This window comes from Oreochromis aureus, linkage group 3 (genome assembly GCF_013358895.1).
Source record: "Oreochromis aureus strain Israel breed Guangdong linkage group 3, ZZ_aureus, whole genome shotgun sequence".
Taxonomy (NCBI): Eukaryota; Metazoa; Chordata; class Actinopteri; order Cichliformes; family Cichlidae; genus Oreochromis; species Oreochromis aureus.
The window spans coordinates 13,357,782-13,501,960 of NC_052944.1; the positions used below are offsets into that span (position 1 = coordinate 13,357,782).

The following is a 144,179-nucleotide window of genomic DNA, read 5'->3' on the forward strand; positions in this document are numbered from 1 at the left end:
TTAAAATTTAACTGATCAGATTTTATTGATCTGGGATCCAATTGTCACCTTATACTTAATTTGAAAATAAATACATATTTTATATTTTAACAGCATGAAAATCAGGTCAGTTCTTCAAGTGCTTGCACTGTCACACACTGCCATAAGCTCCAGGCCTATAATCCTGACTTTACAGTAAAAATAAGCAGACCTGAGAATGTACTAATGTTTTTTTTTCTTTGCTTATCACCCTAAAGTAGCGAGCTAATCGATCAGGTGAAGATTGTACACATGCACATCAGCATTTTAATTACAGTGACTTCTTTGGCTTGAGTATCATTGCAATAGACTTGTCTTCCTTGCATTCTATTAAGAAAAGCACTGAAGAGTAAAACATTAGAGAAGGTTGGTGAATGAATGATGGACCGATCCAGTGGAGAGCCCTCTGGATGATGAGTGGAGCTCCTTTTTCCTTTCCCTTTTCTTTCTAAATGGATCTTAATATTACTTGTGATGAAGCTGATTGGCTAAAGCGTATGCTCTCCACTATGTTCTCATATTTTAATCTTGGTGCTGAGGAGCTGCGGCATAGTTGGATTCAGAGATTGGATTCACAGAATAATTATCTGTAATGTCATAACTCTGATGCCTTTTTTGTTACTTGTATTTTTATCATAGCTGGTTTAACAGAAGTTATTTGTGCAATGTCTGTGAACAAAATGTGCTGCCTTTTGGAAAGAAGAAATCATTTGCAGCCTGTTTGGACAAATATAATAACATTAGGAAAATGTTCATATCTAACACCTAAAAGCTGGAAGCCAGTAAACTAAGACCTGTGGTTACTGTCTTTGTTTATATACTTAAAATGCACATACATTTCATCCTCAAAATAAATGCTTTGTTACTGATTGTCAGTAGTTTCTGCAAACACGGGCAGGGTGCAGTTGATGTGTGTAAGCCCAGAAACAGGCTGGTAAATGGTCACTGATTGTGCAGCTGCTCTAAATATACTCCAGTTTGGAAGCTATGAGTAGGATTTTAAATATAGCCTTCTCTTTGTGTTGCTATCGTCATGCCTGCTACTTTGCTCGGCTCCCACAGGAATGAGGACAGCTAAAATAAATCCAATCAAATAAATACACAACTAAAAGAGATCATGCAGGCGAAGAGTGACTGCTGAGTTTTTCTGACTCACTGCCTTAAAGCTATGAGCTCCTCAGCAGAATGAAGTACACCAGCTGTGTGTTGTCCAAATGACTGCATGGACTGGCTGGGCGATTTATGTCCACATGAACATTTTTTTTTTTTTTATTTCTCCTTTCCAGTAGTTTTAGCAAGTAGAATCATGATGTGACTGCCCTGTGGTGCCAAAACGTTTTCTTTCAAGGTTCTTCTTGCTAGTCAATTACTTTTATTTATTTTCTTTTATTTTTCACATTAATATGTATATTGTGTAACAATGCCAGAGGTAAATGGACTGTTTCTTTTGTAGTGCTTTTCTATTCTACCAGGGCACCCAAAGCACTTTATACAACATGTCTCATTCGCCTATTTACACTTTTTCTATGCTTAGGTGGTTGCTATCTAACATTCACATACATTCATGCTTGGCAATTTGGGGTTGCTAAGTATTAATGTTTGATTAATAAATAACTTGCTCTACCTCCTGAGCTATGGGAGAATGACAAAAAACCAAATGAACTAGGCAGAAAACGCTCCAAGAGACTTAAGCTATCCTCCAAGAGCCCCTCAAGAGTACTGAAGACCCAAATGTTCCAATGACAATCCCACTCCAACAGAAGAAAGAAAAGAGCCCCAGACAGAGCATCCACAGCCAAAGGGCAAGAGCTCAAGAGGCCTGCCTTCCCAGCATGAGCCACCAGTGGCCCAGGTCTGTAGGCGTCCGGAGAACTGCCCAACATCCAGCAAAAAGGTTAACCCAGCGACTTCATGGATGATGGAATTAAATCACATGTTTAGGATTTGTCATTTATGTAGTGATTTCACAGAAAATAAATAAACAACATTAGAAGACAATGTAAAACACAAATCTTTAATTTACAGCTTGGAGGGTAGTTAGATTAGATGAGTAGTTAGATAAGCAGCCCAGATGAGGGGCAGATGAAGGCCAAATTCCAGGGAACTTTCCAGAGGGTCATACAACATAAAACTAGACTAGAAACAGAAAAAGATTAACAAAACAGATGATGAAAACTAGAAAGAAAGAACAGAAAAAAGCAGGTTTGTACAGGTAATGTTGTGGAAATTTTAACAATAACTTGCAACAAACCCAGTGAGTTTGATTTGAAGTGGGTTTAATAAACAAATTGCAATGTGGAGAGAAACATCCCAGCCAAACACTAGGATGATATCTGAAATTTGAGTGGGGTTGCTCATCTTTATACACACACAGACACTCTCAAACAAAGAACATTCCACAGCACATCAGTGATCTTGCTATACTAAAGTGAGAAACTGATATTACTATTACTAATGTGATTTGATTAAAATATGTGATTAAGACATCAGAAAAGAAATGTGCCACCACAGTAAACATGAAATACAAGCCAACAGCGATAAGGCCTGAAATTGGAGTCTTTATTGAACCTTCTGATGAAAAAAATATGTTTTGTGCAATATATTTTGGTTTTTCACACTGATAATGCAAAAGTCTCAAAAACTCCCCAAACTATATGCATCAAATGTGATACACTTGATGTTTACAAGGTTAACCCTGCAAGGTTTAAGTGCTTTAGTTTCATTAGAGAATTGTGCCAAACAAAAATACTGTTGTCCTTAAAAGAAATCGAACCTTTTGGGGTTTTACCCAGCAGTAAAATTCAGCGTATACAGAAAAATTATGATCCAGTACACATCATAAGATTAAAATAAAGCAACTAAAATAAACCAGACTCGCCTCAAAAGCTTCAACAATAATTTCAATGAGATAGCCTGAAGTTTGCACTCCAAACTGGCTAACAGTGACATATTGGCATTTAAAGGACAGTAAGTAACATTTCCTGGTGGTTCTTACTGTGGTCTTTTATTTTGGAATCCCAATGGTGGATTCAGTTTCCATCTCACATAACATGCCCTTGAACACAAAACCAATGAAAGGAACTCTGACCTCCCCTTTGAAAGTCATGAATGTTCAATGCTCTGTAGAACTGACTAGATCATTTAATTTGTTGGTGCAGCACTAAGAGACCTCAGCTTTTAAAACCTCTGTCTTAGATTACTTATTCAATTCTGCTTCTGCAGGCAGGTCAACTTGGGGATAATTCGATAGTCATACTGATATTTTGACTGGTGGTAATGCAGATATTTTCTTTCACTTTTACGTCTCATAAAAGTACTAGTTTATGAGATGAATGCAACTTTAATGTAAGTGTTTATTTAAAATGTGTTCTCTGAGCTGTTAGATTTTTGCTCAGTGTAAACTGGTCATGCTCTGTTAAAATATTAAGCAATTTTAGTTACCCTATTAAAACTCAGCCTTCATATAAAGTCCTTGATCTTAAAATAGTTTGTATTGAGTTTATGTCAGCTGTTTGATCTCTGGCTGTGAAAACAGCAGCTTTGAGCTAAAGCTTGACAGGGGCTTTTGGGATGCCTTTTCCCAAAGGCCACATGTTAGATCAGCATTTTATCTTCTTTTCTCAGAGCTACTGCTGCAAATAAAGATGAATGGAAATACATAAATATTTTGAAGCCTGGATGGAGAGTAAACTATCAAGTCTAATTCTGATTTTGACTTCACATATTCCCTGTTTTAAACCTCTTTGTTCATCTTGCAAGTATATCAAATCCTGAGAGGTGAACTGAGTTGAATGCTCCTGACTTGAAAACAGCTTCTTTTATTTCTTGCAAAATCTCTCTGGGAAATAAACAAAAGCTGGAGATATTTTCATGACTGAAATGTTCTGCCAGTGGAAGAAGGGATGTCAGACCACAATCACTTTTCAACCCAGAGCCAAAGCGATGCTGAAAGGCACAAAAACTCTTGCAGCATTAAGATCCAACCCACACCAACATGTTTCACACAAAACCAAAGTCTGTTCTATGGCGAAACTATGAAATATCGTCTGAAAACACTACTGAATAGCTCCAATCTCACTATTTGTGTTGCATCTACAAATATGTTTGCCTCATTGTGTTGCACAGACTCAAACTGAGTTCATTATAGCTCCCTGATGTTAAAGAGCAGGAAAAACCCAACTGGTGCTTGATGATTGGTGAAAGCCACAACTCTACCAGGTTGTGATCCCATTTAGCACTTCTCTGAGCATTTAATTGACACATTGGGTTGTTTAATAAGTTGCATTATACAAAAATAGCCATGTCTGTTTCTTAATCTTAAAGGCTAGGCACAATTTAGTCAAAATATTTAATTCATGAGCATCAATAGAATACGCAGAATGGGGGATTTAAATCGGAGATTTCATCATTAATATTAAGAATAATATAACTGAGTCATACAATAATTAGAAACTGTTTCTCTGCTGGATCAGCTTGCCCCAAATATTAAACCTATTTTCTGTCTATTTGCAAGGGATTTGGTTGATGGCACACATTCTGAAATATTTCATATTCTTTTAGCCGGCTAAAGAAAAATATTTCTGATCTCACCCCACTCTGTCTATTCAAGTCTTTAATGTCAAACAGAAATTTTAAAAAAAGTTATTGTTATATCTATCAACCCATATTTATTTAACCAGTTGTTATTGTAGGGTCTTTACCCTACAATATAAAGTGGCAACTATTGTTGTGATTTGGTGCTACATAAGTAAAATTATATAAATACATTTGAATTTGAATTTAAAAACAGGAAAATTGCAGCCTGTAGCTGCTGAAATTGGGGAAGAGGTGTGTTTCACCTGGACAAGTCACCAGTTCATCACAAGACCAACACAGGGAGAGGGACGTTCATGCTTGCATCCATACTTATGGTCAATTTAAAAATCACCAGTTAGATGTATGGATGTATGGACTGTGGGTGGGAACCAGAGCACCCAAAGGAAACCCATGTAGACATAGAGAGAACTTCAAACTATGCACAGAAGTCTTTTTTTCTGTAAGGCAACATCAGCAAAAAATATTTCTTTTGAGGCAAAGGTGATAAAATGAATATTACATTAAAAAACTAACCAAAAATCAATTTGTGCAAACTTGGATTTTGCAAATATGATCATGTCAAAATTAACTTGATATCTGATTTCATAGGAATAGATCTTAGCAGATGTGTAAATACATGAACACGTGTACAAAAAAGGGTTACTGTAGACATGATCATTTCTTCAGGAGGCCTTGACGAGATGTTTTAATCTCAATGTTTCCACCTTTTGTTTCCTTATATATTTGTAAGACTGAGATGAGTTCCACTATTGTGTCGAACGGGTCGATAGCCTCCGTGCTCTCCAGGGGAGAGCAATTAAGAAGCAGCTGTAGGTGAAGAAACTAGATCATTAGAGCACATTACAGCTCTTCTCTGTGTGTGTATGCATGCATGGGTGTGTGCATGTGTGTGTGTCTGAGTCAATAAACACAGATACAGGAAAACAAAACACAAAATCTTTAGACTTGGCCATTCCTTGGGTCTAATACTTTTCATTCTGCACTCTACAGATACAATAAATCTGATCCGAAGTTCATCCAAAAATGAAATTAAACTTTAGCATTTAAAGTGTTTAACTTTAAATTTCCATACTAGATGGCTGAATGTGCCTTGTAGTAAAAAGCACTGAGTTCCCAGTTAGAGGTGAACCTGCTACATAGGTACCAGTCAATATACAGGTTATACAGTGTCCTTTATAGAGGTCTTTTTAGGTTGAGACTAGCCCACTAAACATTGGATGTCGGATAGATGTGCTGATCGTGTCTATATCTGGTCCATCAGTCCTTGACCAATTCTGGACATCTATATGACGTCCAAACCAGGTCCACAATTTGGACGTCCAACATGACCAAACCTGGACGTCAACATGACGTTCAACATTTGAACTTTGGACTGGATTTTTTTTGGTTATGTGGTTACCTATTGATTTATTCAGTACAAGTGGAGTTTTTTTGTTTTTGTTTTGATTGTTATTTTTAATTTTCCATTTTTTCTTTAACTGGTTTATTTATTTAAATTAATCAACTTATTTGTTTGTAACCAGGTTAAAACTTTCATTTATTCAAATTTTTGGAACTTTTAAAAACACTGAAATCCTGCTACTTTACATGTTACAATGTAAAATAATAATGGTTAAAGTATTTAGAAAAATTTTGGAATTAATTTTTAAAGGAGTACAATGTTTTTAACAAGTTTAAAAGAGGATTTGCATTATATATGATTCCTTTTTATTTTAGTGAAGTTGGTATCCTGTCTTATTGTGAAGAGCTTTGTAAGAGGAAGTGAGTGTGTTTGTGATTGGCAGCAAGACTAAGATAAGTTGTGATGGAAAATACGAGAAGTTTGTGTAAGTGTGTATGTAGGAACTGGACTATCTGCTCATCAGTTCTTGTCTTTGCCTGTAAGAAGCTGGGGACATTTCTGCTCAAAATCCACCAGCTGCTTGCTTTTGTTTTAGTTCAAGACCCCAGCGCCATTTTGGAGATGTCCGCTGATCACTATGCATTCCTTCACAATGTTTCTGTACAGAAAACATTCCCTCCATTCTCCGGAAACATGTGACTACAGAGCCTATACATGTAGAAGCATTATAAAAACAACATCTAAAATGAGCCTAAGTTTGACATTGAAAAGACGTCCGCAACAACCACTAAATAGCCCGTACACGGAGGTCAAAAAAGTACAAAAAAGTAACCTGATGTTACAAAACAACCCCTTCAGTGGGCCAAAATTGTATGTTTAAAAATGATTTATGAAATACGTCAGTCTGACATCACTTTGCACAGTCCTACACTTCCAATGGTGTAGAGTTCAACACATTTGCATGGCAAGTGAAAGGTTGTTTGTTCAATCCCAGATGGAGACACAAGTCCCCTTTGGCATTGCAGAAAAACTCAGCTGCTCCCTTACCATGAGAGGTGGCAAGGGAGCAGCTGAATGTAGCTAGGCAACAACAGGACTTTCTTAGGACTATGAAAATATGGTTTGGGTCAAAAACAAAGTTAGCCTTTTGCATATTTCTTCACACATCTGCTAGATGACCACTAAATCTGTGTTGTGTTCTATTACTGATTACAATGGATGATGACAGCATCAGTCCTCTGCCTTCTAGCATTCTGCCTTCTGAGAATGCTAAAAGGCAGAGGGGGATATGAAGGGGCTAATAACTCAGTTCTCTATCAGGCCCTTCAAAATAGACGATAGTGCTTTATCATTTCTGATGCAGCATCAGCACATTCACACATCCTCAGCCTGCTGAACTGTCAGTGTTTTTGCATGACCAGCCGGTCACACTGTCTTTCCTGTCAATGTCATCTGTGTTTCAGACAAACCAGCACTGACTCTCTGCTATGCCCACAGCAGCTGCCTGTCTGCTGTCGCTGCAGTTCTTAGCCCACACTTACCCCCTCAAATCCAGGTCGACACTTCTAAATAGAGAGAACAAGAAGCAGAGGAGGACGGATTAGTAGTGTCAGAGTGAGAGTTAATAGAATCTCAAATGAAGTAAATTGGCTTCAGTTTGCAGGCTTGACGTCTACCCATAGAGGATTTTGTTTTGGAGTAATAGCTAACTGTAAATAGGCTGAACCATCCAGCCACACAAACAATTTGTTAGAAGTGTAATATTTGTCTTACTCTGGCCTCAGCTGTTAGAGATAAAAGTCTGAAAGTGAACAGTTGTGTTCACTTTGAACCTTTGATATGCAAATAAAGCTGTGACACAAGCAGCTATGTGCATGCAAACAGCCTCTTCAGTACCAACTGCAATGACTGCATGCTTCAGCTGCTAATACACTGAGCCTGGCAGCCGAGAACTCCAAAGAGCCTTTCATCTCAACACAGGAAGGAAAACTCAACTCTATGACACTGAGGAAAATAATCTCATTAAGTTAAGTTATCGTAATGTGTAAAAATTGAACTTTTAAATCAAGGTAAATTGTATTTAGCAGCTAATACTGTGGAGCTATAGAGCTGCTAAATATGATTTTTCTGTATTCCGAGTTGAAAGGCAGTTCATTTTTTTATGGAGCGTCCCCTTAATTCAGATTTACCACTTGGAATATTGTAGCAGACCAACATACCCTGAGTTAGCTGTCCAAGATGGTGGAACTGAGCTCTATCCATGAAAGTGTTTTTCTGTTTGATTGCTAGTGATAACTGAATGGACTCTACCTGAGAACAAAATAAATCCAGTTTTTCCTGGATTTTTCTGGAACATGCTAACATGTGAGCTCCAACATATCTAGCACAAGTGAGGTTCAAAGACCATCTAAAAAGATATTACACCTATTATCAGTGGTGGAGCACACTGATATAATACTTTCTCAATTTCGTCAAATTAATATCATTGCATTTAATAATATGTATATATCTTCAGATGTATTTTATGGATATGGATGCTAAAAACCCTGATCAAATTGTAATTTAACAATAGGGTTTATTATGGTGTGGGTTTTTGTCAAGGACTTACTGCATCATTGACTTTTGTATTCTGTTTTATTTTTAAAACAAAAGCGTTCCTCATATCTGTTGTTTACATCCACTGATGCAGATGCAGTTAATCTGAACAGCGTGACATACGTAAATACGTGGTTTAAAAGGTTTTGTGATTAACTCTCTGATGTAAGAGGGCAGAAGCTTACATCTATTTGATTTGATTAAAAAAAGGAACACCAAAACATGCAGCCAAGAAATAATGTGGTTGAATCGTTTGCATAGTATGTCTTTGTAGTTTCTCAGGCAGCCAAGTCACGATCCTTTCTCCTTTAAATGCAGTGATACAGGCTAAACAACACAGTGTGTGTGGCACAGTAGAGTACAGTGAGGGATGCCCTGAGCTCTATATAGGATGAACCAAGCAGCAGCTCTACAAATGCATAGCACAACATTAGAGGAGAGGAGAAACTTCAAAAATCTAAAAAAGCCCAGTTGCCTTCTTTTCAAGCTCTCAAGACCATTTATATGGTGAAACCTTTATTCTGATTGGCTTATGAAATGTTTCATACTACCCCTCTGAAACCCTACATTTTTATCCTCTGTGTTCTCACTGAGGTGTTTTTGTTGACTATTTTTATTCTACTTGGTGTTCCAAAACCAAATAGATTGTGAATATTAGGATTCATGTAAATATCTCCAGTGTTTGCTTCACTCCTAATCCATTTTTTTTTTTTGTTTTTTCCGGGGGGGGTTGCATTTGTGTTTGTCTCATCTCAGCTTTAATTCCTTTCACCTGCATGTTCTTATCCAATGAGCCCCATGTTCTATTTCAGTGCCTGTTTTCTTTGTCTTGCTTTCTCCAGCTCGTTTCTTTATATATGTGCATGAATGTGGTGTACAGTCTAATCTCCTTTCCTTTTCATTTTTGTTTGTGTCTTGTTTAGTTTTTTATATCTTCCTGCTGTGCTTTGTGTCTGTTCCCTCTGCAGTTCTTCCCCTGCTGTGTGATTTGTATCGGTTATTAAAGCTAGTTTTCTGCCCTTGAAACAAATCCTTTATGTAATGCACTTGGGTTCTCTTTTGAACTCTAAGTATCATAGGGCTCACATTTAGGCAAAGCAATAAAACATCCAAACGTCTAACTTCTACCCAAAATGTCTGTATGATCAACAAAACACTAACACTTGCTGAACTAGAAAGAATATTTAATCGTTTCATCCAGTCAGTTTAATTTGTTCTCTAAAGGCAGTTCATTATAGACAATGTGAAAATCACATGAAAATACGCTTCATCTAGTTAACTGAAAGAAGGCAGATTATCCATCTTCTTCGGGGAGCACAGCTCTTTAAGCACTTTAATTGTAAAGTCAGTGAGAAGTTGAAGGTTATTATGCTTTTCATCATTTTCTGTGGTGACTACTCAAATTAAACACGGCAAAAGTTTTAATCTATGAGGTCAATGCATGTGCAAGTAATCCAAGCTCAGATTACTCTCTTTGTTTCAAACAGGGTTTTTGTCTAATCTTGAAACTGTTTGATGTCAGTGAGGGTGGATGTCCCGAATATGATCATCATAACTCCGGCTGTGCTCTTATAAAGCTCCCCTGGCTGTTTGGATCGGAGCATCCCATCTGAAGAACGCTGGCTCATGAAAAAGGGGCAAGGGAGGTCAAATATACATAAATTCCCCTTTATGCATTCATGTTGTGGCATCTAACGGTGTAATCGGTTATGGCATATTAAAAGTCCTCATTATTAATTTAGAAAAAATATATATGTTGTACTTTTTTCTTCATCTATATTGAGATGATGTGTGCAGATGTGAGTGTGTGGATCAGACCAAGTCAGATGGAAAAATATGATGAAAAAAAGGGTGGAAGTGGGAGTGAGTGAGGATATTTGAGCTCTGCAGTTTAACAACATGTTCATGAGAAACAGGGATCAGGGATCAAGGGTGTGTGTGTGTGTCTGAGTGAGTGATAACTCTTCATGGCAAGCCACTGCTGGCCACAGGGAATGTACAAAAAGAGAGTAACAAGAGCAGCATCTGAAAGAAAAAGCAACGAGCAAGTGGAGAGTTTTTATCTGTTTTTAAAAAAGAATTTCACAGAAAGTGGCTGAATGAGAGAGATACAAGAAGAGGAAGGAGATGTAGGAAGTGGGATGGGGAACTCAAAAGGATGTTTTCCTCTGGGTTCAATTAGGTTCTTACAAAAACTGAGTACCAAAGAAACACATTTTCTTTCTCCACAAACACGATTCCACACAATTAAAAAGACATTTAGATTAATGGAGGCCAGCTGTCACTAGACTTTCACTCAGCAGGCTTCTGTTTGAGTCAGTGGATTTGTATTTTATTTTTTGTATTGTTTGACTTTTTTTTTGCTAGATTTAGGCATCAAATCTACTTGGTTTGATTTAGCAAATGATCATTTTACAACGTTTGAAAATTCTCCTCCGCATCCTGGCTTATGAACATGCTTCTTCAAATACATGAGTCACTGTCTCAAAGTAAATGATAGTAAGAACACCAGAAAATAGATTCCACAAATGCCGTTCGCAATTTACATATATTTGCGATATGACACATACATAATGCATCTGCATCAATATGTATCTGAGAATACGGTTTACCTGTTGATCTCTGTTAGGAGACGTATTGGTGAAGTCCAGGTTAGCACCACATGAAATTCCCATCACTCCAGCACTCTCACTGTCTGGTTGCTCTTGTAATCTTCCTCTGCCCGCTTCTCTGCAGACCATTAGCCGCACCTTTCCTCTGTCTCTGTCAGCGACAGTGGAAATACAAGGTGATAAAAATGATGGAGTGGCAGACTGGAGATTTAATCCACAAAACAAATTTGGCTTTTCATTTTTGCTCAGAGATGAATGTCTACAGTAGCTTATTCTGAATAATTCAACAGCTACTACTGAGTGCATTCACACATTTCTTCACACATCATCAGCCATTGTATGGATTTTCTACAATCCATTCTAACTGAGCAGTGCTATGATCCTACATAGCAGGATTTACTGTTATAATGTTGAATGTATCATATGCAGTAGGTTAGAGTAGACAAATGATTAGCCAAATTATATTTCATCTTTATTACTTGTCTCAAACTCCTTGATAGTACAATAAAATCAGACCAGACTCGAGGAGTGCTGTGTGAGATCTAAGCATGAAGATAACTTTCCTAACTCCCAAAATGAAACAAGAATGTAGCCTGAGGCAAGAGGTCTAGAATAAAACATCAGCTGTGCAGTGCAGTGTAGAAAGTACAGTATTTGTTTTAAAGAAGCATTCATACTTAATGCACAGACTTGATCATTATTTCTGAAACAAATTTAGAGTTTGCTCATGCACAAGCTAAAATTCTGTGTTTTGCACCTTTTTAGACTACTTGTAGAATACTGTGGAGCTGCATAACTATATAAACTCATACATGTTAAACTGCCATGTGTTGCAACTATTGCATCTTGTACTTTTAGCATTCAGTCCATCAGAATTCCCTCGCCATAAAGACCTTCTTGCTACCCGAGCTTTTGTTTTGTGAACAGTAGAAGACGCGGTTGTGACTACTCACCTTCTCTTGCTTTCTCTCTAACTCTGTCTCCGTCTCTTGGGTCTCTGCAGTCATAGATCAGCAGGGGCATAAATTGAACCCAGGGGAATGCTGGAATGTTGTTGTTTAATCCTTTCATTTGTATTTCTCATTATATTTTCCTTCAATAAACCTCCCACATACTCTGCCTGCAGTTCCATTGTATATACATATTTGACTTTCTTTCCCACCTCAACATATATTCTCTGTTCCTCTGTGAAAACAAGGGATAGACTTTATGAACTGTGAACCGTCACTGAAAGCAAAAGCTTATCAGTGCAGTCATGCCAGCCTTTTCTTTTCATGCCCATTATCTCACTCTGGCTCCTTTCCATTCCCTCTCCTTTCTCACCAGGATGACTGAGCAAAGCTGTAATGTCTCAACCTTTCCTTCCCACCTCTGTTAACCCTTAGTAATGTTCATATATCACACCTTCACAGTGTAAGCTGCATCAATTTTGGCCGATACTTCCGTCTTAGGTATCTGTTCCTTATTTTGAACTATTTAGAAGCTATTTAGGTGCCTAAATAGGTTCTCTGGCATTAACAAACAGACGATTAATACTTGATAAATGTTTCTGAGAGCAGGGACAGTGTTTTATTTTGTAGGTTTTACAGTCATTTTCAGAGAAAAATGTCTACTATCATACAATATCATGTCCTGTTTTACCTAAGACATAAAAACATAACAGTCATAATGATTTTAATTGCATTTTATTGAAACTTAAAATGGAAAGAACATTTTAGGATTTGGGACTTTATATATCCATGTATAACCACTACAACCATCAAACATTATCTTTTATATCTTAAAAAGTCATCATAGCAAAGAAATTATCACAATAATTTTATTGCACATTTACTAATTATATAACACCTGAAACATAAACATGAAAATTCAAATGAAACTTTTACTAATTCAATGACCAGCTGGTGCCTGTCTTTGCATGAATACAGGAAAAGGTGGTCATGACACTGTCAATCTCCCTCTCGAACTCTATCACCACTGTCCTACAAAAATAAACACATGACATATGCAGTTTCAAGGTTTCAAGATTATTTAAATCCCCCATTTTCCTTGATGTGGCCCACACTAATTGATTTAAAATCAGTATTAAGAGATAAGGCTTAAAAATGATCAGGAACAGTCTCACTGTACAAAAATCCATTGCACCTCAACAACAATTATTTATAATATTTTAATAGTTGTGTATTTTGGGTTATTTGAAAAGAAAGTCTTCCAACTTTAGCAAAAAGGATGACATTTAGGATTTTTTTTGTTTGTTTGTCTTTTCCACTGTTGCCAAATGTCAAAATGGGTCAAATTTGAACTGCAAGTAACCGTTAACAGTTTCACTAATCTCCTGCCTCCTGCTAAAAATTCCTCCTCCTTCCCTTCCAACATATCATCCCCCATTTGTTATCCTCTCCATGGTTTCCGCCTTGGAAGCACTACAGCGCTCTGTTGCCATGACGGCAAAGGTAATGTCAAGGCAAGAGATCAGCGAACCTGTTTTTAACCTCTTGTTTGTGTTTGTGAATCATACAGAGACACAGTGACACATTCTCCAGCCCCCAGGTGGTCTTAGCTTTACAGGCTGGGTCTCTCAGACCTAACAGGAGCTGGTTGTTTTTCTCAAAGACAGAACCTGTGGCCTTCATTCTGTTGCCATGGTAACCCGCATGGATCCTTTATTTGATAATTCTTTGGTTGTAATGCCCCTGGCGTAGTTTTGATTGGTTTGAATGGTGAAGGCTACAGTTAATAAACTCTAACCTTCACCACTCTGTGTTTTGTCTGGATTTTTTTTTTTTATTGAGGGAGAGCTATAGGTCAAGCACATTACTGCAGTATATTCCCTGCCAGTTCTGTTTAAAAATAAAGCTATAAAAACACACAACACTTTGGTAAAGCTTAAGTTTGGCCTTTTGGTCTTTTGAAAATACACGTGGTCATTATTGGGAGAAAGGACAGACATGATGAGCTAATGCTAACCTGAATTTATCATATACTGAGACACTAACTAAATGTTGATTCAGGGAACTTTAAGACATTAAAACATAAAGATCGTTCCTTCTCCCTTAAATGATGACTTTCCCTATAGTGACCTATGATACTTAAAAAATTAATTTTTTAAGTATTTGGAGAAGTTTTACACAGTGCTACAAATGTATGTGAATTGAGGCTGTTGACTATTTTGTATTGAAATTTATTTTAGGCCCCCTCAGATTGTTCAACATTTTGTATTGATTTACATGGACTTACATAATTAGTGCATGCTAACAAATAAATGTCTAAAAGACTCACAGCAGCCATATGTTTGATCCATTGATCACAGTAGTTATGGCTCAGGTGGCGCTTGTCAACTGGGTTGTCAGTTTGTTCCCCAGCACCTTCTTATGTAAAAATGTCCTTGGGTAAGACGATGGTCCTGAAGTTACCAGCATGCATTCTAACCAAACACAAAATCAGCTGATTAATTCCTCCTTCCATAGTTGTTAATCAGTGAGACTGCCTGCTGCTTGAAATTAAAGCCCGCAGCCTTTCAGCCTTCCAAAGAATAGTGCTGCCCATCACAAATTAATTGGTATATTCAAATGAAGCACTTTCATTCATGGGTCATCAAACTAACTAATTAAATGTTACTAGCAACAACAAAAATGTCTAAAGAGTCTAAAACTGACCTTTAATTAGGAAGGCGCTGAGTTTGCCACATGTTCTACTCCCAGAAAGTTATTGTTTATTCCCATTAACCAATGTCAAGCCTTTTCTCTCTAATGGCATCAACGCCTATCTTATCTAATCTTTTTTTCCTTTTAGCTCTCACAGCCTGACTTATGGCCAATCTCTATTCCCCATTTAAATGAGGTAATTAGTATCTGTTTGTTTATATGTGTTGTGACACAAATATCAGGACTGATGTGGATGATCAACTTTCTTTTTTATCAGTCTATAGTTGATGATTCGGTTGTCTGGAATATGCACTAAAATTGTCTGGAATAAATTCTGGTATGCAAGCAGCACCTGCAGGACAAACCTAAGAGTCTCAGTGAAACATGTTTAATTGTCGATGTCTGCATGACTGAAAGTCGTTTGCACAATGACTCATCCCCTCCATCCCACAGTGCACCAGGGACAGATTTCTCCACACAGACAGGTAATTTGAAAGAGGAACATGCTGAAAGATTAGAAAGGCTCTGGAGTATAGTATAAACACGGTCATGACTCAGACTGCATGAACCTTAACACAAGCTGAGCACAGAGATAAACAGTAAAAGTTAATCCTTATTACTAAAGTAAACACAGCTGAACTTTTATCCTATAGTACCACAACTAAATAGTATGTAGTTTATATAGACTGGGATCAATCAGAAGCTAATAGGATTAACATAGAATAAAGCTATGCCTAAGCCCAAACCAAACCACGCATTAAGCAAAGGCCCATAAGGAGAAAGACCTAATGTAAACTCTCACATAAATCTGTAGGTAACTGTGGTGAAGGGGATGTGGTGCACCTGACCTTTGTTAGCCTTTATGCTACAGTCACACTAGAAAACAGTCTTTGGAGAAGGCAACCAAAACTCATGCAATGGTGGGAAGTGAGCTTGTGTTTGCTTTGCTATCAGTTGCTATCTTTGAAGTACTTTGGTGTAACAAGATTGTAATAGAAATAAGATGTAGTCTGTTTGCTTTCAGACTGACACCATTTTGCAGTTGAAATACAATTGACAATTAGATGCAATCTATTTGTAAAAATACAGCAACTAACTATGATAAATCAGTGAAAGCTGTGAATCTGCTGCCTTGGATATAAACAAAAATTCACATTCACTATGATATTGAGTTGCTGCAAGATGGCGATTCAACTGCAAAATGACATAGGCACTTGGCAACCTTGCTTTTGTATAGGAATGTAACCAGAACACAAACACCTGGTAATCATTTGACTCCAGTCTACAACTGCAAAGAGGCACATCACAGGCAAGTTGTGTTCAGGCTCCGATTAAATGGAACTGCCTGCATTTGAATTAGATCACAGTTATTTGCAGATATTTACCAATCTGTCTTAAAGGGTTGCAGTCGGTCTGATTTGGACCGTGACTGCTTGGAGACAGGATTTCCTCCCCCAGGAGTAACTGGGGAAGGATGTCTGGAATATCCTATTTAGCCTACTGCCACCAAGAACCTGGCTTTGGATGAACAGAAGATCATGGATGAGTGGATGGAGACTGCCTCTCTCCAGGCAACCTGTCCAGTCACCTTTTGAAAAGGTCATTGATCAGACACAATGATATCACAATTAGGAACACAACAACATGTGTGATATTTGGAAATGTGAAGTTATAAACATACTCCTTCTAATATATCTAATAATGAATATCATTACCACTGCCTAGTCTAGCATCAATGTTAGCATCACAAAAGATAATGTGCTATTATTAAACATGTGAAAAGATGACAACAAAGTTAGTTTTGCGCTGAACTGTTCCTGTACAGAATCCCTGCTCTTAATCTAATGGATGGGTTTCATCTCAGCTCTGCGGGGAACACATGAAGCAATGCATTTTGAGGATTAGACAGGTTATTGACTGTAGTTAGGTCAATCTTAATGCACCTTTGAAACTTTTCTACATCAATTTATGCTGAAAATCTCAAACATCAGTTGATATCACAATATGTAATACAGTACACATTGCGCTTATGCTGACTCCCTACGCATTAAGACGTGATTTATTATTCTGTCCTCTTTTATAAATCCCTGGCTGTAAGCTTGAGACAGAGTGTAGGGAGATGATAACTCATCCATCTTTTGGATATCATCTACATCTTAACTACATTACGTAGTAGTGACTGATGAAATGGAAGGATGAACAAAGTTTCCTTTTGATCACTTAACAAAAAAGCAACAAACTTTCTGAAGCTGAAAAACAAATGACTCAGGATGAAATAATAATTCATAATCATATTTTTCAGGGAAAAAGCCGTGGCTGATGAAAAAAGATTCACCTCTGTCAGAGGTACCTGAGTGTTGGGTTTTTGTTCCTCTACTTGTTTTTATTGGCGGGTGGTACAGATGACACAGTGGCTCCGGGGTTATTTATTTCTGCCACACAGAAATATTGTATCTCATAACAGAATGATGGATAGAGACCAATAAAAACAATGAGGTGTAAACCACAGTGGTCTCTACAGCAACCTAGCTGGAATATTTAAAAAGTATCAAGTCATACCTTTTTTCTCTGTTCTTTGAGTTTTGGAGTCCTGCAGGAGTGATAATTCTGCTAGCTTGTATCTACATTTTTTCTCTTGCAGTTTATCTTTGATAACAGCTCCTTCCTCTCTGTGTGTGAGAATGAATGTCTCAACAGCGATTATACATTAGTTCAAGAAATACTTTGACTAGGATGTTATGTAAGACTGTAGTCTCTGCTTTGAAGTTTCACCATCATATACTTTGTACTCCACTCTCTCCCTACCTGTCTACCTCTCTCTCGTCTCTCTCTCTACCTCAGGTAAAGCTACCTCACTGATAACAGGTTATATAAATAAGCCCCCTCTCTACAGTGTCAGCCGCGTCTGCCATCTCTCCTCTGCTGTCATCACAATAGAGCAACCTTGAAGTGAAATGTTGCATGAGATTAAATGTCTGATCTGATGCAGACTATCTGGATAGTTTGGGACATAAACAAACAAATCATAACAGTTAAAATGTCTTATATGAGCTGCTTTGTTGACATAATGAAAGAGTATTTTGAAGATGGCACTTTTTTATTGGAGGAGCAAAACAAGGGTGGGAAAGGTATATTTGTTAAAATGCTTAATATGGATTACTGCATATAGAATAATAAATTGTTGGTAATGGTTTTACAAATTATAAACTAATTGCTTGTCTGTAATTATGATAAAAGAAAAAAGAAAGATTGACTTCTGAAATACAATGGAAATGAAACAAAAATGAAGAACATGAAATGAGATGTGTTATTGGTGTTTTTGTTTAAGCTGAAAATTCAGTTATTTACAAGAATAATTTTTTCTTGTAGGTTAGTTTTTTATTTATCACTTCACAGTATTTTATAAAAATGCTACAATTTAAACTTTATAATTAATAGTCGACTAATCTGGTTGGAATTTCTTCCTTTCTTCAGTGGATCATAAAAAGCCTTTTTTCTCTGAGAAACGCTCTGTCCTTCACAAGTTCAAGTCATTGTTCAAGTTCTCTTGTCTATTCTCCTGCAGCCATCACGTCTTTCAATGTTTCCGCCTCTTCACTGCACTACTTTCCCTTCTTGACACTGAAATATATACACCCAGGCAGCTGTCTGCAAACCCACACACGTCAGCTATTCATAAACTCATCTCACACACTCCTAAACTAACTTTAGTCGTATACTCATCTCTTTCCCTGATCACTTCTTTCAGTCATATGTCAGAATGGCCTTATGTGATCACTTTCCACACCTCACTCTGCAGCAGTCAGGTGGCCTGACTCCTGTCTCAACCTCCTGTGGCCATCTATCTGCTTCTTCCTTCACTTCTGCGGTCCCACTTTGAAAACTTTCCTCACCTAACTCAAATCATTTCCCTCTGCAGATTAACCTTTTCCCTGAGTGCTTCAGAGAAAATGTGTCATACATACACACTCAAACTGCTGTGATTGAAGTTAAACTAAGATATGATTACTGATCTGTCCTAATTTGAATATTGAGTGGAAAGAATTTAAGGTACATGCAACAAACACATTTTATACATCAAATACAAAATAACATGAACTGTTAGTATATGTGTATATGTCCTACTTGGTCCAAAATGCAGGAACTCTACAAAGGTACTAGCAAAGATTTGGCAGTTAACTTTTATATATGCATTGCTGGAGCCTTGTTATGTTTGACAGATATGCAACAATTCAGACACCAAAAGACTCTGTAGACCAAGGAACAGAGATTTAATCTGACTACCAGTGACTAAGAAGTGTTACAAATATTTCCTTGGAGCATATAGGGTCATTAGTCTTTAGTATAGAAAATATTTGTACAATCTTTCCCCTGGGGTCTTTCTGTAAGGCATTTATACATTTCTCCCTGCGCTTCTGCAGAGTTCCTCTGGGTATTCGGGCATCCACCCACAGGCCACAGTCATGTTAAGTGCATTATCTGGTGTTAATGTGTGAAAGAAGCTCATCTGTTTCTGTGTCAACCCTGTGATGGACAGCTAACCTGTGAATTCTCCCTATACTACACGTCTAGCAGGGTAATATTATTTTAGATGCTTTTTATTTGGCAATCTAATACAGAAAATAAATCTTTTTAAGTTAACTTCATGTCAAGAAAGAATGTTGGAAGGACTCAGTGCAGCTGTAAATATTCCCTCTCTGTTTTTTTTCTCTTTAAATTTCCCTAAACAGAACTTGTATTGCTTCTAGGACAGCTTTTCTTGTATAACTTCTGTTATATATATATATTTGTCTCTAAATCACGAGAATGTGCAGGAATTAAGAAAAGGAGGTTTATTCGTAAGTTATAAGGAATAAGCTGCTTTAATAAGAACAAACATTATTTTTCCAGAATTTCCCTAATTAGGACAAATTTCTATCTACTCTCTAATATTTACAATGATGCAGTATTCTGATCAGATTACACACCTTGTAGCTATCTCTCTGAGCCAGACTGACCTGACTTACCAGTTCTGATGACAAGATCCTACATACTGATGACAGTCATGAAGGTGTAATTGTCAGAGCTTGTCTGCATGTGTAGCTAAAGTATTACTGGAAACTTTATTGAGAAGAGCCAGGGTCTGGTTCTGCATAACAGAAGGTTGCTACTAACTGCTCTGCTGAGGGATATGAAAAGATGTCCTTGAAGCAGCTGAGAGATTCAGAGATGCTAAAGCAATTTCCCTTCAACTGTCTGCCTGGCTCTTAAAACAATGAGAAAACAAAAACTTAAAATCCTGGAGTTCTTTGCTGGATTTTATTCATTTTTCTACAGTTCTATTTTATTGTCTTCATGAAGCTTTTATCATGTCATGTTGCTTATTTTTCTCAGGACTAGAAGAAAATTACACAGCTGTTTGGACAAATGGATTGGAGAAATTGTTTTCAAGGCAGTCTATCAAACTGATTCAGCTCTTAGATTTGCACAACTGATAAAAGCCTGGCTGTCTAAGAAAAAGTAAACACAAACATTTAAAAACTGCAGTAAACAGTACTCATTTTTAAAATGTGCCAATAGACAACATAAATCATTTATAAACGAATAAACAGTTCCGTTTTACCTGCTGCATGTCCTTTTTGTTTTCGAGTTTGTTTGTTATAATTCTTTTTCTTTTCTTTTTTAAAACGTACATTTCTTCTTTTTTTTGTTTGTTTATGGTGTCGTTGTCCTCTCAGAGCAGTCTTGTCACGGCTGCTGAGGCGAGCCGTGTGGTGTTGGAGGAAGGAGGACCCAAGATGCAAGCAGTGGATGAAAATGCTGGTGAAGTTTATTTACAGGGTGGAGTAGTGGCCAACAAGCAGTGGAGTATGACAAATAACTGATGACACCTAAACTGGGAGAACTAACATAACAGACCTGGGAACATACAAAAAAGGGATGAGAGGCAGAGAGACGACGACGACGACGACGACAGAACAGGACCATGGACCATGGAGCAACGGAGCACTGACGCAGAGTAACACAGACGAACCGGCAACAGGCAGGAGAACACACAGGGCTTAAATACACACACCAGTAATCAGGGAATGGGCAACAGGAGGGAGACACAGCTGGGAGAAATGAGGCTAACGAGACAGGGGAGAGGTAAAACTGAACACACTGACATGAGACATGAACTTTCAGAATAAAACAGGAAACACAGACACAGAACCAGACAGGACACTGAACTAGACAGGCAGACTCACGAGCGGACACAGTGACACCATAGACAGACGGAGGGAACACAGAAGTGGGAGCAGACAGGCACAGAACAAAACCTTAACAAATGGCAAACCTCAACCAAAGATAACAGGATAAACAAGCACAGGAAATAATATAAAGAAACACAAAACACTGAGTAGACAGACTCAGGACCATGACAAGTCTTTCATTTAGTTTTTACCAAGAAAACAAAACTGACAATACAAAGCAAAATTTAAAATCTAAAATTTGAGAATTCAAAGTGATCGCCATAGTGATTTTGCAGGTAGAAATAAGGTACTGCAAGCCCTTCTGCTCATCAATGCTTTTGTTACCTGTTGAAATTCAAGCTCTGGCTGCTGAATTGATGCCAGTACGCACTCAATCTGGGTTCTTGGCTAGCTTTGTGTTAGCATGCTCTCTGTGCAGATGCTTGCAAAGAGCCAAAGTTGTGTTAACAGTATAATGCGGTTATAATAACTAACTTTTATAGGATTACTAAATTTTGTACAGTAACATATTACTGTACATTATTCTGTTACAGAAAAATGTGATGTGCACTTCAGATTTATAAGAAAACATGTATGTGGCGTGTAAAGTCATTGCAGAGATCAGCTGTGAATGAAGCCCATGGTTTCTCATTATTATCCCTGTGATGAAAGTTCATTACATAACAAGGCTGTGTGTATTTATATCATTGTTATGTATTTATTTGCCATATTAGAAAAAAGGATTAACAGAACTTTCAATGTGTTGTATATTTGTGGGCGGGGCAGTTTCAAATAACATGATGAATTACGAAAGAATTCAATGATGATTCAATCAATCAGTCAACTGAAATCTTAATGATGATTGATTACAATAATGTAATTAATAATTGGTTGAAGTCATAGTTATGAAGCCACAGTTGCTACTGGATTATGCATTTTGAATCTTTAGTGCCCATGTGTTGGCTACCACCATGTTTGTTTGTTTTTGGACCAAAAAGTTACCTTATTTATATGAAGTTACTGAAGTTAGCAACTAATGTGGGTAATCTTGGCTAACTACCTGCATTGACAAACTATACAATATATAGATAAACATACTAGCTGAGATACTAAAATACTAGATAATAGCTGATTAGTCCTAAGTAAAACTAAAAAACTGAAAAGTGAGGCAAGACTTCTTGGATGAGTTGTACCATGTAGCAAGTTATAATATTAATCAGATTATTAATACACACACACACACACACAAACACACACACACACACACATATCATCAGCCAATCACCTTCTTAATTGTAACTGTATAGCTAGAAAAGCTGAGAATAGGAGGATAACATGGATTCGGTATCGTGCACAAAATAACCTTGAGTTCTTAAATAATGAGAGAGAGGTATTTACAATAGAAACCAGCTACAGTGTTAGAAGCACTGAAGAAAAAGTGCAAGGGGACAGCCCAACAGACACTGATGTAACTCAGTGCAAGGCTACAGACTAGAGGGTGGGAGGAGAAATGGAGGAATAGTAGTTTTAAAGACTTAGATTTGTAGTTGAAGTTATAATTTTATGAAAGGAAGGAAAAAAAGAGGGGGCTAGCATGCTGAGGCAGCTGTCCTCTTGTTGAACCACTTAGCTGATATTAAATTCAGACATGATGACTTCATCCCCAAGCACTTAGCCACTCAGCAGTTATTACATCATCAGATTTGGAATTGAGCCGAATGATGTCATCCCTAGAGGTGGGGCAGGTGATGCGCATATCTGTGCACAGACTGTGTAATGTGGTAGTGTAATTTTAAAGATGCTTTTAGCTTAGATAGATTTTCTGTGGAGATGGTGGCTGTTGCCATAGGAAAATAATAATAATATTTAACCTTAGTTACCTTAGTTTCTTGCATCAGACTACACCCTTGAAATCCTTTATAGAAGTAGTGTTAATGTATTTTTAATAACACACTGACAGTGAAATAAAAAAGAAAAAAATCAAACTCATTTTCTTTCTCAGAACTTGCCATATTTTATAAGTACATACATTTACATTTCAGCCGTCTTTGTGCTCACAGTAAAGGGGACAAAACACAACGTAAATATTATGCGGCTTCCATCTCTTTAGCGCTAACACACAAACACACACACACACAAACTCACACAGTGGTGTCGGGACACTTTATTCGAAAGACGCGCACCCTCTCACACATGTAAATGCATCCACAATTACTGTCCCCGATGCAGTCAGTCAGTTCCAATCTTTTCTCCAGCCACCTAATTTAGGCTTTCTTGCACTTAAGAAAATGATATATGAAATACCACTTATACTTACAAAACATGTTCAACAAACCAAGAGTACAAATAAAAAAAAGATAAATAAAAACAGTCTACATCTTTATGATGAAAACATTGTCATTATAAAATAAACTTTAATAATAATCCACTTTTTTACAGCTGTGTCAGATGTGGTTCATTCTGGTTTTCATATGATGGAATATAGGTTACTATTTATAGGAGGAAGAGCTGAAGAAAGAGAAGAAGAAGAAGAAGAAGAGGAAAAGAAGAAGAGTAATAGCAACATTAAAGACATTCTGCACTGCACACGGCTACAGTGACAATTGGTTGCTGCCATGTAGATGATGCTGCATGTTTCCAGGTGATTTTCAGTGACAGTCTTTGGAATCGTTTAAAGCTTTGGGGTTCCTGTTGTCATGCCCCTGCCCTCCCACTGAACCCCAAATACTTCAAAGATAGGTGATTGAATGAATGAACGATTGAATGATGACATCACTTGAAATGAACCCCTCCCACACACATCAAAGTCCACTCCCCCCTTATTCAACCCGCCCTCATTTTAAGTCCATTGGTTACTGGCAAGCAGGATGTTGGATCCCGCCCATCCTCATTCCATCCCTCTCGTGGTTGAACCAGATCAGATAAGGATGACAGGAGCCACCAACACCCCAACTTTCTAATCCTCTGACATGACATGCCACTTGGCGATCTGGCGACGCGGGTGGTCGCAGATCTCCCTCCAGTGCTCCCCAGGAGTACCTGCCGCCGATGTGCCCAGCACAAGGCGCCCAATGACGGTGTTGGGGCAGCGTGAGTTGCCCATGTCTGAGTCCATCAGCAGTAGCTCCACGCTGGTGTCCCTCAGGCCCTCTTCGGAGGGTAGATCGAAGACAAAGAGCTCATTAAACACCGGGTTAGGTGAGCTTTTCTTCACATGGGTTTTCTTCTTGCACACGCGCTTCTTTCCATGATACATGTTCACCTTGACATATGGATCTGGAGGAGAAGAACGACAAGAGTTGAGCAAGAAAAGCCACAGTGACTATCCATGCCTGCGGCAGCTGCAGAGTGGCACATTATTTCTAAACCAGATCAATACAGCAATCAATAGAGCGGAAATGATGGATGTTAGTGATGAGGACAAAAGAGGCTGGCTGTGTAAACACTGTGTGTGTACGTGTGTGTGTGCTTGTCACTGAAGTGCTCTCTATCACATCCTGATCAGATTACTTTGGTGCGGTGGCGGTGCCATTAGCGCAACTATCACAGCATCTAAAGCTGTCTGGGATGCACAGCAGGAAGAGCAAAATGATTTTGGTTTCATCCCTTTACCGTTATGAAGAAGAAATACATTCAAGCCTACAGTTATACTGAGATGGACATGGATTGCATATTAAAATGGTTCAGTTAAAAGCCTGTGTACCTGTAGGTCCATTGTTTTCAGTCTTGGGGAGGTGGCGAGCTTTGAGAACAACTACAGTCAGAGTGTTGGTGGTGGACTGGTAACACAGGGACAGCAATAACTCACCACGACCTGAAGATTTCTGTGGAGAGGAGAAGAATGGATAAAGGTTAAAAAAAAAGAAGCAAAAATCGGCAGAGCAAACAAAGCAAACATTTGTAAGTGAGACTTACACTGAAGAAACCCTAAATCCAGTGTGTCCTCTCATGTTTTTCAATTCTACTTAACAAGCAGTCATTTGTAAAGTTGTTATTCTGTTGTCAAGTTAATACATTTCAGTAGGTTAAATTAATCAGAAGAATGCATCCACTTAGTATATATTAAATGAATTAGCACAATAGGGCGTGGTAGTTATGAAATCTATCCAATAATGAATAACCTACAAAATAACGAGCTACAAAACTGTTTGTGGTGGTGGTGGTGTTGCTGCTGCCCGTGCAGCAAATGGTGTCAGTCCTGACAGCTTGAGACACTGCCGGCTAAATAATCATCACCTGCTTATGTGGTACATATTCATATTTAACACACACAAAATGTGTCACTGAGAAGCTCCCAATCTTCTCTACACTTTGTTGCTGCTGCCACAGTTTGCTCATGCACATACACATCCATGCCCGCACCCCGTGAGAGTCGGCACCTCAGATGGTTGCGATCGCACCTCAGAGGCTAGCAGGCTCATGGTTGCTACGGCAACGAGAAGTAGCACACAGACAACTTCTAGCAATGACCTGATGTTCAGGTCTAAATACAAAAGGACTGCCTGTTATTTTTAGTCTTATTTGTTTGTTTATTTGTATATTTATTTATTCACTGTTTCTGTACTTCAAGAGCGAAAGCATGGTTGTGATGGCTGTGTCTCTTATTTTCTGGTGTATTGATTCTTTAAACTACTGGGTGGTCACACATACACAAAACTACACAAAGCAATGAGACAAAATGTATGCCACACAGACAAAGAGAGCCACCACCCTGTAAGGCAAGGGCTGCAACTTTTAAGACACAACTGCATGCGCCTCTCACGCTGATGTGGAGAAAATGGTTCTGTTTAATCATTGTCCCTTTGTACACTGTAAATCCATGTTACAAGGCCAACAAGCTGCGTTCTCCGCCCTTTTATTTGCATATGAAATGTTTCTCATTCTGACAAGTTCAGCTGCGGCATAGCAAATAAAAGAAAGAAATTAAGGATTTTCTTCAGCAAAAGAATCCAGAAATAACCCGCTGCAAAGCAATTTCATGAATTCTAAAACTAATTTTTAGCTGATTTCACAGGTTCTTATTCATCCTTACTATAAAGCTTTGCGAGATTTCTCTCCTCTGGGACCCAGATGAGAAATGGAATTGATGAAATAGTTTGTCTCAGCATGGGGTGAAGAGAAGAGAGATAAGAAATCTTATCCTCTTGAAGAGAGACGAGTGGAGATGGGATAAACCCTTTATACTTCACAGACTTCCATTTCCTAGCACTTCCCTAGAGTACGATATGGTACCAGAGACCATTAAAGACGTTACATGTAGCTCATATTCCTTCTGAGAAACTACAAATATGCATGAACATATCCACATCTACCACACAGGCAAAGAGCTTCCAATATCACCTCACACGTCTATAATTACACAATGAGAGATGCTCATGCATGGCCATACCATTTAATACCAGTCTATAGAGTGGTGCTCTATACTATACCACAGACCAATGATAAGCACAAGGATATCCTTTTACTTTTATTTAATTTAGCCAAACCAGGAGTCATTTAGGCTAATGCATTTAGAGGAAATGAAGACATATTATACTCATGGGTGTCAAAGTACTCAATACATTAAATGACACTGCTGCATGTTTGTGGTCCTCACAGATGCCAGGAACAGCAAGCCTGGAGTGGAAACCTACTGATCACTTGCCCACAGATCTATAATGATGTAGTGTTGTTATCATCTGACCTTCTGAGAATGTCGCCATGATAGCCTGGTTCACAGGGTGGCATTATCGTTTTAACTGTGTGATGCACTAAAGGAAAGGTATGTAGGGAGGATGTCATGCAATGAGCAGATGAAATGACTTTTTCATTTTTGGTTAATGCAGTGAAAGAAAATAACGGACCCTAAAAAAGCTGATGAAAAACGTAAAAAATAAATACCAAAAGCATCCATGTATCCAAAGCAGTTAATTTAGGCCGAAGCCAGGAGCTCAGTGTCAACGTGCAAATCCATATTCCTGTAACAGATCTCATTTCTCTCTCCACAGAGTGATATATAACCTCTCTGCTTTCTCCTCTGGTTTCATATAATACTAAAATCCTTTCTAAACCAACTAGAGGCTGTTATGATAGTTATTCCACTGGTATATACCAATTAAATTTTAATTTAAAACTTCCATCTAAGATAGAGATCACACAATTAGAATGAGATTAATCATTTTTATTAAGAGGCTTTGGAATTGATAAAATGGTGGGCTTGCATTTGGATGATTTACATATTATTATATTTTAGAATTTAAATGACTTTTAAGATTATTTATTGATTATGATGGTAACAGTGGAAGTAATTAGTTTACTCTGCTGAATTTGACTAAGCTGTTGTGCTGTAATGCTTTTAGGGAGTGGTGGTGTAGACAGAGATAGTGTGATGAAAAAAAGCTGAGTCACTATCAGAGCAGTTGTAGAATTAAAATTGATTTCACTGAATGACTTTATATATGAAATACAACACTAAGGGTTCAAACATTTGTTCCAAATCTTACCTTGACATTTCTCTTGATTATCTCTCGGCTCATGAGGACACGCCCCTCAGACAAGTCGATCCCAGACAGGGGAACAAGGGTCTCGCCAATGACTTCATCACGAGAGAACCGGTCAAAGCTCAGCACCATGAAGTGAAGGGCCAACTCTGACACACGAGCAAGTGAGATGCCGTAGAAGCTGAAGGTCTCATCAAAAGTGGGGTCTAGAGTTTTTCGCAAGACTCTGGTCTTCACCCTGTGCTTTTTCTCCGGCAGTAGGGTCAGCTTGATGTAAGGGTCAGAGGTCAGCGACTGCTCGTCAGTTGGAGTCAGACCATGGGCTTCCTAGAAAAGTGAAAACAATCAAGTATTTATGACTGTATGTATTAAAAAGAAGTATTATACTGATTTTAAACAACCATCTTAAACATATACAGTACCTTGATATGAACAATGAACGCCTTCCTCTCTGGCTGGTATTCAAGGGAAAAGTGGAGGGTCCCTAGTCCAGCCTCCTTGTCTTCCCCCTGGGGCCTGTCCACAGCTGGGGTGGGTGCTTGGCTGGAGAGAGTACTGGATGGTGAAGGCAGGTCACGGCGGTCCATCACACCAGGCTGGGTGAACCCTGCATGGGGAGAAGGCAGCTCCAGATCTGGGGAGCTCCGCAGCTTCTGGTGGTGATGAAATGGTTTGGTGGTAAAGTTGCCATTCAGATCCCGTTTCTCCAGGTCCAGATGGAGATTTGGCCTTGAGCCATTTGGGCTTGATGCCAGTTTGTCTGTGCCAGCTGCATTCACTGGTGGGGCGGTGTGGCAGTTTCCATTGACATCTGTTTTACTGGTGTCGTTAGCTGATGTGGTGGGAGGCGCAGCAAACTTTTTCTTGCCACTGAGGCTCTCTGGGTAAATGTCGACTCCTTTGAGCATGTGCACAAACTTGTACGGAGGTGTCTTCTGGGACTTGGTGTTTTTACGCTGGCAACAGATCCACGCAAAGGCTGACACAGTGAATACGAGGCCGAAGACACTCACCACAGCAACACCTACTGGCACTGCCACTGTGGAGGAGGAGAGAATGAAGGGAAGGACAGCGGGGGTGTGGGTGGAAAGATGGGGAAAAATAATTCAGCTAAGTAAAAATAAATAATAACTTAACAAAATAAGCAGCAACTGTAAAACAATTTCCATCTCCCAGATTTTATTGTTACACCGAGGCAAGTGAGTCCATTTTGTGATTCTGACTAATGCAGCTGCAGCCTTGACTCAGAGGGAGAACAACGCAATCTGTTCAACTCTGATCAAATCTCGGCATCACTGTTTTCAGATTCCAAACATGGTTACTCTTTATGAACAGGAAACAGGTGGAAAAATAATGAACTTATGGGAAAACTACTCAACGTCTTTTGTGACAAGGTGATCTCTTCATAGCAGCTTTATAAAAACGGCTAAACTCAGATCCAATCATTGTCATGAAAGCATTATAAAGATCAGTGTACATTATTACAAGGAAACAGGCAGAAATATTGAAAATTTAAATATTTCCAGCGAAAATTTAATACATGTGGTTTGGGCAAATCATTATTTCAACCGTGGTTGTTTCGGCTGGGTGGTCCTGATCTTAGAAACAGTACTTAATAACGCAGATATCTTTAGTCATACTCATCAAGGATGATGGTCACTACTATTGGGATGACTAAGGCATATTTAGGGACCTATTTCCTGTCAGTATTCCTTTTATGGTATTGCTGGAGACACAGATATTTACAAGTGAATGCTTCAGTTCTTTGTTTTGCAGTGCTGAGCTGTGACTCACCATCAATCAAGCTGCCTTGTCATGCTACCAGATTTAATAGGGTTGCCTCGCAGAGGAAAATGCATACCATTTCCTGCAATTAAGCAGGCGACATAGTGGAAAAGCACTCAGATCAGCCCATATAAAGAAGGAAGAGGTGGAAGTGGCAAGGTGGTGGTTGTGGTAATCAATCACTCTGATACCTATCTTTAAAATCTGCCTTTTTCATATTGTCAACACAATCTCGGCTCTGCTTTTGATAATTTGAGAATTAGTACAGTATCACTTATTCACACTTTCCTAAGACAGCCTTTGTGCTGGGGTTATTGTATAGCAAATGTGTTCTGTTAACACACAGCAAGCAATAAGAATATATAGTTCCCTTCTCATTTAAACCTAAATAATTATTCTGTGATCTTCAGAGTTTCTATGGGATTGGGGTGATCTAATAATATTGTAGAGATCTCCGTTCATATAGTTTTTTTAATATTGTAGGCTGATTTTGGCTGTGTAATAATCTGAAAATACAACGAAATTCACTTTATCCATGAGTAAGCAGCATGTTCATTTCACTTTTAGATCACAGCACTTACACATATTGTATACTCTGCTTTTTTCATGAATATTTCAGCCCAGTAGCTGTCCTGGGTGGGATGGCTTTCAAGGCAGCAACAACAGACAGATGGATGAGGCAACGGGAGGGCGGTGAGGTAGCAGCTGAACCGAGAGGAAAATAAAGAAAACAAACAGGTGCTTTCCTGGCTTTACCTGCGCTGTAGTAACACCTAGAATACAAAAATAGTGACTTCATTGTTGCACCCATTAATATCGCACTGAATAATGAGCTCCACCCTTTCCTGATAATTAGCTGTCGCCCTTTGGCCAGCTGCAAAATGGAGGAATGAAGTCCACCCAAACACGTTGTTTTTACGACACACTGCGCGAGCCATTCGCGGAATACTAGTTACACGCCCTACAAAACTAGGAAACAACGAAGAAGAAAAAGAAAAGAAGAAGAAGAAGCCAACATTTAGAAAGTCAGCTAAATTCGAAATCCATAAATTAGCTTCTGGCCACTTCCAGCCAGTGCTAGCTAACACTTTTAGGATGAGTCACGCGGCACCTTTAGAAGAAACCAGCAGCCAGCTCAGACATTCACGCCTGGGCTTTTCTCGATGAAAACGATATCCGTGAAGTTTTGAGCAAGATTTGGACTCACCGAGCTGAGCTCCATCGTCCACCATTGGAGCCATGGTCGCTATCCAAGGTGCTGAACAAGGTCCGTCTGCTTCAACGCTTCAGCTTCGGCGCTGCTGTCTGTAGCGGAGCCGCTCCTCTGATGCTAAGCTCGTGCGGTTTTTCTCAGATTTTATTAATAATACAAAAGTCTCTGTAATGCTTCAATAATTAAAAACCAAACAGGATTTCCCAGAGAGAAGTATGGGCTGATGCTCTGTTCTCAGCCTGCTGCTGTTACTCCGTGATGCGTGAGTGTGTCTCTGAGGCGGCAACACCCCGTTTCTTCTCTCTCTCTCTCTCACTCACTCTCTCTCACTCTCTGTTCCCCAGCCCCCCGCCTCCTCCCCCACGGTAAGGCTGAGCTCACCAGTGCTGACGCAGTAGTGACGGAGGCTGGCTGTGAAATCAGGACCCCCGGTGAAGCAGCACAACAGGGTTGCCAATTTTCTTGATTGATTGCTAGGAATTGAACACTCTCCTTATGCATCTTCTTCATCCGTGTGTATGTGATGTGTGTGTGTGTGTGTGTGTGTGTGTGTGTGTGTGTGTGTGTGTGTGTGTGTGTGTGTGTGTGTACATCCTCAGTCCATAAGACTGCTGTATTGTTATTGTGGTCATATCATTCATTAACATAACTGAGATGTATTTATGCAGTTATGCTTTACTCTGATGAAATCATAATTTTTAAGTAAAAGGTGATTATATTACAGTCCTGTAGGGGCTATAGCAACCGCTATAGGAAACAACAGGAAACACAATAATACAGACTACGAAAAACAATTGTAATGTTAAATGGCTTTTTAATAACAACATAAAAATACTTTTATGAAGTCTTGACCACAACAAAACTTATCCACTACTTGGATAACCTAAGTGAAAGATACCAGACAGGTTATAGGAGCATGATGTACACTGTAAAAAAAAAATCCTAATATAAAAGTATTTTTACTCTGTATTTTACAGTTTTGTTCTGTTCTTCTAGAATATCATTAAATTTACATAAATAGACTGTGATTTCACATTTCAAATGTAAATTAACGTAAAATCACTGTAATGTAATAAAACATAATTTTCTTGTGTTTTAAATGTATCTGTCAGTACATATGCATATTTAGATTGCTAAAATACATTCACAAATGTATCATGATTTCACAAATATGTGTCCGTTATTTGAAAGATTGAACTGTTAAATTCAAATGTAATGCTATGGAAAAATATATAAAATGATTCGCATAAACTTTTTTTACATCAAATAATAATTATTATTATTGCTGTTTAGGGCGATCGTGGCTCAAGAGTTGGCAGTTTGCCTTGTAATCAGAAGGTTGCTGGTTCGAGCCCTGGCTCGGACACTCTCGGTCGTTGTGTCCTTGGTCAAGACACTTCACCTACTGGTGATGACCGGAGGGGCCGATGGTGCGATATGGCAACCTTGCCTCTGTCAGAATGTCCCAGGGCATGCAATCCATTATTATTTAAACCAACTGTTAACTGTATATTTCTGTACATTTAAGTATTATTATTCATATTGCCACATTCATTGACCATGTTTATAGGTAATTTCATTGTTTAATCACATTAACATGTTCCTAATTTAATGTTTAAAAGCACTTTAAAAAGGCAAAATCCCATGTAAAATTAGGGCAACAAACTGTATTGTCATTACTGAAAATAACCGTATTTTTATGAGAAAGTTATTTTCTGTTATTTTCTGGTATTATTTTGGCGCCCCAGCTGCCGGAATATTACTGTTTTTCTAGGATTTTTTTTTTAACAGTGTAGGCCCTACACTGATGGTCACCTATGGTTTCTGAACCAATTCAGTTGCATGAGAGAAGACAGCTGACAGGAGATGACTTCTTACAGATACAAGCAATTACTGAGCAATGAAAGAAACACTTTCAGAACATCTTAAGCCAAGAAGAACAAAAGTACACAACTGCAGTACATGCACTCAGCAAGTCTGCAAACTAGATGTGGTGCTTGAGCAAGCAGGCATATTTAGTAGAGAGGCCTATATCACAGCAGTTCATCTCAGGTGGGCTGGAATATAATTGCAGAAGAGAGGCTGCCTATAGCCATATATTATGGAGAATTGTCTTATGTTAAAGGACCAAAGGGAAGACCAAAAGATAGGATAAGATAGATAGAAAGATATTTTAACATTCTGAAACACACAGGGACCCTGAAACCTGGGAGGCACAAGAAATACAGAGATCAAATTGGTGCAATAGTTGATTGTCAAATCAACTATTAATGCTGTTGAGGACAGATGTCAACAATGTTATGTTGCTGCAAACATCAGTTGGAACATATCTTCCAACTACATGGCCAAACAATACAACAGATGTGAAAAACTTGACTGAGTACAAGTGAGCATGCTCCAGTCACTGTCTACATAAAAAAAATGATGGGCTGTCACTGATGATAATGATGATGACGATGATGATGCTGAATAGTGTTACCTTTACTATTTGCCATCTTCCAAACTATCCACATCACAGTAATACTCAATAAAGGGTATATAGAAATTGTAACATATATCCACATATATATGTTAAAGTAGGCTTACTGGCATAATGTGTATCCCTGTATCCACAAACAGGACTTGATGTGCATACACAAGATCATTTCTTTGGAAAAAGAAATATATATAAACACATTTAACATTTTATATAGTCAAATTCTGACCTCTGGTGTCGATTGTAAAGAATGCATTTCTCCTAAAAATGAAAGAAAAATCAATGGCAGTGTGACTTCAACTAACAGATGTGCACTTAAAAGGAACGCGTGCTTAGAAAAACGAGATCAATCAACCTTCTGAAAAACTACAAAAATATTTTAAAGCAATAAAAATATTATTTTGCATATATGCATTTTAAATTGTATTATATTAATTTATTGCATAAAAATGTATGCAAATTTTGCCATTGCCATTAAATTGTTATGTTATGCCATGGAGGTGGGCTTCCCTGCTGTCCCCGCAACCTGACCTCAGATAATCAGAAGAAACTGCTTTGATGATTTATTGTTTGCCTTTATTTTAGATTTCAACTTTTATTGAAATGGTTGTCATACATTTTCAAACAATGTGCATCATTCATAATGCACGGCACAATGTGCCACACCGTTCTGTTGCATTGTATTAGGCTTTTTTTTTTTATTAGGTTATCATATTATATTTAACATTGAATTTTCCTTCTTCACTGTCTGTTTGGAGTATAACCTGCATAGTTCATAATGCATGATGTGAGGTGCCACACAGTTAAGTGGAATAATTTATTATTGAAGAATGTGATTCCTTTTGTCAGAGTTTTTGACATTGTCCATTAAATCTCCAATTTAACTTGATACCTGAGTGGGTTTTTTTTTTTTTTCACTTTTAGACTAGTTGATTGGCTAGTCAGTGCTTCTTCAGGTCAGAGAGTGAGGGCGTTTTCGCCTTTGTTCACAGAGATTTCTATGCAATCTATCTCTCTGAAAGCACACAACCGCCCCCTGCTGGCCATTACAAGAATCCTGGTTCAAGGATCTTTAACTTGGTAAAACATTATTAGTGTTAAATGGCTGCCAAGTAAAGTCTAAAAAGAAGTTTGCAGATTAATACTGACCCTTTCCCTGTTTTAAAACTTTTTTCATTTTTTACACCCTCAAAAGGATTAGTCAACACTAATACACCTATTTCCTAATAAAATGAAGTCAAATGATTAGCGTGAAACTTCAATAAAGCTTTTGTGGTGGGGCGTGGTCTGTGGTGCCGTGCAGACGCACTTGCACGGCATCTGCAGGTCACGCCCGCGGTGTTAAATCACGGGGAAGCAGGGTTGAGAGTGTTTTTGTGGTGGTGTGACAAATGTAAAAATAAAGATGGCTCAAAACACGGATCTGTGGTCCCGCCGTGCCTTATTCACACCACAGCTTTATTTTCCAATTAATCTTGAACTGGTTCCTGTTATCAAACTCAACCCTGTCGACTGATCATACCGGAGTCATGTGAAATAAAAATCAGTTTAAGTTATTGAGCTTTTCTTAATTACTGCTAGATGGTCATTTCCAGCAGTGATGTTTTAAAACAATACATCTGTTGGTGTATTGTCTCCTGCTGTTGTTTCTCTTTCAAATTTGTTTCTTTAGAGCACCTTATCTAACATTGTGTGCAAGCCTTTCCTCTCCATGTCTTGGAGCTAGCACTGCATCAGATGGTGTGTTGCCTCTTGCTGTTCCTTCTCTTTAAGTACTTCTGCATTGCTTCATCCAACATGACTCGTATGCCTTCACTATTTTTCTCTGTGACTTTGCCCTGCATTGTATTTCTTGGCGCATAACTTCCATTTTATAAAGTTTGCACTGCAGCAGTTGGTGAGTTGCCTCCTGCTGTTCTTTTTCTTTTAAGCATTTGTGTATTTCTTTGTATTTCTTTATTGAACATTGTGTGCAAGCCTTGATTTTTCCTCTCCATATCTTGGATCTTGAACTGCATTTCTTGGTGTACAGCTTCCAGCTGAGCTTCCATATATTGAAGTTTGTACTGCATATGTTACTGTATTACCTCCTGCTCCTTTTTCTCTTTTAGCTTCTCTGTATTCATTCCCAGTGCTTTATCAGACATTATTTTCCTTTGTATTTAATTTTGTTCTCCATGTCGTGGAACTTGCAGTGTACTTCTCCTCTGCATGAGTTTTCTCCAGGTGTAGTTTTCCTCACTACATTAATCAAACTCCCTTCTGAGGATTATAAAATCACTCCTCTGAGGAGCAATGGGGTGAGCATTTTTTTCTTGGCTGTTTTTTTTTTTCAGAGACATTTTAGTAGCTCAATAAAATTTTTCAAATTTTTCTTACTTGATTGATAGCTGTGAGCATGAAAGCTTAAAATGGTTAACCTTAAAGTTTCTCTTGCCTACTTATGAGTTATAACAAAAGGGATGTTTGATGTAAGATTCTAATGATGTCACTAAGCTGCTGGTAAGGTCAACAATTCACATGCAAATTAGGTAGTCACAGGCAATGTTCCCTCTAATTTTTCATGTGTCTGAGCGAACACACAAACTCCCTGAGCGATCCCTTGGACCACTGTGAGCGACATCAGACGTGTGCACTGTGGTCACGCCAGCATCTAATCCATCCAAGTTACATGGTTTATTACAATAATCAAATTACAACATTTACATTTATGTTAGACTACTTTTAATTAACTTCTTTAGCCCACTTACAATGAAAATTTAAAAAATCTTGTTCATGACCTGTGTAGTATGTTAACACTATTGGAAGTAAAAATAACTTTAACTCCAATTTTGAAAACACAACTTTTTCTTTTTTTTTCTTCATAAAGCTCTGACTTGTATTATGGGTCTGAGTCTGTGGTCTGGGAGAGTCCTGTAACTCTCTGTCTGCAAAATACAGTATATAATGACCAATGCTGGGCAATTAATTATATAGTTACTACTTCAAAAAAGTAACTCAGTTTGGCAAACAACAAAGTTTTTGCAGCTATTTATTTTTTTTTAATGCAGCCAAGGCGTTTTTAAATAAACATTTCAAACTATTTACAGAACAATCAGCTGTTCTGCATCAAATCTGATGCCACACAAATTATTTGTGCCACTCCAAAAAATAATTTCTGTCTGTAGTGAAGTAGATTTTGGGTTAGGATGTTACATGATGTCCCTAAACGCACCACTGACATCCACACCTTTCAGCCGACAATTACCTGGCTATAAGAAACAGCTGCGCTTCACTACTGAGAGAAGGCATTTGGCAGTCTTGGCAATCTAAGGTGGCTGCAGCACTAGGCAGTTGAGCTCCACATATCTCTTAAGGAAAGCTACTCAGTTGCCCTTAGAGAGTGGTAAGTGCGACTTTTGTTTATCATACTGTGGCATAGTAGGGTGGACTCTGACTACTGTTTCCCTCTCTTGTTGCAGGTGTGCATTAGACTGCTGCTGTCTTGTCAGATGCCGTTTTGTTTGTTATGCACTACTTTTATAACGTATAGTGATTTGGGATGTGTTGGTTTTATGTAGATCTTTTATTGATTGTTTAACATTTTATCTTTTCTTTTATTGCTTTAGTGGAGGTGCGGCCGCTTGTTCAGAGGCTAGGCACATGAGGTGGAATCCCCTCCCCGATGCATGCGAGTGTACACACCGGGCATAGGCAGATTGCACCCTTTAGAGTTTAGTGTGAGTGAGGTTTGCTGTGAAATCACACGGGTGAGTAATTGGTGGCACCCTTGGGCACTCCTCCCTGTAGGTTGCCTCCTCAAGTGGCTGGTCTCCACCATTTTGTTTAGTTGCTTCTTTTTAATATATTGTGCTTGTTTTAGGGTAGCATTGTGGCAGGGAGTATGTTGTTTTAATCATTGTTTGGTAATAAAGTGTTTTAATTTATTATTTACTCTCTCACCCCTGCTACCCTAGGTGCCTTTTAATCTTATAGTTATGTTTTAGTAGTTTCTCTTAATAAACTTTGGAATTATAAACTTCCTTTGTCTCACCTCTGCCTTTAAATAACGAGTCTGTGGGCTTTGATAGCCAATGCAATCCTCTCATTGGCTAGAGAAATCTTTCCTGGGGTTGTAGCGCCCTCCCCCAGGTGGCGTTGTCACTACTTTAGTAACCGTCTCCGGTTATCTCTCATTCGCGACACCACATGTCCACTATGAGATAAAGGAGAAAAACAGCCTGATCATTCATCCCAACAGCAGTTAGACTCTATAACTCCTCAATCACAATGTCATAAGTCACTGGACACTGTGAACATCCACGGTCACCACTTCATGCATAATGGACCTTCCATGTGTATGGACATGTGCAGGTATATATGTATGTATATGTATACATATGTATATTTAGTGTGTACGTGTGTGTGTGTGTACATGTCTATAAATAGGAATAGTAGTAGTGGTACAATAGCTATATCAAGTGAAATAGTTTGTCTTCCATATTTCCAACCATATCCATAATCACATACTGTGTATGCTACCATTGTATATAGTGTATTATCTTACTTTTTTCATTGATTGTACTTATTTGTATTTTTTTTGTATTTCCTTCTGATATCTGTACCTGAGCTGAGGTGACGCAAAAATTTCCCCGTCGTGGGATCAAAGTCTTATCTTATCTCTCTCTGATACCTGCAGGCCTGACAACAGGAGATGTATCACTCCTGTAACACCTGTAACATTCAGCAGCCGCCTCAATGTTCTGACACACCAACAAAACTATTGACTACACTACACACTAACTACACAAGATTTGTGCTAAACGTCTCAAATCTCTCACATCTCAGAACACCGCCGTCACTCCTAAAACTTCCCCCCGTTTCTTAACAACTAGATGCCACGTTGCCATATCATTTTTTGATTGGTCGACACGGGTTTTTTTTTCCACCAATAGGAAAGGGTGGGGGTTTTTTGGTGTTGTCTTTGCTCACAGGCAGAGAGTACTTTCGAGCGGTTTCCTTATAACACGCCGTTTTTACCGTTTCTTCCCGCAGTAAATATAAACAACGATAGTATTCAGGAAGAAAACCAAACATTGCAAATATTTTTTATCATAACTCTGATTTTACGTGGCCTCTCAACACAATTTAAAAACTGGTATAAAGTCCACACTTTTTCCGTCAATTGTTCCGTCTGTCCTGCTCACATCTCCAATGGTTGTACACGTTGTCATTAATGTGGCTTCACTGCACATCAGCCACGCCGCTTTGCTAGCTAAAACACCGGTGTCGGCACATAGGACGCTGTCATAGCCTGTCAACGACGTTGATTGGCTGCGTGTATACGAACGTGAATCGCATTATTTGCTGGACTATAGGATAAGGTGGAATCGTTCTAATCCCATACAGGAGCAGCCAGTCACTTACTGACTAACACTGCAAAACAGAATTCTTAAAGTTTTAATTTTAATTTCAATTCAGGTTAGATTTTCTGTGCGCAGAGACCGTGCCAGCAGTGCGCAATTGCGCACGTGCGCAGCTTAGAGGGAACATTGATGAAGACTCTTAAAGCACGGACAAGGGTTAAAACCTTTTGTTTTACCATTTGTGAGGTAAAACTGTGGAACAGTTTTCCTGTGGACCTACAGCAATGTTCAAGCATTAGTCAGTTCACAACGATGTTTCAAAAACTGCTTTTGGAAGAAAATGAAAGTAATAAAGTTGTAGACTTTTAGTCAAGACCGCCTAAACCAAGACCAAGACAATACCAAGATTAGAGGGTATCAAGACCAAGACAAGACAAGACCAAGACAGAGACAAAAAGGTCTTTAAACTGCAGCCAGATGCTGCTTTGTTTATAGGTGTCAGGCATATTTGTGTTTTTGCGATGCACTCGCACAGCCCTCCTCACCGCTGTCTACTGTCTCACTCACTTACTGAGAGGACAGACGCACGCTCCACTTGACTGCAAAGCAGATAATGCTATTAGAAATTGAAATAAAGTAGACAAACTTATTTTTTGGCATACAAATTACTTTTTTTCGTGTTATATTGTCTCTGTTTGACAAAATGTGCTGATTTTTCACATGTGATAGCAGAACTGAATTGGGCATGCACAGGATGAGTCACATCATTTGAAACTTAGTCCTGATTGGAGAAATTGGAAGTGTTACAACTGACCCACGTTACAACTATCCCCGGTCTCCCCTATTATGTCTGTGTTAAATATACAAGTTGTGGCCATTTTCACAAGATTTGATTGTTTAAAATTCACATGGACAAAGTAAGGATTCTGGGGGGCATGAGGTGTGCTCCAGCAAATATTTCCTCTGTGGTCCCATTAAAGATGGATTTAAACATGAAGAGTGTGAGATGGCAAAAGCAAAGACATTCTGTACTTAATCAGAAGTACAGATATTAGTGGCAAAACCACTCCAGTAAAAGTAGCTCTTTGGAGGATTTTTCTACCAGCTATTTTTGTGCAAAGCTAATTGAACCTTGTGCTATATTAATGTATCATTAAAGTAACATTAATACATAAGAAAATGACCTTTACTTCTTTAAATTTTAATTTTCATAAATATACTCAGCTTGAATCAGTTTGGTAGAACATGAGCAGAGAAAAAGACGAAAAGATTTTAAAATATCTCTACATTGTAGAGAGCGACTCTAAACAGAAAATGAGTAAGGAACGGGTTAAAGTGGGATTCAGCAGGTGGGGAACTCTAAAATTGGTTGTAGTGGCTCAACAAGAGGTTAAGAATCGCAATTTCTATTCAAAGCTTCAGTAAATTTTCTTTGTGTACAGGCTGTGATCAGCTGATCTGGGCTGCTGGTGCTTTGAGGTCCTGATCTGAATTAGACAGGTTTCAAGGATTTTGAGTGCTCAGGCAAAATAGAAAAGTGCTGTACAAGAACCAGTCCATTTACCATTTGGTTTACTAGCTGGCAAAATGTTGAAATTGATCAAAAAATATACTTTTCTTTTTCTTCTTGTTGATCCACAGATTCATTGAGAGTAACAAACTAGAGACTACATCCAAATATGCCTTCAGAGGACTGAGGGACCTGACTCACTTGTATGTTCCAGTGACTGAAAATACAACTGTTATCTGTTATACATGATTTAATGATGTCTCTTTTTCATAATCAACTGCATTTGTTTCCAGGTCTTTGGCAAAGAATAACATTAAAGCCTTGCCCAGGGACCTCGCCATTGACCTTGACTCCCTTAAAGAGCTGTGAGTTTGTACATAGTAATAGGAAAATAGTGTGCTGTGTAATTCTTGCAGTCTGTCTTTCTCCCAGTTTAGCCGTGAAATACAATATGTTTTCTACAGTCATTGGTGCCAACAGAAAGCAGAAGTTTAAATTTGGGTGTTACTTTGCCCAGGCTGCTACCATAGAAGAAGAATGTAGACCAATAGTACCTTAACGATTTCCACTGATCGCTTCCGTAAATCTCAGCTGAGATCAGGATGAGAGAACTCAGCACAGTCTTTCTAAGTTGTGTAGAGGTTATTCATTTAACGTGGCTTTGTTGGTTTGTGAAAATACATTTCCGATGTTCCTTTCCACAGATTTCATCCTTCATCAGTCTGTTGCCTCAGAATCGTTGTCTGTTGACACATTCAGCTATAAGAATGATGTCTACGTGGCCATTTCTGCTCCCAGCACAGAGAGCTGTATGATTTTCCAGTGGGACCACATAGAAATGAACTTCAGGACTTATGATAACATCACAGGTAAAGTTTGATTTCGACTTCTGCAGGAAATGTGTCCTAACTTACTACATAACTGGAAACCCCTCTTGATCCTGCAGCGCAACCTTCTAACCATTTAAGTCCTCACAGGCTGTGTCGACCCAACGTGTAGTTACATCTCTCAGGAGGTGCATGTCAGGTTACGTGGAAGGTTGGGTGAAGGGTTAAAGGGAGTTTCCAGTGACACTGTAAGTTAGGAAGTCTAAATCACACATTAGGCTAACAAACACTCCCAGAATGCTTGAGCTGAGTTTTATTCTCAAGCGATTCATGTGTTTCTCTGCCCTTTAGGTCAGTCTATTGTGGGGTGCAAATCTGTCATCATCGAAAATGAGGTGTTTGTCATTGTGGCTCAGCTGTTTGGTGGTTCCCACATTTACAAGTTTGATGACGAGCAAAGCAGGTTCAAAGAGAAAGGACCTTATAAACTGTTAAATATCCACACCTTCATAGTTTTCACTCACAAATTAGAGCTGGGTCAAGATGTATCGTGACTATTTCTGAATGGCCTTGCACTCATGGATCCTCAGACTTTCTGAAGTACTACCCTTTCATAACTACTTCTATTCTCTTAAAAATACCACTGAAGTTCATGACGGGTTAAAAAAGAGACATTTAATTGAATCTATCTGGATTTATCTTTTATTGTTTAATATCTTTCTCTCAGTAGTTTTATGCAGCTATAAAAATACATCAGGACCTGAATGAACGTAACAAATTTATTCTGATTTGCGGTGACTGATGATGGATTGAATGATTTTGCCACCTACCTGTATCCTCATACCCTGTGGTAACGTACAGTACCTTGCCTTATCAACACTGGGGTCTTTTGTTTGATGGTTACACAGTGCCTCCTTCTGGCCGTGATGAAGTACCACACCCCTCTTCTCTTTCCATTACAGGGAATGTCTAGAAAGCACAAACCTTTAATTATCATAGCTGAGATCATAGAGTGTAGCCGTTTGTTGGAAGGTGTCTTTGTAGATGCTGTAGATTATAATGCATACAGTAGGAAGCAGTGGTTTGTTGTTACAGTTAGTAAAATATCCAGGACTTGACCTTATACAAATTCATTAATGGAGAATCGCCATTTAGATACAACTTTTAGATCTGCTGTAATATAATGTGGCAAAGTACAGAGAAACTTTATCAGTATTGCAACGCAGCTGTGTTTAGATGATGTCAGGGAAAATAAACCTCCTGATATGTTCAAAAGAAAAACAGTTTTGCCCAAATAACAATATTTTTTTTTCTAACATCTGAAGTCAGAAGCATCAGAGGCAGAATTTGTATGACCAAAAGGAAGGAAAATAAATGTACATGTAAATATATCTTCAAGCTTTCAAATTTTTATTCTGCTTTTGGAAATGCTGAATGTTGACAAGCTCCAAAATGTACATAAACCAAGGATTGTAATGTCACCACCTGTTTGAATGGACCTTTGCACTTACAAAACTGAAATGTTACTGCAGCCTGCAAGAGCATGACATTCAAAAAAGGGTGTTTGCCATATTCTTTTTCGATAAACCTAACAAAGACTAAAAGTGCTTCTAGGTTAACAATATGCAAGCGTTACAATTCTTTTGTATGATTTTGTTTAAGCCTAATGAATGTTCCTCTTACAAATATGATGTAATGTCAAAATAAATCTGTGAAAACATGACAAATTTATTTATCCCACTGTAGTGATTAATCACTGATACTGATCATTAAAAATAAAACTTCTCTTCTTTCCCTAAAAAATCCAAAAACCCCAAAATGGACATTATGATTGTAAAAAAAAAAAAGTTGCACAAAGAAAGAAGAAACATTCAGTACTGTCTGGTGTTTGAATGGTCACAGATGCAAAATTGTAAAACCTTATAATGTGCAGTGTGTATGCAATCTAACCAGCACTAAAATCTCACCATTATATTCTGGCGTTCACATGTCAGTATTTCAGACACTCAAACACTTAAACACCTCAAACCCACTGTCAAATATGCTGGTTCAAGTGTGGTGATTTGAGCTTCTTCTGCAGACACAAGCAATAAAGCACCTTGCAGTCAACGAACTCCTCTGTATGCCAAAGTGTTTTAGAGTCAAATGTGAGGCTGTCTGTCCGACAGATAAAGCTTCTTCTAAATTAGGCCATGCAACAGGATAATGACCCCAAGCACAGCAGCAAATCTACATCATGGAAGTCCAGACCTCAACCTGACTGAAATGCTGTGTATAAAGGAATGCTTGCAAATGTCATTGATTTGAAGTTATTGCTGCTAACTGCTGGTTCTGTTAACGACTCAATCATAGAATGATTACGATATCAAACTAAAACAAATGCCTGAATCCTAACTTGTGGATATCCTATTGTGGTGATCTAAAATGTAACACTAAATGTGATTAAAACACTAATAATCTGACTCCAGGGCTGAACGACCGCAAGGATCACCAGCCCGAGGAAAAGACAAAATACACATGACTCTGTGACAAAGACAATTCATTCTTGAATGAAGACACTGATCAGACACATTTAAAATGCAGTCAATTGTGTTTATTATGAAATTATTGGGGAGAGAGGGAGGGAGAGGAGAAGGGAAAATTAAGCTGGAACAGAGGTGGAGGAAGATGAGGCAGGAGTGGCCCTCATGGAGGAAGAAGCGGAAGCACTTTTTCTTCTTCTTGAGTTGCTTTTCCACAAGCACTTTCTTCTCTAGTATGAGGGATCTCAACTCGTCCACTGTTTCTGTATTTTGCTTCTTAAGTTTGTTGCATATTTTTTCCACTTCTTCTGACTTTGGCTTGTTCTTCTTGAGCCTTTCTTTGAGTTCTTTAGCTGTTGCCTCCTGTTTTTGCACTTTCTCCTTTTCTCCTTCCAGTTCAGCTGTTGTGTGCTTAATTTTGTTGCCAAGTTCTTGCAGCTTTTGCTTTGTCTTCTCAAAGTCTTGGACAAGAAGAAGTTTTTCTTTGTTCTGCTTTATGTCCTGTTGTTCTTTTTCTTGACACAGCTCTTCATATTTGTTCCGTGTTTCATGATGTATTGCCTGCAGTGCTCTGTATTTTCCTTCCATGCCTTGGAGCTGGCATTGCATTTCTCCCTGGTTTATGACCAGTTCTTCTTTCACTTCAAGGATTTCTGTATTTTTTGGAAAGCTTCATCGAGCTTTACTTGCAAGCATTCATTGTTTTTCTCCATGTTCTGAATCTTGCAATCTAGTTCTTTTGTTTCATCTCCTGTTGCTTTTTCTCTTGCAGCAACTCGTCATATTTGTGCATTGTTTCTTTAAGCCTTGCCTGCAGCATCCTGTCTTTTCCCTCCATGTGTTGGAGTTGCCTCTCCATGTCTCGCTTCTTTATGTCCTCTTGGTTCTTCTCTTCGAGGATCGCTTCATTTATTTGCAGAGCTTCATCAAGCTTTATTTGCAGCTCGTCATTTTCTTTCTTGATGTCTTTAAGCTCATGCCCATTCGCCTTTGTTTGATCTGCTGCTGCCTTTTCTCTTGAAGAACCTCTTTATTTGTTTCCTGATTTTTATCATCCCTTGCTTTTACCACTCTGTATTTCATCTCCATCTTTTCAAGTTCATCATGCATCTGTCTTTCTCTCATGTCCTGTTGTTTCTTCTCCTGGAGGATTTCTTTAATTTTTCTAGAGCTTCATCCAGCTTTCCTTGGAGCTCTTGGTTCCTTTCCTCCATGTCTTTGATATCCCACTGTTTTTCATCAATAATACTCTCCTTTTCCTGGAGCAGGTAGGACATTTTTTTTTAATTGAGCGCTCTGTCTCTCATTTTCCTCCATCAATAAGGCAATCTTCTCTCTGTTAAGAAGATTTTCATTCTCCATTTCTGCCAAGTGCTTCTCCTCTAATTCAACTTGCTCAGCCCAGGGAAGAGAGGAGAGGTAAGGGTCTTCTGGTTCATCCCAGTGAAGAGCGCCGGGGTCAACTTCTTGACTTTTGGTTCTTCTCCTTGAGACATGTTGGAGTCTGGAGTCAGGATCCAAATGTGTCCAAATGCTTCTCTGGCGAACAGTTGAGGGCTGCAAACAGAAATGCTGCCAGTAATGGACTAAATGTCGTTGTTTTTCACCGTTATTTGTCGGTTTTAGGATCAAACGATCACGTTGGTGGTAAGACTCTAAATCTGTGTCACGAACAGTCGAAGGCTGCGAACATAGATGCTGCAAATAACAGACTAAAAGTTGTTGCTTCTCACCCCTATTTATGGGTTTAAGGATCAAAGGCTCAAAGTGGTGGTAAGATTCTAAATGGGTGCGATGTCACGATTCTGGACAACATGGTTACCATAGTTAGAATAATAAACTTTATGATGTGTTGCTAACATTTTGGTTGTTGTGATGATTCAAATTTGTTCAGTAAACTTCATCAAAATGAACATGTGTTGACATAAGCATATATTTGGATCTCATATCTTCTTATTAAATGTAGCTAATGTCCAATAAGATAAGATAAGATAACCTTTATTAGTCCCACACGTGGGAAATTTGTTTTGTCACAGCAGGAAGTGGACAGTGCAAAAGTTATGAAGCAAAAATTAGAATGAAATAACATAAGAATAAGAATAAATACAGTACACTGTATTTATAAAAACTGAACTCTGGGACTTACTTAACACTAATATTTCATATATTACTTCAACTCACTAATTTAATTAAAGGGTTTTGTATTAAATTATAACGTAATAAAAACCACAATGCACATGTGCAAGTAACAGTAGCCAGCTGCTGCCACAAGAGGTGACAATTAAAGGTTCACAGAGAGATCTCTTTACTTTGGGACATTTAAACAATGTGTATTATTACATTTGATTAAACAAGCACTGCTTTTCCTCCAGGCTTCTAAAACTCTTTCAAAGTTTCTCTTTTCAGTCTTTTTCAGTCCAGTCCTTGTACCAAAACTTTATCTCATGAAACTGGATGAATGGAGGACAAAGACAATGTTTTAGACCTAAACCCCACTATCTACACCAGCTGAATAGCATCTGAAAATCACATCTTTAACAGACAGACAAAGTCCAGCAAAGTCTCCACACAGGACCTGAGAGATGCATCTGAACCTTCAGTTCACTCCAAGATCACACATGTGCAGGAGAACTGAGTGCTGCTGTCAGATTGAAAAGTGCTTTAAACATGATGATACTGTCTTTGTTAAACAGCAGAATAGGTTTATAAAGTATCATTAACTAAAAGTGGTGAAATAAATATCTCTAAATCTTCTAAATGTAGACTTTTAAATTTTGGACAGTTTAGTATTACAGCTGCTGATTAAACAATAGAGACAGATGTGTAGTAAAACTTTTATTTAGTGTTTCAAGTCAAAACAAACAGAGCAGAGATACAGAGAAAGTCTTTTGATGAAAAATGAAGATACTGAACGCTGAGTTTCCCCTAATCATGTGTGTGCAGTTGGGTGAATGAGGCTGTGTCGAGTGTTCAGACTGAGTAGAAATGCACTGTGCTTGTCCATTTACATCCTTTAGATCCAATCTTGACTCTTTTGCCCACTAAAATAATAAACCAGTACTTCTTTCTGTATGTAATATAATCTAAAGCATCCACAGTAACATTTTCCACCATACAACTGCACTCTAAGGTCAGCACGGTGGTGCAGTGGTTGGTACTGTTGCCTCACAGCAAGAAGGTCCTGCATGTGAATCTGCTGGCTGCTGTTTGCATGTTGTGTTGTCTGAGGGTGCTCCGGCTCCCTCTCACACTCCAACAACTCGCTCTTTAGGTTAAGGCGATCGTGGCTCAAGACTTGGGAGTTCGCCTTGTAATGGGAAGGTTGCCGGTTCGAGCCGCGGCTCGGACAGTTGTTGTGTCCTTGGGCAAGACACTTCACCCGTTGCCTACTGGTGGTGGCCAGTGTCCGGCAGCCTCGCGTCTTTCAGTGCGCCCCAGGGTGGCTGTGGCTACAATGTAGCTTGCTATCATCAGTGTGTCAGTGGGTTGATGACTGGGTGTGTAAAGCACTTTGGGGTCCTTAGGGACTAGTAAAGCGCTATACAAATACAGGCCATTTAATTGGTAAGTCTTTTGGCAATTACAATCATCTATTGTCAATGTGATCATGAGTGGTGAACTGTCAAGTGTGTACCCTGAGTTTTACCTTGTGAAAGCTGGGATAGTCTTCAAGCCATCTCCTTCAACCCTTAAGTGCTTAAGAGGAAGGAAGAAGGAAAGGAAGGAAGGATAACTACAGTTTATGATCTCAGCTGTGATTATTAAAGGTTTGTGCTTTCTAGACATTCCCTGTAATAGAAAGAGCAGAGGGGTGTAGTACTTCATCACGGCCAGAGGGAGGCACTGTGGAACCATCAAACAAAAGACCCCAGTACTGATAAGACAACATGCTGTCCATTACCACCAGGTATGAGGACACAAGGTAGGTGGCAAACTCATCTGATCCATCCTCAGTCGCCCCAAATGAGAATAAATGTGTTACTTTCCTTCAACTCCTGTCGTATTATTTTGTATCCACAAAACTATTAGAACAGAAATATTTAACTTAAAAAGATAAATCCAAATAGATGAATGGATCTTTTTTTTACCTTCATGAATGTCATGAATATTTTCTGGAGAATAGAAGTGGTACTTATATAATGGTAGTGCCCATTGCCTGAGATCCCATGATTGTAAGGTGACTGAGAAATATTTTTAATTACACGGTTGTTGATGCGATTCAGTCTTCAGCACTGCGGTCACCCCGGTGTGTCGGCCACAACACCAATTAAAGCCAAACTGTCTCAGAGTGTAGAAGAAGAAGCTTGAGGTTTGTTCTGAAACTTATAAACACCTGTATAAGAACAGAATAGACTTGTCCTATAAACTTTGGGGCCTTTCTACACTCATTATCCTTTCTATCTCTGCTCCTGGTCACGTTGCTGTCAACTCCTCGTGTGTGCGCCTGTTTAATTTAGCCATTTGTGTTCAGGTCTCTTAGCCCCTAATATAAAACTGTTCATATTCCAAGCCAGCCTGCGAGTCCTCGCATTTGGTCAGTCCCAGCACCCATACCTGCTGCGAGGGAGAGAATGGCCAGCCGTCAACATGAGCGCCAGTACCAGCATCCAGAGCAGACTGCTAGTCCTGCTCCACCTGAGCCAGAAGTCTGCGCTAAGCAGGCACCTGCCAAGCCGCCCAAGGTGTCCCATCACCTCCGTCGTTCCCCAGTGGAGCATTGCTGGCCATGCGGTCGGCCTCCTGAACTGCTGGATATTATTTTTTTTTAAATAAAAGGGCCAGGTTATTTTTTCTGGTTTTACCTCAATGCCAGGTGATGAGGATAATGAGCTATCTAGTTAAGTTCCTTCAGTGCTGCTGGACTAAAAGCAGAGGGTTATTCTTGTCTGAATCTGTGATTTTTATGTAAACTTAAAGCACATGTCTGTGTTGTTTGTTAAGTAGCATTAGCAAAAGACATTCAAATTATTATAATTGCCCAGTTTTACAAATTGTGAAACTCACAAAGAAAGAGGACAGCTGTGGCTCATTACTGAATTGGCTATGTGCAAACATGAATGATGATAAGTATTAATAAACAAATGAGACACTGTTGGAACACAATGTTCTACATTTTGTACTAATAGCAAAGTAAATTGTAAACTATTACAAACAGTTAGGTTCTCGAAACTATAGAGTTACAGTATATACATTAAATTAAAAAAACTTTGCATTTTAAGGATTGTAGAGTACGTCACAAACATACAATCATTATTTAATGATCACATGTTTAAGAAACAGAAAAAAAAATTGATGCAAAAAAAAAAGACTGTAAATTAAGGTCTCAGAGGGTCTGACCAGGGCCTCTTATACTTTTAGTTTTCAGTGTTTGCATCAAATTATAAACACTTGTATCTCCATAGTTAGCTACCATTAGTACATTAGTTATATGCGTATATTGCTCAGTCCTCTGTAATGTCCATTTTATGTTAAGATATGCTACTGATTATCTGAGAAAGATGAATTGATTATTAAATGAAAAATCTAAAATTTGAATTATTACAAAACTGCACTATGGACTGGTGTCATGTTTAACAAACTTGCTGCTGGCTCTAACATTGGATTGGCTTCTGCTTCATTTCTATATTCTATTCCAGTGTCCTAAAAAAAGAGTTCTTTGTCTTTAAACGTCGTTAATGTTGCAGTCCTTAAAGGCATTCACCTGCTTTTTCTGCCACCTGCTGCGATGGCTCTTGATAAAACTTAAATATGTGGGATGATCTTGGACAGTTTAAAGTGGGCCTCTGTTCCTGTAAAGTAGATTGTGGTAAGGACCCGACACGCACACTGGATTTCATTCACTATAGGTTAGTTTTATTTTCGTTCTGATGTTCCAGCATCAGTCACACAGGAACAGCTGCTTCTTCCTCCCAGTCTCCGTCCCCGTCATCACTATTTAAAAATAGAGAGAAGAAGATGATCACCTTGAGCAGTCACACCGCCCTCTCAGCCACACCTCGGCACCGCCCTGAGAGCTCACTGTAACACCCCTCTGCTGCAGCAGGCCGGAGACCACACCCCCGCCACATAGATCATATCACTACTGTGAGATAAAAGTGAAAGAGCAGCTCACAGATCAGTGGGAAGTCACATCAGGAGAACATTAAGTATTTGTAGCATGTGATTCCCTTGTGTTTTCAGTCTGTGAAACAGCTGTTTGTCCCTTCACCAGGCAGGTAAGATCAGCAAAACTGCACCATAGGATGGTTTATACCTAAGATGTTTTTAAAAATATATTATTAACATAACAAGAGGAAACATAGATTTGATTCTTTGTTTATTCATTTCTTTTATTTTCTTTCATTTTCTCTTAAGCTCAAAGGCTGTTTTTATTTCCACAGTGATGGCAGCAGCAGCGTTCAGGAGCAGAGGACTGGCTGGTGTCAGAAACACCAACGTTTTAATCCTCATCTTTCTGCTGTCCCTGGTTTATGTCACAAATTCACTGATGAAAGTAAGAACAAAGTCACTGCTGAATTAACTGTTGCTGAAGGTACTTCTATGAAACATTTATTTGCAAATGTAAAACTACAGTCACTATGTAACTCATTATAAGCATATCAGAGTTTAAATGGACGCATCCTGTTTTTGTAAATTTAAAAAATTCTGACAAGTTTCTTAGAACAACTTAGGAAATCAGAAAAGCAAAAGCAGCCAGAAGGAAGGCGGGTCAGTCAGTTTCATCTCTATTGCATGTTATCAGTCAAATTTGGTCATGTAGGAAACAACAAATGCGTATGAGTCATATCAGTGCACACTAAGAGAACTGCAACTCAGTCTGACTGTAGAAGTAAGTTTGACTTATATCCCCATTAAGTTATTCATATGTAACTTTATTAAATTAATTTGGTACATGTTGTGGTAAACAGAGAATGTCTTTTGCTTTTCTGATATTGCCCAATAATTCATTAATGTTTGATTATATTTTTAAACATTATACATGTGTATGTAATTTGTATGTAACTGTATCATGTGAAGATTTTCTCTTGCGCTTCTTCGTCAAGCCCTAAAGTTAAAATAAATCAGAGCTGATGCTTCTTGTACAAACTGTAGCATCCTCCCCCGCCCACTTACAATGGAGACGATGACTGTCTTTCTTTGCTTCCTAACTTTTCTTGAATTGTTCTTGAAATTAACAATTCTGAAGTTTATGGATTTTATAAAATATAAAACTGCAAAAAATTATGTACAAAGCCAGACACAGTACCAGGAAATGTACAGAGGATGAATTGAGGGAAAATTAAATATGAAGACCAATGTTCCCTCTAATTTTTCATGTGTCTGAGCGAGCACACAAACTCCCTGAGCGATCCCTTGGACCACTGTGAGCGACATCAGACGTGTGCACTGTGGTCACGCCAGCATCTAATCCATCCAAGTTACATGGTTTATTACAATAATCAAATTACAACATTTACATTTATGTTAGACTACTTTTAATTAACTGCTTTAGCCCACTTACAATGAAAATTTAAAAAATCTTGTTCATGACCTGTGTAGTATGTTAACACTATTGGAAGTAAAAATAACTTGAACTCCAATTTTGAAAACACAACTTTTTCTTTTTTTTTCTTCATAAAGCTCTGACTTGTATTATGAGTCTGAGTCTGTGGTCTGGGAGAGTCCTATAACTCTCTGTCTGCAAAATACAGTATATAATGACCAATGCTGGGCAATTAATTATATAGTTACTACTTCAAAGAAGTAACTCAGTTTGGCAAACAACAAAGTTTTTTGCAGCTATTTATTTTTTTTATGCAGCCAAAGCGTTTTTAAATAAACATTTCAAACTATTTACAGAACAATCAGCTGTTCTGCATCAAATCTGATGCCACACAAATTATTTGTGCCACTCCAAAAAATAATTTCTGTCCACTATGAGATAAAGGAGAACAACAGCCTGATACCTGCAGGCCTGACAACAGGAGATGTATCACTCCTGTAACACCTGTAACATTCAGCAGCCGCCTCATTGTTCTGACACACACAACAAAACTATTGACTACACTACACACTAACTACACAAGATTTGCGCTAAACGTCTCAAATCTCTCACATCTCAGAACACCGCCGTCACTCCTAAAACTTCCCCCCGTTTCTTAACAACTAGATGCCACGTTGCCATATCATTTTTTGATTGGTCGACACGGTAATTTTTTCGACCAATAGGAAAGGGTGGGGGGTTTTTGGTGTTGTGTTTGCTCACAGGCAGAGAGTGCTTTCGAGCGGTTTCCTTATAAAACGCCGTTTTTACCGTTTCTTCCTGCAGTAAATATAAACAACGATAGTATTCAGGAAGAAAACCAAACATTGCAAATATTTTTATCATAACTCTGGTTTTACGTGGCCTCTCAACACAATTTAAAAACTGGTATAAAGTCCACACTTTTTCCGTCAATTGTTCCGTCTGTCCTGCTCACATCTCCAATGTACACGTTGTCATTAATGTGGCTTCACTGCACGTCAGCCACGCCGCTTTGCTAGCTAAAACACCGGTGTCGGCACATAGGACGCTGTCATAGCCTGTCAACGACGTTGATTGGCTGCGTGTATACGAATGTGAATCGCATTATTGGCTGGACTATAGGATAAGGTGGCATCGTTCTAATCCCATACAGGAGCAGCCAGTCACTTACTGACTAACACTGCAAAACAGAATTCTTAAAGTTTTAATTTTAATTTCAATTCAGGTTAGATTTTTTTTGTGCGCAACGCAGATTTTCTGTGTGCAGAGACCGTGCCAGCAGTGCGCAATTGCGCACGTGCGCAGCTTAGAGGGAACACTGATGAAGACTCTTAAAGCACGGACAAGGGTTAAAACCTTTTGTTTTACCATTTGTGAGGTAAAACTGTGGAACAGTTTTCCTGTGGACCTACAGCAATGTTCAAGCATTAGTCAGTTCACAAAGATGTTTCAAAAACTGCTTTTGGAAGAAAATGAAAGTAATAAAGTTGTAGACTTTTAGTCAAGACTGCCTAAACCAAGACCAAGACAATACCAAGATTAGAGGGTATCGAGACCAAGACAAGACAAGACCAAGACCAAGACAGAGACAAAAAGGTCTTTAAACTGCAGCCAGATGCTGCTTTGTTTATAGGTGTCAGGCATATTTATGTGTTTTTGCGATGCACTCGCACAGCCCTCCTCACCGCTGTCTACTGTCTCACTCACTTACTGAGAGGACAGACGCACGCTCCACTTGACTGCAAAGCAGATAATGCTATTAGAAATTGAAATAAAGTAGAAAAACTTACTTTTTGGCATACAAATTACTTTTTTTCGTGTTATATTGTCTGTGTTTGACAAAATGTGCTGATTTTTCACATGTGATAGCAGAACTGAATTGGGCATGCACAGGATGAGTCGCATCATTTGAAACTTAGCCCTGATCCGAGAAATTGGAAGTGTTACAACTGACCCACGTTACAACTATCCCCGGTCTCCCCTATTATGTCTGTGTTAAATATACAAGTTGTGGCCATTTTCACAAGATTTGATTGTTTAAAATTCACATGGACAAAGTAAGGATTCTGGGGGACATGAGGTGTGCTCCAGCAAATATTTCCTCTGTGGTCCCATTAAAGATGGATTTAAACATGAAAGAGTGTGAGATGACAAAAGCAAAGACATTCTGTACTTAATCAGAAGTACAGATATTAGTGGCAAAACCACTCCAGTAAAAGTAGCTCATTGGAGGATTTTTCTACCAGCTATTTTTGTGCAAAGCTAATTGAACCTTGTGCTATATTAATGTATCATTAAAGTAACATTAATACAGGGAGTGCAGAATTATTAGGCAAGTTGTATTTTTGAGCAATAATTTTATTATTGAACAACAACCATGTTCTCAATGAACCCAAAAAACTCATTAATATCAAAGCTGAATGTTTTTGGAAGTAGTTTTAGTTTGTTTTTAGTTTGAGCTATTTTAGGGGGATATCTGTGTGTGCAGGTGACTATTACTGTGCATAATTATTAGGCAACTTAACAAAAACAAATATATACCCATTTCAATTATTTATTTTTACCAGTGAAACCAATATAACATCTCCACATTCACAAATATACATTTCTGACATTCAAAACAAAACAAAAACAAATCAGCGACCAATATAGCCACCTTTCTTTGCAAGGACACTCAAAAGCCTGCCATCCATGGATTCTGTCAGTGTTTTGATCTGTTCACCATCAACATTGCGTGCAGCAGCAACCACAGCCTCCCAGACACTGTTCAGAGAGGTGTACTGTTTTCCCTCCTTGTAAATCTCACATTTGATGATGGACCACAGGTTCTCAATGTGGTTCAGATCAGGTGAACAAGGAGGCCATGTCATTAGTTTTTCTTCTTTTATACCCTTTCTTGCCAGCCACGCTGTGGAGTACTTGGACGCGTGTGATGGAGCATTGTCCTGCATGAAAATCATGTTTTTCTTGAAGGATGCAGACTTCTTCCTGTACCACTGCTTGAAGAAGGTGTCTTCCAGAAACTGGCAGTAGGACTGGGAGTTGAGCTTGACTCCATCCTCAACCCGAAAAGGCCCCACAAGCTCATCTTTGACGATACCAGCCCAAACCAGTACTCCACCTCCACCTTGCTGGCGTCTGAGTCGGACTGGAGCTCTCTGCCCTTTACCAATCCAGCCACGGGCCCATCCATCTGGCCCATCAAGACTCACTCTCATTTCATCAGTCCATAAAACCTTAGAAAAATCAGTCTTGAGATATTTCTTGGCCCAGTCTTGACGTTTCAGCTTGTGTGTTTTCTTGGCCCAGTCTTGACGTTTCAGTTTGTGTGTCTTGTTCAGTGGTGGTCGTCTTTCAGCCTTTCTTACCTTGGCCATGTCTCTGAGTATCGCACACCTTGTGCTTTTGGGCACTCAGTGATGTTGCAGCTCTGAAATATGGCCAAACTGGTGGCAAGTGGCATCTTGGCAGCTGCACGCTTGACTTTTCTCAGTTCATGGGCAGTTATTTTGCGCCTTGGTTTTTCCACACGCTTCTTGCGACCCTGTTGACTATTTTGAATGAAACGCTTGATTGTTCGATGATCACGCTTCAGAAGCTTTGCAATTTTAAGACTGCTGCATCCCTCTGCAAGATATCTCACTATTTTGACTTTTCTGAGCCTGTCAAGTCCTTCTTTTGACCCATTTTGCCAAAGGAAAGGAAGTTGCCTAATAATTATGCACACCTGATATAGGGTGTTGATGTCATTAGACCACACCCTTCTCATTACAGAGATGCACATCACCTAATATGCTTAATTGGTAGTAGGCTTTCAAGCCTATACAGCTTGGAGTAAGACAACATGCATGAAGAGGATGATGTGGACAAAATACTCATTTGCCTAATAATTCTGCACTCCCTGTACATAAGAAAATGACCTTTACTTCTTTAAATTTTAATTTTCATAAATATACTCAGCTTGAATCAGTTTGGTAGAACATGAGCAGAGAAAAAGACGAAAGATTTTAAAATATCTCTACATTGTAGAGAGCAGAGGTGTGGACTCGAGTCACATGACTTGGACTCGAGTCAGACTCGAGTCATTAATTTTATGACTTTAGACTTGACTTGAAAAAAGGTTGTAAGACTTGTGACTTGAGTTGGACTTTTACACCAGTGACTTGGGACTTGAATTGGACTTGAACCTGTTTACTTGAAAAGACTTGATATTTTACCCAAATCTAAAATTTAACATACATATTATATAAAAGTGCGGACCATTAATTCACTTTATTCATTCATTCATTCTTACCACACACCGTATGTATGTGAGCGTGGGCTGTAGCACAGCCAATCAAATTAACCAGATTTGAAAAAACAAGAACAAAAACGCTCGAGCCAAAAATGCTTCCAAGAGTAATTTCTTTCGGTACATAAACTACAAGTAGTCAACAAAAACGAAATGCAATATGCAAAACATGCAAGAAGAGAATCACAGACGGAGATGGAACAACTTCCAACTTTATCCGACATTTGAAGTTGCATTAAGAACGGTAGGTGGTGCTTTTTTTTTTTTTTTTTTTTTTTGCTACGATGAGACAGCTGACTTAGCTAACTTCATCTTATTAGCAAATGTTCTTCGAACTACGTTGATGATACTGTTTGGCTTTAACAGGTATGATATGTTTGTCATGCTATTTTAAATCCCGTCCTGCAAGCGCATCCAAGAATAACATGCAACTTGTTAGCTCAGAATTGTCGGTGAATGGTGAGCAGGGTCCGTTTCAGAAAGTGGGTTCTGTAGCTGTACTCAGTCTCTCTCCGTCTCCTCCCCATCATTCACCCCGTAGATTTAACCCAGTTTAGACTGACATATTTATTTTACCATCACATCACAATTCAAAATCACTGTGTTTAATTTGCAATTAGTGTATGGTCGTGTTTAACTTTTGCATGTCTGAGCCAGGGAAATTTTTTTTTTTGGTTAGAAAATCTGGCCCACCTTAGTGTGTAATTGAGTAGTCCTGCAATACATGGCCTTTTTCTTCTGTCATTTATGTCAATACATCAAATAAAATACTTTGATCTTATATTATTAGCTGTTGTTTATTTGCAAAGGTTATTCTCAACAGGGATGCTAGACAAAAAAGCGGCGTTTTCTACAGACAGCCTAGCATACGCTCTCCACTTGCCAGTGAAAAGAAAAAGAAAAACACCCCTTCCCTATTGGTGTTAGAGTTTACCATGTCAGCCAATCAAAAAAATGATAAGGCAACATGTGACATTTGGTTGTTTAGGGAGAAGGGGAAGTTTTTAGGAGTGACACCCGCAACGGAAAAGTCAAAGTCAAAGTCAACTTTATTTGTCAATTCTACCACATGTACAGGACATACGGAGAATAGAAATTTCGTTACTCTCAAACCCTCAATGAATAGCAAATGAACACTTAGATATAAGAGAGTGGTTAAAAAGAATGCAAGTAAAATAATTAAAAAAAAGTTAAAATTTAAATAGATACAATACTACGGTGGCCCTGAAGTGCAAACCTCAAAAACAAATCACAAAACGCACAACAAATTGAAAAGCGCAAAAACAAATTGAAAAGCGCAAAAACAAATTCACTTAACGCAAAACAAATTGAAAAGCGCAAAAACAAATTGAAAAGCGCAAAAACAAATTCACTTAACGCAAAACAAATTGAAAAGCGCAAAAACAAATCACAAAACGCACAACAAATTGAAAAGCGCAAAACAAATCACTTAACGCAAAAACAAATTGAAAAGCGCAAAACAAATTCATTAACGCAAAAAACAAATTGAAAAGCGCAAAAACAAATCACAAAACGCACAACAAATTGAAAAGCACAAAAACAAATTGAAAAGCGCAAAAAACAAATTGAAAAGCGCAAAAACAAATTCATTAACGCAAAAACAAATTCACTTAACGCAAAAACAAATTGAAAAGCGCAAAAACAAATCACTTAACGCAAAAACAAATTGAAAAGCGCAACAACAAATCACTTAACGCAAAAACAAATTGAAAAGCGCAACAACAAATCACTTAACGCAAAAAACAAATTGAAAAGCGCAAAAAACAAATTGAAAAGCGCAACAACAAAAACCAAACCGGAAGAGGTAGGTACCAATGCTGCAACAACAGGCATCACTGATTGGATGATGGATCCGGTAGCCTTTTGAACCGGAAGTTGTTCTGCCGAACGTGGTTATGAGAAAGAGCAGTCAACGGCTGTATCCCAATTCAGGGTCTGCAGCCTTTAAGTACGCAGCCTCAACGATCCTCAAGGGCAGCGTACTCAAAGACCGCTAAGGCCGGAAGTGCGAGGCTTGTGAAATGGGACGGTCTAGCCTCCGTCGCGCTGCCCAGGTTGCCTAGCAACCATAACACCAACCGCTGGAAACGTTTCATACAGCTTTGACGGAAATGAAGGAGAACATATTTTGTTCGTGTGTTTGTTTCTACGAGCTTTGTGTGATTTAATACGTATCTGAGGCTGAGACCACAGGACTGTAAAATATGATTGCTGGCCTTCATATCTGTACTGAACAGTCATTTAAGATTAGCTAGTAAATAACAATTAGCTAATGTTGTTCATGAGACTAAAGTCAGTGTAAATATGATATGGCCAATATTATAGTTATTATATTAATCATAAGTTATTACAGCAGTGAGTTTGAACTCTCAAATCAAATCACTTCTATTGTCACATCACATGTGCAGGTACACTGGTACAGCACATGTGAGTGAAATTCATGTGAGTGAACTCTGTGTCTAATACTGAGCTTCAGTAAAGATTCAAGTTGCAGTTATTTATATGTCCTATCACCTTAAATCTTCACTCAAAGACACTCAAGTATCTTTGACAGTGTATATGTAGATGTATTATATATAAGAGACAAATATTGTCCGTGTAATATGTTGGCATTACTAAATTTGGCTCAATGCTTACATATATGTGTAAATAGAAAATGTACGAGCTGTGATAACTGTGTCTGATAGAATGAAGAGTAGACTGATACATTAAATATCCCTTTATTGGGTGAGAAAATCAGACCATGTCATAACTGCTTTAAGTCATACAGAATAGATATCAGAGCCTTAAACAGGCTGACTTCTGCTAAATGGGTCAAACTGGGCAGAAAGTATACAAACACATAACATCCTTATAGAATATGATGTAACACTATAGATCAACTTACCTCAGAATATATAAAGCATATAAACAATTACAGCAATATGATGCAACAAACACAGCAGTACTACTAATCCAAAATACTCAAAGCTTCATAGAACTGAAACAAACATTTATTTTTAGCTCCATTCTGCTGCTGATACATACTTTAGGTTTCTGAATATTAAACTTGGTGCTGCCTTTCATAGTGTGTAACTTGAAGGCCCTGAGTACTTTCTCCCACACTGAAAACACTGGAATGATCAAATTATCTGAACATTACCTAATAATGATTCAGGACAGATAATTAGTTATTTTAAATGTTTCTAGCAGTCCTTCACAAACAGGAACAGTATGTCTATTCTCCACATCTGTCAGCTGCTGCTGGCTCTTCCTCCTCCTCTCTTCCTCACACACTGCTGAGTTTGTCCTGGTGGATCATCAGGGGTGCAAAGCCTCACAGATGATGTGCAGCAGTGGGTCCCTCAGTCTGTCCTCACTCTGGACACTTGCAGTTGTCACACATGGAAATCAAATGTGTGATAAGCTGCAGGATTCAAACACAAGTGTAACTTATAAATACATGTTCATACTTTTATTCCACAATCAGAGAGAAAGAAACAGAGAGTGCAGGACAGACAGACAGGTGACAGTCTCAGGTGTATACACTGCTACAAAACAGCACAAGAGAAGGAGGATTTAGTGTTTGTGTTATTACAAGTGCTAAACAAGAAGAGTTCCCAGATGGTGCAGTGGACACATGTGTGACTCCTGTGATTAAAGCATCTTTCTTTCAGCTTAACGAGTGAACCGTCAGCTCGTTCAAACACACGTTAAAGTCCGTTTGGCTCGACACCACCGAACAGAGGCAGCAATATAACATAGCTAGCAATATAACATAGCTAACATTAACAGTGCAGTGAATCCTGCTTGTGCCGTGATATTCAGGACTGCAAACCGAGCAGCATCACTGACTTTCAGCTTGTTGTGTTTGTAGATATATGACTGACTTTAATTATCCATAAAATCATCACATTCTCTGTAAGATTAAGGTCAACTATTGTATTATTATATTTTAAATGCTTTAAAACAAAGTAAACGCTGAAAGTACAAACATCGCTAATGGCAAATAACTTTGCCGACATGTATTAACAGTAATGTTTTAATGTTGCTCATTATTAAACATTTGCACATAAAAAGTGACATCATATTCAGTACTTACGTTTAACAGTTTACTCTTGGCGCTACGCTTCTGCCGTCTGCAGCAAAATTATCCACAGTGACTGCCGCGCTATAAATTGTGGGATATGTTGGGCCACGAAGTCTACATCGCCACAGCCTTAAAATTCAGGAAATGAAGGCGAATTTGAGGGCCGCATTTCGAGCAGCCTTTGAATTGGGACAGCCTTCGTAGCGCGCCGCTGTGACGTAATCGTTTTAAAATGCAGCCTTTAAGGCTGCAGACCCTGAATTGGGATAGAGCCAACATGTTTTGTCCAAGTTGTGGAAAAAGTTGGTAGAGCAGTCACCAAACTTCCGAACAGAACAACTTCCGGTTCAAAAGGCTACCGGATCCATCATCCAATCAGTGATGCCTGTTGTTGCAGCATTGGTACCTACCTCTTCCGGTTTGGTTTTGTTTTTACGCTTTTCAATTTGTTTTTGCGCTTTTCAATTTGTTTTTGCGTTAAGTGAATTTGTTTTGCGCTTTTCAATTTGTTTTTTTGCGTTAAGTGAATTTGTTTTTTAAGCGCTTTTCAATTTGTTTTTGCGTTAAGTGAATTTGTTTTTGCGCTTTTCAATTTGTTTTGCGCTTTTCAATTTGTTTTTTGCGCTTTTCAATTTGTTGTGCGTTTTGTGATTTGTTTTGTGGTTTGCACTTCAGGGCCACCGTACAATACAGTTTTCCGTATAACAAGAAAGCTATACAATATACAATATTCAAGTAAGGGTAAATGACATTAAGTGTAAACCAGGCAGAGTAGTGCAAATAGGCAACTAGTGCAAATTTTTAGTAATGTACGGTAAGAGATAATGTAACAACAAAGACTTATGAGATAATGGCAGTCCAATGCTCCACAAGGTGACTGGTAACTAGTGCAGGCCAGTGAGTGAGTCAGAGAGTGTGTGTGTGTGTGTGTGTGTGTGTGTGTGTGTACAGAATTCAGTGAAACCGTGGAGGAGAAGAGGGAGAGGGGCAGAGTCGGGAGGAGTTAAGCTTCCTGACAGCCTGATGGATGAAGCTGTCCTTCAGTCTGCTGGTCCTGGCCTGGAGACTCCGCAGTCTCCTCCCTGACGGCAGCAGCTTGAAGAAGCTTTGCATTGGATGCGTGGGATCAGCCGCTATGCAAAGGGCTTTTTAGTAAGACGGGTGCTGTAAATGTCCTGGAGGAAGGGAGAGAGACCAATGATCCTCTCTGCAGCTCTCACTATGCGTTGGAGGGTTCTATGACAGGACGCATTGCAGGCTCCGAACCACACAGTGATGCAGCTCGACAGGATGCTCTCGATGGTGCCTCTGTAAAAAGTGTACATGATGGGGCTGGTGCTCCTGCTCTTCTTAGTTTGCGGAGAAAGAAGAGACGCTGCTGTGATTTCTTGGCCAGTGCTGTGGTGTTGTACGTCCAGGAGAGATCCTCTGTAATGTGCACACCCAAGAACTTAGTGCTGCTCACTCTCTCCACAGACACTCCGTCAATGGTCAGAGGAGCATGTTTGGTGTGCATTCTCCTGAAGTCCACAACAATCTCCTTCGTCTTCTCCACATTCAAAGAGAGATTGTTGTCAACACACCACGTGGCCAGGCGTCTCACCTCCCTTCTGTAGTCGGTCTCATCCCTGTTGCTAATGAGACCCACCACCGTTGTGTCATCCGTAAACTTGATGAAGAGGTTGGAGCTGTATAATGGAGTGCAGTCATGGGTCAGCAGAGTGAAGAGGAGGGGGCTCAACACACATCCCTGCGGGGCCCCCATGTTTAAAATGATGGTACTGGATGTATTACTGCCGACCCGTACTGCCTGAGGTCTTCCGGTGAGGAAATCTAACAGCCAGTTGCACAGTGAGGTGTTGAACCCCAACTGGACCAGCTTTTGAGTGAGCTGTTGGGGGATTATAGTGTTGAATGCTGAACTAAAATCTAAGAACAGCATTCGAACATATGAATCTTTTTTGTCCAGGTGTGTGAGTGCTGAGTGGAGTGCAGTGGAAATGGCATCATCGGTTGAGCGGTTGGGCCGATACGCAAACTGGAAGGGATCCAGGGAGGGGGGCAGGACAGTCTTGATATGTTGCATGACTAGTCGTTCGAAGCACTTCATCAGGATGGGAGTGAGTGCAACAGGACGATAGTCATTAAAGCCGGAGGGAGATGACTTTTTTAGAACCGGAATGATTATGGTAGCTTTAAAACATGTGGGGACGACAGCCTGGATGAGTGATATGTTGAAGATGTCTGTGAAGACATCAGTGAGTTCCACTGCACAGTCTCTCAGTACACGACCAGGAATGTTGTCAGGACCCGGGGCTTTACGTGCATTGATCCTGCTGAGGGATCTCCTCACGCTGTCCGGGGACAGAGTCATCACCTGGTCACCAGGAGGGGGTGGAATCTTCTGTGCGGTGGTACTGTTTTGGACTTCAAAGCGAGCAAAGAAAGTGTTCAGCTCGTTCAGCATAGGGATAGTGCTATCACAGGTCCGTGGTGGGGGCTTATAATCTGTGATGGTCTGAATGCCCCGCCATAGGCTCCGTGAGTCTCTGCTGTCTTTGAAGTGATGAGATATTTTCCTGGAGTACTGTCTCTTAGCTTCTCTGATGCCACGGGAAAGGCTGGCCCTAGCTGTCCTCAGGCTCGCCTCGTCTCCATCTCTGAAGGCAGCATTCCGAGCTTTCAGCAGCCTGTAGACCTCTCCTGTCATCCATGGTTTTTGATTAGCCCGGAACGTTATGGTTTTCGTGACTGTTACATCCTCAATACACTTATTGATGTAGGCAGTAACAGTCTCTGCGTACTCCTGAAGGTCAATGGTGTTGTTATAGGTGGCAGCCTGCTTAAACATGTTCCAGTCTGTGGTGTTAAAGCAGTCCTGTAAGGCCTCTGAAGACCCTTCTGGCCACACCTGTATCCGCTTACGAACCGGTTTGGAGACTTTAACAAGCGGTCTGTAAGCAGGCACTAGCATGACAGTAATATGGTCTGAGGCGGCAAGGTGGGGGAGGGGAAAAGCTTTGTAAGCTCCTCTCTGGGTGGTGTAAACAAAGTCCAGTGTGTTATTTCCCCTTGTTGGAAAGTCTATGTGTTGTTGTATTTTTGGAAACACGCACTTTAAGTCTGCATGATTGAAATCCCCAGCTAAGATGAGAAAAGCATCAGGATGGGCTGTCTGCTGCTCACTGATGTGCTGGTACAGTTCATTCAGTGCCTCACTCCTGTTGTTGACATTGGAGGAGGGAGGGATGTACACAGCGCACAGTAATATGGCTGTATATTCCCTCGGTAGATAGAATGGCCGGCACTTAATAACCATAATCTCCAGCACTGGTGAGCAGTGTTTGCAGACCGCAACAGCATCGCGACACCAGGCATCATTGATGTAAACACAAAGTCCTCCCCCGCGGGTCTTACCTCCCGCGACGATGACTCTGTCAGCACGGTAGCATGTTAGCTGGTCGAGCTGAATGGCGCGGTCCGGGACACTGTCGCTGAGCCATGTTTCCGTGAACACAAAAGCACAGCAGCCCTTTACATTCCTTTGAGATGAACGTAGCAGTCGGATGTCGTCCAATTTATTTTCTAGCGAGCGTACGTTGGCCAGAACGATAGAGGGGATGGCGGGTTTGTGTGGGCTAGCCGCTAGCCTAGCTCGGATGCCACCACGCTTACCCCTCTTCTGCTTCCTCTCACACCGCTTGAGGCGCCTCCATTGTGGACGAAGTATAGGAGTGGGGGTCGGTGATTGGGTAGGCCTATGGAGCAGACCCAGTTCTTTCAACTCCTCGGTGACCACAGAGTTTAACTTAAAAAGTTTGTTTCTGCCGATGTCGAGAAGAAGTGTTCGGGCATATCCTCGCTTACAAAAACACTGCATTTTAGACGGGAGAGAGAGAAGCCGCTGCGTGTGCACGCGCCGCTGGATTGCCAGCGGGCGAGCGAAAGAAAGAGAGAGAGAGAGTTTTCATATGTGAGACATTAGTGACGTTTAGCGTGTTTGGAGGCTGTAGTTAGTTTGTTGTGTAGTTATTGTTTTGTATTGTGTGTCGGTTAGACTGCTGAATTTCATATTTGATCTAAAAAAGCTGTCAAAGGCAGATTCCAGTGTAAACGCTGTCTCCACATAGAAAACTGGACTGTTGCACCTCCAGTTGTCAGACCTGCAGGGTTTAGGCCTGTGGTGTTCTCCTCTGTCTTATACTGAAAACAAACTACATTTTTTGGACTGGCACAAATAATTTGTGTGCCTTCTTATTTGATGCAGCACACCTGATTGTTCTGTAAATAGATTTAAATGGTTATATAAAAAACGCCTGAGGCCTTGGCTGCATTTTTAGGTAAATAGTACCAGATAACTTTGTTGTTTGCAAAACTTGTGCATAATTTTTAGAAATGTACAATTTCTATTTGCATTTCAAGTTATGAAAATGATTCGTTAAACATGTAAAAAATATAACTTTTTCTACTCGGATTCTGAATTTTTGTCTGAATTTAGATCAACTGTGCTAATATAGTATACCAAAATGAAAAAAATAACTCAAATTTCAGATATTTGAGGTTGTGCTGTAAATAATGATACCAAACAAGGCAAGAAAAACATATTTTAAAAAGTGAAATATAGAAGTAAAATCAAAAAGTAGTCAAGAACGCCAATTATACCGGGACCCCAGAGGGTTAAAAAAAAGACTTGAAAGGACTTGAAATTCAAAGTTTCGGACTTGGGACTTGACTTGAAAGTTGTCTGTCTTGACTTACGACTTGACTCTGACTTGCTTGACTTTACTTGAGACTTGACTTGTGACTTGAGGATAAAGACTTGGGACTTACTTGAGACTTGCAAAACAATGACTTGGTCCCACCTCTGGTAGAGAGCGACTCTAAACAGAAAATGAGTAAGGAACGGGTTAAAGTGGGATTCAGCAGGTGGGGGAACTCTAAAATTGGTTGTAGTGGCTCAACAAGAGGTTAAGAATCGCAATTTCTATTCAAAGCTTCAGTAAATTTTCTTTGTGTACAGGCTGTGATCAGCTGATCTGGGCTGCTGGTGCTTTCAGGTCCTGATCTGAATTAGACAGGTTTCAAGGATTTCGAGTGCTCAGGCAAAATAGAAAAGTGCTGTACAAGAACCAGTCCATTTACCATTTGGTTTACTAGCTGGCAAAATGTTGAAATTGATCAAAAAATATACTTTTCTTTTTCTTCTTGTTGATCCACAGATTCATTAAGAGTAACAAACTAGAGACTACATCCAAATATGCCTTCAGAGGACTCAGGGACCTGACTCACTTGTATGTTCCAGTGACTGAAAATACAACTGTTATCTGTTATACATGATTTAATGATGTCTCTTTTTCATAATCAACTGCATTTGTTTCCAGGTCTGTGGCCTCAGAATCGTTGTCTGTTGACACATTCAGCTATAAGAATGATGTCTACGTGGCCATTTCTGCTCCCAGCACAGAGAGCTGTATGATTTTCCAGTGGGACCACATAGAAATGAACTTCAGGACTTATGATAACATCACAGGTAAATTTTGATTTCGACTTTTGCAGGAAATGTGTCCTAACCTACGAGATAACTGGAAACCCCTCTTGATCCTGCAGCGCAACCTTCTAGCCATTTAAGTCCTTGCAGGCTGTGTCGACCCAACGTGTAGTTACATCTCTAACCCACATAGCAAGCAGGTCTGGCCAAGATCTGGTATCAAGCCGGCACTGCTGGCTGACTTCTGGCATGATAAGACGTATGCCATCCAGATATGGGCCAGGCCTGGTATAGATGGCACTGTCTATGTGATGGCATGCCATATCTTGCTCGATTGTGGTTTAGGTCATGTGGCCCAGGCTCATAGAAAACAGGTTTTCCCCTGATCCGGCATCAAGCTGGCACTTCTGACTGACTGGTGTCATGGCAGGGTATATGTCAACCAGATGTGGGCCAGGTCTGGCAATGATGGCACTGTTTATGTTCCTATTTTCCTATTTTAGTTGGAAGACCCAAGTGCCATGTTGATATACTATACTGCTATGGTAGCCAATGTTTCAAATTCAGGTATGACTTTGGGAAAGAAAATGCGCTGTAAAAGAATCAGTTCATTCACTGTCTGAACAGAGGTTCGTAATGTTACTTTTGCACTATTTATGTTCCGGCACATGTTGTTATTACATGGCTTGATTAAGGTACACATTTGGCTGACATCTGGGCCAGCACAGGGTCAGCTGTGTGTCTGCGACTGGCCCGTGGCTGCACACAACTTACACATGGTCCACATACTGCAAAGAATGACGGTCCTTTGGTGCCAGAGATGGGCTAGCACAAGACCACCAGTGTGTCTGCAACTGGCCTTGTGCTGGCCCATGTCTGGGCCTCCTCTGGCAAACCTGATCTGGGCCACCAAAGGGCCGTCAGTCTTTGCGGTATGTGGGCCATGTGTAAGCACATTGTGTTGGCCAGATCTGGGCCATACCAATTTTGCTATGTGGGCAGGAGGTGCATGTCAGGTTACGTGGAAGGTTGGGTGAAGGGTTAAAGGGAGTTTCCAGTGACACTGTAAGTTAGGAAGTCTAAATCACACATTAGGCTAACAAACACTCCCAGAATGCTCCCAGTTTCATTCTCACGCGATTCATGTGTTTCTCTGCCCTTTAGGTCAGTCCATTGTGGGGTGCAAATCTGTCATCATCAAATATGAGGTGTTTGTCATTGTGGCTCAGCTGTTTGGTGGTTCCCACATTTACAAGTTTGATGACGACCAAAGCAGGTTCAATAAGTTCCAGGATATCGAAGTGTCCAAGATCTCTAAGCCCAATGATATTGAGGCCTTCCAGATTGGCTCTGATTGGTTCTTTGTGATTGCTGACAGCTCAAAAGCTGGCCTCTCCACCCTCTACAAGTGGAATGATAATGGCTTTTATTCGTACCAGTCACTGCACGAGTGGTACCGCGACACGGATGTCGAGTTTCTGGACTTGGATGGGAAAGCTCACCTTATTCTAGCGAGCCGCTCACAGGTTCCAGTGATCTACCAGTGGAGCCGGAGCAACCAGAAGTTCATCCTGCAGGGTGAGATCCCCAACATGGAGGATGTAGTGATTGTGAAACACTTCCGGATCAAGGAGGAGCTCTACCTGGCTATGACGCGGTATATCGGTGATTCCAAAGTTCTGCGTTGGGGCACCAAACAGTTTGCTGAGATCCAAGCTTTGCCCTCTCGAGGCTCCATGATTCTCCAGCCGTTCTCTTTCAAGGAACGTTACTATCTGGCTCTGGGAAGCGACTACACCTTCTCACAGATCTACCTGTGGGATGAGGACAACAAAATCTTTGACCGCTTTAAGGAGGTGTACATCCAAGCCCCACGCTCTTTCACCGTGGTATCTACCGACCGCAGGGACTTTATTTTTTCCTCGAGCTTCAAGGGAAACACGCAGATCTTTGAGCACATCATCATCGACCTGAGCTTGTGAGGGGCTGTGCCTTATCGTCGCGTCTGAAATCAAATGTCTTCCACTTGAAAGACAAATTCAAGAAGGAAGAAAAATTTATAAACTGTTAAATATCCACACCTTCATAGATTTCACTCACAAATTAGAGCTGGGTCAAGATATATTGTGACTATTTCTGAATGGCCTTGCAATCATGGATCCTCAGACTTTCTGAAGTACTACCCTTTCATAACTACTTCTATTCTCTTAAAAATACCACTGAAGTTCATGATGGGTTAAAAAAGAGACATTTAATTGAATCTATCTGGATTTATCTTTTATTGTTTAATATCTTTCTCTCAGTAGTTTTATGCAGCTATAAAAATACATCAGGACCTGAATGAACGTAACAAATTTATTCTGATTTGCGGTGACTGATGATGGATTGAATGATTTTGCCACCTACCTGTATCCTCATACCCTGTGGTAACGTACAATACCTTGCCTTGACAACACTGGGGTCTTTTGTTTGATGGTTACACAGTGCCTCCTTCTGGCCGTGATGAAGTACCACACCCCTCTGCTCTTTCCATTACAGGGAATGTCTAGAAAGCACAAACCTTTAATTATCATAGCTGAGATCATAGAGTGTAGCCGTTTGTTGGAAGGTGTCTTTGTAGATGTTGTAGATTATAATGCATAGAGTAGGAAGCAGTGGTTTGTTGTTACAGTTAGTAAAATATCCAGGACTTGACCTTATACAAATTCATTAATGGAGAATCGCCATTTAGATACAACTTCTACATCTGCTGTAATATAATCAGAATCAGAATCAGAAGAATCAGAATCAGAATCAGAAGAATCAGAATCAGAAAGGGTTTTATTGCCAAATGTTGAGCAGGTTTACAACATTAGGAAATTGCTGCGGTACTTAGTGCAAACATACTGTCATATAACGCTTAAATAGACATAAAAATAAGAATTAAAGAATTAAAAGTGCTAAGTAGATAGATATATACATGGGTGCAGGTGGTGATCAGTGCCAAACATGGAATGATGCAGTGAACACAGTGTAGGGTCATGTGTTAGTGGTGGGAACAGTCATATGGTTATTGTTCATGAGTCCAACAGCAGAGGGGAAGAAACTGTTCTTGTGGCGAGAGGTTCTGGTGCGAATGGACCGGAGCCTCCTGCCTGAGGGGAGCAGGTCAAACAGACTGTGTCCAGGGTGAGAAGGGTCAGCTGTGATCCGAGCTGCACGCCCCAGTGTCCTTGAGGTGTACAGGTCCTGCAGAGATGGGAGTCTGCAGCCAATCACCTTCTCAGCAGAGCGCACAACACGCTGCAGTCTCTGCTTGTCCTTGATAGTGGCTCCAGCGTACCACACGGTGATGGAGGAGGTGAGGATGGACTCGATGATTGCAGTGTAGAATTGCATCATCGTCCGTGTTGGCAGGTTGAATTTCTTCAGCTGCCTCAGGAAGTACATCCTCTGCTGGGCTTTCTTTATGACGGAGGTGATGGTGGGCTCCCACTTCAGGTCCTGGGTGATGGTGGTACCCAGGAAGCGGAATGAGTCCACAGAGGTGATGAGGGTGTCAGTCAGGATGATGGGGGGAGTGGGGCTGTGTGCTTCCTGAAGTCCACAATAATCTCCACTGTCTTCTGGGCATTCAGCACCAGGTTGTTGTGGCTGCACCAGGACACCAGACGTTCAACCTCCCACCTGTAGGCAGACTCGTCCCCATCCGAGATGAGTCCAATAACGGTGGTGTCATCTGCAAACTTGATTAGCTTGACAGACTGGTGGGTGGAGGTGCAGCAGTTGGTGTACAGGGAGAAGAGCAGAGGAGAAAGAACACAGCCCTGAGGGGAGCCGGTGCTGATGGTCCGGGAGTCCGAGACATTCTTTCCCAGCCTCACATGCTGCTTCCTGTCCGTCAGGAAGTCAGTGATCCACCGGCAGATGGGATCAGGCACATTCATCTGGGAAAGCTTGCCTGGGAGATGGTCTGGAAGGATGGTGTTAAAGGCAGAACTGAAGTCCACAAACAGGATCCTTGCGTAGGTTCCTGGGGAGTCCAGATGCTGCAGGATGAAGTGTAGAGCCATGTTGATAGCATTGTCTACAGACCTGTTGGCTCTGTATGCAAACTGCAGGGGGTCCAGGAGGGGGGCCGTGAGTGTCTTGAGGTAGGAGAGAACCAGGCGCTCAAATGACTTCATGACCACAGATGTCAGAGCCACAGGTCTGTAGTCATTTAGTCCAGTGATCCTTGGTTTCTTGGGGACAGGGATTATGGTAGAGGACTTGAAGCAGGCAAGCACATGACATGCCTGCAGTGAGGAGTTGAAAATGCCAGAAAACACTGGGGCCAGCTCATTTGCACAGTGTCTGAGGGTGGCAGGAGACACACCGTCTGGGCCAGGAGCTTTTTGAGCATTCAGACTCTTAACACTAGAATTACTGAGCCTTTTTTTTCCTGGTGCAAGTCCCTACTACTACATTTACTAGCCCTGCGCAAATTTGCGAAAATTCCCCTGAACCTAACACCTCCTAGCACCCTACTGAGATTTTCACAGGCCTTCAGCTCCATTGTTCTCCTGGTTTTGTTGTGCAAACACACCCTCCCCTAAAGCCCAACCAGGAGAGATTCATGTCTTTCCTTACCTGCAAAGCTACTTTCCTTCCTTACCTGCAGCCTACAACACACCATGGTAGTTTATATGAGAAGTATTTCTCATATGCAATATTAATTCTTGTCAATCCTTGTCACTACATTGTGTGCCTGTCCATAAAGATATATACACAGTGTTGTACATATAATTATATATCCACTCTGTACATAATATACATACAGTCTATTTATACATACATACATACATAATACACACACACCAATATTTTTCAATACACGTGTCCATATTTACGTTTCCAGATAGTTTGTGTAGTGCACTTTCTATACTGTGCTCTTGGTACCGTTTTTATTTTTGCATTTTCCACTTGTGGGACTAATAAATACAGATTTGCTGTGTGTGTGTGTGTGTGTGTGTGTGTGTGTGTGTGTGTGTGTGTGTGTGTGCAACATTGGCATTTGTTTACTCAGATCCAAGGCAGGCCAAACCTCTGTGTTACAACCTTCAGAAATTCCTGCCATATCGATAGAAAGACACACATTCAAAGTATATTGATACACAAGTCTGTTTTATTTCAAAGTGTTTCAAACTTTACAGCGTTTGCAGAACCAGTGTTCATCATCCCTGCATTTGGCGCAGGTGAATTTCTTACATGTTGCACAGGTAAACCTGCTGCGATTCCTGTTGCAGCTCTCTTGCACCTGGCACTGCGTTGTCTTTACAGTCCCTGGCACAGCTGCAGCAGCTTCAGCAGCCTGTGCCAATATTTCCTTGTGCTGCATGAATCGGCAACGAAGTTCCTGAGCTAGAATACTCAGAAACAATCTTCTTTTGCCTGTCCACCCTGTACATGCCTTGTACAAAATGTAGGCATTCCCCGCTGCCAGGTCCAGCATATTGTAGAAAACCGCTGCTGGCCACCTGTGTGTTGCTGCTCTTACAGAATACATCCGTGCAAGTTGAGGAAGCTCACGCTGAACTTTATTCACCCTGCCCAGTAACGTTGTTTTGCGCTGCAGCAGTCTGTGCGACAGTGACAGGGAAGTAAAGAAATTGTCCGTTGTGACGTTTCTCCCATCATCCAAAAACGTCTCCATCAGTTTCATGACCACGTTCTCTGCCAGCCTCTCTCCTTCTGACGACTGGGGTCCTTTCCCAAGTAAGGAGATGCACTGCAGATATATTTGGTGTCCAAGTCCGTGGCCATCCAGAACTTGATCCCAAATTTGTCTGGCTTGGTTGCAATATACTGGGTGAATGGACAACGAACCTTGGTAGGGAACAGCTGTTCATCTATGGTCATGTGTTCTCCTGGAGTGAAACTCTTAGCACAGTTCTCGTTGAGCGTGTCCAGATGTCGGAGAACGCCGCAAATTTGTCTGTTTTCACCCGTTCTGCCCGCGTGTCCTTGTCATCAAATCGAAGGTGTTGCATAATTGAAATGAATCTATCTCGGGCATTGTCTCTTTGATTACTGGCACCAGAAATCTTTCTGACCAGCAATCCACAATGGCACCAACGGGACACATGATTGCTCTTACAAACAGAATTGAAATGAATGCCATCAGTTCATGAACTGACAAATTCCAGTGCGGCTCTGTTCTGCGGGCTTGATTGACCGTACAATCCCTGATGGTGTGCAGCATTCCCACGCCTAACAGGCAAAGGAAGCTTTGGAGCGCACTTGTAATCTTGCGCTGTCGGAAGAGAAACAAATAGAGAATGGTAAATTTACATGAACCTCACTCTAAATAGGTTTATATAAATATCATATGTACTATGGCAATGACAAACCTTAGCAGACTCTGTGGGTCCAGCTTGCGCAGTGAAGCACGAGCGATTTGCTTCTGCACTGGGCATTCCAATGTCCTCCTCAACCCACACAGTGCCGCCTTTGGCCGTGTGGCTCTGGCTGGGCTTTCCAGTACCACGGGCCTCTTCCGTGGAGGCATGTTGGGTTTTGTTCCGTCTCCTTTTCAGATTCTTCTGAGGAGGCATCAGTGGCCTGCTGGACAAATGAAACCTCTCCTCCATCAGAATCTGCTTCGTCCATTTCCTGAAGCAAGGCCAAAGTCTGTTGCGTGGAGAGGTTCTTCCAGCGTGGCAGTGATACGGAGGCCATCCTGATGTGCGTTCTCAGAAAAGCGAAGAAGAAATGATTCTCCCTCCTGGTCAGTCTGCTTTTATGCACAGCACTGTGCTGTAGTCATGCAATGCCACTCCTACACATACACAAATCTCTCCTGGTTGGGGGAGGGTGTGTTTGCACAACAAAAGCAGGAGAACAAAGGAGCTGAAGCCCTGTGAAAATCTCAGTGGGGTGCTAGCAGGCATTTCTGAAAGTTGTAACACAGAGGTTTGGCCTGCCTTGGATCTGAGCAACTCTGAGTGAGCAAATGCAAATGTGCCAGGCCTCAAGGATAATGGGTGGTTTGCACAACAAAAGCTGGAGGAGAAACAAGCTGACGACCTGTGAAAATCTCAGCAGGGGTGATTAACACCTCGGGACTTGCACCAGAAAATAAAAAAGCCAGTAATTCTAGGGGGTGTTGGGTTTAGGGAGGTTACGCAAATTTGCGCAGGATAGTAAACCTAGTGTTAAACAGCTTCCTCACATCTGCCTCATGAATATGAAGAGTTGTGGTGGGAGAAGGTGGTGTGAAATCCTCCTTGGTGAGGGGTGTGGAGGGAGGTGTTGTAGGTGAAGTGTTTGATGGTGGTGATGGCTCTATGGAGGGGGGAGAGGTGGGGGAATGAGTGTCCAAAGTGTCTCTATTGTTGGGGCCGTTGGAGGTGTGAAGGCTGCTTGATGGCTCGTCAAAACGGCAGTAAAAGTCGTTAAGGCTGTTGGCCAAGAGCAAGTCATCAGTGGAGTGGGGGGTTTTAGGCTTGTAGTTGGTAATATTCCTAAAACTTTTCCACACAGAGGCCGAATCATTCTCTGAGATCTGCTGCTGCATCTTCTCAGAGTGCTGATGTTTAGCAATGTCCACTTCTTTAGTGAACCTGTACTTGGCCTCTCTGTAGCAGTCCCTGTCGCCGCTTCTGAACGCCTTTCTCTTTTCCAGCCACAGCTTTTTGAGTTTAGGAGTAAACCAGGGTTTGTCATTGTTATAATGTGGCAAAGCACAGAGAAACTCTATCAGTATTGCAAAGGAGCTGTGTTTAGATGATGTCAGGGAAAATAAACCTCCTGATATGTTTAAAAGAAACAGTTTTGCCCAATTAACAATATTTTTTTTAATAACATCTGAAGTCAGAAGCATCAGAGGCAGAATTTGTATGACCAAAAGGAAGGAAAATAAATGTACATGTAAATATATCTTCAAGCTTTCAAATTTTTATTCTGCTTTTGGAAATGCTGAATGTTGACAAGCTCCAAAATGTACATAAACCAAGGATTGTAATGTCACCACCTGTTTGAATGGACCTTTGCACTTACAAAACTCAAATGTTACTGCAGCCTGCAAGAGCATGACATTCAAAAAAGGGTGTTTGCCAAATTCTTTTTCGATAAACCTAACAAAGACTAAAAGTGCTTCTAGGTTAACAATATGCAAGCGTTACAATTCTTTTGTATGATTTTGTTTAAACCTAATGAATGTTCCTCTTACAAATATGATGTAACATCAAAATAAATCTGTGAAAACATGACAAGTTTATTTATGCCACTGTAGTGATTAATCACTGATACTGATCATTAAAAATAAAACTTCTCTTCTTTCCCTAAAAAATCCAAAACCCCAAAATGGACATTATGATTGTAAAAAAAAAAGTTGCACAAAGAAAGAAGAAACATTCAGTACTGTCTGGTGTTTGAATGGTCACAGATGCAAAATTGTAAAACCTTATAATGTGCAGTGTGTATGCAATCTAACCAGCACTAAAATCTCACCATTATATTCTGGCGTTCACATGTCAGTATTTCAGACACTCAAACACTTAAACACCTCAAACCCACTGTCAAATATGCTGGTTCAAGTGTGGTGATTTGAGCTTCTTCTGCAGACACAAGCAATAAAGCACCTTGCAGTCAACGAACTCCTCTGTATGCCAAAGTGTTTTAGAGTCAATGTGAGGCTGTCTGTCCGACAGATAAAGCTTCTTCTAAATTAGGCCATGCAACAGGATAATGACCCCAAGCACAGCAGCAAATCTACATCATGGAAGTCCAGACCTCAACCTGACTGAAATGCTGTGTATAAAGGAATGCTTGCAAATGTCATTGATTTGAAGTTATTGCTGCTAACTGCTGGTTCTGTTAACGACTCAATCATAGAATGATTACGATATCAAACTAAAACAAATGCCTGAATCCTAACTTGTGGATATCCTATTGTGGTGATCTAAAATGTAACACTAAATGTGATTAAAACACTAATAATCTGGACTCCAGGGCTGAACGACGGCAAGGATCTCCAGCCCGAGGAAAAGACAAAATACACATGACTCTGTGACAAAGACAATTCATTCTTGAATGAAGACACTGATCAGACACATTTAAAATGCAGTCAATTTTGTTTATTATGAAATTATTGGGGAGAGAGGGGAGGGAGAGGAGAAGGGAAAATTAAGCTGGAACAGAGGTGGAGGAAGATGAGGCAGGAGTGGCCCATGGAGGAAGAAAGCGGAAGCACTTTTTCTTCTTCTTGAGTTGCTCTTCCACAAGCACTTTCTTCTCTAGTATGAGGGATCTCAACTCGTCCACTGTTTCTGTATTTTGCTTCTTAAGTTTGTTGCATATTTTTTCCACTTCTTCTGATTTGGCTTGTTCTTCTTTGAGCCTTTCTTTGAGTTCTTTAGCTGTTGCCTCCTGTTTTTGCACTTTCTCCTTTTCTCCTTCCAGTTCAGCTGTTGTGTGCTTAATTTTGTTGCCAAGTTCTTGCAGTTTTTGCTTTGTCTTCTCAAAGTCTTGGACAAGAAGAAGTTTTTCTTTGTTCTGCTTTATGTCCTGTTGTTCTTTTTCTTGACACAGCTCTTCATATTTGTTCCGTGTTTCATGATGTATTGCCTGCAGTGCTCTGTATTTTCCTTCCATGCCTTGGAGCTGGCATTGCATTTCTCCCTGGTTTATGACCAGTTCTTCTTTCACTTCAAGGATTTCTGTATTTTTTTGGAAAGCTTCATCGAGCTTTACTTGCAAGCATTCATTGTTTTTCTCCATGTTCTGAATCTTGCAATCTAGTTCTTTTTGTTTCATCTCCTGTTGCTTTTTCTCTTGCAGCAACTCGTCATATTTGTGCATTGTTTCTTTAAGCCTTGCCTGCAGCATCCTGTCTTTTCCCTCCATGTGTTGGAGTTGCCTCTCCATGTCTCGCTTCTTTATGTCCTCTTGGTTCTTCTCTTCGAGGATCGCTTCATTTATTTGCAGAGCTTCATCAAGCTTTATTTGCAGCTCGTCATTTTCTTTCTTGATGTCTTTAAGCTCGCGGCCCATTCGCCTTTGTTTGATCTGCTGCTGCCTTTTCTCTTGAAGAACCTCTTTATTTGTTTCCTGATTTTTATCATCCCTTGCTTTTACCACTCTGTATTTCATCTCCATCTTTTCAAGTTCATCATGCATCTGTCTTTCTCTCATGTCCTGTTGTTTCTTCTCCTGGAGGATTTCTTTAATTTTTTCTAGAGCTTCATCCAGCTTTCCTTGGAGCTCTTGGTTCCTTTCCTCCATGTCTTTGATATCCCACTGTTTTTCATCAATAATACTCTCCTTTTCCTGGAGCAGGTAGGACATTTTTTTTAATTGAGCGCTCTGTCTCTCATTTTCCTCCATCAATAAGGCAATCTTCTCTCTGTTAAGAAGATTTTCATTCTCCATTTCTGCCAAGTGCTTCTCCTCTAATTCAACTTGCTCAGCCCAGGGAAGAGAGGAGAGGTAAGGGTCTTCTGGTTCATCCCAGTGAAGAGCGCCGGGGTCAACTTCTTGACTTTTTGGTTCTTCTCCTTGAGACATGTTGGAGTCTGGAGTCAGGATCCAAATGTGTCCAAATGCTTCTCTGGCGAACAGTTGAGGGCTGCAAACAGAAATGCTGCCAGTAATGGACTAAATGTCGTTGTTTTTCACCGTTATTTGTCGGTTTTAGGATCAAATGATCACGTTGGTGGTAAGACTCTAAATCTGTGTCACGAACAGTCGAAGGCTGCGAACATAAATGCTGCAAATAACAGACTAAAGTTGTTGCTTCTCACCCCTATTTATGGGTTTAAGGATCAAAGGCTCAAAGTGGTGGTAAGATTCTAAATGGGTGCGATGTCACGATTCTGGACAACATGGTTACCATAGTTAGAATAATAAACTTTATGATGTGTTGCTAACATTTTGGTTGTTGTGATGATTCAAATTTGTTCAGTAAACTTCATCAAAATGAACATGTGTTGACATAAGCATATATTTGGATCTCATATCTTCTTATTAAATGTAGCTAATGTCCAATAAGATAAGATAAGATAACCTTTATTAGTCCCACACGTGGAAATTTGTTTTGTCACAGCAGGAAGTGGACAGTGCAAAAGTTATGAAGCAAAAATTAGAATGAAATAAAATAAGAATAAGAATAAATACAGTACACTGTATTTATAAAAACTGAACTCTGGGACTTACTTAACACTAATATTTCATATATTACTTCAACTCACTAATTTAATTAAAGGGTTTTGTATTAAATTATAACGTAATAAAACCACAATGCACATGTGCAAGTAACAGTAGCCAGCTGCTGCCACAAGAGGGTGACGAATTAAAGGTTCACAGAGAGATCTCTTTACTTTGGGACATTTAAACAATGTGTATTATTACATTTGATTAAACAAGCACTGCTTTTCCTCCAGGCTTCTAAAACTCTTTCAAAGTTTCTCTTTTCAGTCTTTTTCAGTCCAGTCCTTGTACCAAAACTTTATCTCATGAAACTGGATGAATGGAGGACAAAAGACAATGTTTTAGACCTAAACCCCACTATCTACACCAGCTGAATAGCATCTGAAAATCACATCTTTAACAGACAGACAAAGTCCAGCAAAGTCTCCACACAGGACCTGAGAGATGCATCTGAACCTTCAGTTCACTCCAAGATCACACATGTGCAGGAGAACTGAGTGCTGCTGTCAGATTGAAAAGTGCTTTAAACATGATGATACTGTCTTTGTTAAACAGCAGAATAGGTTTATAAAGTATCATTAACTAAAAGTGGTGAAATAAATATCTCTAAATCTACTAAATGTAGACTTTTAAATTTTGGACAGTTTAGTATTACAGCTGCTGATTAAACAATAGAGACAGATGTGTAGTAAAACTTTTATTTAGTGTTTCAAGTCAAAAACAAACAGAGCAGAGATACAGAGAAAGTCTTTTGATGAAAAATGAAGATACTGAACGTTGAGTTTCCCCTAATCATGTGTGTGCAGTTGGGTGAATGAGGCTGTGTCGAGTGTTCAGACTGACTAGAAATGCACTGTGCTTGTCCATTTACATCCTTTAGATCCAATCTTGACTCTTTTGCCCACTAAAATAATAAACCAGTACTTCTTTCTGTATGTAATATAATCTAAAGCATCCACAGTAACATTTTCCACCATACAATAACTGCACTCTAAGGTCAGCACGGTGGTGCAGTGGTTGGTACTGTTGCCTCACAGCAAGAAGGTCCTGCATGTGAATCTGCTGGCTGCTGTTTGCATGTTGTGTTGTCTGAGGGTGCTCCGCCCCTCTCACACTCCAACAACTCGCTCTTTAGGTTAAGGCGATCGTGGCTCAAGACTTGGGAGTTCGCCTTGTAATGGGAAGGTTGCGGTTCGAGCCGCGGCTCGGACAGTTGTTGTGTCCTTGGGCAAGACACTTCACCCGTTGCCTACTGGTGGTAGCCAGTGTCCGGCAGCCTCGCGTCTTTCAGTGCGCCCCAGGGTGGCTGTGGCTACAATGTAGCTTGCTATCATCAGTGTGTCAGTGGGTGGATGACTGGGTGTGTGAAGCGCTTTGGGGTCCTTAGGGACTAGTAAAGCGCTATACAAATACAGGCCATTTAATTGGTAAGTCTTTTGGCAATTACAATCATCTATTGTCAATGTGATCATGAGTGGTGAACTGTCAAGTTTTTTCCCCTTAGTTTTACCTTGTGAAAGCTGGGATAGTCTTCAAGCCATCTCCTTCAACCCTTAAGTGCTTAAGAGGAAGGAAGAAGGAAAGGAAGGAAGGATAACTACAGTTTATGATCTCAGCTGTGATTATTAAAGGTTTGTGCTTTCTAGACATTCCCTGTAATAGAAAGAGCAGAGGGGTGTAGTACTTCATCACGGCCAGAGGGAGGCACTGTGGAACCATCAAACAAAAGACCCCAGTACTGATAAGACAACATGCTGTCCATTACCACCAGGTATGAGGACACAAGGTAGGTGGCAAACTCATCTGATCCATCCTCAGTCGCCCCAAATGAGAATAAATGTGTTACTTTCCTTCAACTCCTGTCGTATTATTTTGTATCCACAAAACTATTAGAACAGAAATATTTAACTTAAAAGATAAATCCAAATAGATGAATGGATCTTTTTTTTACCTTCATGAATGTCATGAATATTTTCTGGAGAATAGAAGTGGTACTTATATAATGGTAGTGCCCATTGCCTGAGATCCCATGATTGTAAGGTGACTGAGAAATATTTTTAATTACACGGTTGTTGATGTGATTCAGTCTTCAGCACTGCGGTCACCCCGTGTGTCGGCCACAACACCAGTTAAAGCCAAACTGTCTCAGAGTGTAGAAGAAGAAGCTTGAGGTTTGTTCTGAAACTTATAAACACCTGTATAAGAACAGAATAGACTTGTCCTATAAACTTTGGGGCCTTTCTACACTCATTATCCTTTCTATCTCTGCTCCTGGTCACGTTGCTGTCAACTCCTCGTGTGTGCGCCTGTTTAATTTAGCCATTTGTGTTCAGGTCTCTTAGCCCCTAATATAAAACTGTTCATATTCCAAGCCAGCCTGCGAGTCCTCGCATTTGGTCAGTCCCAGCACCCATACCTGCTGCGAGGGAGAGAATGGCCAGCCGTCAACATGAGCGCCGGTACCAGCATCCAGAGCAGACTGCTAGTCCTGCTCCACCTGAGCCAGAAGTCTGCGCTAAGCAGGCACCTGCCAAGCCGCCCAAGGTGTCCCATCACCTCCGCTGCCCCCCAGTGGAGCATTGCTGGCCATGCGGTCGGCCTCCTGAACTGCTGGATATTATTTTTTTTTAAATAAAAGGGCCAGGTTATTTTTCTGGTTTTACCTCAATGCCAGGTGATGAGGGTAATGAGCTATCTAGTTAAGTTCCTTCAGTGCTGCTGGACTAAAAGCAGAGGGTTATTCTTGTCTGAATCTGTGATTTTTATGTAAACTTAAAGCACATGTCTGTGTTGTTTGTTAAGTAGCATTAGCAAAAGACATTCAAATTATTATAATTGCCCAGTTTTACAAATTGTGAAACTCACAAAGAAAGAGGACAGCTGTGGCTCATTACTGAATTGGCTATGTGCAAACATGAATGATGATAAGTATTAATAAACAAATGAGACACTGTTGGAACACAATGTTCTACATTTTTGTACTAATAGCAAAGTAAATTGTAAACTATTACAAACAGTTAGGTTCTCGAAACTATAGAGTTACAGTAGATACATTAAATTAAAAAAAACTTTGCATTTTAAGGATTGTAGAGTACGTCACAAACATACAATCATTATTTAATGATCACATGTTTAAGAAACAGAAAAAAAATTGATGCAAAAAAAAAAAGACTGTAAATTAAGGTCTCAGAGGGTCTGACCAGGGCTTCTTATACTTTTAGTTTTCAGTGTTTGCATCAAATTATAAACACTTGTATCTCCATAGTTAGCTACCATTAGTACATTAGTTATATGCGTATATTGCTCAGTCCTCTGTAATGTCCATTTTTATGTTAAGATATGCTACTGATTATCTGAGAAAGATGAATTGATTATTAAATGAAAAATCTAAAATTTGAATTATTACAAAACTGCACTATGGACTGGTGTCATGTTTAACAAACTTGCTGCTGGCTCTAACATTGGATTGGCTTCTGCTTCATTTCTATATTCTATTCCAGTGTCCTAAAAAAAGAGTTCTTTGTCTTTAAACGTCGTTAATGTTGCAGTCCTTAAAGGCATTCACCTGCTTTTTCTGCCACCTGCTGCGATGGCTCTTGATAAAACTTAAATATGTGGGATGATCTTGGACAGTTTAAAGTGGGCCTCTGTTCCTGTAAAGTAGATTGTGGTAAGGACCCGACACGCACACTGGATTTCATTCACTATAGGTTAGTTTTATTTTCGTTCTGATGTTCCAGCATCAGTCACACAGGAACAGCTGCTTCTTCCTCCCAGTCTCCGTCCCCGTCATCACTATTTAAAAATAGAGAGAAGAAGATGATCACCTTGAGCAGTCACACCCGCCCTCTCAGCCACACCTCGGCACCGCCCTGAGAGCTCACTGTAACACCCCTCTGCTGCAGCAGGCCGGAGACCACACCCCCGCCACATAGATCATATCACTACTGTGAGATAAAAGTGAAAGAGCAGCTCACAGATCAGTGGGAAGTCACATCAGGAGAACATTAAGTATTTGTAGCATGTGATTCCCTTGTGTTTTCAGTCTGTGAAACAGCTGTTTGTCCCTTCAGCAGGCAGGTAAGATCAGCAAAACTGCACCATAGGATGGTTTATACCTAAGATGTTTTTTAAAAATATATTATTAACATAACAAGAGGAAACATAGATTTGATTCTTTGTTTATTCATTTCTTTTATTTTCTTTCATTTTCTCTTAAGCTCAAAGGCTGTTTTATTTCCACAGTGATGGCAGCAGCAGCGTTCAGGAGCAGAGGACTGGCTGGTGTCAGAAACACCAACGTTTTAATCCTCATCTTTCTGCTGTCCCTGGTTTATGTCACAAATTCACTGATGAAAGTAAGAACAAAGTCACTGCTGAATTAACTGTTGCTGAAGGTACTTCTATGAAACATTTATTTGCAAATGTAAAACTACAGTCACTATGTAACTCATTATAAGCATATCAGAGTTTAAATGGACGCATCCTGTTTTTGTAAATTTAAAAAAATTCTGACAAGTTTCTTAGAACAACTTAGGAAATCAGAAAAAGCAAAAGCAGCCAGAAGGAAGGCGGGTCAGTCAGTTTCATCTCTATTGCATGTTATCAGTCAAATTTGGTCATGTAGGAAACAACAAATGCGTATGAGTCATATCAGTGCACACTAAGAGAACTGCAACTCAGTCTGACTGTAGAAGTAAGTTTGACTTATATCCCCATTAAGTTATTCATATGTAACTTTATTAAATTAATTTGGTACATGTTGTGGTAAACAGAGAATGTCTTTGCTTTTCTGATATTGCCCAATAATTCATTAATGTTTGATTATATTTTTAAACATTATACATGTGTATGTCATTTGTATGTAACTGTATCATGTGAAGATTTTCTCTTAAACTTCTTAAGTCAAGCCCTAAAGTTAAAATAAATCAGAGCTGATGCTTCTTGTACAAACTGTAGCATCCTCCCCGCCCACTTACAATGGAGACGATGACTGTCTTTCTTTGCTTCCTAACTTTTCTTGAATTGTTCTTGAAATTAACAATTCTGAAGTTTATGGATTTTATAAAATATAAAACTGCAAAAATTATGTACAAAGCCAGACACAGTACCAGGAAATGTACAGAGGATGAATTGAGGGGAAAATTAAATATGAAGACCAATGTTCCCTCTAATTTTTCATGTGTCTGAGCGAACACACAAACTCCCTGAGCGATCCCTTGGACCACTGTGAGCGACATCAGACGTGTGCACTGTGGTCACGCCAGCATCTAATCCATCCAAGTTACATGGTTTATTACAATAATCAAATTACAACATTTACATTTATGTTAGACTACTTTTAATTAACTGCTTTAGCCCACTTACAATGAAAATGTAAAAAATCTTGTTCATGACCTGTGTAGTATGTTAACACTATTGGAAGTAAAAATAACTTTAACTCCAATTTTGAAAACACAACTTTTTCTTTTTTTTTTCATAAAGCTCTGACTTGTATTATGAGTCTGAGTCTGTGGTCTGGGAGAGTCCTATAACTCTCTGTCTGCAAAATACAGTATATAATGACCAATGCTGGGCAATTAATTATATAGTTACTACTTCAAAGAAGTAACTCAGTTTGGCAAACAACAAAGTTTTTTGCAGCTATTTTCTTCTTTTTTAATGCAGCCAAGGCGTTTTTAAATAAACATTTCAAACTATTTACAGAACAATCAGCTGTTCTGCATCAAATCTGATGCCACACAAATTATTTGTGCCACTCCAAAAAATAATTTCTGTCCACTATGAGATAAAGGAGAACAACAGCCTGATACCTGCAGGCCTGACAACAGGAGATGTATCACTCCTGTAACACCTGTAACATTCAGCAGCCACCTCATTGTTCTGACACACACAACAAAACTACTGACTACACTACACACTAACTACACACTAACTACACAAGATTTGCGCTAAACGTCTCAAATCTCTCACATCTCAGAACACCACCGTCACTCCTAAAACTTCCCCCCGTTTCTTAACAACTAGATGCCACGTTGCCATATCATTTTTTGATTGGTCGACACGGTAATTTTTTCGACCAATAGGAAAGGGTGGGGGGTTTTTGGTGTTGTGTTTGCTCACAGGCAGAGAGTGCTTTCGAGCGGTTTCCTTATAAAACGCCGTTTTTACGTTTTCTTCCCGCAGTAAATATAAACAACGATAGTATTCAGGAAGAAAACCAAACATTGCAGATATTTTATCATAACTCTGGTTTTACGTGGCCTCTCAACACAATTTAAAAACTGGTATAAAGTCCACACGTTTTCCGTCAATTGTTCCGTCTGTCCTGCTCACATCTCCAATGGTTGTACACGTTGTCATTAATGTGGCTTCACGGCACACCAGCCACGCCGCTTTGCTAGCTAAAACACCGGTGTCGGCACATAGGACGCTGTCATAGCCTGTCAACGACGTTGATTGGCTGCGTGTATACGAATGTGAATCGCATTATTGGCTGGACTATAGGATAAGGTGGCATCGTTCTAATCCCATACAGGAGCAGCCAGTCACTTACTGACTAACACTGCAAAACAGAATTCTTAAAGTTTTAATTTTAATTTCAATTCAGGTTAGATTTTTTTTGTGCGCAACGCAGATTTTCTGTGCGCAGAGACCATGCCAGCAGTGCGCAATTGCGCACGTGCGCAGCTTAGAGGGAACATTGGCAGGACATTTTTGAATAGGGGATTTTTTGTGTGTATACAATCAAGACAATCACAAGGGGGAGGCAAAACTCCCTAAGACACAATAGGCAGCCAACTAATAAAGGAAAACAGGAAATATCCTATATGATAACTAATGACAAAATACAAAACAAAACAGTCAACCAAACAAACAAAGGCATACAAAGGGAAAACGATTGAATCTTTACACAGATAAAAAAAAATCCATAAACACTCAACAAAACAAACAAAAAAGAACCTAAACATCACACGAGCTAAAGGGTCAAAATACCGAAAAGGAAACAAAAGTAAAAACCACAGTTTAACAGTAATCAAACCTAAGAGTGTGGGCTGTAATTAAAGAATTTAATTAAATGGAAAGAACTACAGTACATTGTTATAGGTCAAAAACTTGACATAAGTTTTGTGTTCCACTTTTAAAAATAAAAAAGCCTTTAATAATGAAATTTAATAATAACAATAATTTCCCACTTTCACCATTTACAAAGTCAACTACACATTTGTAATTCCTCTTCTTTTAAAAAATATTTGTCCTGATTCATTGTCCATTAGTTTATGTCTATCCTTATTTTCAAATAACCCCTGAACACAGTTTGCAGGAAGATTCTTTTGAAGATTATCTTTGTCAGACAGCAGGCTGGTACATTAAAACCCTGTGCAATTACAATTCTTTATTCTGTAGGACATACATTGGATTGGTGTTTGTTCTGCATGTGTTACTAAATGGTAAAATATATCTCCAAATTTTAAAAAGAAATTAAAATGTGTGTTTTGATGGTTTCTGACAGTTTCTCATTTGTTTTCGTAATGTATTGTGGTTTATGTGTTTGTTGTGTGTTTATGGCTCACAATAAATTAAGGTGATAATTTCCTGTAAAATAAAACAGCAGGCTTCTGGGAATTAAAATAGCTAGACACACCCACAAACCTGGATACCCGCCTCCAGGTGAGTCGTGCCAGGGAGGAGGTGACACTAGAAGTATATAAAGGATTCGTCATGTGGCATTCCATCGTATCATTCAGTTCAGTTTGTAAATCTTCCTTATATCTGTTTTTTTTTTCTGGTTGCTCTGTTAGAGTAGTGATGGCAGCAGCAGGTTTGGCCAGAAGCAAAGGAGGGAATGGTGTTGCAACTACCAAAGGCTTATTCGTCATTTTCAGTCTGCTGTGTCTGGTTTGCCTGTCAAGTTCACTGATTGATGAGGAACAACTGGTAGAATGACTTTTTTTATTTTAATTAAGTAATTTTATTGAATTAATCATAACTAAGTCATCACACTGAGATTTATGATCATGTTCTCTAAATATGTAAATATTCTTTTTGTGAGGTCAAAATCAAATGCTTTATTTTGATGTTTGTTGGCGTTCTGTCTGGATTTGCAGGAGGAATTAAAAGAAAACCTCCAGAAACTACAACACGAAGCAGTGAGAAGGAAGGTGAGTCTGTCAGTGTTCATGTTATGGATGAGCAATTTGGAGAGTCTGTTAATGCTAATATAAACATTCCTATGAAATAAGCAAAGCAAAACAAAACTGCCAATCAAGTATTTTATTATGAATATATTCTAATAAATACCTGTACAATACATATATATATATATATATATAGATAGATATATGCGTGTGTGTGTGTGTGTGTATATATATATATATACATAAATTTTTCACTTTTTTTTACCTTTTCTCTTTCAGGCTAGTCATAAATTAGATAGAATCTACATTCCAGAAATCTTCAATGATCTTATACACATGATGGACACTTTGTCTGAAATAGTAAAGGAATCAATGAAAGATTTTCCACCACTGCTGGATTTATTGGATGACTTAAAGACATTCATGGAAGCAGGCAAGGACTACATAGATAAAATCCTTGACAATTCAGCTGCAGAAATCAGCGACTATGAAAAGAAACTAAGTGGTGTGATGGAGCAGATAGCACACCTAGAAATGCAAAATGAACTGTAACTTATTAGTCATTGACTTTCTCTCATAGTGTACTCACTGTATCTATAAAACTTGTCTCAGCCTGACTTTGAAGTTCTTTTAAAGTGGCCTTGGATGTTTTTGATTCAGTGAGCAAATCTGTTTGTGAATTTGAATTTGTATTGAATTAAATAACAAAGACCTTTATCATACATAGGAAACAGGGTTTTTTTTTTTTTATCACATCCCATGCTTGAATTGCTCATTCTATACTCCTACATATAATGTTTATTTCACTGGTAAGATATTTTATTGATTAATAGAGAAAGATCCCCACACTGAAAAAAATGACAAACTGACACTAAAATTATTAGCACCCTGGACTGCCATGTTTTTTTGAAAATAAAAATGTCTCTAATATTGATTACTATCAGGAGCATGGTCATAAACCCTGGAAATGTGCATCAAAACAAAGACGCCAAAAAATTAAGCTTGTTTAATGTTCAGCCAGTAACTTTTTTGTTGTAAGACTCTATGAGTTCATGAATTAATGATGTTAGGTGGAAAATGCATGAGCAACATAAGTATGAACTATAGTATACACAATATATTGTATTAGGATTACGTGTTGTTCTTTAGTCGTGTCATAAAAACTACACACACAGACACACATTTCTTCACTATGGCAACAGTGAGTCCCTTGCATCACAGAACCCAGTAATACAATGTACACTCATAGTAAGCCACTAAATGATCTACTCATCTAAAGCCCAATCTATAATCATTTGTTCACTAATGACTGGATTTTCATCTTCTCTTAACTTGATTATAAACATGTACGGAAAAAGTTTTATCTATTGAACAAGTCATTTAATACTTGTACTTGGTGAAACTAGCTCACTAAACAAACACCATTCATTCATAAGTTTTGCTATTGTACTTGCTCTATGTGCTTTTGTACTTTTGTGTATGTGTATATTTCTATTAAACACTATCTAATAGATATTTGTGGAGCAATCATTTATTAAAGTGACTGTCAATTTACCCAGTTTTATGTTCAGTGCTGCAAATAAAGGAAAAGGTGAGTTTAGTACGGTGCTATTCCCAATCACATTACAGAACACAAGAAACAGCACACACATTAATAGCCTTGTCTTTTTTTATTTGCCTTGCAAATCATCAGTGACACTCTTAAAAAGAGAACAGGCATAAAAAGGGCATAAAAACAGAAAAGCATCCCTTGTGCAGCTCAAAATGTGCATTCACTGCAGAACTCTCTTTGCAAGAGCTCCAATGTGAAGTGACCAGGACAAGAGCATCCATTATCTGCACCCCCAGCAACTTGGTGCTGCTGACCACCTCCACTGCGGCATTGTTGAGGAGTAGTAGTGTATGACTGTGCAGCTTCTCCTAAGTTAGTTCACACTTCATTAACCACTGTGCAAGAAAAAACATCAATCAGTTGTCTGAGGCCTGTTTTGTGATCCAAATGATACACTTGAAAAAGGATCTTTTCTCGGGACTCAGGATGAAAGTACAACCTTTCAGGGCCACTGAGAGGATATGTAGCAGCCAGGTGCTGCTTATCAGAAGCACTTAATTATTTGAGAAACTGTAAGAATCTCTTACTGATGTTCAGCCAGAATGTACATTGTCATGTTTGTTGAAATCCAAGCACAGCATATGAGCACAAAAGCCTCGTGCCGACTGTTAAGCACAGTAGCAGAGAGGAGATACATTTTTGTTTTTGACTTTGCAGTCATTGAGTCGACCGTGAACTGCTCATACCAAGTCATACCAGAGTCATATGTGAGAACATATGTCTGACAGCTACAGCTCGGCTGAAGTTGGCTCATGCAACAATACAATTATCCCAAGCACAACAGCAAATCTACATCAGAATGGTGGATAAAGAAAACCAGTCAGAGTCCACAGATCAATCCGCTGTGCATAAACTAACACCCCCAAGCCTCAATGACGCAACACTGTGAAGAACGTAGGGCCAAAATTCCTCCATAGTGATGTGAAAGACTGATAAAGTCATACAGAAGACATTGAAGCGAAGGAATTCTCTAATTTTTCTCTGCTGTGAGACTGAGTTGGAGCCCTTAACTACTTTCTCAAGCTTTTTCTGTCATCCACTACTATCATCTATCATTAAAAGTAGATTGCTGTTGGGCCATCTCCATAGCAGCTTTTTTTAATGTCATATTAATAACTAATCGGCCTCTATTCCCGTGAAGTGGATCAAACATTACTTCAGTGAAAATGAAAGTAAAAGGGCAGCTCACGCACCTGAGATATAAAATGAGTATATAAAGCATTTACAGCATGTCACCTCATTATGTTTTCAGCCCTCACTTGAACAGTACAGCAGTTCTTCCTCCATTAATCAGGTAGGCAAGATCAGTAACACTCTACAGTAAGATGGTTAATATTTAGTAGATTTTATATATTATATCAATAATTTAACAATAGGAAAAATCCATTTGATTCTTCCTTCATCAATAATCCTCTGTCATTTTTTCTCAAGTTGATACATCGCTTTTTCCAGCCATGGCACCATCAACTTTGTCCAGAAACAGAGGAGTGACTGGCGTCAGAAACACCAACAGATTGATTTTATTCATCTTCTCTCTGCTGTCCCTGGCTTATGTTGCAAATTCTCTGCAACATAAGGAACTTTTGGTAAATGAATTCCTGCTAAAGCTGCTTTTACACTACAGCAGTTACACCTTTATGTGTCACTGCAAGTCACCATCAGCTCATTGAGGTAGGCATTTTTTTTATGTAGGGCTGAAGCAACTGAAACACTTACAACCGCTTTCTGGAAATTTCAGAAACTTAAAGAACAACTTCGGAAAGCAGAAGAAACAGCAGCCAAAATGAAGGTGAGTCAGTGAGTTTCATGTTGATCACATGTCAGTGAAATTTGAAACAAGAAATGCATATTAGTCATATCTTTGTTGATGTTGATGTACCGCACAGTGAGCGATCAGCAATTTATTCGTGTATAGGAACTGCAGTGCACACAATACATATACCAGTAAATTTGAGCTGTGTCAGAAATGTTCTTTCATCAGGCATACAGAAAAGCAACATCCTCACAACAACTGGATGAAAAAATGAAGCAGCTTCATTCTTTTGTGGAACTAATGAAGATATCGTCATGGTCAGAGGATTTTCCACCACTGGTGGATTTGGCAAACAGTTTGAGTCGCTTCATTGACAAAACCAAGGTTTGGTTAAAAAAGCAAGACGACAGCTTCGCTGCGACAGTAAAAGAAAATGAAAAGGAACTGGAAAATCTGAAGAACGTCCTACGATTCCTAGAGGAGCAAAATGATGAACTGTAACAGTTTCTGTGTAACTTCTTTGAAATAAATACAATTTAAAATATTGTGTTTACACATTGGTTTAGAATTTGGAGTAATTTTTTATTGTTATTATTATTATATTTCTGGTTAATAAGGTGGTCAGAACTTGTATTTTAAACATTTTTTAACTTTATTTTGCTTTTACCGTTCCTGACCCCTAAAACATTTACTTATTTATACAAGTATGAAATTTATGTATTTCACAAAAGTAGATCAAACTTAAATTGATAAGTCCATTACATAAAAAAAAAACTATGTATGCAGCCTCAACACATGATGGGTGTATTCTCTGCAAAACTGGTGCCAGAGCTCATTAAGCTGATACAGCTTGATTTTTACATATAGTTGTTATTGTTATTATAGTTATTCATTAATGGCACTGTCTTGTTTTAAACTAATTGCTCTGTTGGTGATTCAGTGTGGTACTTTATTGTTAATTCAACTTAACTTTTCAATGAAGCCCTGTAAAATTACTTTAATCATCTCCAAGTTACTACCGAATGATAATAAAACATCTATGTCCTTTTTAAACCCAGTCAAATATGAAAGGTTGCTTGTTTATTTCCAACTGGAGACACAAAATCCCCTTTGTGTTTATTTTTACTGCATTGTCAAAGTCTGCTGAACGTCACTTTATCTGAATCTTAATCTCTTAATTACTTGTGCTTCCACACTGTGATCTTACTCTTCCATCTTGTCTTTGTATCTTCTATTTATTGCATCATTTTGAATAGTGAAAAACAGTGCAAATGATTTTCGAATTCAAATACAACTACTGTTTGCCAATCATTGACAAATATAGTCTGCCCTATTGTACTCGGAATATAATCATCAACGCGCTTTCAGCTTTGACACAAGACACATTATCATTTATGATTCATTCAAAATTTTAAGACTCTTCATTCTTTTGGACAAGTGGACCCTGCTGAATGGAAAGCTCCAGCGTGCTGTGTATACCATATACATAGAAAATGTAATAGGAGGGCAGAAAGTGCATGAAGCAGGAAGTTAAAGGACTGTTTTTATAGTGTTTTATGTTAACTGATAACCACATATTCCAGTAAAGTGTTCAGACAAATACTACTCCTTTGAAAACAAAGGTGAAAGGGCAGCTCACACACACCCTGTAATATGATTGAGGTGATATCAAGAGTATATAAAAGCATTTACAGCATGTCCTCTCATTATGCTTTCATTCTTCACCCGCACGGCAGCTCTTGCTCAGTTGATCTAATAGGTAATGTCATTAACATTGTTCAGTAAGACTGAATTAACCTTCTGTACCCACAGTTTTCTATTTCCTTTTTGTCTCAAGCTCTTGTCATTTTAAGAGCGATGGCAGCAGCAGACTTATCAAGAACCACAGAACCAGCCAGAACTACCAAAGGCTTGTTACTCATCTTCTCTCTGCTGTGTCTTGCTTATGTCACAAGTTCGCTGAAAACCGAGGATCAACTGGTGAATAATTCTTGCTTACTTTCCCTTTTTTATATAAATTGACTTATTTTTACAGATTTACCCCACGTAATGATGGGCTCATTAATTTTTCTTTATCTGCAAAAGGTTATATAGATCCTTCAGCTGCTGTTATTTTCTTAAATTTCAGGAAAAAATGAAAACTGCATTAGAAGAGGCTGAAAGACAGAAGGTGGGTCAATCAGTCTCCGAGTTGCTCACAAGTTGGCTTTGAAAGTCTTCCATATGTGTGGGAAGAAAAGTTATGTTTAAAAATATAAATTAACAATTGCATTTTGCATCATACTGCCTTAGTGACATTTAATATATGTTTTTATAGGCAGAAGATAAGTACAGAAATGCAACCATCACAAAACTATTTGATCTTGCAAGTTCACTAACTAACAAGGACCAGATGGTAATTTCATATTTTATTAACCTTTTATTTTGATGTGAAACAATTACAAATGTATTTCTATCATAAACTCCAGTATTTATATCATGACAACCTCATTCACTACTGGAACTTCCTACATTTGCAGTTGTTTTCATTGAGTGCATAATCCTTATGGTTTGTTCCCTGCTGGGAAATTTCAGGAAATGTTCAAGGAAACACTCCACAAAGCTCTAAAACAAGAAGAGAGACTGAAGGTGGGTCAGTCAGTCTCCAGGTTATTCACATGTTGACTAAGACAGTTTGTCATTTGCAAACCCTTTAGTATACCTTTAGTGATGTTACACACAGCATACTGACAGAACTGCAACTCAAGGATGTGTAGGTAATAGGAGTGTACACAACACAATGTAACAATAACAGTTGTATTTTTCTCCATCAGGCAGAATGCGAGCACAAAATTCGAACTGCCTCAAAACAATTTGATGAAATATGGAGGCAAGTTCTTCCTCAGCTGGAATTAGTGAAGACATATGATTCTCCACCACTACGGGAAATGCTGAACATTGTGATGCGTTCACTGAAGAATAGCAGAACTTATTTAGACAGGAAGATGGCTTTGCTGCAAGAACAGTAAGAAGCCAGAAAAAACTGATTGAAACGTTGACCTCCATAAAATAATAGGAGGAAAAAAACTAATTGAACTGCAACAATTGATATTTCCATCCATGTCTCTGTTGATCTATGTTGTAGATAGTCTGTGAAATAAACGTTACTATGAAATGTTAAAAAGTTAAATTCTCCAATTTTTTCGTTTGCTTTCAAATGACAGACAAAGTCCAGATATACAAGGGAGTGAATTAAAGGAACCAAGGACACACACACACACACACACACACACACACACACACACACACACACACACGCTGAGTAGAACTACATACGAGAGGGAGAGTGAAACATAGGTGAATACAATCAAGAAAATCATGAGGAGGAGCCAAAACTCAAAGCAGGACAGAATAGACAACTAAAACAAAAAACTCTGTTGTCTACTAAACAGAAAGACAACAAAATTAAACTGAACATGATGAAAAAAGAAAAACTGAGGAAACCAAATACAAAACATAAACACTCAACAAAAAGTTGAACCTAAATAACTAAGATAAACACAAAAACTAAAAATTCAAGATACTAGAGTGTAACTAAAACAACTTCAGGGTTAACGCTGGGTGTTTACTGCTATCAAGGTTGTTCACTTCTTACAGGGTGTATTTTAACTTTTGCTGTGAACCTGGGACACTCTGAAGCAGGTTGGATTCCAGATTAGAGATCAAAAGCTTTCAAATCGCAGTGAGTCGAATGATCAATCAGGAGTGCTAAATTTATTCTACAGTTTAGTCACATTGTACATTTAAAACAATGAACTGTCAGTCATGATGAATGATACTATTCATGATGTGTTTATTTGTCATCAGCTAAACTAAATAAAGGACATACTTCTGGTATATATATATACATGCACATACATGCCTACTGATGTGACTGAATTGCTGTACTAAGAAGCGCATATAGCTTCTTCTGAAAAGCAACACATTTAACACAGTCGAATACTGCCCCCTGGTGCTGATTGTAAAGAAATAATTTCTCCTAAAAACAAAGGATGTTACAAAAAATAGGAAAGAAAAAACTATAAACTTGTGTATAATAGATATGTGTATAATGCTTGTACACACAGATCACATCTGTGTGTATCAGATGTGATCTGTGTGTGGGATCTCTTGCACATTGGGCTTTGAGACTCACATAGTTCCACAAATGTAAGCTAGATTCAAGTGCTAGTGGAAACATGGGACATCTGGACTTCCTGTTGATTCCTGTGTTATTATTTACTCTTTACCTTTCCTTTATTCTAAGTGCTTAATGTGTTAATCACATTTCATGCCTTTTGTTAATGATTGCTTCTGTCTGTGTGTTTTTTTCTTTTCTTTTTTAATGTCCTAACAATAAGTGAAGAGTATCAGTGATTCTGCGGTTAATGCTTCAAATTCTTCAGCTTCATGGTGACTCCGTTTTGGGGATCAGTATGAGCAGAAATTCTTTTTATCTGCTGAACTGCCCTTCTCTGTTACACATTTCATTGTTCTTCTTTTTTGCTACCTAGCCTGACCTGTCTCCCCAATGTGATGTTTGTGTATTGTCTGTACGGTCTGCAAGGTCTTTAATCTCAGTTGCAGGCATCTGCAACCGACAAATAAAGGCATTTATCCAATCCAATCCAAGTTCACTAACTAACAACACTTGGTGAATCCTTGCTTAAGCTCCATTTACAAAATGACAAATACACATTTTCATTTGCTGAATATGTATACTTGAATCAGTGCACCGTCATTTGTAATGTCATTTAAAGTTAATAACTGTCTGAAATCTAGACCCCATGCACATCACCAAACACTGTGTTTCCTACCTTGAGATGCTCTTGTGGGTCTTTCTTCACTCACTTTTGTCTTCACTAACTGCAAAAAATGGTCTGTTGGGTTGAGATCACGTGACGGACTTGGCCATTGAAGAATATCTAATTTTCTTTTTTTTCTTTTTTTTTTGCTGTATAATTTCTCTTTAATGGGACCAAACTATGAAGGTGAAATGTTTAACATCTTTAATTTCATCCTACGCAGAAATACTTTGATAAAATTGTATTTCTTAGAATGTACAGTGAAAGTAAAACAATAAAACAGTTAATATGAAATGATGCAGCGTGTGCACACATAACGGGTTGTGGATAGCTTTATACACAGAAATCCCCTGATTCATTCTTATTGAGCTTTAAACTGTAAAGATCCTCGAGATCTCTGCTCCGGGTCTGTTTGTCCCTTTAGAGGAAAGCTTCACTGCAAATCAGTACAAAGTTGTTCTGATTGAATAAACATTTCCATCCTGATGAAACTGAAAAGGCTCCCATGCAGAAGACATAATGGTTTGATGAGATGAATACCAGAAATTGTGAAATTTTGTATCAACGCATATTAAAAGACCAAAATGATGACTGGCATTTAGAAGAACTGTTCCATCCCTCCTGCAGAGTTTTTTTTTTTTTTTTTTACCTGTCCCGTTTGGTTCTTTTGCCATCAGAATTATTGTCTAAAGGCGAAGAGAGATGCCCAACGGATTTACTTTACCAAATGGACCATCCCAGCCTTGCCGTAATGGTCCATCTGATTCACCTTTTATTGTTTATTTTATTTTCACTTGCTGAATACGGGACAGACTTGACTGGTGGAAAGAAAGGGAGAAAGAAAGAGGAAAGAAAAAAACCTGAGAAGAGGGACGGGGAAAAAGGGCAAAAACAAAAACCAACAGAATAAGCAGACAAAAAATACATATCAATCACCTGGATCACCTGTTGAGAAAGAAAAAAGAAAGCAAGCAGAAGAAGACGAGAGTAATAAACAAGATCACAATGATATATGGGAATATGACAGTAAATACTAAATATTAAACATTATGGTGCAGCACGTGAGATCGACAGCGCACAGTGTGCTTTGAGGTAGGAGCCCAAAAGGGTGTAGTTTGTGTGTGTGATCACCCGTGTGTACCCTGTGAGCATGAACGCTTGGTTCCTTCATGTTATGATCTGCTAGAGGGTGTGGGGGCCACTGCCCCGACCTCCAGGGCATGAAGCAGGTATGGAGGAGATCAAACTCCAGACATCCAGAGGCCCCAGAACACAAGAGACCAAGGAAGACCAACAGAGGGGCAGCCGCGCCACTATCCCAGAAAGAGCTGAGGAGAGTCCCAGATGAGGGGTCACTCAGCAGCCGCGAGCAGAAGCCAGGGGGTTGCAGTGGCGTCTGCGTGAGCTCCGCCGGCAGCCAGCTGTGCCTGAGTGACCGAGCCCGGGCCGAGAGGCCGAGGCACCCCATCCCCGGCGTGGCCCGAGCGAGCCCCAGGCTCCATGCCCCGATAAGCAGCCGCCAAGAGTGAGCCGGTGGGTACCTGGGCGCCACCCCGGACACAAAGAACCACCAATGCACCGATGTCTGAGGGCGTCTGCCACCGGCAGGGGAAGTGGTGGGGGGGAGATGGGCCTCCAAACCTTGGAGGGCCTGAGATGTCCCCATAGAGGTGGGGTCTGATACCCAACCTGACATATAGACACAGACAAACAGGCACACACAGATACAAACATCTATTCCCACCCTCATGCTCTCAACACTCACCCAACGTGGAGACAGACATAGAGAGACACTGTAGACACAATCACACTCCCCAAGCGTACTTAAGCCCCCCGGGTCTAGGTACCCTTGCCCCTGGAGGGGAAACTGCGCCCAGACCCAGGTGATGTTACCCTTTTCCCTGCGGTGGGGAGAAGCAGACCGCCCCGACTCCGCAGCAGCAGGGAGGCCCCACATTCCAGACCCCAGTCGGACGGCCAACTCTCCTCCTAGCCCCCCGCTCCAGCAGGCCGCAGAGAACGGGGGTGTGGGAAGACTCCAAACCTCCCTCCACCCGCTCATATGTAGTGTTGATGTATGTGTGTTCTAAGGTGCATTTAAAACCCAGGAGGGCATGGAGCTACCTGCCAGAGCAGCAGGTAAGCGTATAGCCCTCCTGCTAGCCCTCAATGTCTACGTGTATTTAAAATTGAGAGGTGGGCAGCGACGCCAGGGGTGAGGTGTACACCCTGATGGTGATTGGAATCCGTGTAGCGTGCCCACCCCCAAGATCCTATATGTATGTGTAATGAGAGTGTGAGTAATGTGAATGTCTAAGTTGTGGGATAAAATTGAGGCAGAGGCAGCCAGAAGGGGACAGAGGGGGGATGTCTCCTCTGCACCCTGGTGACACACCCCTACCCCAAGGCCCCACATGTGGGTGATTGTGGTGGAGCGGGAAGAGGGAGGCAGCTGGAGATGGGAGGGAAGGAAGGGGGGCAAGTGATTCTCCCTGGGGTCAGCTCCCCGCTGACCCCAGTAGGCACCCCCATACTCTGCAACCCGCCAGGGAAAGGGGGGCCCAGCCACATCCAGACCGGGGCCCAGTGGAGCAGCGCCTCCCGGCCCCACAGAGCCCGGGACAGTCCACCTGACCCCACCACAGAGAAAACTGCACCCACCCCATCATCCACTCATCTTCCAGACTACACAAGACAATAGACGCCCAGGCTGAGATCTTCCTCCACCTCTCCAGGAGAGGTGGAGGAAGAATATCTAATTTTCAACAACTCATGGATTCCTTTTGCAGTATGATTTGGGTCATTGTCCATTTGCACTGTTAAGCACTCTCTGCTCAGTTATGCAGTATTTGCCTGAACTTGTACACTTCAGAATTCATCTTAACACTCCTGCGGATACTCTATGTCACTGCTAGGCCATCTTAAATCAGTCATGTGAATCGGTCAATCCATAGACTCTAAAAGGTTAAATCAAGCATACAAGTCTGTCACGTGGCAAAATTACAAAAAAAATATATCATTGCCCAAAAACTTGGACGTAACTGTGTAAGAGGCATGTTTTATTTAAAGAAAGAAAGAAAGAAAGAAAGAAAGAAAGAAAGAAAGAAAGAGAGAAAGAAAGAAAGAAAATCCATTGCATGTGTTATTTCGTTTATTTCCAGTTATGTACTACATCAATAACATTTAGGTCAGATGTGCATGATAAAGCCTACCACACTATGTAGATCACTGAATGATGCACAAGTAAATGTACTCAATCAACAATCTGAATACTGTGTTTCCAGTCTTGCAGATTGCAGAGACAAAAATCCCTAAAAACAAAAGAGGCATCTATTGTTTTTAGGAACATGTAGAAACTCCCGACCCTGAGAGCTGTAACCAAAAGAGATCTGAAAGCAATGTCAAAGTGGCATAAACTTTTAGCGCAGACAGCCACACAGTTCCTCCTAACTGCTTTCAGAAACATGATACCAAACACATGGTAACACCACTGACATAATCCAAAAGTTGTCAGGGCTGCTTTTTGCAGCCAAGCTTGAACTGGACAACAAGGACTATGTTTCTCCATAAAGGTGTAAATTTCAATTTAAAAACAATCTCTAAATGTTAAATAGTATGTTGTTATAAGTTGTTGTAGTTTCTGTTGACTCTAAAGAAATTATAACAGGCTCTGTTTTGTTCCAGAAACCTCTTCCTTCAGCTGTAACAGTTTGGAAATGACCAGCAATTGTTACTGAATCTGAGCTCTAGATGTGCATTCTCTTGTGTAACTGCTTTAAAATAAATCCATGCACAATATTTTCCTGACTGAATGACTGGGAAACATCCTTACTGATCAAATATATCTTTACTATTAAACGAAAATAATATTTACTCATAATTAACAAATACTAATATGTTATTATTAGTATATTTTTATCAGCTTAGTTACAATACATTATTACTACAGAGAATTCGTTTCAAAATAGGTTTGTGCAAAAGCTATTTCTCATAGGTGGATATAACTAATTTTACTAAAAGTTAGTAAACATTGCTAATTACCTACCCTACCCTAAAATCTTATAAAACGGTTCCTAGTCACTTTTTTTTTTTTTTTTTTTTTTTTGTTCCTAGTCACTTTTTATAAAAGGAAGGAAGAGCTTAAAGTGGAAAGCTTTTGGAGGGTTTTTATAGTAAAATAACTGGCAGCTGTCTATTCCCAAAAAAGTGTAAAACACTGAAACTGAAACTGAAAGGGTAGCTCACACATGTGAAATGATGATAAGTGAAGTGACAAAAGAGAACATAAAGCATTTGCAGCGAGTCATCTCACCGTGTTGTCATTCCTTACCCCTATGGTAGATTACTTCTTCTTCAAGTCACAAATGGGTAAGACCGATAGCATTGTACAGCATGTCAGTGTATGTGTGTGTGTGTGTGTGTGTGTGTGTGTGTGTCTGATTGAGTGAGTAAAAGATTGCATTCTGGTTGTGTGTTTATGTTCAGCACAGCACGTACCACTTACTGTACCTCATGTTTACTTGATTTCATGTTCATGAAAGGTGAAGCCGGTCTCGACATCCTACATTTAGCTCTGTCTGATCAAAATATTTAAAAATATCAGCATATGTATTCAACTACAATTCTCCATTTTCCATTATTTTTGATATTCTGTTTTAACTTCAGGGCCGATGGCAGCAGCCTTATCCGAAACCAGAGGACAAGCTTGTGTCAGAGAACACAAGTGCCTGTTTTTCATCTTTTCTCTACTGTGTCTCGTTAGCGTCATAAATTCACTGAAAACCAAGGACTATGTGGTGAATTCATCCTTGCTTAACATCCTTGCAATTTATTTGTTGACTTGTTAACATACACTGCAAGTTATCAGCATTTTTCTTTAAATGAAATACTTTATACAGCTTTATACTTGGCTGAGCAGTTTCCATTGTCTCAAATTTCAGGAACAAATGAAGATAGCAATAGCAGAAACAAACAGAATGAAGGTTGGTCAGTCTCCAAGTTTTATATATCATGCATCTCTAATAACTGTAACTAATAAACTAACATGTAACTGTGATTTTTTTTTTCTCAGGCAGAACACAAGCATAGAAATGCAACAATCACAAAATTATTCGAGCTTTCAAATTCACTGGCTAACAGTGAAAAACTGGTAAATGAATAATTTTCCTTTTGTTAATTTTGAGAAAATTAAGAATTTACTTGTTTTCATGTGTGTTTTCATTATATTAGCCCACACACTGTGCTCTGCTTCTTTCTGGGAAATTGTAGGAACTATTCAAGGAAACACTCCGCAAAGCTGTAAAAGACGAAGAGAGACTCAAGGTGGTCCAGTCAATCTGCAGATTACATTTGTTTAGAAATATACAACATGAATTCATAAAATTAGGAAGTAAAAAAAAATCGATATGACATGAGTATACCTTCAGTGATGCACAGCACACTGAAGTCTAATACATGGATGTGTAGGAAACAGGAGTCTATGTGGCACAAAGTAACACTGAACAATGAATTTAAATGCTAAAAGTTGTATTTTCCCCATCAGGCACAATACAAGCACAGCATGCTGACTGCCTCAAAGGAATTTGAAGAAAAAAAGAAGAAGCAATTTCTTCCTCTGTTGGAACTAGTGAAGACATTGCCATATTCTTCAGACCTGATGGAAATGGCTAACATCGCAAGGAAAGCCTTAAAGATTGCTAGAATTTACTTAGACGAGAGACTGGCTTTGCTGCAAGACTAGAGAACAAGAGAAACAAGATACTGAGTTGTAACAGTTTACGTTCTGTCTGCGTCTCAGTGGAAAAATATTGTTTTTATATAATTTTCCAGATTAAACCAAACAAATTCTTATGAAATTATCTGCAACTTTTTTAAATAAGTAAATGTTTGATGCAATAAAAGTTATCTTTATTCCCAGAGAACGTCTTTTGGTTTTGCCGCTCTTGTCCAATGATTTGACATCATAATACAATTTTAATAAATATATTATGTAAAAAAATAAATAAATCATGTTACGTGTCCTCTTTTGAAGCTCTGAAATAATTGTCATAATGTGAAATCTTTTGTTTCTGAAGTCTGATTTTCAAGTCTTGATATGAGGCTTGAAGGGTGGGTCTGATGGAAAACCAGAAATTCATTGTCTAATATGTTGTCACAAAGTCATTAGGTTATGAGCCAAAAGAAGATCATCCAGGGTTTCATATCATAATTTATTCCTCCCTTTTGAAACATAGTATTAACAAGACTTATCTTTTCTTCAGTGTGACCAAAAATGAATGACAAACTAGTAGAGAATTATTTATTCTGATTAATTTGTCTATGAATGCTAATGGACCTCACGCTGATTTTGGAGACTGTCCCATCCTCTGTAACACACATATAATGAAGATTTACAGCAACAGTCTTTTCCTAATTTCCAAGTACCTGTGAACTTTAAACCCTTCAGGCTCAACATATGATATAAATCCATTTTTATACAGTCAGTGCCAAAGGTGAAAGTCTGTCATTACAACAACAACAACAACAATAATAATAATAATAATAATAATAATAATAATAATAATAATAATAATAATAATAATAATGAACAGAAAGCACAAACTTAAAAAGCAAACTGTTATTATTTTTAATTCTTCATTGCATTTGCATTAGTTAGCAGCATGGCCTTTTATGTTGAGTTTGAATGCGTCTCCCTGGTTAGGTGAGTTTTCTTCAGTTAACATTAAACGGGAATCATTAAACATGCCTGTTAAAAGCTGTCTGTCCAAGACTCTGGTTCAAAAGACATTTCTAACCTCAAAAGTTATACTTCCTTATTTACTTACTTTGACAGAACCACAGTGCACAGTCTTTGAGCTAAAACTTCACCAAGGACAAAGGGAAAAAAAACAAATCAACAAAAGACAGTTCAAAGAAATGTTAACCCTCTTATTGAATTCAGTTTCTGCCAGTTTCTGTTCCATTTATTTTGTATTTACTGCAGTAGTTGTTCATATCTCTTAGTACTTACAGTAAATGAAATGGGTATTTTCCTGTAAAACAAAACATCCAAATATGACTTAAGAATTTAAAATTAAAGAGACAGTTAGCAACAACACTCCAACCCACCCACCTAAACACCCACCCACCTACCCGCCCACAGGCTAGCCTTTTCAAGGAGTCTATAAAGCATTTTGTGTTGTGTTGTCATTCAACATTCATGCTATTATTCATGACTCCTTTTAGTAGCAGGTAAGAAGAGCAACACTGTACTGTGAGAAGATAGTGCAGATTTTTAATACATCATGTCCAGTGAAATTTAAAGACTTTACTTTGTTGTGTTGTTTTAGAACTGTGATGGCAGCAGTAGATTTGTCCAGAAGCAAAGGACTGAGTGGTGTCATAACAACCAAAGGCTCATACATCATTTTAACTCTTCTGTGTCTGATCCGCCTTTCAAGTTCACTAATAGAACAGGACCAACTGGTAAAGCGATTGTTGGCTTTCCAAATGAACAGCTAAATTGAGCACTTCTACAACTAAGTCATTACATTCAAATGTACAGTGTTTTGGGGGTTTCTGGCATAATCACATGCTTCACGTGCATGTTTGTTGATGTTTCCTCTTTATTTGCAGGAGGAACTGAAAGAAAATGTTCAGAAACTGCAACGAGAAGCATTGAGATGGAAGGTAAGTCAGTCAGTATCCATGTTGTGGAAATGGAGGAGCAATCTGGAGGGTCTATAACTATAAACCACCAAAGCAAATCAAAATTTTCTATCATGCAAAGCTTTTTTGTAACATAATAGACTTAATTATTTTCTTTCTTGTTTTTTTTTGTTCCTCTGGCTTTATTTTTTCCTTCAGGCTGAAAACAAGATTGACAGAACCTACATACCAGAATTGTTAGATGATATGCCACACATAATGAAGTCTTTGTCTGAAGTGCTAAGGAAAGATTTTGCACCAGTGTTGAATTTTCCACCACTGCTGGAGATAATTGATGACCTAAAGACATTCCTCGAGGCATTCAGTGAGTACATAGGTAAATACCTTGAAACTACATCTGCAGAAATCAAGGACTATGAAGAGAAACTAAGTGTGGTGATGGAGCGGATAACACACCTAGAGAAGCACAAAGGCGAACTGTAACATATTAATCATTACAGACACAACACATTGGTCTGTTTCTGCTATTGTATGTACTGCCTGTGTAAAACTTCTTCTATACTAAGCAGCTTTAGTTTGAAATTTTTTGGAAAGTGGCTTTGAAATGATTTCACTGAGGAAGACTTGTGTACAAGTGTGCTACAAAGTTTGATGACTTGATCAGCTTGTAGACATTTTCATTTTAGAGATCTAATATAAACAAAAACCACTGAACACATAGATTGCGTGTTGAACTGCATCAGTAAATCTGGCAGTAGTCAATGACTTAGAATGTTTTGCAACATGTCATAAAGAAATGTGTTTATATGGATGGTTAAATGATTTATTACATTCCCATGCTTATATTGCTCATTTGAAAACTGTTAAGATATCCATCTGAATAATAGAGAATGTTTCCAAAGCTATATAATAAATGTCAAACTGAAAATTGAAGATACTGGAAACCTGGACTATTCCCTTGTTTCACAAAAATGTCTCTAATGTTCATTTGGACCCATTATCATTTATGCGCATTATATTTTGTATTGCTTTAAATATATGCAGGGATTTTTTTCCTTTCTCCCCTTTCAATCTGTAGTGGTTCGGTCCAGGACCTATTTCGGCTTTTGCTTAACCAATTAACCAATTAGCCAACGCCACCTTGTTAAATGTTAATTTGTTCAGCTGGTTTATTTGTGAAGGTGTGATTGGTCCACTTGGATTTTTTTCTGTTTCCTGTTTTTATTTAAACACAAAATGTTTAAACAAAAAAGGTTTGGTCACTTAATAAAGTTGTTCCCTAATACTATAAGTGTGGCTGGAGTCGTCCACGTCATCAGATCTTTGTCTTCTCCATGCACCTTGGAAGTAGGTGAAGAAAAATTCGTTGCTTTAAATGCACAGCAACATTGTAAGTGAGTGCTAGCCTTAATGGATTTTTCAAATTTAAATAAATGAAACGTCTGTCCCTGTTTACTTTTGTGTGTTTGTGCAATTTTATTCCATAGTATTAACTGGATTATACTGATATTGTAATTATTTACTTAAAGTACCTTATAATCTACTAGATATTGTATTCAGTTATATAAATAAAGTAACAGCGAGGTTTATGTTATACTCCCGTCGCATGAAAGATACAAGCAACAATACACAGCATAATATTTGATGCTTCAGTAAAGCTTTGTGTAAAATATTTTTTTTATTTCAAATGATTTGAAATGATCAGTGACAATCAGATTGATGTGCATGTTAAAATAACTGTGGATCCTGGTATTTGTAGAAGGAATGGCTGCTCTAAGAAAAAACTGTATTCTGATAACCACCTATTTACATTGATTATATGTTATTACTAACTTCCTGTGTTGATTGTAGCGAGTAACAAAAGTGGCACAAAATTAGTGACGCATGAATAGTACAATAGTAGTAACACAGTAGAACACAGTATACAAACCTAACATCACCTTACATCATATTTGGTTCACTGATATTATTGGAAAAACTGAGACTCTGCTATTCTCTTGTTTAACAAAAATGACAGTTCTACCATTGTATCATGACTGGTTTCATTTTTGTCTTTGTGGTTAAAATGTGTTAACCACATTCTCGTGCCTTTGCTGTCGGTGGCTTCTGTCAGTTTTTTCTTTAAATGTCACAAGAGTAACTGATGACCCTTAATTCCTGTAAAGTGGGTCTGACCGACACTATTTCTGTGGAAAGAAAAGCAAAAGGGCAGCTCACACACGAGATGTAACATTAGTGAACTAACACCAGAGAATATAAGCCATTTGCAGCGTGTCGTCTCTCTGTGTTTTCAGCCCTGACTTGTACAGTAAAGCAACTCCTACTCCATTCACCAGGCAGGTAAGATCAGTAACACTCTACAGTGAGATGGTTTACATTTAATATATTTTATACAATATATCAATAAATTAACAACAGGACACATCCATTGAATTCTTTTTTCAATAATATTTAGTTATTTTCTTTCAAACTGATACCAGTTTTTTTCAAACAGGGATGGCAGGATCAGCCTTATCCAGAAACAGAGGACTGATTTTTTTCATCTTCTCTCTGCTGTCATTGGTTTATGTTGCAAATTCACTGAGCAATAAGGAACTTTTGGTAAATCTTTTAGCTTCTTTTGTTATATGACCGATACATGTTTATCTGTCACTGCAAGTCACCACAAGCTCATTAATGGTTGGATTTTTTTTTTTATTCAGTTCGAGATGTTTGTATGTGGTGCAGTGAAGCAACTGACACACTTACAACCTCTTTCTGCAAATTTCAGAAACTCAAAGAACAACTTCGGAAACTAGAAGAAAGAGCAGCCAGAATGAAGGTTAGTCTGTCAGTTTCATGTTGATCACATGTTGTCAGCCAAATGTGGACATGAAACTACATTCCACAACAGAATATAAACTAAACATCTTTATTTTCTTCATTAGGCAGACTACGAGTACAGTAAAGCAACCAATTCAAGAGAATATGATGAAAAAATAGAGCAGTTTTATTCTATTTATGAACTAATAAAGACATCATCAATGGCAGAGGATTTTCCACCATTGCTGGAACTGATGAACAAATTTAGTCGCTTCATTGACAAATCCAGGGTTTGGTTTAATGGGGAGAAAGATGACGTTAAAGCAAGAATGAAGGACAATGAAAAGAAACTGGAAGAACTAAAGAACATCATCAAATTTCTAGAGGAGAAACGAGATGAACTCTAACGGTTTCTATTTAATATCTTCAAAATAAATACATGTTGTTTAGATATACTATGTTTTCATGAAAGAGGTGGACATCATTTATTGCCTGAACTGTGATTCATTTTCATTCATTTATACACTTTAAATAAAATCTGAAATATGATGGATGTATTACCTGTGGAAAACTTGATTCTAGGCCAACTCCTTTTTACTTCATTTTAACAATTTATATTGATAGCACTGGGTTTTTTGTTAACTAATTCTTATTTACAATTATATATAAGTGACACAATATATAATAATACTTCATTCCTGATTCTCTTCAACTTAACATGTAAAACCTGCAGCATTACTTTGATTTGGTCCAAGCTGTGCTTAATGACCAAAACTGGCACTGAATTCAGGTCAGACTTATTAAAGTTTACATTATTCCCCTGTCACTGTTATCGCCATTCAACTGTCACATTTCCGCTTTTCTCAAATCTAGTCAGAAGGTTTCTGATTATAAATAACTTGGCATTTGGATAAATGACAAATTTCATATATTGACATATCAAGGCAACAAAACAAAACATAAAATTACAAGAGAAAGTTCAAAAGAATGTGAACCAACTTATTATGAATTCAATTCTAGTTAAATTATTACACTACATATACTAAATTTGAAAAAAAAAAAAGCTGTGAAGATTTTGTTAAAATATGAAGTGGCTTCAAAGCAGTTATCATAACAATTTATTAGACACAAGTATAATTCACTGATTGTTGTATTGTGTAAAATCTCACCACTAGATGTCATCAGATTGCAGACTGTACTCTCCAATCAGTCAGCTGAATTCTCTTTTCTTAACCCCTGCATAATCCTAGCTATAATAACCACATAAGACAAACTTTTAGTTTTTTTTTTGTTTTTTTTTTTTCAAAATCCATTTGTCAGTATGACATCCAGCTCATTTCCTATTGCTACAAGTAATTAGATTAGCCTAGAATTACCTTGAGTTGTCCCCATGGCTCACAAATGCTTATGAGTTCTTTTCTCCTTTGCCTTCTGGGCAGGCCCTAAGATTTCAGTGGCCCTAACTGAGATTTTATATGAAGCCCCAAAACACTTCCAGCACAGCCACCACACTGCTAGGCGAAGAAAGAAAGCAACTTGTATAAAAGGTAGATCAGTAAAGAAAATGAAAAATAACATTGAAAAGAACAAATAAATAGCAATGAAAAATCAATATGAATAAAAAATGAGTAGCAAGTATATCTTGTTCTAATGAAAAAGACATTAGCAAAAATTAATGATAAATTTATTACTTTCTAGTTGCTGTTTTTGTCAGGTGAAAAGATTTGCCGTATATACAAGAAAACACTACGAGGTTATTTGGTCATTATTTTTGTCTACAATTTGTAACAGTTGCTGTTGTAATGCAGTGTATCGCCACATGATGGCGCCTCCTGTCTCATGACTGGTGTGTCACCCCCCTTTTTAAGATAAGATAAGATAAGACTTTATTGATCCCACGATGCGCAGGTACAGATATCACAAGGAAATACAAAAATACAAATAAGTACAATCAATGAAAAAAAAGTAAGACAATACACTATATACAATGGTAGCATACACAGTATGTGATTAAGGATATGGTTGGAAATATGCAAGACATAAACTATATAGCTTGACATAACTATTGTACCACTACTATTCCTATGTATAGACATGTACACACACACATGTACACACTAAATATACATATGTATACATATACATACATATATACCTGCACATGTCCATACACATGGAAGGTCCATTATGCATGCAGTGGTGACCGTGGATGTTCACAGTGTCCAGTGACTTATGACATCGTGATTGAGGAGTTATAGAGTCTAACTGCTGTTGGGATGAATGATCTGCGAAAGTGCTCCCTGTCAGCTTTACTAACATCCTCCTCTCGCCAATCACCTCCACAGACTCCAGGGGACATCCCAACACGGAGCTAGACCTCCGCACCAGTTTGTCAATCCTGCTCCTGTCCCTGTCCGTGCATCCACTCCCCCAGCAGGCCACTGCATAGAAAAGGGCAGATGCTACCACAGTGTCATAGAATGTCCTTATTAACAGAGTCCTGCAGACTCCGTAGGACCTCAGTCTCCTCAGCAGGTGGAGTCGACTCTGGCCCTTCTTATACAGGATGTCTGTATTTGTAGCCCAGTCCAGTTTATTGTTGAGGTGAACACCCAGGTACTTATAAGAGTCCACTATTTCAATGTCTTTCCCTTGGATGTTCACCGGTGTTGTAGGGGGTGACTTCCTCCTGAAGTCTATGATCATCTCCTTTGTCTTGCTGGCGTTGATTTGGAGTACATTGGTCTCACACCAGCCTACAAAGTCACTGATGACCCCCCGGTATTCCTGATCATTCCCGTCTGATACGCATCCAATGATGGCTGTATCATCTGAGAACTTCTGTAGATGGCAATCGTCACTTCAGACTTCATATTACAGAAGTCTGAAGTGTAAAGGCTGAACAGGAAAGGTGAGAGAACTGTGCCCTGTGGTGCCCCCGTGCTGCAGATTACCACCTCGGACACACAGTCATCGAGCCTCACATACTGTGGTCTGTTGGTAAGGTAGTCGATGGTCCATGCAGTCAGCTGTTTGCCTACACCAGCTCCCTCCAGCTCCCTTCTCAGTACTGCAGGTTGGATGGTGTTGAAAGCACTGGAGAAGTAAAAAAACATGATCCTCACAGTGCTCCCCGCCTGCTCTAGGTGAGAGAGGGATCGGTGTAACAGGTAGATGACAGCGTCATCCACCCCGACTACAGAACGGTAGGCGAACTGCAGGGGGTCCATCACTAAGCCCACCAGTGGCTGAAGATGGTGCAGGATGAGCCTTTCCATGGTCTTCATCAGATGAGAAGTCAAGGCAACAGGCCTGAAGTGGTTGGGCTCCCTGTGGTGTGCGATTTTTGGCACCGGAACCACACAGGAAGTCTTCCACAGTTCAGGAACCCTCTCCAGGCTCAGGCTCAGGTTGAAGATGTACAGGGCCACCTGACAGAGCTGGTCTGCACAGTCCCTGAGCTGTCTGGAGCAGATTCCATCTGGACCTGCTGTCTTCCTTGCCTTCGTCCTCTTGAGCTGATTTTTTGCTCTTCTTCGTACCATCTCTCTGTAATGGATTCTTCCATGTGTACACGGACTACTGTGCTCAAAAGTAATGTGTAGTAGAGGTAGCACTTTTATTTTTGATATTTTAAATAAATGAGTACTTTTGGAAAGTTAGAAGCTTTTGCTCATTTGCCATCCACCTGCACACCTCCGCAGCTGGCTTCATCTCCACCGCACGTTACAAATCCACTTGGGTTGGCGAACGAACTGTCATAAAATAAGTATGTTCTCAGAAGAAATGCTTCAGAGTCATCATCTCATCTATTATGTTGAGCCAGCAGGTCAGGTACTGTGGCTATTTACTGTTACATATATTCAAACACGACTTTGATATAAGAAGTTGACCATTTGAAATAAGAATCGTCAAATTCACTCTGGTAGAGTCAATAAATAATACTTACCTTTATCCTGTTTTATTTTTTCCATCTCCAATTTTCTTTTTATTTCTTTTTCTTTTGAGCACCTAGATATTCTTTTAGGAGCCATTTATTCAGTGTTAGGATAATCAAAAGTCCATATTGAGATGTAGCGTTATGATGCAGTTGTTCCAATTTTGCCCAGCCACTACTGGGGCTAACTTCTGGTTAGCGATGCTAGGGCTAACCTAAACAACCACAAAGGCACTTTATGCCAGGGGCCAGCCCTGTGTTGTCGTTCTCTAGCCACATGCATAAAATATGATTAGATGGATGTCCATGTCAGCCAGCATATTTAAGATGCCAGGGCACATTAGCGGCTTCCACAACCCGATGTCTGCTCCTCTGTACTTTTAATTGATTAATTTTAAGTTTATAAGGATCCACCAGTTTGTTTGTTTTTTGAAAACTTAATTAGACACTTTGTTTTCATAACTTACGAAAAAACTGACTGTACCTTTAAAATGCCAAAATCTATGGAGGTTTCTGTGTAGGCGTCTGTGGCCCTTACGCAGCTACACTTTGTCTGTTTGATCATTTAAACTCTGTTCAAACGGAAAAAAACCATCATGTGGCTAACTATGACAGTGTCAATATTTGTTGTTACAATGTCACAGTTCAAGTATGTGAACATAAAGGATACACCTGCTTTTTCTCTTTTACTTTTAGAACTTATTGTAGTATTTTGTTTGTGTTTCACTGGCTCACTGTACTCATATTGAATTAATAAAATTACAAGAACAAATAATTATGCACAAAAAAAGTAAATACAAATATAGCTGGATACACCCACAGACCTTCCCACCCATAAGTGAGCCGTGCCATAGAGGAGGTAACACCAGGTCTTATATAACGTACGTGTGGTGTATCATCCAATTATTTTGTCATTCATCGCTTCTCCTTCCAATACCAGGTATGATCTGTAACGCTGTATTAAGAGAAGATTTTGTTGTCAAATTGTAATCTAATATCGTGACTCATAGTAAGAAAAAGTTTACTTTGTAAGTTTGCTCTTTGTTGTTGTTTCAGAACAGTGATGGCAGCAGCAGGTTTGCCTAGAAGCAAAGAAGCGAGTGGGATCACAATCACCAAAGGCTTATTCATCATTTTCACTCTGCTGTATCCAGCTAACCTTTCAAATTCACTGATAGATGAGGATCAACTGGTAAAATTATTGATTAGTTTTGTTTTTTTTAAATTACATTGTTTTTGTATTGGGTCAAGGAAAATGACTGTTTTTGTTTCGCTTTTGGCATAATCACATGCTTCACATGTTTGTTGACATTCCCTCTGAATATACAGGAGGAACTGAGAGAAAATGTTGAGAAACTACAGGAAGAAGTACTGAGAAAGAAGGTGAGTGTCAATGTTCATGTTATAGATGAGAGTCTGTCACTGCTAATATAAATCTTTCTAATGTTATGAAATTAGCAAAGCCAAAAAAACAAATAACTATAAATAAAATCCATTGTATCTTTTTATATCTTTGATATATAAATAATATAAAAAGGATATATGTATTGATTTTGCTTTGGGTTTTTTTTGTCAGGCTGAAAACAAGCTAGATAGAATTTATACTCCACTAATCTATGATGATGCTACGCGCTTAATAGACCATCTATTTAAAATGAGAAATACAGTGGAAGAGTTGCTGCTCACGCCATTGAGGCATTTCATGGATGACCTAAAGAAGCTCATGGATGCTACCAAGAAGTACAAAGGCAAACACCTTGAGTTAAAAGCTGCAGAACTCAAGGACAATGAAGAGAAACTAAGTGGAATTATGAAGTGGTTAATACTACTAGAGGGGCATAAAGATGAACTGTAGCATATTAGTCATTGTCTGTCTCTTTCGCTGATTCCACTGTATTCATAAAGCTTCTCTTCCATAATGTGCAGATTCAGTGTGAAGTTTTTCACTCTCATTATTATTACATTGTTATAATTTGTTGTATTAAGTAGTATCAGTAAAGCTGACAGTTAATAATAATGTATTGGAAAAATAAACCCTGTCTGCAAATAAAGCTCATGTTTAATAATCAACAATTTGTCCAATGCTTACTCACTGATAAAATATATCATATATCATAAGTGTAGCACACCAGTCAATTAGTCACATGATGAAGGCTAACCAATTTATACACTCATATCATTAATTTAATATATACTCATTCCTCACCACTCTGAAACATAAGGCTCAGGCTTTTGAAATATGTCTGTTTATGCCTCACTGCCAGGTGATAAGGCTACTGGATTATCACATAAAGGTATCGTCTGCTGCTGGATTAAAGCAATATTCACTCACATTCACAATATTTGTGCCTCAGTCTGAATCACAAAATTGGTCATGTGTAAACCTTAATCTACATGATGATAAGAAAAAAAAACATTCTGCTCTTCAGGTACTGATAGGTATAAAACTACTATATATATTTCTATCCTAGGTCTACTAAAACCAGCATTAAGTGTAACGTTCTCTAAATTGTCAAATTACAAAAAATACATTATTAGGTCTGAAAAAGTCTGACTTGCTCTTATTATATATACTCTTAACTTCATCTCTTTTTTTAAAGGCACCTATATACATAGATAGTTAATAGGTTTATTATTACTGTTAGAAAAAGTTTGAAATAACCATATTACAAATTACTGACTGAAAACTGTACTTATTGGAAACCCAGACTGTGTATTGGTGGTATTGTAACACAATGATGCAATTAGTTTAATACGTCATGAAGATTTCTGTGAAAGTGAAACAACAGAAAGTGCTCAATGTAAACACATATCAGATGTGCGCCATCAGGGAGGTGGCTGCAGGTCTGCATTAAAGCACTGTGTAAAGTCCCATCTCTTCATTTCATTTATCAGCTTGTATTTGCATCACAGGTAAGCTGAAAACTAACATTTACAACATCATAGTTTATTCTAGAACTTTTCACTAATCAGACGGTTGCAGATTCGACTGAGTATTTCTATTACCATTGTTTGTGTATTGCTATCATTGTACATTTTTCAATTAGAATATATATTCCCTCGAATTTTCTAATGTTGTTTCTTTTTTGTAAATATTCTATTTGTTTTCTTACAGTGTAAAAAATTCATGTTATTTACTCCTAACAGTGATGGCAGCAGCAGTTTTGGACAGAAGCAGAGGGGTGGCTGTTTTCAGCATCACCAAAGGCCTGTTCCTCATGTCCACCCTGCTGTGTCTGATTTGCCTTTCAACTTCACTGATAAACAAGAACCAACTGGTAAACTGATGCTTGCTTTAAGTCCAATCTTTTTTTTTTACCTAATGCATGTCAGTGAGTCACCACAATCACATCTGTTGCTGAAACTATATGAAAGTTTCTGTCAGCCATTATAAACTGTAACCACATGTCAATGCTCCCTGTTAAGTTCCAGGAAGTGCTCAAGGAAAGTTACAAGGAAGCACAACAGGAAATGGATGAACTGATGGTCAGTAAAAGTTTCTCACTGCATATAAAATATACTGAGTTTGTCCCTTGTGTGCATTAAGAATAACATCATGCATGACTTTGAAGCATGACTTTGTTGTGTATTTATTGATCTTGTGCCATGAAGATTTTCTTTTTCCTATTAGGAGTGCAAGTCAGACATGCTGAAAGCTTCAGAGCTGGTAGATGAATATCTGGCTCTCATGGACCCAATGATAGCAGTGATCAAGAAAATCGACACACTGGTTGGTGAAACAGATCCTGACACAGATATGGAGGACCTTAAGGTTTCCATAGAAGAAACCAAAGCTGAACTAGACAGCACAAATGAAGAGCTTGATGAGGAAATTGCATCCATGGAAAAGAAACTGAGAACAATAAAGACATTGATTGAAAACGTTGGGGAGCAGCACACTGAACTGTAAATACATAAGTATTTATTTACAAGTGCTGCATCCCTTTAATTTGCACTAAAATAGTCTCTGAAAATACTTGTTTTACCTGTTTGAAAACAATGTCAATGCAAAATAATACAGAATAAAAACATTTACATTCTCTTCATGCTCTGGTAGTTATGTCAACAACAGACAAAACTAATGACACACATTTTGACTTGGCATAATTTCAGGTGTCCTGGTAAGTAATGAAAGTGAACATCTGCTAAATAGCACCTGGAACGCTGAAGGACCTGACAAGGCTCAGAGTGCTCATTTTCAGCTTTTTATATTATTTTATTCACAATGTCTGTGTTGTCAGTTTCACAGATCTTGCTGACACTTTGCAGTGCTCGCTGCTCTCTGCTGCAATCTGATTTGATTATTCAAAACCTTGTATGTGAGGAGCATATGATCACACAGTTTTACACCTTGGTGCAGACATGGATACTCTATTATTCTTTCTTTATGATTTCTTATGTTCAAGTTGTTTTTTTGCCTGTTTGAGAGCAGGCACAGACTCTAAGGGGATGGGGGTTTGGGGGGATAACAGGAGAAGAGAAGCTGCAGAGAGTAAGACTGTATATTCGGCTTTTTAATTTGGGGTTTATTACAACCACAAGCCTTTGGTACATAGCCTGTTAACAGAGATGCATTTAAAATTGTAGAAGTGATTAATGTTAAGTCATCTTTGAACATATTTGTAGGAAGGTTAAGGTGAAGATAAGCTTTTTTCTCCCCAAGGGTAACTTGGCAACTACAGCCAAGCGCAAACAAGCACACAATGCCTAACATCAAACAGACACAAGAAAAACAAAGACAACAACAACAACAACAACACATCTATACAGTCTCTCATTTACATCATTCAGTAGCGAAGGAATTCTTAAAGCCTTTAGTCCCACATTATTCCAATTTGTATCTCCAGCCAGGTGGAAGCAGCTCAAACTGAGAGGATAAGCTGATTGAGCCGACTGAGACTTGTTTAAAACCTTCAGATTATGAAGTGCTGAATCTTCATTTAAAGTGGTGCCTGTCACATTGCACCACACCTGCATAATAATATGAAATTCTTTTTTTTCTTTTTGATTTTAAGAAAACTATATCAGCTGACAAAAAGTTACTGAATATAAAAAACCTTGGCATTTGGATAAATGACAATATGGCTTCATGCCAAGGAAGTGCATAGCAAATACAATGTTTGCTTTTGGAGTGTTGATGGAGAAGTATAGAGAATGCCAGAAAGACTTGAACTCTGTCTTTGGTGATTATGGAGAAAGCATATGATAGGGAGGAACTGTAATATTGCACAAGGAAGTCAGAAATGGCAGAGAAGAATGTGAGAGTGATGCCGGGCATCTATGAGGACACTGACAGTGGTCAGGTGGGCAGTTTGCCTGTTTGCATTCATTCAAAAAACTATTTATAACACTCACGTCATTAAAAGACAGGACACTTTTTATATATAGTTACATTTATATCATCTATTTTTATAGTCATTGATAATTATACTTTCATTTTATTTTGGTTTAAACTTTTTTTTTCATTCTTTTTCATCACAACTACTGAAATTTACGGCCTTGTCAGACATACATTAGTCCTGACACTCACTTTTGATAAGCATGCCTTTTCCCACAGTTCAAACAACTTCTGAAAGCAGCTTAAAAGTAGATTATTTAGTGTTTTGTACATTTTCATTGCAGTGCTGAGATCAACTAAATGGTAACATTTTAAGGCAGATAGTTTAATGAATAGTGCAACCCTATCCATTTAAAATTCTTACCCCTTTTTTGTAGCACATAAATTGGATTAGTGTGTGTTTCGTATGTGCCCCCATACTTTACCTCCACACAGTCTACATAATACTGTATGGTCACTAACTATTGTCAAAGAACATACAAACACACAGTTGTATTTGTTGGCAGCAGTGGTTAACCCACAGCAAGAGGGTCTTGGGTTCTAACCTGGGTAGGAGTCTTCTGTGTGGAGTCTCCACATGACCTTGGGGATTTGCTTCAGTGTCTCTCTAAAAACATGTTAGATTAATACTTCCTGATCATATCATGCATTCCACTATCTGATTCAAAAAAGCTTAATTACCACACATTTTCTTTTAAATTTGATTTTGGTTTTAGACAGAGGTGGTAATGTACATATTGTATCACTTTATACACACAGTATCTGATCTAATCTAGCCAGTATTAGTATCACTATGAGAGATGCATAAAGCCTTGGCTTGTGATCAAAACTTGACAGACCGGCTATTCACCAAGGCAATACTGTGACTGTTCAAATATGTCAGCCCAAAAGAGTAAAGCACTGCATGTTGTTCTAAATGTGTCTATCAATTTCTCTTTCGTTTTTGACATTTACTGTAGTATTTGTACTTACAGCAAAGGAAGAGTTGTTTGTTTCCTATAAAAACAAGTGTAGAAGAAAAAGACAATTTAATACAGTTAATCGCTGTTGTGTAATTATCCACTTGTAATTTCCTTTTATGTTGGAGTCTTTTTCTCCTCGGTGTGCTACATAATGTAGGCATGAAATTCTTTTGTTAGTACATAGTGATAAACAGCAGCCTTGGGGAAAAATCCTAAGGTTAAGGAATAAACACGAAAAGAAGTATTCCTTAAATCATATATTTCTGTCCTCATTGCCAGACACTAACCATCATAAGATAGAAAGACACCATTAGAGTCTCTCAGTCCTTATTTGTTGTAGATTTCCACAACATTTGGCTTTGTTGGCAGGATCACTCATGTGACTGCTTCTGGGTTAGGTGTCAGACAGTGATCTGATATGAAGTCCGGTGCTGGTGATCAGTTTGAAGTCACTGCATATCACTTGCGGCCTCAACTGACAGGACCCAAGCCGATAGTTTCCATGTCCCCTGAGAGTGCTGTGCTGACAGAGCCTGAACTTGGGGATTCTCTTCCCTTGTGAATAGAACGAAACAAACGAAATGAAATGAAACAAGCTTTATTGGTCACATACACAATCATACAGAGTACAACATAATGTGAAATGTGTCTTGCCCGAGCTGCGCAAAGGCTGCAGACGTAGCCGCGCCATTCCAGGGCTTGGTGTTTTTTTGGCATGGGGGGCCTAGCCAGGACCCTTACTGGATACTGGGAGGAAATCGAACTTGTGACTTCCATTCCAAAGGTGTGTGGTCTTACCACTACACTATCCAGTAGAGTAGATTCTGAAGGTTCAACACTGTTTGTGAAATCCAAGCCAAGACTACTGTCACCTATCGATTTCCACACCCCTCTGTCATTGTTTATCACCTGCCAAATCATCTCGGGTCTACTTTGTCACCAGACTCCAACGTGTCTCTGTTGGTACTCCCTGAGGGACTTCACCTTCACTGCTCCTGGTGTCCTGAAGGGCTCTGTATTCTCAATATTCCCAGCGACTGTCAGCCAAGCCCCCTGAGGTGCTCTGTTACCTTTGCCTACATCATCCTGCTGCCCAGCCTCTAAAGGGTCTCGACCATTTGCTTCAGCAGGTTTATGCTCTCGCGGGCAACTCTCTGCTCTCAAAGCTGAATCCTTCTGAATCAACTGACTTTTGACTTTTGGAGTGTTTCTCAGTTTGATGGACAGTTCAGGATACTGTGTTAAACCTAGCTGAACTGTGGCAACAACATATGTGTCATTTACACTGTATTTGTTTACATTTTGGAAAATTAAATATGAGGAATTACCTATCAACATTTACTGTTTATTGCATAGTAGCAGAACTACTGAGTTTAAATTTAAACGCATTTTTAAAACCAAAGGAGTCTAAGGTAAGTTCTGAAAATAAAAGTGAAAGGGCAGCTCATAACCAGAGTACATAAAGCATTTGCAACGTGTCATCTCATTGTTTTCATTCGTCACCTGTACAGTGCAGCAGGTCTTCTTTCATTCACAACGGCAGGTAAGCTCAGCTTTGTACATTTGGGTGTTTTTTTACTGAATACAATCAAGGATTACATTACAATTATTCACTTGCTTCAAAAATGGGGTGCAGTCAGTTGTAATCTTCCTTTGATGACTGCGATGAAACAGGGATGAGGGAGAGTTGGTCTGCTATGAGTTTTCAACTAAACAACGTTAATTTAGCACATAACGCAGATTTAATTCCGATATTTGTCAAATCTGTTACTCAGTGATACACGTCGTGGTGTACATGAACCAGAGGTAGACTCACTCGGTGGAACAGACTGGGCCAGATCCAACCAGCGCAAATTTAGAATTTTTCTGCCACAGCTTTTAGTGATATTGTTTTAATTCTCACAGTGATGGCAGAAGCAGCTACCAGAACAAGAGGGCGAGTCTGTGTCATCATCACGTGCTTGTTTCTCTACATGTTACTGGCGATCTACTCGATGCTGTGCTTCATTTGCATCGCAAGCTGGGTCAAGAACAAACTGGTAAATTTAATGATTATTTGCACATAAACACTGCAAATAATTCTTAACTGCTGAAGTGTTTCTGTACTTAAAAGGGGTTTTCATAGAAGCTTAAGCAACTGTTATTTTATTTATTCCAATATAAATGCTGAGTGCAAAAGAAGAAACAGACACAAAGTGGGTCCAAGTTGCTCACAAGCTAACTTTGAAAGTTTGTCATGTGTAGGCAGTTAGAAAAAATAACTATAAATCAATAACTATATTTCAGATTAAAATATCTATCTGTGATACATTGACAGTCATGCAAATATTATGACTACAGTCTTTTCAACACAATATACTGTAATAAATTTAAACGTTTCAAAAAATGTTATTTTATTGTTTTTCATTAGGCAGAAGAAAACTATAAAAATGCAGCCATCACAAAGCTATTTGAATTCACAAATTCACTTCCTAACAAGAACCAGCTGGTAAATTAATATTTTCTTTCATTATTATTTGTAGTTTCCTTTAATTTCATTGTGTTGTTGAGCAGCTGGCATTCTCACTATGCTCTGCTTCTTTCTGCTAAACCTCAGGAAATATTCAGGGAAATCCTCCAGACAGCAGTAGAAGAAGAAGAGAGACTGAAGGTAAGTCAGTCAGTCAGTCTCCGTGTTACTCACATGTTGGCTGAGAAAATATGCAGTTTGTGTAGATTCTAAATTATAAATTAAAAACAGCACTGCATTTGACATCAGCATACCTTTAACGTGTTACACAACACACTGAACTGTAACTCATGTAACTATTGAAAACAGCAGCATCTAAAGGAGAATGTAACATGTTTTAATTCGTGCTAAATGTTTTGTTTTGTTGTTTTCAGGCAGAAGACTACTTCTACATGGTAACTCTCTCAAGAGTTTTTGATGAAAAAGTTGATCTCCTTACTCCTAAACTGGAACTACTGGAATCATTATCAGCTGATTTTCCAGAACTGCGGGAAATAATTGCAATTGGGACGCGATTATTAAAGAATCTCAGAGCTCACTTAGACATGAAACTGGCTCTGCTGGAAGAATAGAGGGCACAGAGAAATGAATGATGAGCTTCATAAAACTGTCAAACAACAATATGATTTTTTTTTTTGTTCCCATCTGTATCCCTGTACATCTGTGTTGTGCATATTCAGCTTTTGTGAAATTACATTTCATGAAATTCAATTTTTTTAATTTTTTTGTTTTTCTTTTTGTTTCCAAGTAAACTCAAACATATTCCTTCAAATAATACATATTTAAATTCTTTCAGTTAATGTTTGGCACATTTTTTACATTATGACATCCTTGACCAATGACTCTTCTACTGTAAATCAAGTATGTGCTTAAAATATTACACATCATTTTACATCCTAAATACTATTTAAAGTCTTGAGTAGCGCTTAATAATCCAGGTTAGGAAATCTCTGCTTTGGAATCTGGATTATATTATGTGCAGATTTAATTTCCCCAAGCACGAAAGCTTAAAAACAAGCAAACAACAACAAGAGAAAAAGCAAAAAACAAAACAAAAGGCAAACAAACTGAGGATTCACCTGATGTGTAGACTGTGAATTGGAAATGCCTCTGGTATAACAAATATAATGAATGCATGCAGCTACTTTTTATACAGTGAGGTCTTTACGTTTTGTATTGTGCTTGTCTGCATTTTGTTGTTTTGCCTCCATGTATTTACGATTTGAAACCAAACAGTCAAGATGTGACTAAAGTTTAGACTTTCAGCTAAAATATTATAATTTTCCCTCTCATAAATATTAAAGAGGTAAGCATTACTTCTCAGTTGCAGTGAATTGATATGAGAAAAAAAAACTGTAGAAAACTAAACAGAAGAAAGTAGTAGAGAAATAACAATTGAACATAAAACAGTGAGACACTCACTGGCAGGGCCTCCTTGAATGAGGGTGTCTAGTGATAATGGCCGAAACACCTGATGAATCCAAGGTCCACTACTGACGATGTGTCCCAAATTATAATATGATAATCTAGATCAGATCTCTAATCCCTAAACCTAACCAAGGAAGGTAAAAAAAAATGGCAGATTAGCTTGGTTAAAAGACCGAAACACCCTGAGAAGTTGAGGCACACAATGATGTGTCCTGCTGGTAAAGTTTCTGGGCTGCCTTTCGACTTTCTCCATTTAAAACAATGCATTATCAGGGATTGTGACATCTAGTCCTTTTACTGAATCACCCTGCACAGCACCACTCTCTTAGAAATTAAACATGTGTACAACAAAATGGTTTGTTTTTTTTTACTTTTATTTTACATTCAGATTCAGACCCAGAATGTAAAGCAAGAATAGTCAAAGTTTTATTTTAAATAAAATGCCACACTGATAAACTGTCCAATGCTTGAAAGTTTGGATGGACATATTTGCATACCTGAGAGCTGAGTCTGTTTCCAGAGTCCAGTTTGTGATTAGATCTAAGTGATAATTACTGCAGATGTAACACTTAATCTAGTTCCAATCATGAAAAAAATATTCAGTATTAAAAAATGATGTGAATATTATTCAGTTAAAATTAAATATCTGTGTTATGTTAAAGGCGACCACAATACCAGGAAGTTGATGTTTGCTGTTACTGTCAACATCATATTTAAATATATATATATATATGTTGAGACAATTGAGAGAGTGCCTGATAAAGTACGACACCTGCTGGTCACTTTTTGTAGCTACTCTTGTGCTTGTTTTTCCCTTTGATTTCTTTCTAAGTGCAGACTTTACCGTCTGAAGTAAATCAAAGGGAAAACTTACCAGTCCAGTCAGTTTGAAAATAGATTGTGCTCTCTCAGCGTCACAACCAAATTTTTGTTTCAGAAAAACAGTAATTCAACGAGATAATCAGTACATGTACAGACTTGCTCAGTTAACATCTATATAGATGCTTTCCATGTGTAACTGTCACACCATGGCAGTGATAGCAGATTTTGGTCTGATGAAACATTTTTGATCATCAGAACATAGAGGACATACAGTGCATTCACGGCGCTTCACTTTCACTTCCACATTTTGTCATGTTAAAGTCTTATTCTAAAATGGATTCTATATGTTATACCTAATAATGACAAAGTGAGAAAAAGTTTGCTTAAAATTCTTGCAAAGCTTTTTTTAAAAACTACAATATGCTGTAAAATGTACACAAGTATTCTTAACCTTTTCCATTACACTCAATACTGAGCTCATGTGCATGCTGTTTCCACTAGTCCTCTGTCAGACATTTCTACAACTTGATTGAATGAATAGAACAACTCTATCTGTTTTCCTATTCATTCTATTTCCGGACCCATTTGTTACTGGTCCCCACACTCACACCCCTGGACCTCTTCGTGGGGACATAACAATGTGAGGGCTCGTCCGGGATATAAATTGAAGGAACAGTGATTAAGTTTTGGTGTGTTTGCCGGTCGCTTGTTTAGTTGTATTGTATCTGCTATGCTCTCTCTCCAGTTAGCACAGGGGAGTGCCAGATCAAGCTGTAGCCCCATCAGTGTACACCTTTTGCTCAGGGGCTGTCTGAGACAATCTCAGGTCAAAAGCAGCGACTAAGGAATATCTTGAAACGAAAAGGGAGATAAAACGATTCCAGAAAAGCTCAGATGCTGTGTAAAATGTAAATAAAACGTTGTTGTTCTTTTTCAGTCTTTAAAACATAGTTATAACTTTTTTAATAAGCAAAAAAGGAGTGTCAGAAAGTGTTTTGCATCTCTTAATATAATCAACAACTTTGTTTTTCAATACCAGTTGTCAGCCACTGAAGTGGATTAGCTAGAATATACATAACCAATTTAAATATTGGTATAAACTTTTTTTTGTTTGTTTGTTAAACATTACTTTTGTAATGTAGTGCCTTCTGCACTCTTTCACAGTTTTTTTTTAATTCTGTTTTTGTCATTTAGGTATTTTTGTGTACTCTGCTGTACTCATAAACGTGTGGCTGGAAGCCCTGATTCTCTCTCAAAAGAGCTCAAAATTAGTTTATTGACTTTTATTCTATTGGAGTCAAAAAGGGTACTCAAAGAAACAAGAGAAAAAAAAAGAAGAGACCTAATTCTGTTGGACAAGAGAGTTTATAGAAGAGCAAGGTCAAACTTGGAGCCAAAGGAACAATGCCTCACATTTTGTAAAGTCATAGCACACAGACTCAACAAAAGACAAAAGACAAACTCTCACATTCAGACTGTCTGGACTCATTCTAACTCTTACTTAAACAACAGGAGCCATTTCCCTCCTTTACTCTGGAACAGTCTAACACAGGGGTAGGCAACTCCAGGCCTCGAGTGTCCTGCAGGTTTTAGATTGCACCCTGGGTTAACACACCTGAATCAAATGATTAGTTCATTACCAGGCCTCTGGAGAACTTCAAGAAATGCTGAGGAGTCATTTAGCCCTTTAAATCAGCTGTGATAGATCATGGACACATCTAAAACCTCCAGGACACCGGTACTCGAGGCCTGGAGTTGCCTACCCCTGGTCTAACATTATTTAATCCTTGCATCCATGACTTTGCCCATGCCTGTGTTTGATCTTGGCAGCTTGTTCACCCCTAGGTGGCACTATGTCCTTCACTGCCACCATCCTTGTTCCCTGTGCTTGCATCTATGTTCCTTCTATCATAACTCTGGGATTTTGTTATTCTATTAAAATTTTTCTGAGGGCTTTGTTGTCCTCTCGCTTGACTTTGAATTCAAGGATGCAGACAGACATTTCACTGCTTCTTACAACGTATTTACAAACATGCTGTTTTAATTACACATGCTCATAACAAACCTAAACGTGGGATGAATTATATGAGGTATACCAACATGTGTGTAACTTATTTCAAGTGTTATAATATTTTTCAATGGGAGTTTGATTGTAAGATATACTTCAAAACACTCACATAACTTAACTCCAGTGATTGCCTTTTCTGTGAGTGAGGCACTCTATATAATTACTTCCCAATGATTTAGTAGATATATGGATTAAACAATGATGAACAATAATTATTTCCCAAACATTACACACACATACTAGGAAACTGACTGTGAGACACACACACCTACACACACACCTAGTTATTGGTTTTTAAAGTTATTTGTTAATCAAATGTGAAACCCTGAGCTTCAAATGCAAATATGGAAGAAGTCTTATACATAGATACGAGAAAACACAGTGCAACACACCTAGAAACAAATTACCCAAGCACACACACAGGAGAGCCAGTATTGGAGTGCCAGTGTAATCTATTAAAGCATATTGTGATGCCACCTCTTCATTTTTTAAAAATGTATTACATTCCTTCTTGAGTGATTTTGCACTAATATTCGAGTCAACAAATACTGTGATTTACAACAAAAACCAAAAAAAGCTGCTGATTTTTTTATTTATTTATTTGTATGTATGTGTAGCTCTATTTATATGTATTATATTAAAACTTATGTGATGTGTATGTTTAAAAAACATTACTATAACTCATTACTGACAGGCAGAGGTAGGAAGTAACAAAGTACAAATATTTTGTCTGTAATTGAGTAGTTTGTTTTTTTTTAGCAACTTTTTACTTTTACTCCCCTCATTTTAAAATAAATCTCTGTATGTTCTACTCCTTACATTTACAAAACAAAAAACTTTTTGAAAGCAATTTCACCACCATCATGTGTCAAATAAATTTCTCAGCTTCAACAATAAGTTGATTCTTCAGATGATGTGGCAGCAGTAAATGGGCTGCGGTGTTTTTTAAGCATTCAGGTTTTGCATTTTCACATAGAATTCCTGTGAAGTGAAACAGACAAATATCTGTGAAACAAAAGTGAAAGCCTGACGTAAAAACGCAAGCGAAAATAATAGTTTTATCACCTTAGTTGACATAATACGAACAACACTGGAACACACCTTAACACACCCACACACATGGAGGAAATGGGAGGTGGAAACAGCAGTGTATATTTAAAAGGACAAAGGAGCTCTGGTCATTTATTCATTCACCAGCTTCTTTTCACGTTACAGGTAAGTCTGAAAATTAAAACTGATCATCTCATAGTTTATTTTAAGACTTTTAGAAAATGATTTGAAAATTTTACAAAATGTGTTGCAGTTCAGTAGTTTCAGCATTTCTTTGTAAGTTGTGTGTTCTTCACACATCTTGATGTTGTAAATCTTTTGATTTAAAATAATAATGAAGCTAGAATTTAAAACTCTCCAGTCTGGAAACGTATTATTCACCTCTTTTTCCTAACACTTGTACATTTTCTTTTTAGAAACAGATTTAAACAGAACAGTGATGGCAGCAGCAGCTTTAGCCTCAAGCAGTGGAGTGACTGTTTCCCGCACCACCAAAGGCCTGTTCCTCATGTTCACCCTGCTGTGTCTGGTTTGCCTTTCAAGTGCCCTGATAGACAAGGACCAACTGGTACATTCAACATTGCTCAGTCAGCAATTTTACACTTAAGGACCAACTAGTTTTTGCTTAATCTTCAGTGACTTTATTGAAGTAATTTGCAAGTCAACAGACTTTGCGAGTGACCACAAATACGTTTTCTGATGAAATGTGTTGGGATTTTTTTCATTTCTTTATATGTTATTCAGGCTTTTTAACATTTCTATCTGATTATAACAAAAGAAACAGTACAAAAATAAGCAAAACAACAACACAAAACTGTTATATTTCAGACAGAAATGGTGTAGGCCATTTGTGCACCAAAGCAGCAATGTAACAGAAAACAGTCTTTCATAATAGCATTAATATCATTAGTATTTGTTACATTATGCACTATTTTACAACTTCAGCCATACATATCTATTGAACAATAACCATCTCAATGGTCACTTTGGATTTTCAGGAACAACTCAGAGAAACCTATCAGAAAACACGACAACAAATAGAAAAACTGAAGGTCAGTACATGTTTCTCACATACTTGCCAAACATTGTCTAAGAGTAGTGGTGTATTAGAGAGCTGTAAAAGTGATTTGTTTACACATTAAAAAAATTATAATGTGGCAATAGTAAACAGAATTTGTGTAATGTTATTAAAGTGATTAAATGTTATCCTATTAGGCTGAGCATGAGGAAGAGGTGGCCTCCACTGCAGAGCTGATGAATGAATACATGAGCTTTATGGACCCGATGATCGCACTGATGAAGAAAACGATGCAAGCATCACGTGATGCTGATTTTCCTCCACTAGATAAATTCATGGAGAACGTTAAGAATTATGTGAAGCAAACAGAAGCTTATGTTAACAGGAAGCACGAGGAGTTTGGTGAAAAAATTGAGGAAAGTGAAAAGAAACTGGGAAAAACTAAGAAATTTATTGAATTTCTTGAGGAACAGGAAGCTGATTTGTAACTTAAATGTCAGTCTTTTTTCTTTTTCTCTCCTTTTCTCTAATAGCATCTATTTAGTTCCCGTGTCATGTAGTACTTTGTAAAACTATGGTTTAACTTTTTCTGTCATCTTTCATTACAGTTTGACATAAAGTAACCTAGGATTTTGCTATTAGCTACAACTGTTCAGAGGATATTATGGGTTGGATATAACTTTTAAGGAGTACATCTGTGGTACTCCCATCTTTTTCTGACATGTCTTGTCTTCAGAAGTGGAAGCAATGTTTATATAAACTGACACATAATAAAGACATATACCGACTTTTAGTATTGTTTGTTTTCAAAATATCTACAGTGGTGTGAAAAAGTGTTTGTTCCCTTCCTCATTTACTAGTGTTTTAGCACATTAGAATATTTGTCACACTTAACTGTAGCTGTTTCAGATCATCAAAAAAAAATTAATATTAGACAAATGCCACTTGAATAAATGGTCAAATGATTTAAATGATGACTCCTTTAATTAAGGAAGAAAAGTAATCCAAACCAGCCTGGTCCTGTGTGAAAAAGTCATTGCCCATCTTGTTAAATCGTGATTTAACTGTGATTAAATTAGTTTAGTTTCACTAAACATACTCAGGCCTGATTGCTGGCAGACCAGTTGAATCAAGAAATCATTTGAACAGTACTACTCTGATAAAGTGAAGCAGGTTAAAAGATCCCAAAAAGTACCACATCGTGCCATGATCTAAAGAAACAAACTTCACATGTCTCAGGTCAGAGTTCATGATTCAGCAATAAACAGACTAAAAAAACTCAAAAATAATGCAAAGGCTTGCGTCACATTTGTGAGACACTGTATCTCTTGGAGCTGCTGGCCGTCGGATTGGGGTCTGTGATGCGGGGCCTCCCTGCTACTGCAGATAGGGGGGCGGTCCGCTTGCCTCCACCCCAGAGAGAAGGGTTACACCTCCTGGGTCTAGGTGCGGCTTGCCCTCTGGGGGCGGGGTACCTGGACCTGGGATACAGAGTATGTTTGGGGAGTGTGATTGTCTGTGCAGTGTCTATTTGTGTCTGTCTACATGTTGGGTAAGTGCCGAGTATTTGGTTGTGTATATGGGGTGGGAATGCACGCTTTGAGTCTGTGTGCGCCTGTTCGCCTGTGTCTATATGTCAGGTTGGGCCTTAGACTCTACCTCTCTGGGAACATCTCAGGCCCTCCAAGGTACGGAGGCCTATCTCCCCTCACCACACTCCCTGCCAGTGGCTGATGCCCTCAGACGTTGGTGTGCTGGTGGTTCTTGTCAGCTGGGGCTGGGCACTCATGTATGTACCGGCTCACTCCTGGTGGCCGATTGGCGGGGCCTGGCGCCTGTGGCCCGGCTGGGCCCCTTCCGGGGGGTGGGGTGCCCTCAGGCCTCTGGCCTCTGGGCCTGAAGCTCGGTCCTCTCTGGCGCAGCTGGCTGCAGGCAGAGCCCGCGGGCACGCCACTGCAACCCCCTCTGGCCTCTGCTCTGTGGCTGCTGGGTGACCTCTCGTTTGGTGGTCCTCCTTGGGTACTCATACTCTGGGGCCTCTGGATGTCTGGGGCCTGGATCTCCTCCATACCTGCTTCATGCCCTGGGGGACGGGGCTATGGCTCCCTACACTCCCTAGCAGATCGTTACATGGAGAAACCTTTGACCACAAGCATGCTTATCCACACAGGTGTACACACGGGTGTTCACAGACACAAACTACACCTTTCTTGGCTGCTACCTCAATGCACATTGTGCGCTGTCTATCTTGCGTGCTGCACAATAACATTTAATATTTAGTATTTACTGTTATCTACTGCTAGCTAGTTTATTGTGATGGTGCTATATTTATTATGTTGTTGTTTTTTGTTTGTTTGTTTTCTCTTCTGTTTTTTTTCTCCATACAGGTGATCCAGGTGTTTTGTTTGTTTTCTTTCTTTCTTCTCCCCTTTCTCACCATCTCTTCTCCCCTCTATTTTTCTTTCTCTCCCTCTCTTTCTTTCATTCTTTCTCCCTGTCCTATCCCCCAGTCATGTCTGTCCCGACTGTAACAACTGAAAATAAAAAAAATAAAAAAAATACATAATTATAATAAAGGTCAATCAAATGGACCAATATGGCAAGGCTATGATGATCCACTTGGTAAAGTAAATCCGCTTGGCATCTCTCTTGGCCTTAAGACAAAAATTCTGATGGCTAAAGATCCAAATGGGACAGGGGGAAAAAAACAAAAAAAACAAAAAAAAACCCCCCTCACCTTTACAAAGACTAATTCCTATAAATGTGATGACAAACAGCATTGTCATGGGACGTCAGAGTGAAACAAGAAATAAAACAGTTTCTCATGAAGTGAAAGAAAACATGTTTTCTTAGGAAGCCATGCACAATATATCCATATGGTGTAATAACCTTCCATCTACATTCTACATTCTACAGGCTTAGAAACTCAAACTCACCACATTGAATTTTCTTAGTTTAAAAGTAGACATTTCAGATTCAGCTGTGTTTTGAGTATTTCCTTTGTGATGCAATGTGACTCATTGATTTTGTACATTTTTCAAATAATAACTACACTGTGGAGGTATTGTACAGACGACACAGGAGCTGTAACTTTCCATTCCGACTTTATTCATCTCCAAACTACTACTGGACACATTGCGCCATAAACCAGCAGAACCCCTCCTCCCGACCTGGGTGTGAGTGGAGCCCCCTGGTGGGCCGCCACAACACTGTATTTTAGAGATGTTCAGCTGGAGTGTAGATTTTCCAATCAACTCTTTACATTGTACATTTTTATCTTAGAGACAGATTTACTCAGAACAGCGACGGCTGAAGTGACCGTTTCCAGCACCACCAAGGGCCTGTTCCGCATGTTCACTCTGCTGTCTCTGGTTTTCCTTTCAAGTGCACTGATAGACGAGAACAAGGACAAGGTGGTAAAGTGATTTCTTTCTTAACTTTCAGTAATTTTGAGGGTCACTACAGTTGCAGTTGCTGTTTTAATCTTTTCCTTTTAGTGTGAAGTTGTTATTTTATGCACTGTTTTACAACTTCTGTCAAGCATGTCTCCCTACATGTCACCACTTGTAAATGCTTGCTTAGGATTTTCAGGAACAATTCAGAGAAAACACAACAATACAAAGACAGACTGAGGTCAGTAAATGTTTCTCACATTTATTGCATAGAAATAACTTTAGTGACTCATAAGAGAACCTTATCTGTATGACAAAATATACTGAGAAATATAATATAATGACAAAATGTATGCTGTGACATGTTAAATGTCAGGATTCACACATTTATAGGCTTAAACTAGCCCTATTTAAAGGTTTGACACTTAATGCTGTAGAGTAATATAGCATTCCCTTTGAAACTGGTGTTCAATTACAGTTTCATACTATACCATACCAGCTTTATTTATGAAGTACTTTAACATAAAATCAAGCGCTGTATATACATATACAAATAGCATAAACAAATAAATCAATCAAATCAAATCAAACATGTTAAAACAGTGAGTTAACCCCTTAAAAAGTCTCAAAGGCTTCAGCAAATAAATATGGTTTAAGAAGAGTTGTAAACTCTGAAAGAGAAGAGCCCTGCCTAACGTGCAAGGGCAGATCAATCCACAACTTTGGAGCAACTACAGCAAAAGCACGGTCACCTCTAAGTATAAACCTTAAACAGCTGCAGGTTGGTGGGCGTAAAGGAGTGGCCAGGTGTTTATGGTGGTAGCAACTCCGAGGGGTAGGTGGAGGCAGGCCATTAAGAGATTTAAAAACAAATAAAAGAACTTTAACAACCTGTAGATGCCTAATGGATGTCTCAAAATAAAGTGTGTTACAACAATCCAGTCTAGATGCATCAAAGGCATTTATCTTTTTAAGAGGGAAATAAATCTGGGATTCATCAGCATAACAATGGAAAGAAATCCTGTCTTTCCTGAAAATAGACCCAAGAGGTAAGAGATATAGGGAGAAAAGAAGGGGGGGAGAGTAAAACTGAACCCTGTGGGACCCTATATTGAAGCAGTAGCGGTTTTAGATACGGGCGACACGGGCGGTTGCCCGGGGCGGCATCGTGATGGGGGGCGGCATCACGAGCATCGGCAAAAAAAATAATAATAAAAAAAAATGCTCGTACTCATGCTGCCCCAACGGCAGCCAGCGCATATTGGGAATGGCATAGGCACCGATCGGTTTTTCTATCGCCCATTTGCTGGGAGTAGGGCGCCCTCCATTTGCAGGGTGCGCCTGCTGCTTGCGGCACAGGGAGGAGAGGGCGGAGCGGCGGGGGATTCTCTGGCTGGAGCAGCATCTAATAGCCAACTCGCAAAATAAAACAAAATAAAAACAAACCAACAAACACGAAAACACCAGACATCATGATGCAGACTTATAATTTGCACCAATGTTTTTTCGAAATTCTATACACGAAAACTGAGCGCGAGAGCCCTCGGTGCGCCTGCTCGCTGCTGAAGTCAAAGTAAACTTTATTGTCATCTCTGCTACATACAGTCCAGTATATAGAGAGACGAGACGACGAGGCTCCAGTTACAGCAGTGCAAGTAAACGAACAATAAATATAGTAGAGTAAGAAAATAAATATACACTTTAGGACTCGGGGTAACGGGATCAATAACAATTTAAAATTTATAATTTACAGTTTGATGATTTAAAGTCTCACACATAACCCGTCGAAAGGGGAGGGAGACCTGCTGCTTCCAAATAGAGCACATTTTATTTATAATGTTGTAAATCCAAGCCCATTATGGATTCATGATTTGAATCCTGGGTTGTGTGAAATCTCAGAAATGCACCCTAGACAAAGTGAATCTGTGAACTAAGGTGTAGGTCTATTAGATTATGTTGTGGTGATCCTCTGGTTGAGGGATGAGTGTTCATACTGGAGTGCAAAATTAAAACCAATGGAAGATGGACAAGAAAAGTTCAAAGCCATCAGGTGCTCAGTTTAGAAAAAAGAGAAAAGAAGAGGAGGAGAAACGAACAAATGATACAGGTAAGCAGATGTGTCATTGGATAATGGCAGGTCATCCTGAAACAATCAGAATCAGAATACTTTATTAATCCCTAAGGAAATAATGTGGGTTACAGTTGCTCCAAGAAGAAATGGTAAAAATAGTAACAGTAACAGACTAAACTCCAAACAATACAATATGTTACAGATTTTAATATTAATTATTCATTGTCAATTGTTGATTTGTCCCGCTCATTGTATGACGAATTATGATGGCTGTTTGGTAGCTGTTGTTTGCATACTATGCATACTCTCTCTCTTCATATGTGTGTGTGGACAACAGTTTTATGTTAATGTACAATCTTTAACATGTTTTGTGTGTGTGTGTGTGGGGGGGCAGAGGGAGTGTTCACCCAGGGCGCCAAACAGGCTAGGACCGCCACTGTATTGAAGAGTTGGTGAAACTTCCAAATAAGATCTGAACCACTGCAGTGCAGTACTCCTGACACCTACCAACTGCTCTTGATAACTGTAAACCACGACGGCAGACCCGATGGCATTTTAGTGCTACGCAGCATCATTTATTCTTACAGTAATCACACAGTTGCTGTAACAGTACATTCAACACACATCACCACCAACAACAACAACACAAGCAGAGCACAGGTTTGAAGCCAGTGTCGTGCCAAACTAGGTATCCCCGACAGAATGTGTTTCCCCTGCGTCGGGAGCACACGCTGGACTGTCCAAATCACGGACAAACAGTATCCCACATTGTTGATTTTTAGTTTACAAACACTTGTTATATTGACTAACTACTCCTGAAATTTTTGAGATGTTAGCTCTTTATACAACGAAGTTATAGTGGGATACAAATTATATCAGGCTGATCCTGCCACAATTTGTTCCCCCTGTGTAAGTCACGGACAAACAGTATCCCACATTGCTGATTTTTAGTTCACAAACACTTCTTATTATGACGCATTACTCCTGAAACTTTGGAGGATTTAGCTCTTTATATAGTAAAGTTACAGGAGAATAAAAATAGTTATCAGCCAAAATGTTAATGGTTTGTTAAAATAATTCCATCTGATACCATGTAAGCAATAAATATATAATTTTCTGTTGTAACCCTCAATTTTTCACTTTTTCACAAAATGAAAACATCAGTACTTCCTGCGTGCTCCCAGCACAGGGGAAACAAATTCTGTCGGGGATACCTACTTTGGCACAACACCTACACCGGTCCTTCCCACGCGCTGTCCACCCTTACAATAATCATACGGTTGCTGTAACAGTACATTCAAAGGCTGCAGCTCTCCCGCTGCCAACCATACACATCTCCACCAAAAACAACAACAACACAAGCAGAGCACTCACAAGTTGAGTCCCTCTCACCTGCAGCATCATCGCAGACCATGCCCCGCCTCAATAACAAAGCATTTTCTATTAAATTATAAACTTTGTCCTAATTATGTCCTGGGTTTTAACTATTTAATAATAAAAGGGAAAAATTACACAAAACACTTAAGGTCATGAAAATTAATTGAGATTTAGCAATGATGAACTGTAGCATATAGTCATTGTCTGTCTCTGGTGTTGTTTCCACTGTATTCATAAAGCTTCTCTTCCATAATGTGCAGATTCAGTGTGAAGTTTTTCACTCTCATTATTATAACTTTGTTATAATTTGTTGTATTAAGTAGTATCAGTAAAGCTGTCAGTTAATAATAATGTATAGGAAGAATAAACCCTGTCTGCAAATAAAGCTCATGTTTAACAATCAACGATTTGTCCAGTGCTTACTCACTGATAAAATATATCATATATCATAAGTGTAGCACACCAGTCAATTAGTCACATGATGAAGACTAATCAATTTATACACTCATATCATTAATTTAATATATACTCATTCCTCACCACTCTGAAACATAAGGCTCAGACTTTTGAAATATGTCTGTTTATGCTTCACTGCCAGGTGATAAGGCTACTGGATTATCACATAAAGGTATCGTCTGCTGCTGGATTAAAGCAATATTCACTCACATTCACAATATTTGTGCCTCAGTCTGAATCACAAAATTGGTCATGTGTAAACCTTAATCTACATGATGATAAGAAAAAAAACATTCTGCTCTTCAGGTACTGATAGGTATAAAACTACTATATATATTTCTATCCTAGGTCTACTAAAACCAGCATGAACAGTACCGTTCTCTAAATTGTCAAATTACAAAAAATACATAATTAGGTCTGAAAAAGTCTGACTTGCTCATTTTATATATACTCTTAACTTCATCTCTTTTTTAAAGGCACCTATATACATAGATAGTTAATAGGTTTATTATCACTGTTAGAGAAAGTTTGAAATAACCATATTACAAATTACTGACTGAAAACTGTACTTATTGGAAACCCAGACTGTGTATTGGTGGTATTGTACATTTTTCAGTTAGAATATATATTCCCTGGAATTTTCAAATGTTGTTTCTTTTTTGTAAATATTCTATTTGTTTTCTTACAGTGTAAAAAATTCACGTTATTTACTCCAAACAGTGATGGCAGCAGCAGTTTTGGCCAGAAGCAGAGGGGTGGCTGTTTTCAGTATCACCAAAGGCCTGTTCCTCATGTCCACCCTGCTGTGTATGATTTGCCTTTCAGCTTCACTGACAAACAAGAACCAACTGGTAAACTGATGCTTGCTTAAAATCCAATCATTTTTTTTTACCTAATGCATGTCAGCAACGATTGTGAGTCACCACAATTACATCTGTTGCTGAAACTATATGAAAGTTTCTGTCAGCCATTACAAACTGTAACCACATGTCAATGCTCCCTGTTAAGTTCCAGGAAGTGCTCAAGGGAAGTTACAAGGAAGCACAACAGAAAATGGATGAACTGATGGTCAGTAAAAGTTTCTCACTGCATATAAAATATACTGAGTTTGTCCCTTGTGTGCATTAAGAATAACATCATGCATGAATTTGAAGCATGACTTTGTTGTGTATTTATTGATCTTGTGCCATGAAGATTTTCTTTTTTCTATTAGGAGTACAAGTCAGACATGCTGAAAGCTTCAGAGCTGGTAGATGAATATCTGGCTCTCATGGACCCAATGATAGTAGTGATGAAGAAAATCAACACACTGGTTGGTGAAACAGATCCTGACACAGATATAGAGGACCTCAGTTAGCATCTACACAGTGTAACGTGGTTGTTGTGTTAAACTGCTTTCCATGTGTAACTGTCACACCATGGCAGTGACAGCAGATTTTGGTCTGCTGAAACATTGTTGATCATCAGAACACAGAGGACATACTGTGCATTTACGGCGCTTCACTTGTTCCACATTTTGTCATGTTAAAGTCTCTATCTCAAAATGGATTCTACACATTATACCCAATAATGACAAAGTGAGAAAAAGTTTGCTTAAAATTCTTGAAAAGTTTTTTTTAAAACTACAATATGCTGTAAAATGTACACAAATATTTTTAACCTTTTCCAATACACTCAACATTGAGCTCATGTGCATGCTGTTTCCACTCGTCCTCTGTCAGACATTTCTACAACTTGATCAAGGAACTGAACTCCCAGAATCAGAATCAACCTTCTGGGATTTACTTACCTGGATGATTGAGCATGCATCAAGATGATTAGCTAGAATATACATAACCAATTTAAATTGGTTATGTATATTGGTAAAAAGAGTTGTTTGTTTGTTATAAACATCACTTTTGTAATTTAGTGCCTTCTGTAGTCTTCCACAGTTTTTTATTCTGTTTTGATCCAGTTTTTCTTTGCTTCGCACATTGTCGTTTAGAAATTTCGTGTCTCTCACACAAAGAAAAAGAAAACAGTGGTGAGCAAAGGTAAAAGTCTTAGTGCTTCTGCTGTACTCATAAACTTGGGGCTGGAAGGCCTAATTCTCTCTCAAAGGATTTCACAATTAGTTTATTGTTTTTGTTCTATTGGAGTCAAAAGGGGCACTCAAAGAAATGAGAGAAATGAAAAGAAAAGAGCTAATTCAGTTGGAAAAGAGAGTTTATTGTACAGCAAGATCAAACTCAGAGCCAAAGGGTCAAAGCTTCCCAGGTTGTTAAGCCACATCACACAGGCTCAACAATAAACAAAAGACAATTGTGAGTGTACACTTTATCTAATACCTAGTGAAGGATTAGTGTGTGGCTGTAGCTCAGGAGGTAGAGCAGGTCACCTACTGATCAGGAGGTTTGTGGTTTGATTCCTGGCTCCTCCAGTCTGCATGTCAGGAGTGTGAATGTATATGAATGTAGTTAGGAAGCACTCAGCTGAGAGAGATTGGGTGAATGTGGCATGTTGTATAGAGCACTTTGAGTAGTCTGGGCGAGCAGAAAAGCATTATAAAGCAGTCCATTCACTATTTGAACAGAGTTCAAGTTTGTCTGCAGCTGACCCATGTGTGGGCCAGATCTGGGCCACCAAACGACTGTCATTCTTTGGGGTATGTGGGCCATGTGTATGCACATTGTGTGGGCTGATCTGGGCCATACCAATTTTGCTATGTGGGTGCTTGCATCCATGTGTGACTTTACCCATGCCTGTGTTTGATCTTGGCAGCTTGTTCACCCCTAGGTGGCACTATGTCCTTCACTGCCTTCATCCTTGTTCCCTGTACTTGAATCTATGTTCCTTCTATCATAAATATGGAATTTTGTTAGTCTATTAAATCTTTTCTGAGGACTTTGCTATCGTCTCGCTTGACTTTGAGTTCATGGATGCAGACAGACATTTCAGTGCTTCTTACAAAGTATTTACAAACATACTGTTTTAATTACACATGCTCATAACACACCTAAACATGGGAGATGAATTAAATGAGGTACACCAATCTGTGTGTAACTTACTACAAGTGTTATAATATGTTTAGTGTGCGTTCGATTATAAGATATACTTCAAAACACTAATGTAACTTAACTCTAGTGATTGCCTTTTCTGTGAGTGAGGCACTCTATATAATTACTTCCCAATGATCTAGTAGATATATGGATTAAACAATGATGAACAATAATTTTTTACCAACATTAAACACATACCAGGAAACTGACTGTGAGACACACACACACACACACACACACACACACACACACACACAGGTAAACAGGTGATACAAAGCAACACAAACTAAACTGAGAAATGTTAACTGTACTCTCACGGGAAACACAGGAAACACACAGCATGGGGACGAACCGACGTAAACGACGCGGCAACGAGCACTGACTGACAAGGAACTAAAATACACTGACAGGAACATGAGGAAACGAGGAACAAGTGGGAATACGGCTGGAACTAATTAAGCAGGACAACACAAGGTAAGCAAAACAGAACACACTAACATGAGACCAAGACCTTTAATGTAAAACAGGAAAGTGACTGGTCAATGAGCCAAACTTACACTAAGCACAATGCACAGGAACAATGCAGTTGAATTCTTATCTGATGTCCTGGATTGTTGATTACCTGACAGGGAAGACCACAATATGTGTATGTTCCACATTGTGTGTCTGACAAGGTAATCAGCAACACAGGGGCACCACAAGGGACCATCCTCTCCCCCTTACTCTTCACTCTCTACACCACAGACTTCAGCCACTGCACAGAGACCTGCCATCTTCAGAAGTTTTCTGATGACTCTGCGGTGGTATGATGCAACAGCAAGGCTGATTAGTCAGATGTACTGGGCTGTGGTTGTCTCCTTTGTCATGTGGTGCAAGCAGAATTATCTGCAGCTCAACATGGCAAAGACCAAGGAATTGATTGTGAACTTTAGGAAGACCAGGAAAACACTGACTCCTGTTTCAATCCAGGGGGTCAACGTGGACATTGTGGAGAACTATAAATACCTTGGAGTATACATAGACAATAAACTGGACTGGGTTAGAAACACGACTGCACTTTACAGAAAATCCACAGTCGTCTCTATTTTTAGGACCTTTAACATCTGTCGGACAATGCTCAGGATTTTCTATGAGTCTGTTGTGGCCAGTGCTATCCTCTATGTTGTTACATGCTGGGGCAACAGGTTAAAGGTCGCAGACGCCAACAGACTAAATAAACCAATTCCCAAGGCCAGTAATGTTGTGGGGATGGAGCTGGACTCCCTTAGGGTGGTGTCAGAGAGGCGGATGTTGTCCAAGATAAAGACAATGTTGGATAATACCTCCCACCCACTCTATGACGTGCTGGCTAGCCACAGGAGCACATTCACTGAGTGACTGAGAGTACCAAAAAGCACCACGGAACAACACAGGAAATCATTACTGCCCGTGGCCATCTCCCTGTACAACTCATCCAACTAACACACTGTATAAACTGTAAACACTGCAGCAGTTACACCCTTTTGGCACATGCTCTTTTCTAATGTTGCTGTCAATATTCTTGATATTTATTCATTAATTATTTGTCACCTCTGTCTTTCCTTGAGATTTATGATTAAGTGATTTGTATATATTGTGCTATTTCTTAAATCTGTATTGTATTGTATTGTATTGCATTGTATTGTTAACTAGTTTAGTCTGTTTCTGTTACTGTCACTGTCCTGGAGCAGCTGTAACCCACATAATTTCCTTAGGAATTAATAAAGAATGCTGGTTCTGATTTATTAAAACTTCTGTGATGTTTATGTTAATAAACGTTGTTACAACTCATTACTGATAGGCAGAGGTGGGAAGTAACAAAGTACAAAGACTTTGTTACTGTGCTTAAGTAGAATTTTAATGTTTCTGTACTTGAGTAGTTATTTTTCTGGCATATTCTACCTTTACTCCCAACTTTTTAAACAATTTTTGTACTCCTTACATTTGCAAAACAAAAAGCTTAACTTAGGTTTGACAGATATTTGACTACTATCATGAGTCAAATATATTTCATGTGAATTTCTCAGGTGATGTTGCAGCAGTAAATGGATGGGGTTTTATCATCATCGAGGCTGCGATTCATTGCATTTCACATAGTAAAACGGGCAAATATCTATAAGGCAAAAGTGAAAGCCAGAGGTATAAACCCAAGCGAAAATGAAAGTCTCATTGCCTCAGTCTGCATAATATGAACAACACTGGAACATATCTTAACACACCCACACACATAGAGGAGATGAGCAAAATGGGAGGTGGAAGCAGCAGTATATATATATAATAGGACACTGTGATCTCTGATCATTTTTTCATTCACCAGCTTCTTTTTATATTGAAGGTAAGTTTGAAAATTAAAACTCACCATATCATAGTTTATTCTAAGAAAATGATTTGAAAATTCTACTAAATTGTACAAAATGTGTTGTATTTCAGTAGTTTCAACATTTCTTTGTAAGTTGTGTGTTCTTTACACATCTTGGTGTTCTAAATCTTTTGATTTATATGTAAATTCATATATAAATAAATATTTATATTTATTTATATATAAATAATAATGGAACTACAATTTAAAAATCTCCAGTCTGGAAAATTGTTATTTACTTCTTTATGCACATTTTATGTACTTTATGTACATTTTCATCATAGAGACAGATTTAAACAGAACAGTGATGGCAGCAGCAGTTCTAGCCTCAAGCAGTGGAGTGACTGTTTCCAGTGCCACCAAAGGCCTGTTCCTCATGTTCACCCTGCTGTGTCTGGTTTGCCTTTCAACTTCACTGACAAACAAGAACCAACTGGTACATTCAACATTGCTTACTCAGCAATTTTAGACTTAGAGACCATGTAGTAAAGTTTTTTGCTTAACGGTCAGTGATTTTTTTATTGAAATAATTTGCTAGTCAAGAGACTTTGCACATGAACACAAATACATTTCTGATGAAATGTGTTTTTTTTTTAATTATGTATTCATTTATTTCTATACATTATTCAGATTTTTTGAATGTCTATCTGATTATAACAATGCAAGCAGTGCAAAGCAAAACAAAGCAAATAAACAAACAAAAAACACTGTATTTCAAACAGAAAAGGTGGAAGCCAAAGCAATGGCATTTGTGCACCTACTCCTCGTGTATTTTACAAAGTTTAACTAACTACCAAAGCATTAACTTCAAAAAAATCAACTATCTATGTATTTCTTAAATACTTTTTTTAAACTAACATTTAAACTTGACATAAGTGCCACATGTGCCATTTGTTACATTATACGATATAGTATTTGTTAGGCATATATATCTCCCAAACTATAACCATGTCAATGTTCAATTTGGATTTTCAGGAACAACTCAGAGAAACCTATCGGAAAACACAACAACAAATAGAATTACTGAAGGTCAGTACATTTTCTCACATGCTTGCCAAACATTGTCTAAGAGTAGTGGTGTATTGGAGAACTGAAAAAGTGATTTGTGTACATATGACAATATATAATAGTAAATTATATTTTAGTAAACAGAATTTGTGGAATGTTATGAAATTCATTAAATGTTATCCTATTAGGCTGAGCATGAGGAAGAAGTGGCCTCCATTAAAGAGATGATGAATGAATGCAGTCACGTTATGGACCCAATGATTGTACTGGTGAAGGAAACGATGCAAGCATCACGCGATGATGATTTTCCTCCACTAGATAAATTTATGGAGAGCATTAAAAATTACATGAAGAAAACTCAAGCTTACATTGACATGAAGCAAGAGGAGTTCAGTGGAATAATTGAGGAAAATGAAAAGAAACTGAAGAAAACTAAGAAATCAATTGAATTTCTTGAGGAACAGGAAGCTCATTTGTAACTTCCATGTAAGGTATTTCCTTTTTCTCTCCTTTTCTCTATTAGCATCTATTGTACCTGTTTAGTTCCCCTGTCATACAGTATTTTGTAAAAAACTATGGCTTAACTTTTTGTGCCATCCTTCATTACTGTTTAACGTAAAGTAACCTAAGATTTTACTATTAGCTACAAGTGTCCAGAGGATATTATGGGTTGATTATAACTTTTAAGGAATACATTTGTGGTACTTACATCTTTTTCTGACATGATGTATCGTCAGAAGTGGAAACAATGTTTATATGAACTGACACATAATAAAGAGATATACCTACTGGTATTGTTTGTTGTCAAATGATCTACAATTGCTAAATGTTACTTCTTATACTACTAGAATTTTTGATACAGTTTTTTTTTCTCTCATTTTGCTATTTAGGAATTTGCATATGTCTCAAAGTGACACTGTTTATATTCCCATAGCATTTCCGGAGGCCAGCACGAGGGAAAAGGACCCAAAAGGAGACACAGTAAACTCAGCACTGACTACACGTGTGATTTTTTTCAGTGAATTACAAACACTCAAACCCTCAGAAACCTAATATAATTTCACAACAACTATTTACATAAATGTACTCAAAGGGTAATGTGCAGTGACATGTCGGGGATTGGACATAGGTAGTTTCTCAGGGAACACTGGGAATGCGGGGTGGACATGGAGGACAGGTCGGGGGTCACAGAGTCTCTACAGCACAGGAAGAACAAAGTTAGTGAGGTGAACCAAGGCAGGCAGACCAAGGAGTTAAATAATAGGTGCAGCTTCTTGTAACTGAGTGGATGCTCAGTTTTAGGGAGGCATTGCTGATCCGAGTGAGTGGTTTTGTGGCAGGGAAAATTCCAGAAAGTGCAGTACTTTGAGGCATATGGCAGGCAAGGGGCAGGCAGAGCAAGGAGGAAATCCGAATCTTGGCTGAGCGGTGTGCTGTGAATGGTGAGGATACCCAGCTGGAGGCTGCCAATGGAGCGAGTGAGAAGTGAGGCAAGCTGCAAGCTTAGGGAGAAAACTGGTAAGGCAAATGTTGACCTACCCAGGTAAACTGCTGCCAGCCCCAACGACACAACCACCAACCACAGCCATTGTCACTCAGACTGTGACAATTCCTGTGAACCCTGTTCTTCGAAGCTATTCTATGTCATCTCTTCATTTAATTTATTTATTTTTATTATCTTCCATATACACATCACTAGCTCAGATTAGACCATGTATATGCAAATTTATGGGTTTAATTCTTATTTGTTTGATTTTTTTTTAACTATATTAACAGAATTTATTCAGCTGCAGTGTTTATCTATTCATACTTCATGTTCTAGTATTTCACCTTATAAACTATTCTACAGTAAAGAACCAAAGTATTTGAACACCTTGCGTTTTTTTCAAGTTCTCCCACTTAAAAAATTAAGGCGTCTGAAATTCACCTTGTAGGTGCATTCCCTCTGTGAGAGACAGCATTTTAAAAACAATTCAGGAAATCACACTGTATGATTTTTAAAGAAAATATTTGTATTGGACTGCTGCTGTTGAGCACCTGAGAAAATCAGTGTTAATATTTGTTACAGAAGCCTTTGTTTGCAATTACAGAGGCCAAACGCTTCCTGTAGTTCTTGACCAGGTTTGCACACACTGCAAGAGGGATTTTGGCCTACTCCTCCACACAGATCTCCTCTAGATCTGGTGCTGGAGTTTCGGCTCCCTGTTGGTAGAGTTCAGTGTAGTGTTCTACCGACATTGACCTTTAAAACTGTGATCCCAGCTCTCTTTGTGTCATTGACCAGCTCTTCCCCTGTAGTTCTGGGCTGATTCCTTACTTTCTTATCATCAGTGATACCCTACGAGGTGAGATCTTGCGTGGAGCCACAGTCCGAGGAAGACTGACAGTCAACTTTTTCATTTTCTAACAATTGCTCCAACAGTTGATCTATTTTCACCAAGCTGCTTGGCAATTGCCCTATAGCCCTTTCCAGCCTTCTGGAGGTCCACAATATTGTTTCTGGTGTCTTCTGGCAGATCTGTGGTCTTTCCATGGTAGTAGTTGGAGTCTGACTGACTGTGGGGAAGACAAGTGTCTTTAAAGAGCTCAGACAGGTGCTACTAATTCTGCCACGACGAGTGGAGTGAGCCATGTGAAGAAAATAAAGGAGGATCCAATCGCAGGCACTGGTGAGGGTGTGAAGGAGGTTTATTGAACACAAACCACAAGTAGAAAAATGGCAAACAGGACTGAAGACTATCTAAACTGAGAACAACTAAACTACTAAACACGAACCAGAACACAAACATGAAGGAGGGTGGGCAGAGGCAAATGATGATGGACAGCAGGGAGAACACATGGATGAATCATGGTAGATACACAGACAGACCAGCGACTACAACAACAGAAGACACAATTTAAATACACTCAGAGGAACACAGGGAGATTACACACAGGTGGGGAACACAGCTGGAAGTACTTAACGAGACGAGACAAGGGAGGCAAAACTGAATACACTCACATCAGACACGGATTTTCACAATAAAACAGGGAACAAGAAATCACTACACCAAGACGCAGACTAGACACAGAACTAACCCTACACAAAATATGAGAACATAAAACCTGAGAACAAAGCCCTAAACCAGAATCACAGAAATATAATTTATCATAATAATCAAAACACCAGAGAAACCAAAAACACTCCATGATGTAAAAATTAACCAAAACATAAGAAATAAAAATACCTGGTCAAAACTGACCCAGAAACGTAATGGATTCAGATTAATAAATTGAGTAGAGGTGGACTTTTTAAAAGGCATGGTAACAGGTCTTTGAGAGCTGGAATTCTTACTGATTGCCAGGTGTTCAAATACTTGTGTGCAGCAGTGGTATACAAATAAAATCTTTAAAATTCATACAATGTGAATTTCAGACCCCTCCATGATTTCTAAGTGGGAGAACCCTGCAAAATCGCAGGGTGTGCTAATACATATGTTCCTGACTGTATTAAAACCAGTAATCTTCACAGCAGGTTTGGCCTGAAGTACAGTAGCGGCTCTTGTCACAGAATTTTCTGTGGGTAAAGTCTGCAACACGGTCAGCTGTGGTCAAGCTATTTTTAATTACTCCATGCAGATGTAACAGTATTTAATGTGTATTCACGCGTCTTGGTGTGGCTGGCTAAAGTAATCACTGTCAGCCTGCCGTAGTCATAGGAGAGTTGAGTTGTGTTGTTCCACACATAATATAGTTAAGTTTTAAAGATACATAAAACCTGTTTGCTCAACTGATGGACTCAGAGGGTAATAAGTGCTTAGTGGGCACGTGTCTGACACAAGTTTTATGTACTTTCCATTTGTTTATTAATGTTATGTAAAACAATGTATTAAAAGGGAGTTCTGCTGTAGTGTGCGGTGCGGAGTGGTGTGTGGGGAGCCATTTGCACCGTTATGTTTCCATTCAGGAAATAAATATGCAACGACTCCTTGCCTTCTTAAAAAAAATACAACACAGCGCAGAGTCGAGGAGTTTGTTTGGGCAGACCTTTTTCAGCGGGGTGAAGCAGAAACTGGTTACACAGGAGAGCCAACACACATCAAATATACCAGTTCACAGTCATACTGGCTCTGGCCTTGGGCCGTCGCAGCGTCCCTTTTATACCCTCACACTCAGCTCTCTATATTTTTTAGTTACAACAGGTTTTTGTCCCACGGGCTGTTGCTGGGCAAAGAGCAACTCTCAGGAAGCTCCTGGCACTGGTCATTTAGGGAGTTTCGTCCTTCTACCTAACAGTTAACAGATAACATAGTGAAACATTGTTAAGCAAAGCTAAGCAGTTTTCACAAGGTCATATTGACACATCCACATACTTCATCTAAGCATGCAAAGGTTATACAAAAATCCTAAAATGAGATTCTAAACACCTACATCTAAATGTATGACAATGTGAAAACTAGAATTTTCCCTATTACACCCTTTTCAGTGAAGTGTGTGACTAGTGCAGAATGGATGTGGTGCTCATGGTAAGAGTTAGGTTACATAAGGAGTAGGAGAGATTAATTTGGAGTTAAGCTGATGATGGTGGCATAGTGTCTAATTTAAAGACCGCATAAACAAAGTACTGTCAGTAGAGGTGTGTAAAAGTATGTGGCAAAAGAACCGAAGACAGAAGGAATAACAGCCCACTAAATAAATTATAAATAAAGTATTCAAACATGAACTATGAATATATTATCTGAATATAATAAACTTTTTGTGTTTACTGTCAAGTCTGTTTTATTTATAAAGTACATTTAAACAAAAGAAGTGCTTTTAACACAGGCACGTTTACATTACATCCATCTATTCATGCATTTTTCTACTGCTCCCACATAGCAGACAGGTCTGGCCCAGATCTAGTACCAAGCCGGTGTTCTGACAAACCATCCTACCGTAGGTAGTTTATGCACATTTCTGCTGTCACAGAGTAATTCCAGCACAAATTTAAGTAGGTATGATGGTTTGCCACTTAACATTGCCCATCAGAGTATGCTTGTAACTATATTCTTAAAGCCAGGATGGTTTGCCACTTCATTTTACCCGTTAAAGTATGCTTATAGGTAACATTCTGAAAGGTAGCATGGTTTGGCACTTAATTTCACCCGTCAGAGTATGTTTCTAGCTCTTATTCACAAAGGTTGGACGGTTCGCCACTTAATTTCGTGTTGTGCGCATGCGCAGAAACAACGGGTACGATGGTTTGTCAGGTCGGATGGATTCCCAGAACACCGGCACTGCTTGCTGACTTCTGGCATGGTAAGCGGTATGTCATCCAGATATGGGCCAGGCCTGGCATACATGGCACTGTCTATTTGATGGCATGCCACAACTGGCCCGATTGTGGTTTTGTTTATCTGGCCCAGGCCCATAGAAAACAGGTCTAGCCCGGATCTGGCATGAAGCTGGAACTTCTGACTGCTGTCATGGCAGAGTGTATGTCAACCAGATGTGGGCCAGGTATGGCAATGATGGCACTGTTTATGTTGTCTAAGGAGCTTGGAAAGAAAAGCGTCTGGACTTCTTTAAGTTGCTTTAAGACGTTTCACCTCTCATCCGAGAAGCTTCTTCAGTTCTAAGGTCAAATGGTGGAGAGTCCCAGATTTAAACCCAGTGGGAGTATCCCCCCAAAGAGGGACAAAGGACCCCCTGATGATCCTCTAATCGCCTGAGCCAAGGTGTGAAAATGGGTGTGGGTCACAATCAGCCAGGGTTTTGGGTGAGCTCATTGTGAAACCTGCCCCACCTTATCATGCGATTTCCTGAGGTCAGATGGCCCAGGGTGTGAGTGGGCATTAAAGCGTCTGGGAAGGGAACTCAAAACTGGATTATTAGATGGCAGGCAGTTGGTGTCATAAGCCACCGTCTCTGTTCAAAGATGGTTGCTCACAGTGGACATAAATGGCTTCTTTCACTCCTCTTTCAAACCATCTGTCCTCTGTCCAAAATGTGAACATTGGTATCCTTGAAAGAGTGACCTTTGTCCTTTAGATGCAGATGGACTGCTGAGTCTTGTCCTGTGGAGGTGGCTCTTCTATGTTGTGCCATTCGCTTGTGAAGTGGCTGTTTGGTCTCTCCAATGTAGAGGTCTGGGCATTCCTCGCTACACTGTACAGCATACACCACGTTGTTAAGTCTGTGTTTTGGAGTTTTGTCTTTCGGGTGAACCAGTTTTTGTCTGAGTGTGTTGCTGGGTCTGAAATGCACTGGGATGTCGTGCTTGGAGAAAACTGATACACCGGCACTGTTTATGTTCCTATTTTCCTATTTTAGTTAGAAGACCCAAATGAAAGGGTTGCTAAACACTTTGAGTAATCCGGGAGAGTAGAAAAGTGGAATATAAGAATCAGTCCATTCAGTGTTTAAATAGAGTTTTGTCATGTTACTTTTGCACTAATATGTTCCGGCACATGTTGTTATTAAATGGTTTGATTACGGTACACATTAGGCTCACATCTGGGGCCAGAGTTCAAACTGTTCTGGGCCAGCACAGGACCAGCAGTGTGTCTGCAACTGGCCTTGTGCTGGCCCATGTGTAGGCCACATCTGGCAAACCAGATCTCGGCCACCAAAGGGCCGTCATGTCTTTGCGGTATGTGGGACGTGTGTAAGCACATTGTGTGGGCCAGATCAGGACCATACCAATTTTGCTGTGGTTTCAGGTCATGGAGACAGGAGTCTAAGCAGAGAAGCAAATGAAACCTAAGTCAACAAAAAAAGATCTTTAATCATTTACTGGGTTTTGGAAAGCGTGTTTGCTTAAACCAATAAATAAATAAATATGCAACTCATTGCTTAATGTTCCCAAAAGTGTGCTAAACATTGTCTTACGATGTTTAACACATCTCATCTCAAAATTAGTCAACACTATAGCCCTCTAGGTTTAAACAGGTTTATTTTGAACTGAAACCTTATTTGTATATTTAGAAGGGTGCACTCAGGTAAGACTTTAAGGTAATCACTGCAATTGTGAAACAAAGTTGTTACCGACAAACTGTTGGTACCAAAGGAAAACTTTTATTTGAAGTATTTCCCTTCTTTTCCTCCTCCTCCCCATCCCCATCCCATGCCTCCCCCTTCCCGCTCCACCATACCTACCCACCCACACAAGTAGGGCCTTGGGGTGCAGGGGAGGCATTCCCCCCCGTCCCCTTCTGGCCACCTGTGCTTCAATTTTATTCCACAACTTAGACATTCACATCACTCACTCTCTCATAACACATACATATAGGGCCTTGATGGTGGGCACGCTAACGGCGTCCAGAGGACGGTCTGTGTGTTCAACCCCACCTCTGGCGCTGGTGCCCACCTCTCAATTTTAAACCTATGTAGACATTGAGGGTTCTCGGGGGGGGGCCCTCCCGGGTTTTAAATGTACTTTAGAACAACATGCAGCAACACTACACATGAGCGGGAGGAGGGAGGTATGGGGTCTTCACACACCCCCGTTCTCTGCTGGCCATCAGGGCGGGGGAGCTGGGAGGAGGTGTTGGCCACCCGACTGGGATCTGGGATGCGGGGCCTACCTGCTGCTGCGGAGCCGGGGCGGTCTGCTTGCCTCCGCCCCGGCGGAAAGGGTAACATCTCCTGGGTCTTGGTGCTGTTTCCCCCCTCTGGGGATGAGGGTACCTGGACCCGGGGTATAGAGTATGTTTGGGGAGTGTGATTGTGTGTGTGTCCATTTGTGTCAAACTTTACGTTGGGTGAGTGTTGAGTATATGTATATGTGTGCATGAGGGTGGGAATGCATGTTTGTGTCTGTGTGTGCCTGTTTGTCTGTGTCTATATGTCAGGTCGGGTCTTAGACTCCACCTCTCTGGGAACTCCCAGGCCCTCCAAAGTATGGAGGCCTATCTCCCCTCACCACACTCCTTGCCGGTGGCCGATGGCCTCAGGGGTCGGTGCACTGGTGGTTTTTGGTGTCCGTGGCTGGGCGCTTAGGTATGTACCAGCTCACTCCCGGTGGCTACTTGGCAGGGCCTGGCGTCTGTTGCTCGGTCAGGTCTCTTCCGGGGCGTAGGGGGCCTTCGGACCTCCGGCCTCTGGGCCTGTGGTTCGGTTCACTCTGGCACAGCTGGCTGCTGGCAGAGTCGGCGGGCACGCCAGTGAAGCCCCCTCTGGCTTCTGCTCCGTGGCTGCTCGGTGACCCCTCGTTTGGGCTCTCCTCAGCTCTTCCCAGGAGGGTGGCACGGATGCCCCTCTGGTGGTCCTCCTTGGGCTCTCGCACTCTGGGGCCTCTGGATGTCTGGGGCCTGGATCTCCTCCATGTCTGCTTCATGCCCTGGGGGACGGGGCTATGGCTCCCTACACCCTCTAACAGACCGTTACATGGGGAAACCTTTTGAATACAAGCATGCTGATCCACACAGGTGTGCACACAGGTGTTCACTGTCCATAGACATAAACTACACCTTTCTTGGCTGCTACCTCAAAGCACATTTTGTGCTGTCGGTCCTGCGTGCTGCACCACAACTTTAATATTAATCTGCTGTTTACACTTAGCTAGATTAATGCGATGGTGTTGTGTTTATTATGTTGCTCTTTTTTTTTGCTTGTTTTCTCTTCTTTTTCTCTCAACAGGTGATCCAGGAATTTTTTGTTTGTTTGTTTGTTTGTTTTTTCTCTCTTTCTCTTTTTAAGTGCCCTTTCTCACTGTCCCTCTTCCCCTCTGTTTTTCTTTTCCTTCATTTTTCTTTCTCCCTTTCCTATCCCCTAGTCATGTCTGTCCCGTCTGTAACAACTGAAAATAAAATAAAATAAACAATTAATAAAAAAAAAAGATAGTTAATGAATGACACAAAATAACCTTGATCTGTC

General features: G+C 39.2%; 2 protein-coding genes and 2 long non-coding RNA genes across 9 annotated transcripts; 3 read left to right on the forward strand and 1 right to left on the reverse strand.

Annotated features, from left to right (window-relative positions):
* Positions 1 to 22,997: 22,997 nt before the first annotated feature.
* On the reverse strand, positions 22,998 to 30,791 carry syt4 (synaptotagmin IV). 2 transcript variants are annotated; one of them, XM_031742306.2, is made up of 5 exons: positions 30,491 to 30,791; positions 27,921 to 28,537; positions 27,502 to 27,825; positions 24,723 to 24,843; positions 22,998 to 24,295 (listed from the first exon to the last, which is right to left on the reverse strand). In XM_031742306.2, the coding sequence occupies exons 1-5, from the start codon at positions 30,522 to 30,524 to the stop codon at positions 23,976 to 23,978; spliced, it is 1,416 nt and encodes a 471-aa protein (XP_031598166.1). In that variant the 5' UTR covers positions 30,525 to 30,791; the 3' UTR covers positions 22,998 to 23,975. The 2 variants fall into 2 exon arrangements, with proteins under 2 accessions (XP_031598166.1, XP_039465341.1); XM_039609407.1 differs by lacking the exon at positions 30,491 to 30,791 and adding an exon at positions 29,865 to 30,477.
* Positions 30,792 to 36,144: 5,353 nt separating this feature from the next.
* LOC120438877 lies at positions 36,145 to 49,787 on the forward strand. Of its 5 annotated transcripts, XR_005612224.1 has the most exons (6): positions 36,145 to 36,357; positions 36,434 to 36,721; positions 39,959 to 40,030; positions 40,121 to 40,192; positions 40,532 to 40,696; positions 49,557 to 49,787. It is a non-coding gene; the product is annotated as an uncharacterized LOC120438877 (long non-coding RNA). The 5 variants fall into 5 exon arrangements; XR_005612220.1 differs by having other exon boundaries at positions 36,145 to 36,721; XR_005612221.1 differs by lacking the exon at positions 49,557 to 49,787 and adding an exon at positions 47,687 to 47,983 and having other exon boundaries at positions 36,145 to 36,721.
* A 14,165-nt stretch (positions 49,788 to 63,952) lies between these two features.
* LOC120433401 (leucine-rich repeat LGI family member 2-like) lies at positions 63,953 to 66,541 on the forward strand. The gene is made up of 4 exons (XM_039599529.1): positions 63,953 to 63,987; positions 64,281 to 64,352; positions 64,443 to 64,591; positions 65,714 to 66,541. The coding sequence occupies exons 1-4, from the start codon at positions 63,953 to 63,955 to the stop codon at positions 66,529 to 66,531; spliced, it is 1,074 nt and encodes a 357-aa protein (XP_039455463.1). The 3' UTR covers positions 66,532 to 66,541.
* Positions 66,542 to 114,649: 48,108 nt separating this feature from the next.
* LOC120438217 lies at positions 114,650 to 115,373 on the forward strand. Its single transcript, XR_005611729.1, has 3 exons — positions 114,650 to 114,769; positions 115,141 to 115,218; positions 115,327 to 115,373. It is a non-coding gene; the product is annotated as an uncharacterized LOC120438217 (long non-coding RNA).
* The last annotated feature ends 28,806 nt before the right edge of the window (positions 115,374 to 144,179 follow it).

Bases quoted from the DNA above. Each gene is read 5' to 3' on its own strand.
- syt4 (XM_031742306.2), bottom strand. From the start codon at position 30,524: ATGGCTCCAATGGTGGACGATGGAGCTCAGCTCG. The intron at 27,826-27,920 runs GTACTGTATATG...TCACTTTTCTAG, and splicing joins CGTTCATTGTTCATATCAAG to GAAGCCCATGGTCTGACTCC. The intron at 24,296-24,722 runs GTACACAGGCTT...CTTCTCCTCCAG, and splicing joins TGAAAACAATGGACCTACAG to ATCCATATGTCAAGGTGAAC.
- LOC120433401 (XM_039599529.1), top strand. From the start codon at position 63,953: ATGAGTAAGGAACGGGTTAAAGTGGGATTCAGCAG. The intron at 64,353-64,442 runs GTATGTTCCAGT...ATTTGTTTCCAG, and splicing joins CTCAGGGACCTGACTCACTT to GTCTGTGGCCTCAGAATCGT. The intron at 64,592-65,713 runs GTAAATTTTGAT...TCTGCCCTTTAG, and splicing joins GACTTATGATAACATCACAG to GTCAGTCCATTGTGGGGTGC.